This window comes from Theropithecus gelada, chromosome 9 (genome assembly GCF_003255815.1).
Source record: "Theropithecus gelada isolate Dixy chromosome 9, Tgel_1.0, whole genome shotgun sequence".
NCBI classification, from domain to species: domain Eukaryota; kingdom Metazoa; phylum Chordata; class Mammalia; order Primates; family Cercopithecidae; genus Theropithecus; species Theropithecus gelada.
The window spans coordinates 94,871,419-95,014,380 of NC_037677.1; the positions used below are offsets into that span (position 1 = coordinate 94,871,419).

The 142,962-nt window shown below is 47.3% G+C and overlaps 3 protein-coding genes across 12 annotated transcripts in view; all 3 read right to left on the minus strand.

The window, feature by feature from the left end:
* Positions 1–47,019: 47,019 nt before the first annotated feature.
* On the minus strand, positions 47,020–79,839 carry PYROXD2 (pyridine nucleotide-disulphide oxidoreductase domain 2). Its single transcript, XM_025396498.1, has 16 exons — positions 78,944–79,839; positions 74,886–74,905; positions 71,854–71,947; positions 71,374–71,447; positions 63,544–63,699; positions 60,806–60,959; positions 58,888–58,949; positions 58,693–58,790; positions 56,484–56,625; positions 56,005–56,139; positions 54,589–54,661; positions 54,177–54,333; positions 51,934–52,088; positions 50,760–50,866; positions 48,415–48,535; positions 47,020–47,329 (listed from the first exon to the last, which is right to left on the minus strand). Exons 1-16 carry the CDS (start codon positions 79,257–79,259, stop codon positions 47,259–47,261), a joined length of 1,935 nt encoding a protein of 644 aa, XP_025252283.1. The 5' UTR covers positions 79,260–79,839; the 3' UTR covers positions 47,020–47,258.
* A 311-nt stretch (positions 79,840–80,150) lies between these two features.
* HPS1 (HPS1, biogenesis of lysosomal organelles complex 3 subunit 1) lies at positions 80,151–111,337 on the minus strand. 7 transcript variants are annotated; one of them, XM_025396499.1, is made up of 20 exons: positions 111,261–111,337; positions 109,685–109,799; positions 107,555–107,671; positions 99,787–99,924; positions 99,425–99,567; positions 98,132–98,240; positions 95,264–95,424; positions 94,695–94,794; positions 93,922–94,020; positions 93,704–93,773; positions 91,426–91,475; positions 90,056–90,223; positions 89,779–89,958; positions 88,467–88,528; positions 87,534–87,668; positions 87,384–87,449; positions 86,140–86,284; positions 83,865–83,978; positions 82,086–82,168; positions 80,151–81,637 (listed from the first exon to the last, which is right to left on the minus strand). In XM_025396499.1, the coding sequence occupies exons 3-20, from the start codon at positions 107,669–107,671 to the stop codon at positions 81,475–81,477; spliced, it is 2,103 nt and encodes a 700-aa protein (XP_025252284.1). In that variant the 5' UTR covers positions 109,685–109,799; positions 111,261–111,337; the 3' UTR covers positions 80,151–81,474. The 7 variants fall into 7 exon arrangements, with proteins under 7 accessions (XP_025252284.1, XP_025252285.1, XP_025252288.1 ...); XM_025396500.1 differs by having other exon boundaries at positions 110,763–111,287; XM_025396503.1 differs by having other exon boundaries at positions 111,028–111,285.
* A 9,858-nt stretch (positions 111,338–121,195) lies between these two features.
* Positions 121,196–142,962, minus strand: part of HPSE2 (heparanase 2 (inactive)) — a 779,029-nt gene continuing 757,262 nt past the window's right edge. For 3 of the 4 annotated variants that reach the window (XM_025396838.1, XM_025396837.1, XM_025396835.1), the window contains one exon: positions 121,196–123,879. In XM_025396838.1, the coding sequence (XP_025252623.1) occupies positions 123,714–123,879 (166 nt within the window). In that variant the 3' untranslated portion in view covers positions 121,196–123,713. Of the gene's footprint in view, positions 123,880–126,000; positions 126,071–142,962 lie in introns of all 4 variants that reach the window. The other variant, XM_025396836.1, reaches the window with a different exon arrangement.

Consider the following 142,962-nt stretch of genomic DNA (forward strand, 5'->3'; position numbering starts at 1 on the left):
GACTTACCACCGGGTGTGCGCCAAACCAGCCTGTGGTTCAGTAAGAGAGAAAGAAAACCTACTCCGCCTCCAGGTCGGGTGAGAGCACCGGGATGTGGAGAAGGCGTGAAGGGCTCTAAGATCCTGAAACTTTCTCCCCCAGTGGGAAAGGAGCAGCCCTTGTGTCTGTGGGGCCCAGAGGGCCAGCATCAGTGGCACCGACCTCGTAGGGTAGCTCATTACCTTGGCTGCCCCAGGTAAGGGGCCATCAGGGACTCTTGCTGAGAGGGGCCAGGCACTGAGGTACTGGCTGCCCAGACGCAGGCAACCCACCCATCCCTTAAAAGTATACAGTTGAGGCCAGATGTGGTGGCTCACGCCTGTAATCCCAGCACTTTGGGAGCCTGAGGTGGGCAGATCACGACGTCAGGAGTTCAAGACCAACCTGGCCAACATGATGAAACCCCGTCTCCACTTAAAACACAAAAATTAACTGGGCGTGGTGGCGGGTGCCTGTAATCCCAGCTACTTCAGAGGCTGAGGCAGGAGAATCGCTTAAACCTGGGAGGTGGAGGTTGCAGTGAGCTGAGATCACGCCACTACACTCCAGCCAGGACGAAAGAGCAAGACTCCATCTCAGAGAAAAAAAAAAAAAGTATACAGCTGAAAGCCCAAGGCCTTTCAAACCTCCAGTGACTCCTAAATTCAAAATGATACATTGTAATTATGGGACACTAGCTGGCTTCCTATTTAAGACCTACAAGCTTTGACTAATTTGGGATTGGTGACTTTTCCCCAAAGAAAGTCTTATAAAGAGATATTGCTTGGGGATTATCTAGGTTCCCAAAAGGATATTTGCCTAAGGACCCTCCCAGCTCAGTCATAAGGCCATTTAGTGGTACAGCCAGAACAAAATGCTTCCTTGGATTTCAGAGCTTGGGCTGTGGCGTCATTTTGTCATGGATCCAACTCCAGCTCCACTGACCCACTGAGGGAATCTGAGCAAACTACTCCTTGTCTCTACACCTCCCTTTCCTCCTAGGGTTGCATCAGGATTAAATGAGATAATGCGTGTAAAGGCATAGCACGGGCCTGGCATAGTGCTGAAGGTGAACTATTCTTACAGTCTAGTGACCTTCCTATGACTCAGGAATAGCACCGCCTAGCGAACTCGCTTTTGGAGTAGCTTTTCTTTGTTCCAGCTTTGTTGTAATATAACAGACATACAGTAAACTACACACATTTAAGTGTACAATCTGATGAGTTTTGACATAGGTACACACCTGTGAAACATCATCACAATCAGGATAATGAACTGGATTCATCACCCTAAAAAGTGTCCTTTGCCCTTTTGCAATCCATCCCTCCCTTCCCCTTGTCCCCCAGCAAACATGGATCTGCTCTCTGTCACTATCGATTAGCTTGCATTTTCTAACATTTTTATAAATGGAAGCATACCATGTGATTCGTTTTTTGTCTGGCTTCTTTTACTCAGCATAATTATTTTGAAATTCATCCATCTTGGGATGAATCTCAACTTAGTTTCAGGTTTTTTTTTTTTCTTTCTACACATGGTGGATAAAGTATTTCCAAATGAGAGATGCAGGCCAGTGGGGTGCTTCTCCAAGGTCCTGGTTGGGGTTTCTAGCATATTCTTGCAGCTGCCTGGGGTTTCTAACACTTGTCTTTTGAGCACTCTGATGCTCCCTGTGTCCCAGTATGTGCAAGTGTAGCTGATTCAAAAGCCACAGGACTTACCAGGGTGCACACCAGAATCTTGGACACAACTTTTTCACATTGCGTGTGCCTAGACTTCATCCCCAGGGCTTCAAAGGTCTGAAGTGTGGCCTTGTTGTGAAACTCTGTTTTGAAGTAATGCCACTAATTTCCAAAATTCACCTGGGCAGTGAACACATAAGCAAAAGGATGGGAGTTCAGGCTGGGCATGGTGGCTCACGCCTATAATCCCAGCACTTTGGGAAGCCAAAGCGGGGAGGTCAGGAGTTCAAGACCAGCCTGGCCAACACCGGGAAACCCCGTCTCTACTAAAACTACAGAAATTAGTCGGGCATGGTGGTGGGCGCCTGTAATCCCTGCTACTCGGGAGGCTGAGGCAGGAGAATTGCTTGAACCAAGGAGGCAGAGGTTGCAGTGAGCTGAGATTGTGCCACTGCACTCCAGCCTGGGTGACAGAGTGAGACCCTCTCTCAAAAAAAAAAAAAAAAAAAAAAAAAGGAAGGGAGTTCAGGTAACACCTGGTAAGAATCACATTCATAGAAGATGTGCTATGGCCTGCTCTGTGCGGCCTGAAATACCTTGTAAGACATCTGTGGGCCAAGGTGAGTGTGGTACCCACAGTTTTAATCACACATATGAAAATAAGTCTGCTCCCTGGGTTTATTTCAGTATTTAAGCACACATGACCAGAGGGCCACTGCGTGTTGTGTGCATCAGGAAATAAACAGGGTGGTGCCGTCACCTGCCTGCCCATGCAGTTCCAGAAAACCACACTCAAGAGGGCACGGAAATCAATATTGAAAATGAGACACTCAAGTTACCACAAAGAGTTATTTTTGCTTATTCCAAATTGCTCTGTTTCTTTAAGCAGCTATTTTCAGTCAGCCTCTTCTCTGGCTATGTATAGGAACAGCTCAGGCCATCTAAAAAAGAAAGACGGAAAAGAAAAGAAATCTGCAAATAGGTTCACATCCCAGGGATAAATCTGGGGCACTTGTGAAGGTGGTACGAGCCAGTTATTTTCCCAGATACCCAGCCTCTCCAAATTCTACTCATGGGCTGGAAACCATCAAGAAATAAATACCCAGGTACATTAGCGGGTCACTTTCTAGTAAGTGCTCAGAATTTAAAAATAGAGATTTAAAAGGAAATGTCTCCTTTGCCTCTAGCAGGGGGCAGCTCTCTGCTCTGTCTTTTGCTCTGCTATCCTGAGACCGTGTTTTGGTGGCAGGTGAGGGGAAGCTCGGGTCTATTTTTAAAACCTTCTGCTTCTCTGACTGTTGCCAGGGAGAACTTGGACAAAAGAGCAGTGCAGAGAAGGGAAGGAAGATCACTGTGAATGCTGGCCCAGTGAGTCACTCAGCGGTTGTGTGCTGGTTCTACTGCCCCCAAAGACATCGGATCTCCCCCCTCAGCTCTATCTCCTTTGCTGCCACCTTGTCTGGGTCACTGTTATTTTTCACGTTGGCCACGTGGACTTCCTGTTCTTACCCCTGGCTCTTCCAGTCTGTCCTCCACCCTGGAGCCAGAGAGAGCTTTTTAAAAGTGCAAATTGGACTGAATCACAGCTCACATTAATATAAATGCATAATAAAAAGTCTGGAAGCTGTTAATAGTGAGTGTCTCTGGGGTGGGGCGAAGGGAGACTAGAATGTTTCCACTATGCCTGCTTCTGTGTGGTTTGAATTTTATACCATGAGCTTGTATTTCTTTCATAATTTTAAAAGAATCTCAAACGTTTAATTTGGTTCCTGCACTCCAGGAGCTCTTAATCTTCCATTAGCGTCCCCAACACTAAAAAGTCTAGGAATTATGCTTGTTCATTATGGCCTTAAGGAACAGAAGCTGCCATCACCGAGTGGAAGTGATCAAACTGAATATTAAGAGTGTGCTGATAAGCAGAGCTGCCCGAAGGTGGGCTGGCGGGCCAGCACAGGCAGTGTGCCAGGGCCAGGGCAGATGTCCCGGCTGAGGCTGGTGCCCATTGCTGTGAAGTGGTCACTTGCCCTTGGGGTCCCTGCAGTTCTGTGACTCCATAGGATGCCCTGGCAGATATTTTTTTTAGCCTGATGGCTTTCTTTCATTTCTACCTCTAGTTTCTTTTTTCTTTTTTTTAATTATTATTTTTATAGATTCAGGGACTACAAGTGTAGTTTCATAATATTGATATATTGAGGGGTGGTGGAATCTGGGCTTGTAGTGTAACCATTACCCTAATCGTGTGTACACTGTATCTATTAGGTAATTTCTCATCCTTCATTCCCCTCCCACCATCCCACCCTTCTGAGTCCCCAGTGTCTTTCTACTATGTCCATGTGTACACATTCCTTAGCCCACTTATAGGTGAGAACATGCAGCCATCTGCAATTTCTGTTTTTTTTTTGTTGTTGTTGTTTGTTTGTTTTTGAGACAGAGTCTCGCTCTGTCACCCAGGCTGGAGTGCAGTGGTGCGATCTCAGCTCACTGCAAGCTCCGCCTCCCGGGTTCACGCCATTCTCCTGCCTCAGCCTCCCGAGTAGCTGGGACTACAGGTGCCCGCCACCACGCCCGGCTAATTTTTTGTATTTTTAGTAGAGATGGGGTTTCACCATGTTAGCCAGGATGGTCTTGATCTCCTGACCTTGTGATCTGCCCACCTCAGCCTCCCAAAGTGCTGGGATTACAGGCGTGAGCCACCGCGCCGGCCGCAGTTTCTTTTTTTTAAGTGAGAACATTTAGCCACCTGCAATTTCTTTTCTTTCTTTCTTTTTTTTTTTTGAGACAGAGTCTCACTCTGTCACCAGGCTGGAGTGCAGTGGTGTAATTTCGACTCACTGCAACCTCTGCCTCCTGAGTTCAAGTGATTCTACCGCCTCAGCCTCCTGAATAAGCTGGGATTACAGGTGCCCAGCACCATGCCCAACTAATTTTTGTATTTTTAGGAGAGACGAGGTTTCACCATGTTGGTCAAGATGGTCTCGATCTCTCGACCTCATGATCTGCCCGCCTTGGCCTCCCAAAGTACTGGGATTATAGGCGTGAGCCACTGCGCCCGGCCAGCCACCTGCAATTTCCATCAGACAAATACAGTCCTGCAAGTCATGACTTAATCTTGTAGTTTCATGTGCCCTGAAGGTATGGACAGCAGTTCTTCTGCAAGGAAAAAGAACACACAAGATCTATAAGGAGTCAAATTGGACACTAGAGTTGGAAGGAGGAGACTCCAGGAACAGTGGCCAAAGAGGAACCATCAGCACAAACGTTCCCAGCTAACCTCCCCCTGTGGCTTCAACACTAGAAGCCACTTCACCTAGAAGTCAAGTCCCATGGGTGCCTGCCCGTGCCTGCCTCCCCTGCCTGCTTTCTGGTCCCCCCACTCACTCCCTCGGGCATAGTAACACCTCTGGATGCAGCTCATTGTTTGGCTTCTAGAAGAGAAGTCATACTCCTGTCCAAAGGGATGACATATCCTTCCAGCTGTCATTATTCTTATTGTGGAATAAATAGAGATATTAGTTTGATTGGACAAGCGCTTTATGGAGCCTACCTTGTTCCCTGTAGTCTCTCAGACATTTACAAATTGGTTGAACCATGTTTTTATTTTCTCCACCACCTCAAGGCCATACCATTTCTCTTTTTAATATACAGGCTACGCCTTGCACAGAGTAAGTGCCAATAAATATTTGTTGAATTGATTTTCCTGTTCAGAGATGTGGCAGAAAGACCCTCTTGCTTTCTGTGCATAATTCTTCTGTGCGGCGATTGTTGAAATCCTTTCTCATGGATACTGGTCACATCAGCCAGCACCAGGCCAAGTCTCAGGGTCTGAGCTGAGTATTACCTGGGTCAACAACCAAAGGTGACCTAAGGCTGAGCACAGACTGTGGTGGGGAAAGGGAGACTACAGAGGTTAAAAGGAGAACAATTCCAGTCCCTCACGGACAGGGATGAATATACGCTGCAGGCAGGAGTCAAGGTAAGAGGCTGAGAGCCCATGAGATGAGGAGCAGGTGAAGGAGTAGAGAACAAAGGGGGATGATATGATGGGTTCAAGGTCAAGGTGGTGGCCCAGGGCGGCCAAGCCGGTCATCCTGGGTTTGCATCCTCGCTCATGCTAGATGCCACTTTAGACAACTCTCTTTATTCCATGGAGCCACATCAGCTCCGTCTCCGTAAGACCAGGGGGCTCATAGTCACTGGGGATTTAACGAGGGAACTAGTATTTGTGAAAACACTGTAAACTGGGAAATGTAAATGCAAGTAGAAGGCAAATTTGCAACATTTGGAAACATCTCCTATCCTTAAATAATTTTTTGCAGGTCTTCCTCTGCTTTCTCATTCCTCTTGAAGGTTTATTCCCAGGAACCTGGGGTCTTCAAGCTTGATGGGACCCTGGGGTTCACTTGGCTCATCCCTGTCATGTCACAGACAAGGAAATAGGCTCAGAGGGCTAATGAAAGTCACCCAGGGCTAATTAAAGAGCACATCAGGCTGGGCATGGTGGCTCACACCTATAATCCCAGCACTTTGGGAGGCTGAGGTGGGAGGATCACCTGAAGTCAGGAGTTTGAGACCAGCCTGGCCAACATGGTGAAACCCTGTCTCTACTTAAAATATAAAAAGTAGATGGGCATGGTGTCGCATGCCTGTAATCCCAGCTACTTGGCAGGCTGAGGTAGGAGAATTGTTTGAACATGGGGAGGCAGAGGATGCAGTAAGCTGAGATCACACCACTGTACTCCAGCCTGGGTGACAGAGCAAGACTCCATCTCAAAAAAAAAAAAAGGAAAAAAGAAAAGAAAAGAAAGAACACATCAAAGGCCATCCCCATCAATCACAAGTTCTCTGGCTTGGATCTCCAGTTTACATTTTTACTTTGCTTTTTACTCCCCAGTTTTCATTTTACTTTCACCCCACATGTCATTTTAAGGACAACTCATGCTGCTCACTATAGACCAATATGGTCTAACTATTGAGTGCACGGTGAGGATGCTCATTCGTGAGCCCAGGCCCTAATAATAATAATTACCACAGCTGAGCCTTGAATCTGCTCCTGGGACCAGGCTACTTGGAAAGGATGACCTTCTGCAGGGTCCAGATCCAGCTGGTGAAGGTGGGAGGGAAGAAGCTGAAAAGCCTCTGCTCCCCTCTGTCATGCTGCTTCATCTTACCTTCCCTTGCAAAGTTAAAGTCTCCTTTGAGTCTACTTGGTTCCTTGTAGAGAGCCTGCTTCCCACTACACCTCTGTCTTACCTGATGTCTTTGGCAGAGCCCCAAACCATCTCAGTGTCAAATCCTGGGGCTCCCCTATTTGGCCCTGGTCTAGGTAACTGAACAGTCCCTGCAAACACGAGGGATTGATGTATGTCCAATGCAGGTATGTCATGAACAGGTTCCACAGCAGAGTGACTAAGGAACCAATTAGGAGATGAATAAAACATGTCCTGAATAGGTTATTCAAGAAAAGACTAATAATGAGAAACCCGAAGAAAGACGGGTGCATTATTTTTGGGATCGTCCCTTCTTGAGCAAGTGGAAGAAGGAAGGCCTGAGAGTCCTTCAAGGGCACAGCAGCCAGGGGAGGTGCTGAGTGATGGAGGCAGAAGTATTTTTTGCCCCTCATTTAGCAGACTTCCAAACACTGCCTCCTCCTCCGTGGTTGGGAGATGCCACATTTTGCTTGTCCCAAAGGCCCAGGACCTGCTGACCCAGCATTTTTGTTTCCTTCAACTGTTGCTATGACCCAACCCCAAGTCCTGGCTATTGACTGAGGGACCGCTTGACTTCCCCAGATGTCTCACTCTGCACTCCTGATGTGGAAAGCTACCCCCATCCAGAGTAGGGCCTCTGGGTGCTGGCCAGCCTTTTCCTGGCTCCCTGCATCAACGTCCTTCCTACAAAGCCTGAGATGCAAGATCTGTTTTCCAAACCACCAAAGTCATCACATAAATGTGTGAATGCATACATTTGCCAGAAAAACCGGCAGACAATACTACTAATGACTAAACCAGAGCTGGCTTGGGAAACGAGGGTGTCATCAGCAAACTCGTCAGTGTGTGGCTGTGAGACGCTGTGGAGAGCGACTGGTGTCAGAGGCTGTGAGTTCCTGCACACTCACTGGCTGCATTGCTGCTAAATAAGTCTCAGTTTCCTCATTTGCAAAGTGGGCTTAATAATCAGAATAGTGCTTATCCTATTTACTTTACAAGGTTCTTGCTAGGATCAGAGAACACAAGCCTTATGAACTTTTTTTTTTTTTTTTAGAAAGCTATACTTGCATACAAGACTATTCATTCCATAATTAGCAAAGTGCCTTGCTGAAAATAAGTGCTCACTAGGCATTAGAACTGTAGTCTGATTGTGAAAGGAAACATTATTATTTCATGACATTTCCTACCTGACATTCTTCTTTGTTTGCCTGTCTTCCCTGCCTCCCCCGTTAGACTGTAAACCCTCTGAAATCAGGAAGTCTGTCCATCCTGCTCAGAGCTATGTTCCTTGTGCCTTGAGGGCTATTGGAACAAAGAAAATGTCATTAAGTGGTTTGTGAGGGGATGAATGGCAGCCTTATGGGTCAGAAGGAAGCAATGTAGGGAACAGTTAAAATGGGCTTAATTCTGGGGAATGCAAGCTTTCTTTTTTCTTTCTTTTTTTTTTCTTTCTTTCTTTCTTTTTTTTTTTTTAAGATGGAGTTTCATTCTTGTCACCCAGGCTGGAGTGCAATGGCATAATCTTGGTTCACCGCAATCTCCGCCTCCCAAGTCCAAGTGATTGTCCTACCTCAGCCTCCCGAGTAGCCGGGATTACAGGCATGCTCCACCATGCCCAGCTAATTTTTGTATTTTTAGTAGAGATGGGGTTTCACCCTGTTGGCCAGGATGGTTTCAATCTCTTGACCTCGTGATCCACCCGCCTTGGCCTCCCAAAGTGCTAAGATTATAGGCATGAGCCACTGTGCACAGCCTGCAAGCTTTTTTAACGAGAATTTGCTGCTGGTGTAGAAATGAAATATATCTTAGAAAGTAACCAGGTTATCTTGGAGATCGAAATATGGAAGGAAACACTGAGTGTGAAGATCAGATAAGAGATCCGTGAATATTGCCGGGTGCAGTGGCTTGAACCCAGGAGGAGGAGGTTGCAGTAAGCCGAGATTGCACTACTGCACTCCAGCCTGGGTGACAGAGTGAGACTCTGTCTCAAAACAAACAAACAAACAAACAAACAAACAAACAAGCATCTGTAAATATTGAGTAGGAAGAGATTTGTTCTGTCTTCTAAAAAGCTGACTCCATTTGTACTGCCCCAGAAAGTAGAACCAGGACCTACAGAGAGATGGGGTTTGTTTCAGTTAAATACACTTGAAAATAGAATGGGCTGACTCAGGAGGTGGTTTTCTAGACAGAGGAGAAATTCAAGAAGAGGCTGGATGAATTTGTGGCACTAATGTTGTAGGTAAACTGAGGAACTATGTTATTAAATGAGATATAATAGGGCCTCCATGGCCCCAATTTATTCTAATCTATAGGGTTCCAGAGGCAAAGTCCAAAATAAGTTAATGAATTAACTAATTAATTAATTAATTAAAGGGAAAGAAGGGGAAAGGGAAGGGAAGGGAAAAGAGAAGAATGATCTGGGATCTCTGCCATTTCCCTTCCTTGAGAATCCTTTTCATCCTCAACCCAAGCCCCTTGATAAAGAACATCAGACACCACCCACACCCATCTCAGAACAACTCACCAGGACACATGGCCTCGGCTCCCATTGCCTTGTCCTCCACCAGGCATTCTCTCGTGGTGTAAGGAAAACCACTGTTTACTCCATGCTGAACTGACCCTGGAGGTTCTTTGTTCATGACCTCCACATACCATGTGGAACAGGTACTGGTAGACCCTTGTTACAGGCTGAATGTTTGTGTCCCCCAACACCCCCAAATTCACATTGTTGGAAATAAGAGCTTAGAGTTGCAAAGAAAATGAGCACTCAAATAAAGGATATCTCAGCAAGGCAAATTTACTTCTGCAGAAGGGTGCTGCTTGTTCTTCTGATCACTGCAAGAGCACACCAAACAAAGGAGGGAAGGGGTTTTTATCCCTAATGCAGTCAGTCCCTACTACTGTGTCCAGTCCCCATTGGCTGGGGTTGGACCACATAATCTAAGCTGATCCCGACTGGCTACTTCAAAATTGAGCAGGGGTGGGGGCTACAGCGGCGGGAAGAGAAGTTTCAGAACTAAGGATGCCAAATAAGGATCCTTATTGGATCCCAGACATGGGTTGTTGCAGATTGGGAACGGATGTGGGTTACAGATTGGGAATGGATGTGGGTTACAGATTGGGAACAGATGTGGGTTACAGACTGGGAACGGATGTGGGTTACAGACTGGGAATGGGTGTGGGTTACAGATTGGGAATGGATGTGGGTTACCGATTGGGAACAGATGTGGGTTACAGACTGGGAACGGATGTGGGTACAGACTGGGAATGGGCGTGGGTTACAGATTGGGAACAGATGTGGGTTACAGACTGGGAACGGATGTGGGTTACAGATTGGGAATGGATGTGAGTTACAGATTGGGAACAGATGTGGGTTACAAACTGGGAACGGATGTGTATTACAGACTGGGAATGGGTGTGGGTTACAGATTGGGAACGGACGTGGGTTACAGATTGGGAATGGCTGGAAAGTTGTTTACTGTAACTAGTGGCAAGGAAGTTAGGCTTTGAAAATAGAGGACAAGCAGAACCTTTGAAGAGGAACTCACTGTTTCCAACAATATGCTGAAGCCCTAACCTCAGTGTGGCTGTACTTTGAGATAGGCCTAGCCCCCAAGGAAGTAATTAAGGTTAAACAAGGTCACAAGGGTGCAGGCCTGACTTGATAGGATTAGTGTCCTTGCAAGAAGAGACACCAGGATGCACTTCTGTTGTCTCTCTTCTCTCTCTGCCACAGAGAAAAGGCCATGTGAGGGCATGGCAAGACAGGCGACTGTCCACAAGCCAGGGAGAGAGCCCTCCTTAAAAACCAAATGGATCAACACCTAAATCTTGGACTTCAAGCTCCCAGAACTGTGAGAAAATTAATTTCTGTCGTTTAAGCTGCCTGGTCTGTGGCATTTTGTTATAACAGCCTGAGCTGACTAAGACACCCTCTTGGTAAAGAACTTTCAAGGAGGAAGTATGATTTGGATGCTTATTCTGCCACTTACAAGCTGAGGGACCTTGGGTGAGTTATTTTTCTCTATGAGCCTCATTGTGGTCATTGGTAAAATGTGGATCATAACACCGATTGCAAAAGGCTATTATGAGGATCAAATGAAAAATCTGCATGTCGGTATCTGGGGCACAGTAAAACACTTAGAAAAAGTTAGATCTAAAGGAAAATACCTACATCTTGAGACTGGAACATTTATCGGTGTGATCACTTGATAAAACAACAGCAGCCTGCCTCCATTGAGGCTGCCTCCTCTGGACAGTGGCCTTGAAGTCCCCGTTTACTTAACAGTTACCTTTTGGGTTCGTCTCTCAGCAATACCAGCCTCTCCCGGGTCTCCAGGGTTCACATCCCAGAGCTCCTTGTGCTTTTCTCCACAGAATGTTGGGATCACAGCTAAAAGAATCAACCAGTCTGTTGGAACATTTAAGTTCTTCTGCCCTCCTGATATCTGCATAGGTAACAATTCCATGTGCAAAACTTTCAAGTAATGATGAGTCCCCTGGGGCCATAACTCACACCCTGAGGCCACCCCCGTAGGATGGCTGGAGGTACCCCACCGAGGAGTCATCCCGCCCACTAGTCCCATGAGTCATGCCCTCTCATTAGATCAAATCAGAGGCAGGGAGAGATTTACAGCTTCTCTCAAAACATCTGGACCGGCAATGTCGATTCCAGACCAACAGCAGGAGAGGGTACTTGGGGCCACATTACAAGCCTTGCTTCTGAAGAGCAGCTGCCCTGAATGTTCACCTCGAACACTTCTCAGCATGCTGCCTCCTCAGAGTGTGCACATCTGGACTTGAAACTAAGAGAAGAACTATACATTTTTCTTGCTGTTGAAATATGGCTCCCCGGGGACCCAGCAGCTCGGACCAACACAGACACTTCCCGCGTCCTGACCTCAGACAAGCCCACATTCTCTAGGATAACCGAAGGGAACGTTTCCAAGTCTGCAAGCTGCCATCAACTAAGAACTCAGGCACCCTCACTTCATGCTGAGAGGAGGCTCTTAAACATCACTGCCTGGGCTGAGCTTAGGGGAGAAGGAAGTAGAAAATGTGATTAACATGTAACCATAAAATGTTGCAGCCATAAAAAAAAAGAGAAAAGTTATGCATAAGTTATGACTGCGTGAATGGCCACATCAAGCCATTTCCAAAAGCCCATCTCACTAAACAGCAGTTATCTTGCTTGTCAAGTGGAAACCGCTTTGAGACATTTCAAAATTAGTGATTTTCTGCCAGCAGCTACACTGACTGCACCAGAGATCCTGACCACAGTCCTTGCTAGAGTCTCAAACAGATTTGCATTTGACTTTTTTTATTTTTATTTTTTTTTGGGACAGAGTCTCACTCTGTCACCAAGGCTGAAATGCAGTGGTGTGATCTCAGTTCACTGAATCCTCTACCTCCTGGGTTCAAGGTCAATCTCTTGACCTTGTGATCCTCCCACCTCGGACTCCCAAAGTGCTAGGATTACAGGCATGAGCCACCGTGCCCAGCTGTAACATATTTTTTGAAAGTCAAATGCAAGTCTGTTTGGCCGGGTGCAGTGGCTCACACTTGTAATCCCAGCACTTTGGGAGGCCGAGGTGGGTGGGTCATTTGAAGTCAGGAGTGAACATGATGAAACCCCGTCTCTAAATTAGCCAGGCATGGAGGCAGGCGTCTGTAATCCCAGCTTACTGGGGAGGCTGAGGCAGGAGAATCGCTTGAACCCGGGAGGTGGAAGTTGCAGTGAGCCGAGAACACGCCACTGCACTCCAGCCTGACTACAGAGCGAGACTCTGTCTACAAAGTATGTATGTTGCATCCTGCAGAAAAAAACAATGAGGGCTGATTCTCAACCTCGGGTCATAACCAGGTGTGATGTGTTATAATTAATTTGTTTTTAAGGTAAAGTAAAGAAATCATTCTGTGAAGAAGAGAAAGGAGGAAAACATATTGGAGATTATCATGGTTATAAATGCCATCCTCTCACATGTATTCTGAAGAGAGTTCCTGATTCAGAGAGAAAGAAATTGTTAAAGGAAAGACCAAGACCACAACAGTGATCAACAGAGAGCTGAGATCATCTGCTTGCCTTCCGAAAGAACCCACACAAAGGAACATTCACAGAGTAGCTCTAGGACCACAAAGAATCTAGGGGATCTCATGTTCTAGAAAGGAAAGTTTTGGCTGAACAGAGGCTCACACCTGTAATCCCAGCACTTTGGGAGGCCAAGGCCAGAGGATTGCTTGAGCCCAGGAGTTTGAGACAAGCTGGGGTAATATGGTGAAACCCCATTTCTATGAAAAAATTTTAAAAATTAGCCAGGCATGTGTGGTGGCACATGCCTGTGGTCCCAGCTACTTGGGAGGCTGAGGAGGGAGGATTGCTAGAGCCCAGGAGGTCAGGGCTGCAGTGAGCTATGATAGCACTACTGCACTCCAGCCGGGGTGAGTGAAACCTGGTCAAAGAAAGAAAGAGAGAGACAAAAAGAGAGAGAGGAAGGAAGGAAGGAAAGAGAGAGAGAGAGGAAGGAAGGAAGGAAAGAGAGAGAGAGAGGAAGGAAGGAGGGAGAGAGAGAAATAGAAAGAGGAAGGAAGGAAGGAAGGGAGGGAGGAAGGGAGGGAGGGGCAGGTGTTTTCTTATGGTTATGCTAATTAAAGATTGAGCATAGAGCCTGGGTAGGGTAGAATGGAATCCTTAGGTTCATACTTTGAATCTTAAGCCTATACTTAAGTGCCCATAATGCATAATGACAAATCCCCCTTTTCACTCCGCAGGAGAGTCTTTCTTTAGGTCAGCACACTGGGGTGGCTCATAGTTCCTTGTCCCCTTCAGTTTGGGCTGTTTAGAACTAGCAGGTATGAAACACAGCCTCCAGTTTCAATATCTTGGAAACTCAGCGCCACTGCAAGTGGAAGGTTCTTCTTCAGAATGAAGTAGTGGAGTTGGGAATTGAGGCAGGTACCCCAAGGGTGTGTCTGAACAGCGTCACTGCTGTAGTGGTGGGAAGGGGATGGAGGCTTGCAGGAGCTAGGAGTATCTGCAGCCCCTTCCAGAGCACACCTGCTGAGTGCTTGGGTTCCCTTCCAGCTCTCATGCTATACGGCTCTTACACTCACCCATCTGCTGTTTCAGCTCGTGACTCACAACTCTGATTAAGCCTGCCCTTTTTTGCTATCCTGGAGAAAACGTTCCTCTTGCTTGATCTTGTTCCTTATAAATTCATTCTCTTGTTTAGGGTCAATGCTCCTGAATGATGCTGTTGTTCTATTGTCTGCCACAAACCCCTTTCCACTCTAAAGGTTTGTTAACATGAACCAGTTTGTTGATGAAATCAGACAAGACAGATGTGAGGATGACATTCTTCTTGAGGTGTCCAGTCCTGCTTGGTACCCGACAGATCTAGACTAAAAGCATCCTCCTGACCCATGTGCAGAGCAGGTACATGGTGCTTGGCCGTGTGATGGAGACACCAAGACGCAGCTTGAGTCCTCTGCTCTTACTACCCATGAGAATGTAGTGAGAAATGTGACCACCCTGAGCCTCAGTCTTCTGATGTGTGAGATGAAGATAATTGGAGACCCTATTTTCTAGGGTGTTTTAGGAAGAAACAAAATCATGCTTAGCATGGTACCTGGAATACCTTTAGGATCCAATAAAAAGAATAATGATATTCCTTGCAGTGATGAGATAGTTCTGTATCTTGAGTGCAGTGATGATTACACAAATGTACGCATATGAGGAAATGGCATAGAGCTACGCACACACTGACCTGGTGTCAAATTCCTGGCTCAGATTTTGTGTGATGGTTATTCCCGTAACCACTGGGCAACTTCCTATGAACCTATCATTATTTCAAGATTTAAAAAAAGAAGAAAGAAAAAAAGACCAGGAAGGTAAAAAAGGAGATGGGGTGAATAGCTGTGGTGGGGTTAGTATTGTTTGGAGACTTCATTTCCTTCCCTGCTCTGCGGTATGACTGCAGAGCGCTGGCTGCAGACCCTGCTGCACTTTCACGGCTGCCCTGGTCTCCAGGTTCATTACTGTCTCGCAGACTCACAGCATCAGCCTTCACCCTGGCTCTGCTGGAGACTGCCTCAGAGCTACAGTCCCCTGGTAACGCCCTCGTGCATCACCGCCCCAGGCAGCTCCACCACCCCTGCCCCACCCCCAGCGAGACACATGCAGGCTATGCAGGCGGAATGTCTTGCTGAAGGGAGACCTCGCTGTGTGAGCAGGGCTCTCCACGGGTCCCATATGCCTAGCCCTGGAGTGACGCCGAGGATAATGGGTTTTGCTGGTGGCTGTAGGGTGTGGATTGTGGGGATGTGCCAAACCCGTGAGTATGAGCTCAGGCGAAAGTCCTGTTGTGAAAGATATGATGGCTCGAGTTATGGAATTCTGTTCCAGCAAGGATGAGAAAACATTCTGTGTCTTCCCAAACCAAGAAGGAAAGCATCAAGTATGGAGGGTTTTAAACTTTGACGAGTTCCAGAGGCTCAGTGATAAGAACCAGGGAGAGATTCCAGGGGATGGTGGCAATCAAGGGAAATGTCTGAGCCCAGGATGGGGAGGTGAGGTGAGCGGCAGGCCCCAGTTACCAAAGACGTTCATGTGTGAATCAGACCATGTAAGAGACCTCCGTGTGAACCTGATAGGGAGTATTTTAAGATATTCATAAAGGAAAAGTTGATCCTATCTGTGGCAGATTGTAAAATGCAGGGGCTGCTGCAGTCTGCAGAGAAGACACCTCAGGATTTTGATCAGGTTGGAGGATTGGGGGAGCGTCATTTAAACCAGCTGCCAGAGGACCTCTGATCTGAGAGGGGATCTTTTGTGCGGACAAGCATATGGAGAGGCTGTAACTCTTTTCTTTCCTCGTTTATTTGTCTTCCATAAAGAAGAGAAGACCTAAAGCCCAGGATCCTAGGAATAAGAAGAGCAGATACCATCTTTCCTTAGCAGGAGTAACTAACAGTCAGCCCAAATCCTACCCTTCCAATTTTGGTGAGCATGTGGAGAAACAGACACACCTCCAGACATGATGGTAAAGGTGTGCATGGACAATGTTTCTGGTGAATTCAGTCCGGAAGATCCACACATGTCTACAACTGGGTCTTTGTGGAAAAGATTGTGTCTTGCATATCTCAGGCTTTTGCTGGTAAAGACCAATGAAATGAAAGGATTGGGTGCTTCTGAATTGCAGGCACCTGCTGTGTGCTCCTCCCAATGCCTCTCACCAGTGGGGAAATCTCGGGAGTCTGTCTCTGAACTTGTTTTCCTTGCTGTGAAATAGGGATGGCAAGGATAAAATCTCTTTCTGGGGTTTTATTCTTGGAACAGTGAACAGGCTTTGAACATTGGACTACACCTCTGGGATGTTACTGAATGTTGCTATTATGACATGTGAAGAGGCAGAGATTTTGGTGTCTGGGAGTATTTTCCTGGGAAAGGGAAGGGGTAAGGAGGCTAGGGAGGTGGGTCACCTACAATCATCCCTTTACCCAGGTGGCTGGAATTGTTGTATAGGAATTAAAATCAACAAAGGAAGTCACTGTGAAAATACGCATAGACATGAGCTCTGGACAGAACAGGTTCAGGAAGTGGAGGAGATCCCCAGGAAGTCTTCCAAGCACAAAGAGGAAGAAATGGAAAGTATGAAAGTACAGATGCAGGAACCTGTGATTAAAGGAGAAATGAAAGGACGAATAAAGGAACTATAGTTCTGCAAACAAGAAAGCGAGGAGGCGGGAGTAAGTCCAGCTCTCTCTGCAAGTCCTTCCTTCATCAAGCCATAGGAAGGAGGGAGCAGATGGCACAGGAGCTCTGAAGAACAAAACAGGGCAAGTCAAAACTAAATCACTAGTGAGATAATGAGAGGTTAATAAGAGCAATTTCCAGATCTGTCAGCAAACATGGGTGTGACTAAGACTGGTACACAATTTGGGGGTCCCCTGTGAGATGCTACTGATGGAAGGGGAAATGGGGATTTTAAAGCAGAAACATTGCCCAGGGGCACAGAAGCCCTGGAAGGGGACTACCACTTCCAGAACGGGTGAGTTCATTGAAGAATTTTCCACTAGCAATCGACTTGTCATTCATAGAGGGAGAGAGCCGGAGACAGAGCAAAGGCTGGCCACACTGGCAGTAGTAGGTATGATCCCACACTCACCTGCTGGGGTCAGCTTCCCTGTCTGCATCCCTTACAGCTGGGAAATCCAGTTCCCCTGTCCATACCACCTTATATCTGCAAGGACTCTTATTGGACACCAGGGCTGGTGTCTGAATGGCATTACTGTTAGTGGAGGGAGCTGACAGAATGACTCAAGGCACAAGTATATCATCTGAAGAAGACTAGAGCCTCATTGCCTTAAAAGAATCAGCAACAAGTGAAAAGTGATGGTGGCTGACCACGTGTCCTTGGACAAGGTACTTACCTGCTCTGAGTGTACTTGCTGTGTCTGTTTCAACGATACAGTGGGAATGACGCGATCTCCTGCAGAGAATGATAAAGACCACCTTAGAGAGCAGGTGGAGTGGCCAGGGTTACACCCTAGTACTGCCCTCAAGAAACAGTTTCCTTTCTCTTCCAGTGAGGGAAGCCAAGGTGCCTGGATGGGCAGATAGAATCTTTGTGGTTGCCCAGGCTGTCCCTACCATCGTCATTTAGATGTCGATGCCAGCTCAAAGACAGCATGTCTGAGCTTTATCTCTTTATTCCTCTCTCATCTTGTCAAGCCCAAGGATGCCTTTTAAAAAAAGGAAAGGCCAAATCATTTAAAAGAAAGGCCAAGTGCCAGGCAAGAGCTTTGGTGAGTGGTGGGGTGTGGGGAGGGCTTCGCAGACCCTGGGACTCGCCTTCAGGCCTTGCACTGACCCTGTCTGTTCCTGACAAGACCTGTGCACTCTCCTCTGGCTCCTGGTGGCTTCTTTCCTGGTTCCAGCCACTCCGTTTGTCCTGGACTTCATCTTGGCCCATCTGTTCTGGTTGGGCCTTCCCTTTCTGAATTCTTATCCCTGTTTTTGCAGTCCCAGAAGCCTTGGCTGCCTCCTGGATGTCCAAAGCCTTCCATCTTGCCTCAGGCTAGTAGACTGCACTAATTTACACTGAGGGGTGAATGAGGCTCAATTAGGGAATGTTTGCAGCCCAGGAGTACAGAAGGGGTGAGGGAAGGAGAGGTCACGAGTGGGGTGTGGTGAGGGGATATGGGCAGCACCTGTTTTCAGTGTGATTTGCCGAAGAGCATCCCCTAACCCCACCCCAGACATTCTCCAGTGCTGTCAAGGGAGAGAATAAAAACACCAAATGCAGGAGTCAAATGTCCCTCCACCTTTGGCAGCCTCTGCCTTTTAGATGAGGTCAAGGATAGAGTCCCCACATGTGAGGCTGTGTCAGTCACCAACCAGAGACTCCACTTCCACCTCCACAACTTCCAGGGCACAGACTCCTCATCTGACAAATATGACCAAAGACCTAACTGTGGTGAGCTCAGCATTTTGTTCCCCTGCTCTGACATATCAGTAATATTGGCATTTGAGCTATGAGATCCCATTAGCTCTCCTTGGACCCTGAGGCTTTAAATTTCCCATTGAATTCATTTTAACCTACAGTTATTGGCTGTGTACAAAGCTTTGGGCTCAGCACAGTAAAGAAAATGGTGAATTGGCCCCACAGGGAGATATGATGTAACAGAAGCCAACCTGTGAGCTCTGTCTTTCACTATAGGGTGGGATACACGGGGGCTAGAGGGCAAGAGGGCGGGGATAATTTATTCCTGGGTTGGAGTCAGGGCAGTGGGTGTGTGGCTGGCTGGAAGGAAAGTGAGATTTGGCGTGTGCCTTAGGAAAGCATCTTCAGACCGAGGGAACCTCATGAGTAGAGGCATGGAGGAGCAGGTGTGGGCAGAGCCTATGATGGGGAGGTGGGGAGAGCCTGGAGAGGTCAGCCCAGGCCCCAGAGGAAATTGGTTAACACTTGAACCTGAAGGCCAGAAGTCTAAGAGACATCAGGGTCCGTGACTGCTCAAATTATATGCAAATATCTGAGTGCAAATGTATTTTTTAAGAGGAGAGTCTATATATTTCTTCAGGGTCACAATGAGACCCAGAGCCATCAATGCCGATATAGGCTATGGGGGACCTATTAGAATATTGTTTTTCATTTAAAAAGTTATTTATTATAAAGATTTTCAACCATACCAAAATAGAGGTAATAATGTAATGAACTCAGTGTCCCACCTTCAACAATGATCAATTTGTGGCTGGTCTTGTTTCAGTTGCACCTTCACCTCTTCCCACCACCTCAGGCTTGATTTGATGCTAATCTCAAAGAAAATATTCAGTATGTTTCTGAATTAAAATATAAGGATTTTTTTTTAAAAAAACACACAACCACAATACCATTGAGTCATCTAAAATGCTTAACAATATTTCCTTAATATCATCAAATATTCATCAGGTGTTCACATCTCCCTAATTGTCGCTTGACTTTTTTTTTTAACAGTTTGTTAATTTGATTTAGGATCCCTATAGAGTTCATACCTTGCTTTCTTTAAGTCTCCTTTAACCCATAGAGTCCCTTTCCATCTATTTTTTCTGTCATTTGTCCTGTAGAGTTTCCTGCAGTCTGGAATTTGTGAGCTGCAGCTCATGGTGTCATTTAACATGTGCCTCTATCTGTGTGCTTCCTATAAACTGGGAGTTTGAACTACAGATGTCATTATATTCAGGTTTGATTTTTTTTCAATACAACTTCAAGAGATTCATAATGCCTGGTTATCCCTCTTCTTTCCATCACAGTGACCTTTTTTTTTGCTTTTTTTTTTTTTTTTTGAGATGGAGTCTCGCTCTGTCACCCAGGCTGGAGTGCAGTGGCGCGATCTTGGCTCACTGCAACCTCTGCCTCCTGGGTTCAAGCAATTCTCCTGCCTTAGCCTCCCAAGTAGCTGGGACTACAGGTACGTGCCACCATGCCCAGCTAATTTTTTGTATTTTTAGTACAGATGGGTTTCACTGTTTTAGCCAGGATGGTCTCAATCTCCTGACCTCATGATCTGCCCACCTTGGCCTCCCAAAGTGCTGGGATTACAGGTGTGAGCCACTACACCTGGCCGCCATCACAGTGACTTTAAGCTTGAGAGATGTATTAGTCCATTCTTATGCTGCTATGAAGAAGTACCCGAGACTGGGCAATTTATAAAGAAAAGAGGTTTAATTGACTCACAGTTCCACATGGCTGAGAATGCCTCAGGCAACTTACAATAATGGGGGAAAGCACCTCTTCACTGGGTGGCAGGAGAGAGATAAGTGCAAGCAGGGGAAATGCCAGATGCTTATAAAACCATCACATCCTGTGAGGTTCACTCAATATAATGAGAACAGCATGGGGAAACTGCCCCCATGATTCAATTAGCTCCCCTGATCCCACCCTTGACATGTGAGGATTATTACAATTCAGGGTGAGATTTGGGTAGGGACACAGAGCCAAACCATATCAAGAGAGAAGCGTAGGCATTTCAGAAAGGTCAGTCAATGGTGTGGGGTCTGAGCAGAGACAGGGACCAGAGGCAGGAAGGCCAGCTGGGAAGCTGCTGCAGGGGTCTAGGTGAGCTGCCACCTTCCAGCCGCACAAATGAGCCTGTATAAATGAGGGGTGCCTGTGTGCTTGTATGTGTAGAACGCACCCTGGAGCTGCAGGCAGCACTCTGGCACTAGACACTTGTTTCTGTGACCTGGGGAAACTTAACAGCCACATGAGGACCCTCAAATAAATGAGGCACTTTTACGAACATATTTGCTTTTTCTGTATATGCCTGAAGCTTTGCTAGGTGAATTAGTTTTCCAATGTGTTGCCCCTCCCTAGAAACATGAAATCCCCAGGGGATAGGAAGTGAATGGAAATGACTGAAGCACAAGGGGAACTCCTGGCCTGTGTGGTTTCATCTGTGTGTTGTAAAGGAGAAAGATAACAGCTGTATTTTAATGGGAAGTGCTTAAACAGTGAAAAAGCCCCAGATTGCAAAATCTTACCCTCCCCAAGAGGAACAAGAAATTTAATGTTTGAAAATGGTTTTACATTTCTTTGAGGACCAAAACTATTCCTCTTGTTTCTAATGCCCATGAGCTAGTCTCTGACTCTCCTTGAAATCTGAGAGGGGTGGGCAGTGGGGTGAAAGAGAGAGATGTATTATATTTCCTTTTAGAGTAGGTACACATAAAAGTGTCCAGTAATGTAATTTTTGAATGTGTAACTAGGCTTATTTTCTGATAGTCTTGAGTCATAAAATTATACCTTAATTTTAGAAAGCATTCTGATTCTAAGATGTAATAAAATCATATTTAATGCTGTGAAACATTTTAAAGTGTGTTTTTAAAGGAAAATAATATTTTGGATAACCATTAAGTAACTCAGCTATTCAAAAGAAACTATAAAATGCAAATAAAAATGTACTTGGGTTATATTTTGAAGTTTGGTGCAATACCTTAGAAATCTGTTGAAGCTACAAGAATGGTAACTGAATGAAACCGATCCCACTGGACCTATCTGCTGTCATGGCATCACTGCTCAAATCCTGCAGCTTGATCTAGTGCATCTCACAGCTTGATGGCTCCATGGTCTATGTTTCTGAGTGTTTTGAGGAAGCTGATTTTAAGAACAACAAGCTTTGTGTGGCATGGAGAGGACAGAGAAGCAGGTGAGGCTCAGCCCCAACCTACTTGTTTGGGAGACTGTTGGGCAGCAGTCGATGGGGGAAAAGTAGACTCTAAAGTCTGATGAACCAATTTAATGTTTTATAACGTGACTACCACTTCCTGGCTGAGTGATGTTGGATATGTCATTTAACCTCTTCTGTGGTTTTTTAATCAATAAATGGAAGATTAAAAACTCCTTGTTTTAATACCCAGTAAGTGGGGCTTAAAAAGAACATATAGGAAATTTGGCTGTGTGTTAGGAACTAAGCTGTTGCTCAAGAAATGATAGATCTTGTTATTATCAGGACACATAAGAAAGTAAATCAATAATAGAGGAATAAATTAGCTAGCCCTTATAGCTGAGGGAATATTTTAATCTCATTTTGTTATTCAGTAAAGGTAATATCATCAATTTTCCCTGATTAATGAATATTGAAAGTCTGTGGTATGGTAACCAGCTTCAAAGATGGTGCCCAATTATCCTCTTGGTCTTCATGACCAGAAAGAGACATGTGGTTCTCATCCTTATAGCAGACTTGGCCTATGTGGCCAATGGAATATGGCAGAAATAATGATAAGTGCCTTCTGAGATTCGGTTATAAAATACATTGTGTTCCCATGGAAAAGAATAAAGTTGGATCCTTATCTCACACCATATACAAGAATTAACTCAAAGTGTATCAAAGACCTATTTTAAGAGCTAAAGCTATAAACTCTTAGAAGACAACAGAGAAAATCTTCACGATTCTGGATTAGTCAATAGTTTCTTAGATATGACATCAAAAGTACAAAGAACAAAAGACAAGCAAACTATACATCACCAAAATTAAAACTTTTGTGCTTCAACGCAAAAGTCTTGGTCAAGAAGATGAAAAGAAAATCTAAAGAATGGGAGAAAAAGTCAGCGAATTATATCTAATAAGGATCTCATATCCAGAGTATATAAAGATCTCTAACAACTCAATAATAAAATGCCAATAACTAAAAAGCGAACAGAGGATCTGAATAGACATTTCTCCAAAGAAAATATACACATAGCCAACACACAAAAAGTTGTTTAACATTATTGACCATCAGTGAAATGCAAATCAAAACCTGGCACATACCACTTCATACCCATGCAGATGGCTATACTAGAAAAGATAGATAATAACAAGTGCTGACAAGTATGTAGAAAAATTGACACCCTTATACATTGCTGATGGGACTGTGAAATGGTGCAGCCACTTTGAGAAATAGCCTGGCAGTTCCTGAAAATGTTAAACATAGAGTTATCATATGACTGTGCAATTCCACTCCCAGGTAAATACCCAAAGAAGTAAAAACACATGTCCACACAAAAAGTTGTACATAAATGTTCATAGCAGCATCATTTGTAATAGCCAAAAAGAGGAAACAACCCAAATGTCTATCAATCAATGAATGGGTAAATAAATTGTGGTATATCCATACAATGGAATATGATTCAGCAATAAGAAGGAATGAAGCACTGATACATACTACAAGGATGACCTTTGAAAACATTATGCTAAAAGAAAGAATTATAAAACACCACGTATTTTGTATCATTCTATTTATATTAAATGTCCGGAATAGGCAAATCCATATAGAGAGAAAATGGCTTACTGGTTAGTGAGGGCTGGGAGGCTTAGGGAGAAATGAGGAGTGATTGCTAATGGTTACGGGGTTTCTTTTTGGGGTGATGAAAATGTTCTAAAATTAATCATAGTGATGGTGCACAACTCTGTGAATATACTAAAAACTGAATCGTATACTTTAAATGGGTGAATCATATGGTACATAAATGACATATCAATTAAGCTGCTATTTTTATTTTGATTTATTTATTTATTTATTTATTTTGGAGACAGAGATTCTCTCCGTTGCCCAGGCTGGAGTGCAGTGGAGTGATCTTGGCTCACTGCAACATCTACCTCCCAGGTTCAAGCGATTCTCATGCCTCAGCCTCCTGAGTAGCTGAGACCACAGGCATTTGCCACCACACCTGGCTAATTTTTTGCATTTTTAGTGGAGACAGAGTTTCACCATGTTGGCCAGGCTGGTCTCGAACTCCTGAACTCAGGTAATCCACCTGCCTCAGCCTCCCAAAGTGCTAGGATTATAAGTGGGAGCTATCATGCCTGGCTGGAAGCTGTTATTTTTTAAAATCACGTTGCAAAATATTTTTTTAAAATTAAAAATTATAAATAAATTAACAAAAATCACATTGCAAAGTACAGCAGATCTCTGTGATCTGGTCTGAACTCTAATGTCAAACGTTAAAATCGAGTTTGTCAGTATTACTATGTATGGTTTTTTTTTTTTTTTTGAGACGGAGTCTCGCTCTGTCGCCCAGGCTGGAGTGCAGTGGCACGATCTCGGCTCGCTGCAAGCTCCGCTTCTCGGGTTCACGCCATTCTCCTGGCTCAGCCTCCTGAGTAGCTGGGACTACAGGCACCCGCCACCATGCCCGGCTAATTTTTTGTATTTTTAATAGAGACGGGGTTTCACTGTGGTCTCGATCTCCTGACCTTGTGATCCGCCCGCCTCGGCCTCCCAAAGTGCTGGGATTACAGGCGTGAGCTTAAACACCAAATAAAAGATAATGAGGAATCTGAAAATATTTAAAAAGATATCATGGCTTTGGCGTTGCTCGTGCTCTCAGATCACTCCCTCTGGGAAGCAAGCTGCCATGTCATAGCAGGATGCCCACATGGTGAGGAGCTGAGGCCTCCAGCCAATAGCCGGCAAGGAATAAGAGCCTTCTGTTACCAGCCCCTGGAGTGAGCTTGCAGACAGATCCTTCAGCCCCAGGCAAGTTTCTTGATGATGTGGTCCTGGCTGACAACCAGACTGCAACCTCATGAGACACCCTGAGCCAGCACCACCAGCTAAGCCACTTCTCAAGTCCTGACTCACAGTGCTGCGAGATAACAAACGTTTTGGAGTCACTCGTGACACAGCAAGGGATAACAAAGATATGTGGATTGAGTAGGATTTTGCCTACTGTGCCCTAGTGCCTCCTGAAAGTGAATGAGGCCAGCTGGGATGGCCAGGCAGTGCTCAGAGAGCTGGGGTAAGGTCACCATGTGCTTTCTTAAGGTGAGTGAAAGTAGAGAGAGCCTGAGATTAGCATTTTCTGGAGGGAGGGACTGTGTCACCTGGGAGAGTCACAGGCACCTGGTTTCTAGGGCTCTGGGCCCCAGGGGCAGGTGTCATCTAGGGATAAAGGACTAGAGGCAATGTCCAGAGGAGGAGGTCCCTTCTCTGACAGCCTGGGGTCACAGGAGGCAAAGCTTTTGTTGAGAGGCAGTTAGTTCCCTGACTTGATCAGAAGAGGAATGTCAGTCAGCTTCAAAGGACTGCAATACCAGAGCCTCTGAGGCAAACTGGGACATAGGAAGATTGAAGAAGGCTCCAGAAGCACAGAGACACATTACTAGAGCCTTGGAGAAGGTGGTCATAGAAGCCATTAATAAAACATGGAACTTTCTGGAACATTGGTATTCATCATCATCATCTCTTACCCTCATGTCAACACTATTTATTTATTTATTTATTTATTTAAGATAGGGCCTCTATTGCTCAGGATAGAGTGCAGTGGCACAACCACAGCTCACTGCAGCCTTGGCCTCCTGGGCTCAAGTGATTCTGCCACCTCAGCCTCCACAGCAGCTAGGGCCACAGGCATGCACCACTATGACCAGCTAATTGTTGTATTTTCTATAGAGACGGGGCTTCGCCATGTTGCCCAGGCTGGTCCCAAACTCCTAGGCTCAAGTGATCTGCCTGCCTCAGCCCCCCAAAGTGCTGAAATTACAAGCGTGAACCACAGCACCCAGCCCTGTCAACACTTTAATGCAGGCAATTGCTATCCCTATTTTACGGAGGAGAATGTGATATCATGGCAGGCCAGGTCTCACTAACACAGGCCTCCATAACAACTGCTTCAGTGCTGACTGAGTGGTTAGGTTAAATACTAAAAGCCAGGGTCTTTATACGAACACTGGGATGTAACAAAAGCCCACCAAGAGTTTCGTCTAGGCCTTTCCTGGGCCTTAAAGCGTGACAGAATAATGAAGGAATTCTTAACAGGACCCGCTTAGGATTAAACAAGTTTATTGGAGGTCTGGAGGAACTCCCCAAACCTGTGATTTAGCAGGAGACAAGATAAGGGTAATCACCCCAGCAACCGGACCCATTAAGCCTAAGTAAGCTGGCCGGGCGCAGTGGCTCACATCTGTAATCCCAGCACTTTGGGAGGCCAAGATGGGCGGATCACGAGGTCAGGAGATCGAGACCATCCTGGCTAACATGGTGAAAGCCCGTTTCTACTAAAAATACCAAAAAAAAAAAAAAAAAAAGTTAGCCAGGCGTGGTCGTGGGCACCTGTAGTCCCAGCTACTCGAGAGGCTGAGGCAGGAGAATGGCATGAACCCAGGAGGCAGAGCTTGCAGTGAGCCAGGATCGCGCCACTGCACTCCAGCCTGGGCGACAGATCGAGACTCCGTTTCAAAAAAAAAAGCAAGAGTAAGCTTACTGAGCCTCCAGAGGAAGGTCTTCAAGACTCAGACCTTAGTTATAGATTAAAAGAAGTTAATCATTTATGTCTTTAGATGAACGCACACCTACACATAGACATGTAGCTTAGAACGTACAGAAGCTCTGGAAAACTTTATAATTTTGAGTTGGTTTGGCGATAATTTCCAGGTCTTCTCCCTGTAACAGATTGCAGAAATAAAAATTCTCTTCCTCCCCAGTTCATCTGCATCTCGTTATTGGGCCATGAGAAATAGCAGCCCGAACCTCAGTTTGGTCCAAGAACAATAATATCAACAAAAGTAAAATGTGGACAGCTAATTAGTGGCAGAACAGGTCTTCCAACTCCAGGTCCTGGGTCGCTACTGCCACACAGCACTGGAAGTCATGAACGGCTTCATGACTTCAACTCGTAACCAGATAGGAGGCGGCTCTGGAGGAAAACGCCCAGCTGAGACAAGGCTGATGTCAGACATTGTGCCCAGTCTGTTATTTCTCTTACTTGACTTAAGCATGTGACTGTGTGTTTATATGTATATGCAAAATATATTTTTAGAAGTATATATGAAATCCATACAAATCATAATAAATACCCAAGCACTTACCAGAAAGCTTAAGAAGCAGAATTATCACCAGTAACAGGTACTCTTGTAAGCCCTCCCTAGTGGAATTCTCCTTCCTCTTCCCAAAAGTAAGTGTGAATTTTATGTTAATTTTGTTATTTCCATCTATTGTTCTCTAAGGTTTCCGGTTGTTCATTTGTTTGCCCATGGTGGCCAGCGTGTTTGCAGGTGGGAGGATTCTTCACCAGTCTAACACATGCCTCAGTTTTCGGGGTGAGAAACCCAGAAAAGTATCATACCTGCCTCTCCCCTCCCTTTATCACTCCAGGTCACGTGGACTGTGGGTGCCATGGCCGTATCTAAAAGCAAATGCCATTAACAGGGACTGTTAAGATCAAAGGGACTTTGCCATCCAGGTCAGAGAGGGCACACAGAGGGCCTGCTGTTGTCATCCATGTGTGCAGACGCTGTCCATCCTGGATGGCCTCCTTTTGTGCCAACTGTCTTGATCCTAAGCCAAAAGTTTTTTTCTGTTATTAAATTCTAATCACTTCTCCTGGTCTGACTCAAGGCTTTCTCCTCCAGACATGTGTACCGAACTATTCGGCTCCCACTTATTTCTCCATGTATTGCCCTGAACTCATGTTTCTGGATCTGGTTGGCATGGTTTCCAGGAGGTAGCATGTAAACCACTTGAGGCAGGGGTCTCAGCCTGCTCTTTAACCCTTAGCCCAGCCTTGGGCAGAGGTGCCCAACTGGGCACTCCCCATCGGTTGACTAACCACTGGAGGAGTCTCTAGTGATTGGAAAGCCAAGGATCCATTGCCCCAGGACCAAGCAGTGGTGCCACATAGAGAGAAGCCTCCGATGCACTCCCAAAAGCTATAGCTCTTGTCCTAAAATAATTTACTGCGCTCTGCTGGGCTCTCCACTTCCCACGTGTTCCTGATTTTCCCTTTCGCTACTGTCCCACTGGCCAAAACATCAGTGTGGGAGGCCAAGCCCAAGACACCAGTGTGGGAGGCACCACCAAAGGGTGTGGGGAGAGGGAGAAAACTGTGGCCTTTCCTATCATCAGTCAACCACGGTAAGGGAACTGATATTTATTAAGCACCTGCTGTGTGCCAAATGCTTTACTTCTCATCTTATTTAAGCTTCACAACAATTCTCTTCAGTGCTGGCATCCCTGTCCCCGGATGAAGAAGCATCACTCAGAGACGTGGGCCACTTGCCCGTGTGGTTAGCAAGTGCTGGAGCGGGGATTGGTACCTGCTGAGTTGGGGCGTGGGACGGAGCCTGCCCCTCTGAGAGTGACTCTGAGTGTGACATAAGTGAGTCACAGTGAGAACCGCAGGAGATCAAACAGAAGCCTGTGAATGAAGCTACCAGGTGGATCCTGCTCCTTACTTAAGAGGACATGGCCTTTCTCCAGGCCGACGTGTGTCACCAGCGATGACATCCTCTGGTACACCAGGCTCTCTACTCCTCACCACCGGGGATGAAGATAAAAAGGAGGGAGAAGGGGAAGCAATGTGATGCTTGGGACCAGAGTCCCAGATGCTGATGGCCTCAGCGATGGGGGTGTGTGAAAAAGACCTTTTCCTTTTTCCCTTTCCAATGTCAGCCTTTGCCCTCTGAGGGCTCACAGGCCACCCAAACCCTTTCCACACTTTCAGACACAGTTGTGGTTTTTTATGTTTGTTTGTTTTGTTTCGTTTTTTTTTTTTTTTTTTAACAATTTTGAAAGTGCTTAGGTAGAGACACACTTTTAGATGGGCCACATGAAAGGCCCCATTCAGACAGCTCTCATCTGATACAAAGCCTCAGAATGCCCATTGACGTGGCCCAAACGGTGGTGCTCACTTGGGCAGGTGCATCTGAGTATTCACATGGTCCCCTGATGGAGGCGTCATCTGAGCTGAATTCTGGCTCAGAACAAAGGAAGTGCAAGTCAGGCCCCCTGTCAGAACTTCCGTCTGCCTTTCTGCATAAAAGGATCATGCCTCCTGGGTTGTTGGTGGCTGCGTGGAGCCAAGTCAATCGGTAAGGCAAAAAAAATGCAGTTTGCAAGTTCAGTGGACAGCAACTCAGAGGAAAGCAGGTGGGAGAGAAGAGCAGGAGCTGCTCACAGCAGCTGAAACAGCAGGATGGGATCTGCGCAGCCCAGGCCTCCAGTGCCAGGCAGCCCTGGTGTCTCAGTGGCCGGCCGACCTCCTGAGGCCTGGCTACAGCCAGGAGCCCACATACCCTGCTGGAAAATGCGCAGAGGCCTGTGCACAGCCTTGGTGACCCCTCATCTTACACGCAGCCTGAAATAGAAGCTCAGCAGGAAAGACCTGCTCAGCCGCACACACCGTCTGACCCGGAGCCAGCCTGATGAAGCCGGAACTTCCCACTTCACCTGAACCCACCCGCCACCCACCTGGCCACAGACTCACTGCCCTCTTCATCCCCAAATGAAAAGGGGTAGTTGTCTCGCTTGGTGCCCAGGGTGCCAGCTTGTTTACTCTTCTTCATAGGGCATATTTCTGGGCCTGTCCTCTTTTTCTCCCAAAGTCCCTAAGACAATGCTCCCTTTATAGGTCAGGGAAGGAGTATAGATCCTGCTCTCATTCTGTGCTCTTCCCCCGGGGCAAACAGCTTCACCCTCAGCTTTATGAATTCCTTCCTATTCTTACTTTTCTCAGAAGCTGTTTCTCATTGACCTGATGTCTCCTGACCTGTTGACGAAAGCACCATTCCACATGTCCTGTATGTGTGTAGCTCACTGTGAACTCGCTGTTAAGCTGAGGCCTTGCCCCGAATGTCATCAGCTTGCTGGTTACTTACTGAGACAGGAGATGAAGGCGCTACAAGAGAGAGGGAGATGAAAGAGGAGAGGAGAGAGAGGTGGAGAGATGGAAATGACCAGGATGGGGAGGGCGAGGAGCAGAGCTGAAAAATAGGAAGGAAGGAAGGTGTGACTACGAGCTGGGTCCTACCCTGGGGCCTGTATATATTACCTCATGTAACCCTTACAACACACAGATGACATTCACATCAGCACTCATATTTTTCGTGAGAAGACTGAGTTTTCAGAAAGGTTAGTTTGTCTGAGATCACTCAGCTATGAGGTGGCAGGGACTAGATTCAAACTCAGATTTCTGGCTTTGATTTCAGGACTTTTTCCTTTCTAATCTTCTGCTCCCTCTAAGAGGGGACTAGAGAACAGAGGAAATGAAGGGAAATAGAAGGGAAGTGGAGACTGCCAATTATTCTCTGGTTGCAAGCAACAGAAACTGATTCTAGCTATCTTAGATGGGAAAGGGTTTGACTGGAGGGAGGCCAGGTGGCTTTCAGAATCCAGTGGACTGTAGGAGAGCAGGGGCAAGAACCAGAGTGTTCTGGGGTCTGGGCAGGAGACAGCTTACTTGGGATTCTGCCCCTGAAATAAATATACTCCAACCATTTCCCCCTCTCTCTATGCAGGAGAGAATCCCAGGAAAGAGTCTGATTTGTTGTATTGGAGTCACTTGCCTACCCTTAAGTCAAGGGAGCTAAGAACACCAAGATGTCACATGATGGAGGAGAGAGCTCCAACTCCCAGTGATGTTATCAAACGAAGGGGACACGGACACAGAGCAACCAAACAGATGACAACCACGCCGGAATTTTTAGGTGCTGTCTGCAGGGGCTGATTCTATCTGCCCCAAACTGCATTAGGGCTGAGCCCAGCAGGTTGAGTCTTTCTCATGACATTGGAATGGCCACCATTGTCACCACCAATCCCATCTGGCAGAGATGGGCTGGGCCCCCACCTCTTCCAAGCCTGGCTTCTGGGAGGAAGTGTTTCTCCTTCTCTCAGGAATTAGTCCTCATTCAAAAACTCCATGCAGTAAGGTTGCAGAACAATGAGCAGCTTACAATCAACACTTTGGACACACTGTTTTATCAAGATTCCTCCTAGTGCAGTGGTCTTCGGAGTGAAACTTCTTGAGTTGGAATTCTAACACCGTTACCAGCTGTGAGACAGAAAACGCCCACCTACTCTCTGAGCCTCAGTCTGTTCTGCTGCATGGTAGGGAGATAACGTGTACTCCGCCCCCATCTGTATGTTGTTCTATCAAATGAAATAAAAACTGTCATCAGCTTGTAAACGGTGAGATCCATACGGATACGAAGAGGCATTGGCGTCCTTTTCGCTGTTACCAAGTGAGATCGGGCTGCTCTGGGAGTGTGACTGGAGGCTGAAGGCAGCTGCACACTGTGGTAACAAGAGCAGAGGTTGGAGGAGTTGAAGGTGAAAGTCCCGAGAATGGGGTCCTCTGTGCTTCCAGCTTGCTCTCTACTTCAAGCACCGTGAATAGAAGAAGCTCCACCACGTCCCAAATGGCCTGAGGGCAGAGTTATACATTCAACTGGTAATTTTAAAAGCCCTGAGTAGCTTCATCTAAGCTCTGTTTTCTTTACTGAGAACCCAACTGCTAAGCCTTTCCTGGCAATTAGGCTTCTTGAGGCTGAGCCCTCACAAAGCTGGGTTGCTTCCAAGTTTCCCTTCTTTTCCTCCCACAGGTTGGCACTGCACAGAGATGGAACCTGATGAAACGGCCCCATTTGAGTGCCTGCTGTATCGTGTTGGCTCTGCTTCCTGCAGCTGTGCTCCGAGATGAGCCTTTCAGTCATCGCTCCCTAATAGCCCCATCTCCCCGAATTTGGGAGGACGCGCATTCCTCTCCTTGCTCACATGCCCCACTTCAAGCCATCTGCACACTCTACAGGGAACTTGCCTCCTGACGTCCTGATGTGCAACCCCATCCAAATCCTCTGCTGGAATCTCACTATTCACACCACTGATGCCCCTGGAGCATGAAGCAGAAAGGCCAGTCTTCTTGTCTTTTTATTCTAAATGTTTAATACAGATTCCATGGACTTGGTCCATAATAATATGAGCGTAGTCTTACATCAATCCTTTTACTAATTTCTCATCATCTCCCTCATCCTTGTCCTTTAGTGATTGTTCCAGACCTTCTCTTCTTATCCTCGTACTCTCCTCTTTGGTATAGTGGTGAGTAAAAGAAAGAGAAAAAAGGTCCTAATGTGGCTCATATCATCATGGTTTATTTACTACCTGGAGGATTTTTGAGGCTATTAACATTGTTTTATTTTCTGCTGTATCCCCAGCACCTAGCACAGATGTGTGTGTACCAGGGCCTGCATGTATAAGCTCTATGATGCTGCTATAACATGTAGTTCCCCCTTCAAAACTAAGCATTATTAAAGTAGCATTTTGAACAGGGTTTAAATTACCTGGCCCTTGACTTTGGGAATTGGAATTTTGTCTACTGCAGTCGCTTGGGGGACCTTCCAGTAGAGATTTATAATTAAAATGATATCATCCAGTAAGGCTTTTACCACAGGGCTTCTAAAAACAATAAAAAGATTGTCTGTGGCAGAATCTGCACTGTGGAATGAGAATTATATATGGTTTACTGTAAAGTAAACTTAGGCATAATTGTATGTTGTGAACTACAAATGCACAGTGGGATTCTGAGATTAATTTCCAATCACTCCTCACCACGGATTGGTGAAAATCCCAGCCAAGTGTGGTGAAGGAAGTGTCTCTGTTTCTGCCCGGTTAGGAGGTATTGTCTGTTTGTTCGTTGCTGGTCTCATATCCCACCTTCCAGCTGCTGCTGCTCCACATCAGTTACTGCAGAGATGTTCAGTTTTTCATGCCAGGATTTCTCTGTCAGGATTTGTGTTAGTAATTGCAGAGACTTCATCAGGCTCTGTTTGCAATCATACATAACTCAGATTTTAAATTAAAAAGGTAAAAATGGAATAATTTGGAAAAACGTTCACAGAATATCAGAGTTATGAGGAGATATTTAACACGATCAAGTCCAGGAACAGCAAATAGTTTTCTATCCTACCTGCCAGCCCTATCAACACCGTGTCTAAGCCTTGCCTGTGAGAATGCAGTGATCATCTGGTGACGTTGGCCGCAAGCAAGGGAGGAGAGGCGGCGTGGCCTGAACCACACACCTGCCCTCCTTGCAGAAAGGCAGGGATGTCCCATGGATGAAGGGAGGGCAGCCTTTGGGTTGAAAGTTTTTTAGGAAAATGGAAACTTAGTGGCAGAAATAGTGTTGAATTACTATTTGAAATGGTCAGAAATTACTAGTCAGAATTACTGTTGAAATAGTCAGAAATTACTATCAACTGACATTCAAAATCACTTTCAAACCAACAAGGCTAGTAGCAAACTGAAAAACAGAAGTGAGAATGCCTGGCCCAGACATGAACGGTGTGGGGCAAAACAGGGGTAGATCCAAATGTCAGTGAAACAATCAACTGCGACTCAAGCTGATTTCCAGCCTGCCAGTGTCAGCAGGTACAACGGTGGGGGGCTGGGGAGAAACCATCTGGCCTCCTCCTGCCTTGGACCAGGTGCGGCGAACTTTATGGACCAGACATGTTACAAGAATCTGGCTCTAAACAGATTTCCGCAAGCCCTCTCTCAACCCCAGCAAGAGGGAAGTTGCCACTCCCTGACAGCAAGTCAAACTGGATCTTGGGACACAAAATGTTGGAGACGTTTAAAAAATTATAATTGAAAACACTGAAAGTTAGGCCAGCCACAGTGGCTCAGGCCTATAATCCCAGCACTTTGGGAGGCCGAAGGCGGATCACTTGAGGTCAGGAGTTTGAGACCAGCCTCACCAACATGGTGAAACGCTGTCTTTACTAAAAATACTAAATTTAGCCAGGCGTGGTGGCACACGCCTGTAGTCACAGCTACTTGGGAGCCTGAGGCAGGAGAATCACTTGAACCTGGGAGGTGGAGGTTGCAGCGAGCCACGATTGCACCACTGCACTCCAGCCTGGGCGACAGAGAGAGACTCCATCTCAAAAAATAAAATAAAATAAAAAATAAAAAAATTGAAATTCAAAGAAAAGGAGAGAACACTGTTTAACCATAAATAAATACATACGTGACCACAAAGAGTTACAATGTAAATTATTGTGCATTAATCAAAATAAACCAGTGGGGTAAAAAATGATAATGCAACTTGTAAATTGCCTGACTCTCTAAGTTTTGCTGCTAGATGTAAAATATAACATTTCTAATTTAAAAATTCCAAGCTTAAAACTAAAATGTTCAATTATAAGGACTTTAAGTAAATAACATAATTATTATGAATGGAAAGGTTTAGAACAACATGGGGAAATGCTTGCTAGGATGTTAAGTGAAATCACAGTACTATAAACACAGGATGATCAAACTAAAGGAAAAAAGTGTTTCACTGGAAAAAGCATCTTTACCCTTTCTGGAGTAAGAAAGGGTTAATATTGTGTATTATATGCAGCTATATCATTATGTCTCTCTCTTTTGGTGTTTTTGTTTATCTATCAGGCGCTCAGAAATATGAACAAAATTTGCACTCAGGAGCCGTAACCATGGATAATTTTTGTCTTTTGGCAGTTTTTGTTACATCATTCCTTCCTGTTTATAGTAGCAATATTAGAAAAGAGATAAACAGAAGTAAAGTAAAATAACATTTATAGTTCTCCCCTGGATAGATAACATTTGGCGCTTTCTTTCCAGACAATTCAATAAGCAGATAGACACATAAGTGCATTTATTTTATAAAACTGGGATCGGACTCTGCATCTGGTGAATATTTATAACCATTCGACCTGCCCTGGCTGGTGCCATCCTGGTCCCTGGGGACTTGTGCTCGCCTCTGGGTGGAAGTTGACAGGCAGGCAAATCACAGAGCTGCAGCCCAACCGAGTCTATATGTTGCCTCTATAAGATGTTAAAGGTAGAGCAAGGGAAGGTATAACCTGCTCAGTTTCTGCAGAGGCAGGCCCCTTCCCTTGTAATCTGATGAGCTCTTTGCTTTTATCTTTTGCTGTATTTTGCTTAAAGATACAGCAAAGGTCAGGACAGCCCATTGGAGTTCTTGCCCTTGCCAGATGGTGTGTGGACAGCAAAATGTCAAGTGGCTCTGCTGGAAGCACTTGACCAGGAACAGGCAATCATCCTCCCAGCACCCTCAGGGACAAGGGGTGCCAGCTGGGCTCCCCTGCCCTCCTGTTGCATGACACGGTCTCTGATACCGGGTCACCCGCTCCATGCCCAAGCTGTGTCCCCTCCCAGGGGCACACTCTCTGATGCAACTATGGCAGGCATGGGGGAGACATGGCAAAGAGAAACCAGAGGATCTGCACTTTTCCCTGAGGCTTTTGCTCCCAACCAGCTGCAGAGAGAGTGTGAGAAGGAGAGTACCCAGGCCAGGCACAGAGAGCCACTGAGAGGCTCTGTATTTGTTTCCTGGGCTTTTATGACAAAGAACCACAAACTGGGTGGTTTAAATTTATTCTCCCACAGTTCTGGAGGCCAGAGGACCACAATCTAGGTTTTAGGGGAGCCACACTTCCTCTGAAACCTCTTTGGGGGTGTCAAGGGGATCTTTTCTTGCCTCTTCCATGGTCGCTCCAGACACCCTTGGCTTGTGGCAGCATCCCGCCCATCTCCATCTCCACTTCACACGGCTGTCTTCTTCCTGTGTCTGTGTCTTCATAAGGCACTGTGTATGTGTGTGTGTGCGTGCATCCCAATTTCCCTCATTTTATAAGGACATGATCATATAGGATTAGGGCTCACCCTTAGGACTTCATCTTGACTCCATGTGCAAAGACCCTGTTTCCCAACAAGGTCACTTCGATTGGTACTGAGGGTTAAAACTTCAACATGTCTTTTTGGGGGACACAATTAGACCCTAACAAGCCCTCTGAGGGGCCAAGAGGACCAATGCTCTTTCACTATGTCAGATGTATGTGGAGGGAGTGACTACGTAAGAAACTATTTTAAAATCCTACCTCTGCCCCCCTAACACACCTCTGCAGCCCTCAGGGAATTTTCCTTGGAGGATCCATGGCACCTGTAGCCTTGGAAAAGTCACTTGACTTCTTGGGACCTCTGTTTTCTCATTTATTAATTGAGCTAATGCAGTGACTCTCAAAGAGGGACCCGAGCATCATTCTGATGACTATGAAGTGACCCAAGCTTGCAAACCTTTCCTGTGGTTCCTCCAGGTGGGTCACAGAGGTGGCCCCCACACTTTACTTCTTATGTACAAATAAAGGCTTTAACCCACAAAAATTTGGTATTCATAAGCTAAAATTAGTGTCCTTGGAGTTTACTGAGGACTCCAATTTGTTATTCTACACTATACTTTACATAGCTGGAATTTCCCCAAGTTTTGGAAGAATGCTATTTCATTAGCTCTTCAGTTGTTTTGAGCTGTCATGGTTTTCAACTGCTGTTACTCATACTTTATATTTATAAATTACTATTGGTTTTGTGCCCTCATTAGCCATCGAGTTTGGTGAGAGTTTTGGGTTGTCCTAGAATGGGTAGTAATAAGTATTTACTTTGATAATTTTTGGCTTATAAAATTGTCCAATTTCTAGACATTATGTGTAAATGAATTGCAGTTGAATAATTCATCACTCATGTACCCCTACTGCTAAGGGAGGTATACACATGATCCCTTTATATTTTTCTTATATGGTGGTTTGCCCAGAGCTGAAAGGTTTGCCAGAAGGTAGAATTTTCAGTGCTAAAACTGGGAGAATCCTGAGCAAACTCGCACGGTTGGTCACCCTATTACAGAAGGACACTTCATTGGTGGCTTCCTTGCCTGTGAATTTGTGCTATTTTCGTCACTTTCGTCTTGCAATCAAGGTTAGCATAATAAAATTAGTAGGGTTATTTTGAGATCACGGGGCACTCATTTATAATATAAAATCAAGTGTACAATGGCAGATTTTTCTTTAACATAAACAGGAAGTGAACCTTGTATATTGCCTGCTCAGCAGGTTTACTGCAACATGTCTGTTTGTTTCCTCTGCAATCCTCTTCTCCTTCCCATAGGCCCCACCCCTGTAATTACCAAACTCAGGAGAGAGGGGGAGCTGGTGAGACATTGGTGTCCTTTGGCCCCACTCAAGTGAGTATAGTCAAAGAAGTTTAGGAACCCCTGGGTTAAGGACTCCTAGACTGCCCTACCCCTTACAGCTTGGGGCTGCAGATCCACCCTGACCTTGCTCAAGATTCTAAGCAAATGCAGAGTCAGAAGCAGCTCAGAAACTTCCCTGGAGGTCCTTCCTGAGAATTCCCTAACAGGCAGGCAGTTCCTCCTGCCCTAGGAAGATTTTGAGTATAGCCTCCTTTGCATAGTGTCCACTGTGAATTCTCTTATCTGGCTCCATTGCATAACAGGAAGGCAGGAGAGGAGGACAGAAAGCTGCTATTTATTTTCATGCTTATCTCCAGCTGTCAGAACTCTCATTAGGCGCTTTTTGCTTTGGGCTTAATTTACCTTAGTCCTCACAGCAATGCTGTGATGGATGACTGACCCTACCTTGCAGATCTGGAACCCACTGCCCTGACCTGGCTCACCTCGAGCCCTGGTCTCCCCTCCACACTCCCTCAGCCCCTGAGGTCCCAAGGAAACCAGGACTCCACTCACCTGAACAAAGGTCACTTGAAAACTGGGAAAGGGACAGAAGCTTTAAAAAGCCCAAACAAACAAACAAGAGGTTGACAATTTAAAAATAAAACCAACACAAACTCAGCCTGGAATGGAAGCTCCTGACGGAGTCATCCTTAGAATTCATCGCCCCCAATTTGCCCCAGATCCTGGGTGACCCCTCCTCCACTGCTCGGACTGCTCTCAGGTATAGCTGCTTCACAGGGCACTGTGGGCCTGTAATAGATGACTAAGCCATCAGTGGGAGGCCTCTCTCCCTACATACCGTCTCTTTTTCTCAGCTCGGAGTGTCTTTTCTAACCTAAGAATGTCCTTGCTTTACATTTCCAGGGGGTCGTCCTTAACAGTTGGTAGGTAACCCTGTGGTGACCTGATTCCTGCTCAGCTGTAAGCTTTTTCTGTCCCCTGGCGGGGGACAGACACTCAGCATTCCAGACAGGGTTAGTGGTGGGACTTCTATTTATTTAACTACTAATCCCACTTACGTGAAATTAATTTGCTCTCCCATTATAACTCACCTTGCTTCCTGCCCTGACCAGCTCCTGTAATTGACACCTGGCTGCTCCATTGTGCTCCTGCTTCCTGGGCTAAGGGGCAGCGGTTGGAAGCCAAGTCTTGGAGTGACTCACATTAGGAGGCTGCTCTATACAGAAGAGAGGTTTGCTCATTATAGAGTGAGGAGGGTTACTGCAAAAACAACAGTGGTGTTTTTTTCTTCTAATAACCAGTTCCCCTTTAGGCTAGCCCTTTCCGAGGAAGTTTGTGTACTATTATTAAACTTCTTCCCAACTCCAAATATGGGCTGCTCCAGTTTCTGCAGCGTGCAGATGAGTCTCTGGCTTCTGTAGTAGAAACCCAGGCCCAGGTCCCCATCTGCCTCGGTCCTTGATGAGGTGCAGGTCATCCGCAGTCCCAAAGCAGGCGCTCATGGTAGAGGTGTCCATGCTGCCCCAGGGGACAATACCGACAAGGTGTTACAAACACCTCCAGCCAAAAACAGGGGCTGCCACTAAAGCCTCCAAGATCCAGGTTCCATGGCCAGGATCCCTCTTCTGTCTATGGCAGAGGTGAATGAGGAGCTGTTTGCATTGAGGCTGCAGGGAACACGGCACTATTATGGAGATGAGAAGGAGGCACGCTGGCCTCTGTTCATGGCCCTCCACTGAGCACCTGGGCTGGGCAGACAGAGGGGTGGGGTAGTCTGAAGATCTGACTCTAGCCTCCAAGTGAGAAACTCCCACCCCCAACTCACGTCCATTTCTCAACTGCTCATTTGAGTCCTTGGGAGAGGGCGAGAGGAGGTGGGGAAGTGGGGAGGAGGAAACCCAAGAGTTTGTCCCCTGGTCTCTGCCGACACTGCAAATGTGGCCACTTACACAGGCTAACAGACTGGACGTCCTCCCATGTGTGTAAAATCCCCAATACCTCCTCCAGCAAACTTCACATTGGCTGTAGAATGAAGGCCACCTTCTGCCCGGCATGGCGTCTGCAGCTTGACCCTCTTACCCGGCCTTATTCTCGCCTTTGCTCTTCACAATCCTCATCCCGTCCAACTGTGGCTCTGAAATCTCTGCCCATCCCTCCATCCCACCTTTGTCACATGGTGCCCAGAAGACCCTGGATGTCTACCTTATTCTTTTCACTCGTCATGTCTAGTGCATCCTTGATCCCACTCCAGCTCAGTCCCCTCTGCTGTGAGAAGTACTTCCTAACCCTTCCAATCAACAGCAGCTTGTCTCTCCAAATTCCTCTAGTGTGCTCACACAGATTCATGCAGCCCTGGGGTTGTTAATAATTCTTATATGAGTGTTCTTTGTCGTCCTCCACTAGACTGTAAATGCTTTGCAACAAGGAACTGTTCCTTAACACTTGTGTCTAGCTCTACACAGGTGGCCAACAACTGATGGAACTTGATGAACCTACAACTTGTTGTCCACTAGGTGTGTCCAGAGTATTGTTTCTTGCTTAGAGCATGATTTTTGCTGTCAGAAGGACCTCAGTTCAAATCTTGACTGTATCAGCTACCAGCCCTGTGACCTCAGGAAACTATTTAACCTAACTGTGTTTGTTTCCTCATCTGTAAAAGCAGAGATGTACAGTGATGGGCGCCCGGGGTTTATTGTAGATTTAAATGAAGTAACGCATGGGAAATTCTTGCTCAGTGCAGTGCCTGGCATGAAATCAGGGCTCACTAAATAGCAGCCATTATTATTATCGGGTTAGTTTTGGGGCTGGTGCCTCTGTTACAGTGAGTCTTAACAAACATCAAATTAATGGAGATAGATCCTGGTTTTAGGGGAGGCATCCTAGAGAGAATGTTGAAGTGAGTTTTGGAAATCCAACAAGGAGAGAAATCAGAAGTAAACCCAATTGCATTTCTCCCAACTTTTCAACAGCCTTCAGGCAAACTCATTTTTAGCGGATTCTCCAGATATTGCTAGAACTTTTCCCAGAGGCAGACGCACAGTGACTATGCGAACTCTGAAAAACAGTGCTTGTCACCTGACCTTGAACGTAACAAACAACCCCTGAGGAAGGTAGCTCCAATTACAGTCATGAAGTTGTAGGAGCCCTTTCAAGGTAGATTGATTTATCCGACCAGAAATACAGCTCAACATCCCACACACAGATTTCTGCCTTTGGCAAACTGCCCTGCCTGCTTCCTTCTCTCTTGCCCTGGCGTATTGATCTGTATGTGTGAGTTGGTGTAGTTTATTGTGTAGGGTTGTGTGTGTGCGTTTGTGTGTGCCGTGGTCCCAGGATGGAAGCTCCCAGATTGGGAGCCCTCTCGTTGAATGATGTCCAAAGCCTTAATTGAGGGAAACCTTGCTCCATTTCTTTTTGTGATAGCTTTAATTTCATCCCCCTGCTTCAGGTGGGCATAGAATGTTCCAGAATGCCTCTCACTGTGTCTGATTCCTGCGCTTCTGAGTGTATGTAGTAGCATGTCATTGTATAAGGAAGGAAGGAAACTAGTTTTTGTTGTGTGCCTTGTGCCAGACAAAAAGAAATCACCATTTCCATGAGTCACATAAGAAACTGAGACTCAGAAGCATCAGGAACATGCCTAAAATCCATTGCTGGTAGAGCCAGGATCCAAACACAGGTGTGTCTGACTTGATGCCCTCTGTCATGGTGACTCCAGGCTTGGCCCTGCTGGGAGATGGATGCCCACTATGGGAGTGAAGTCCAACTCATAGGGTCATTTTGAATGGGAATACTTTGAAATCTAGGGCATAATTTCAATTCATATCATCGTATTTTGCATCCATCATGTACTTGGCTATGTGGTCTTCTCCCTTGTATTAGTTATTGACTGCTGTGTGACAAATTAGTCCAAACTTGGTGGCTTTGAACAACACACATTTATTACCTCACAGTTTCCATTGTTCAGGAATCCAGGTACAGCTGGACTCCCTGCTCAAGGTGTCACAAAGCTATACTCATAGTGCTGGCCAGGCTGTGTTCTCATCTGGAAGCTCAACTGGGGAAGCATCCATTTCCTTGCTCACATGTTGTTGGCAGCATCCGTTCTCTGAAGCAGAAGGTCTGAGAGCTTCAGTCAGCTGGAGGTTACTGAAGTTACTTGCCACATGGGGTTTTCAACACGGCTACCTGCCTACTCACAGCCAGCCAGGAACTGAGATTCTTGCATGATGATGCTATGTGTGGTATAATCACATACATCCTTTCACCTTTGTCACATTCTGTTGGTTAGAAGCAATTCACAGACCTCCCCCACCCTTGAGGGGAGGGGAGCACACAAGGGCATGGGCACCAGTAAGCAGGGGTCCTGGGTGGGGGTTCCTACAGGTCTGTCCATCACATTCTTCTTTCCCTTTCTCCTCTTCTCCTTCCTTACCTCTTTCTTCATTTTCCCTTCCAAGCCTAGCCTCAGACATAGGGCTTTGCCAATAAATATGAGCTTTAGAGCAATAGTGTTGATAAGTGACATCACCATGTTCCAGGCACCAGCTTTTTTAACTTTCTATTGAAGCATAATATACATACAGAAAGCTGCATCATCCTAAGTGTAGAAATCAATGAATTCTTCAGAAATGGAACATGCCTATGTAACCATCACACAGATCAAACAGGTGGATCTACTGCTAGCAGCCTGAAGCCCTTCTCAGGCTTCCTTCTAGGAAGGAACACCCTCAATGGTGAACTTTTTTTTTTGTTCAATATAGTGTCTTATTCTGTTGCCCAGGCTGGAATGCAGTGGTATAATCATAGCTCACTGTAGCCTCCAACTCCTGGGCTCAAGTGATCCTCCCTCCTCTGCCTCCCAAGTAGCTAGGACTACATGCATGCACTATGATGCCTGGCTATTTTTTTGGTTTTATTTTAGAAATGAGGTCTTGCTACATTGCCCAGGCTGGTCTTGAACTCCTTGCCTTAAGCAATCCTCCCACCTCAGCCTCCCAAAGTGCTGGGATTACAAGTATGAGCCACTCTGCCCAGCCAAAGGTGAACTTTTAACAGTATAGGAACTATTAATTTAGCCTGATTCTGTACAATTTGTAAGCAGAATCCTACAACATGTATTATTTCATGTCTGGTTTCTTTGACTCAACATAGTTTTGTTGCATGTGGTTCTATAGATTATTCATTCTCATTGCTGAATAGTAGTCCATCATATGAAGGTACCACAATTTACTTATTCCATTCCTCTGTCAATGGGCATTGGGGTAGCTTTCTGGTTGGAGGTATTACAAGTAGTGCTGCCAGGAGCAGCCTAGTATGTATCTTTTGGTGAACGCCAGTAAGCATTTCTGCTGAGTATACCTGGGAGTGGGTGTGCTGGGTCACACAGTGTGCATATTTTGGTGAGCTGTGTTTATGTATATACAATCCTCACATCCCTCTGTGGGAGGCATCATCATCCCCTTTATACACGACAGCCTTCTGGGTCAGACCTACACTTTCTCCATGGGTCCTGAAAGATCAGACAGAAGGGAAGGCCGACAGCTGCAGTGCAGAAAGTGTAGGTTTCACCTATCTTTTCACTATTGACAACCTTCTTCTTCTTTTTTTTTTTTTCTTAAGAGACACATTGTCTTGAAGACTTCTGCATACCAATCAAATGGCCTTTGCTTAGTCTCATTTAATTCCTCTCGTGATTCTCTTATTAGTCAAAGACACATCTAGCCAGCTGCAGAGCTGCTGGTCTGACAACCTACATAACAGCATTGACTAATTCCAGATAAAACCAGAGAAAGTTCAGGTTCAGGTTCACCTCAATCACCTCCTTACAAGAACACAGGATTTCTGTTGGGCTGTGGAAACACGGAGAAGATGCCACTCTTTCCCTTTGTGATGTTGCAGGGACTTTAGGTGACTGAAGACCCCACGCCTCCACTGAGGATCTCTTAGACCCAGACCAGGTCTGAAGCGCTCTGACTTATGGCCAATCAATATCTATCAATGCATAAGCCATTCACACACCATTTGGACCAGGCCCAGGCCATCATTTTTAAACAAAGATTCAAAGTCCCATCCATTTACTTTGGGCTGGCTCTTATGCTAAGATAGGTTCTATGAAGGTAGTGAGGAACATTTTCCAAGCTGCTGCCAAGTGCTCAGAAAGAATTCAGCCTTCTGCTAGTAGCCTGTACTTTGGGGTATACCTTGTTCTTTCCCATTTGTCTCTCTGTTTCTGTCTCTCCATCTCTGTCTTTCTCTCTGTCTCTGTCTTTCTCTGTGTGGCTATGTTTTATATAGTTAGTATATATAATGTATATTTACATATATATATGAGAGATCCATCTATCCATCTATCACCTATCAAAAAACTCAGGTCCCATTATATCTTACTTTTTATTAGCATATTTTTCCATGTGATACAAGTAGGTTCAAAAATGTAACTTTTAAAGTTATTGTCTGATATTCTATCACGTGCAGTTACCATGATTAATTTAACTAATTCTGTATTTTGGGACATTTAGCCTGTTTCCAGTATTTTGCCATTGCAAACAATACTGCATGACTATCCTTCTACCTAAATCCTTAGGGACATTTCTGATATTTTCCTTCGGCGCAGTGATAAGATGCGGAATAACCCACAAAGCACACGGATGTTGGCTTTCGAGTCTCGTTATCAAATACAAATGTCTGCTGCTGTCAACGGCAGAGAAGAGTGTCTTTTTTACCCACACCAGTAATTTTCTGTACAAATATTTTTTCTCAATTTTATAGGTAAAGCATGATCGTTTGGTTTTCATTGCAGGTAATGGATTCCTGGTGAGCTTAAATATTTTTTCAGGTTTGCTGTCCATTTGCGTTTCTCCTTGCTTTGCATTTTGCATTCCTTTTTCTCATGTCATGTGTCTCCACTCCCCCACAGAATGACATCCTGTGCTCAGCAGGTCTCTTCCCCCTCATTCCAGACATCAGGGTAGGAGTATTACGGAGGTCCCACAGAAGAACTTGGCGACTGTCACCTGCCTTGCAAATCGAACATATGTTAGAAAGATGCACGCTCACAAGGCCCACAGCCAGCTTGGTCAGCCACATCTGTCATTCCTCCCACCAGGAAAGCCGAATTCCTCCCAGAGCTGTAAACCTCACATCTCACTGAATCTCTGGACACCATCACTCAGGCGCTGTGAGATCAGGAGAGCCCGCTGGTAACGACTTAACCAGGTTCCAGTGCACTTCAGGGGTTTACAGGACTGTGCCTCGAAGGAAGTGTTCCCTGCTGCTTTGGGAAAACGGGCAATTGTAAATCAGGTAACAATGAAGCCCTGACTTATTTATCCTTCTACAGGTTTTACATACTAGGGCCAGCAAGGGACACATTTGCCCAGCTCATGGCTGATTTGCAGAGTCAGCACTTAAGACCAGCCCGCCTTGCTCAGCAGGATGGCATGTGCTGGGGGCTTTGAGGAACCAACGCACCCTGTGGTGCTGAGGCCTTATCTTGTCTCTTGGTCTGGACCAAATGCCATCTTTCAGAGACATGAGACACAGAATGGGAAGTCACCAAACAGTGGGAAATTCTTCCTCTTGGTGCTAAAAGTGCTTTTTCCCCTCTCTCCCTGGCCTCCTCCACGTTCCTCCTCCTTTAGAGGGAACATTTGCCTGGAGAACAGCTGCACCCTTGTGATCCCAGAAATGATAGGGAACCATTAAAACAGGAACAGCGGCGATAAAAGAAGCTTTCAGGCCTTTGGCTTGTACTAATTAGCAATCAAGGCCAAAGCTGAACCCAATGTCCCATAATAAATTATGACACATCCTTACAAGAGAATATTAGGCAGCTATTAAAAATAATGTTTTCAAAGAATTTTTATGGCACCGAAAACTGCTTATGACATGAAGTGAAATGAAGGAAAGATGTAAAGCCCACATATAGAACACGGAATACCAATGACCTGAAAGACTACCTGAAAATATTATTAAACGGGAACTGTGATTATCTCTGCAGGAAAAATTATGTGTGCATTTCATGTTTTTCTCTTATTATATTTTAAACATTTCCTACATTAGGCACTCGTGGCTTTTGTTTATCAAAAATAAAATAAAATAAATAAAGTTTTTTTTTTTTTTTTTTTTTTTGAGACAGAGTCTCTTTCTGTCGCCCAGGCTGGAGTGCAGTGGTGTGATCTCGGCTCACTGCAACCTCCGCCTCCTGGGTTCAAGCAATTCTCCTGCCTCAGCCTCCAGAGCAGCTGAGATTACAGGTGTGTGCCACCACATCCAGCTAATTTTTTTTTTTGTATTTTTAGTAGAGACAGGGTTTCACCGTGTAAGCCAGGATGGTCTCGAGCCCCTGACCTTGTGATCCGCCCACCTCGGCCTCCCAAAGTGCTGGGATTACAGATGTGAGCCACTGCACTTGGCCAAAAATAGTTATTACTTTTAAAGACTAAGTCTGATGTGAGCTTCCCCAGGCCTTTGAAGATTTTCTATGTTCATTTCTACCGCCCTCCCTCCCTTTCTCCTTCCTTCTTCTCTCACTTTCTTCCTTCTTCTCTTTCATTTTCGTTTCTTTCTTCCTCTCTCCCTTTTTCTCTTTCATTTTTTCTCTAATTCTTTCTCCCTCTCTCCCTGCCTTCCTTCTTTCCTTCCAGAAAACCAGCAATATTGACCAAAAACAAATTTTCTTTTCTTTTTTTTTTTTTTTGAGACAGAGTCTCGCTTTGTTGCCCAGGCTGGAGTGCAGTGGCGTGATCTCGGCTCACTGCAACCTCTGCGTCCCGGGTTCATGCCATTCTCCTGCCTCAGCCTCCCAAGTAGCTGGGACTACAGGCGCCTGCCACCACACTGGGCTAATTTTTTGTATTTTTAGTAGAGACGGGGTTTCACTGTGTTAGCCAGGATGGTCTCGATCTCCTGACCCCCTGATCTGCCTGCCTCCGCCTCCCAAAGTGCTGGGATTACAGGCGTGAGCCACCACGCCCGGCCAACAAATTTTCAACAAGCTCAAGAAGTTGATGGTACTGATGCTGAATGAGGGAGGGGGCTTGGCTACTTTGGAAAAAGCTTGGGGACCCAAACATGGTTCTGCACTGTCCTGCACAATGCTTCTAGGGGGCTAGTTTCAATTCTGGGTGCCAGGTTAAAAAGTATATAGAGAAAACCACCTTCTGCAGAATACAAAAATGACAAAAATATCTTCACCAACAAAAGCCGCAGCAGCAGCTCCACCGTGTACCGGATGCTTATCGTGTGCCAGATCCTGGAGGGAAACATGACCTGTTGTCTGATGTGAGCTTTAAAACAACTCTTTTACGGCTGAGAAATCTGAGTTTACCAACATTAAGTAATGAGGTGGATCTATTTGAATCTGTATAAATTTGCCCAGGAAACGGAGGAAGGGAAGCTTTCCCAGGGAAGATCCTGCCTCATCTGCAGACGGGACGGCTTGGACTGTGGCCTTGGCTGCCGGAACTGGAGAAGCTGGCTGGGAGGGCTGCATTACCACGGGAACTTTGGATGGATTTTCCTGGACGAGAGTGACAATTCAACTCACTTTAGAATTATAGAGGTTTATATTGAAAGGTGTTGGTGACACAACAGACTTAGCTCATGGGAGGCAGAAGGCTGAATGCTCTGGAATCAGGAAGAGTGGGCTCCCAGACAGCCTCAGTGGAATCTACCTTGCAGTCACCCTTGACTGCTTTTTGCCTGACTGGAAGATTCTGTGGCTTGAGATGCCAAGCTTTGTTCAGGCCCATGGCCCCTGTGGGTGACTCTATGGATCATGGGGAAACTGGGTCCATTCTTATCGTTTGCCAGGAATGTGACAGCAGTCAACTGGCCTCCACCTGGGCAGTCCTCCAGTTGGTGGTGGTGGGGGTCCCAGCCAAGGACAGGGGGATGCTTAGCTCAGACTCTTCCACTGGTTAGATGGACTGTTCTTTTTGTTTTGTTTTTGTTTTTTGTTTTGTTTTTGTTTTTGTTTTGAGATGGAGTCTCTGTCGCCCAGGCTGGAGTGCAGTGGTGCAATCTCGGCTCATTGCAACCTCTACCTCCTGGGTTCAAGTGATTCTCTTGCCTCAGCCTTCCAAGTAGCTGGGATTACAGGCACCTGCCACCACGCCTGGCTAATTTTTGTATTTTTAGTAGAGATGAGGTTTCACCATGTTGGCCAGGCTGGTCTTGCATTTCTGATCTCAAAGTGATTTGCCTGCCTCAACTTCCTGAAGTGCTGGGATTACAGGCACGAGTCACCATGCCTGGCCTTTAAATGGACTGCTTCTTAGCTGATGTAAGAATTATGAGTACACCAGACAAGTCTATCCCACCAACTAACACAGAGAAAAAACATGAGCAAGTAATCTGTATGAAATATTAGTTTTAATAAAACAGAACCAGTCCATGTATGGAGGCACGGGCATAAGGTTAACTTGCACTAAATGTAACTCGTACATTTTTTCTAAAATAATAGCTGGAGCATTGAGGACTTGATGGCCTTAAGTACTAACCCGAAGCTGAGTTTCCTGGGAAGCTGACCCAATGGAGCGCTTGGAATTGAGGGGTGAAGTCTTCTTCCTGGGTCAGAGCTGATTCAGGGTCACTTGGTCTTGAGGTCCCTAAAGGCCGCATGCGCTGCATTTCGCCCAGCAGCTCCCATCACACCTCCTCCTGGAAGGGAATCTCCTATGAACCAAAGCTCTGCTCAAAAACCCGCCAGGGTGGGGGAGGGGCGGGGCTTACTGAGATCCAGCAACAAAGCAGAGTGGGGCTGCTTAGAGGGGTGCGGGGGCGTGGGCACTGGAATCGCCTAGGACAGACATTCAATAGATCCTGGCTCCCTCCAGGCTTCCTGCACCAAAGGTCTGGGAAGGGGCCAGGTCCACAGCCCACAGCCTCAATGGCTGAGGGTGGACCTGCTGGATGGGCAGATGCTTAGTAAGCAAAGTTAAAATTTCAGAATAAGGGGCTGGGGGGAGGGGGGAGATGTGGAAGCACAGACTCTTTCCAGGGGGACCAAGTCCACACAGCTCAGAGAAGGTGTGCATAGCAAATGACAGCCTCAGCCAGCTCCTTAGGCTTGGAATGCGCACAAGAAAGAATTGTAAAGTTGAAGAAGTTAACTTTATCCATCCTTTCTGGTCTAAAATATGGATGGAGGCCTCTAATCCCAGCACTTTGGGAAGCTAAGCGGGGAGGATCACTTCAGCTCGGGAGTTCGAGACCAGCCTGGGCAACGTAACAAAACCCATCTTTACAAAAGAATAAAAAATTAGCCAGGCATGGTGGCACACACCTGTAGTCCCAGCTACGCCAGAGGCCGAGGCAGGAGGATCACTTGAGCCCAGGAAGTTGAGGCTGCAGTGAGCTGTGATCATACTACTGCACTCCAGCCTGGGCAATAGAGTGAAACACCGTCTAAATATATATATGGATGGGGAATTTAGGGACATGGGTCTCTCACAAGCCCGCATTGGAATGTGGTGAGATTCCTCCACCAGGACGCATCCGCAGGCCTCCTGAAGGGGAGGTGTGAGCTCAACTGTGGGCTGTGGTCAGCCTGGTGGAGGCAGCGGCTGGGTGCTCACCTGTGCATGGAGAATTCTGAACACAAGACAGCTTCTTATGGTGGGAGTTCCCTGCTCCCCTCCCTCTCTGCCGCCTTCATTGTTTATCTTCTTCCTCCTTCTCCAAGTCTCTGGCCTCCAGTGAGCCCTCCCAGTCCCCACAGGGTAGTGGGACTCCAGGTCACTCACCAGGATGAGCCCCACTTCCACAGAGATACAGGCCCTGGAGAGGGCAGCGGTAGCCAGAATGCAGGGGCACAGGGCGGGCAAAGTAGAGCTGGTCCAGGGACATGGCACAGTGGAATATGTTCTGCAGAGGCAGGGCCACAGTCATTAGCACGGGAGCGTTACAGCCTTTCCTGTCCTGGCAGGGTTTCTTCCCCTCCCCTGTTCTCCAGCAAAAGTTCTTCTCCTTCCGGGATATTTTCTTGGGTTCTTAAAATGCAGAAAGGGAAGGAGATGAGATGGAACGGGCACACGCCCTGGGGCTGGGAGCGAAGTTTTCCAGAGGCCTTTTGAGGAAGAAAGCAGGGTGGGGAACAGGAACTGAACAGGAAAGAAAAGAGGGTTTTGCTATCTACTCTGCATCCCTCTCGCTGTGCTGGAAAAACAGAATCGTCCAACTTATTGTGGCTGCTGGCATGTGTCTCTGCGAGAACTTCCTTCTGTGGCCAAGGCATCCACCTGAGCCCGGACCCCGGCGTCCAGGTTCCAGCAGGATCACTGTGAATGGCAGACAAGGGGCAACAGAGCCGAGTACGGTTCTGTCCCCCTGGCTTGGGTGAGACCAGCCCCAGGCTGAGAAGGGAGGCAGCACGGGACAAGCGAAGGTCAGACTCAGGGGGCAGGTCTGGACAAGAAGCCCGACGTCTGCTGGGCGTCACCACAGGAGTGTCCCCCCACTGCCCTCCTCACATTGCCCCAAACTGAGGTCATCCTTTTCCCTCAAGTCTGCTCCTCCCCATCCTCCTGCATCAGTGAATGACACCACCTTCCTCCCGCTGGCCTCTGCACCTACCCTTCACATCACCTCCACCCTGACCCCCATGTGCACACTGTCACCAAGGCTTCTCAAGTCTGCCCGCCCCATGCCTGCTCTACCCAGCCATTCCCTTCCTTCCTGCTGCCTGGCCTTCTTTCCTCTACCCGGACCAGTGCTGTTCAGTGAGCATGTAATGGGAGCTAATATGCAGTTTTTGATTTATTAGTAACTACATTTAAAAAGTAAAAGCAGAGCCTGTTGTGGCTCATGCCTGTAATCCCAGCACTTTGGGAGGCCAAGGTGGGAGGATCACTTGAGCCCCAGAGTTTGAGACCAGCCTAGGCAACACAGGGAGACTCCATCTCTACAATTTAAAAATATTAGCCTGGTATGGTGGTGCATGCCTGTGGTCCTATCTACTCAGGAGGCTGAGGTGGGAGGATGGATGGCTTGAGCCCCAGAAGTCGAGGCTGCAGTGAGCTGTGATTGCACTACTGTACTCCAGCCTGAGTGACAGACCAAGACCCTATCTCTAGAAGGAAGAAAGGGAGGAAGAGAGGGAGGGAGGGAAGGAGGGAAGGAGGGAAGGAGGAAGGGAAGGAGGGAGGGAGGAAATAAAGAAGGGAGGAAGAGAGGAAGGAAGGAAGGAAGGAAGGAAGGAAGGAAGGAAGGAAGGAAGGAAGGAAGGACAAGTTGATGAATTTAATGTCAATAACATATTTTATTTAGCTATATATATTTATTAGCTATATACATATAATATACCCAAAATATAATTTCAACATGTAATCAATATATAAATCATTGATGAGATATTTTATATTTTTTTCTATACTGTGTGCATTCTACACTTGCAGCACATCTCACTTTGGCCTCAGATTTTTCTTTTGCTTTTTTTTTTTAATTTTCTTTTTAGAGATAGGGTCTCATTCTGTTACCCAGGCTGAAGTGTAATGGCACATCACAGCTCACTGTAGTCTCGAACTCCCGGGCTCAAGCGATCCTCCTGCTTCAGCTTCCTGGGTAGCTGGGACCACAGGTACACACCACCACCCCTGGCGATATTTTTGGTTTTTTGTTTTTGTAGAGATGGGGTCTCACTATGTTCCCTAGGCTGGTCTCTGGCCTTGCAAGTGCTCCGTAGCTGCAATGAGGCGATTGAGCCTGGCCTCCTAACTGGTCTCCCTGTCTCCAATCTCTAGTTTTTGATAAACTGAAGTCTGAGGATGTGCTGCTGCCTTGAGAAGGGGGTGCTCTCTCTGAAGAAAGTCAGATGGCAGAGCCAGCATGGTTGTCAAGGCAGAGGGCCACAATCCTGGTGACCTTCTCAGTGGGGGCTGTCCTGACTGTGTTTCTGAGTCCCTACTAGGGATCCCCCATTCCCTCAATCTGACCACTTCTCTGCCCTCTCTCAGCCAGGGTCCCTGCCCCTGTGCTCCCTTCCTGATGAAAGCTGAGTATGGAGGGACAAGATAAAGCAGAGAGGTCACAGCCAGGAAGTGAGGGTGCAGAGGGAATGCTATGGTGAGAGACCCCCTAGGCTTATACGCACCCCTCCAGGAAGCCCGAAGATTCTCTCCAAATCTGGTGGTGTGAGGATGTCTCTGCCAACCACAGAGTCTTTGAAGCCAGGGGCATAGACCTCGATGCAATCAAACACTGGGGTGCCAAAAACAGAAATGAGATGGTGTTAGGAAGAAGAGGAGACGCTAAGGGGATACAACTTGGCAAATTTACTAACAGTCATTAAATTACACACAGACATGGGTTTATTTTATCATATGCAAATTATACCTCAATAGGTGAAAACCAAAAGTCAGCCCACAAGCAAATGAATAATTCATCCCAAAGATGCATGGGCAGGCCGGTCCAGTCCCCAATTTTCCCCACTTCCCTACCCCAACCCTAAACACAAAGCTGCTTGTCTCCTCTTGCATATGCAGCTTTTTTCACCTCATCACTTTCCTCAAGCTCGCTCGCGCTCTCTCTCTCTCTCTCCCTCCCTCTCTCTCTCTCTTTCAGATGGAGTCTCACTCTGTCACCTAGGCTGGAGTGCAGTGGTGCGATCTCGGCTCGCTGCAACCTCCGCCTCCAGGTTCAAACGATTCTCCTGCCTCAGCCTCCGGGGCAGCTGAGATTACAGGCATGTGCCACCACCCCCGGCTAGTTTTTTTTGTGTTTTTCGTAGTGACGGAGTTTCACCATGTTGGTCAGGCCTGTCTCGAACTCTTGACCTCAGGTGATCCACCTGCCTCGGCCTCCTGAAGTGCTGGAATTATAGGCATGAGCCCCCATGCCTGGCCTGCTCAAGCTGTTTCTTTTGCTTGGAATGCCCTTTGCTGCCTGGCCAGCTCCTAGTCATCCTTGGAAACCCAGCTTGACCGTCCCTTCCTTTGAAAGCCTTCCTTGTCCCTCTGGCTCATGCTTCTCCTTTGGTTCATGCAGTCAGCTGTGCTGTAATGACAGATTTCTTAATTTGTCTCCTCCATCCCTTGCTAGGCTGCGAGCAACTGGAGGGCAGGAACTGTGTTTTCTTGGCTTTCTTAGCCCAGTTCCTGACTCCAGCAGTCATTCACTATGCTGACTTGAGGTTCCCTCGACTATTTCCTCCCTTTGGGATGTCATCTGCAGCTGTCAATCCTGAATGGGGCAGTGAGGAGGAGCAGGCCCAGTCAGGTCGCAAGCCCGGCTGTGGCTCTGGAGGCAGAACATGCAGCTCTCTTTACCTCTGTCTGCGTAAGCGTCTCTCTCCTGCTCGTCCCAGGCCTTGCCTCCAGCCAGTGTGTAGGGCGTGTACTGAGTGAAGAGAGAGACTACGTGGCAGCCGGAGGGAGCCAGGGTGGGGTCCAGCGCAGAAGGGATGCAGAGCTCAATCATAGGCCTGTGCAGGCAGGGAGGAGAGACGGCAGGTCTAAGAGCAGCAGTGTGGTGCGAAGGGCCTCTGAGATGACTTGGGACACAGTGGAGACCCTGAGATGACACCAATCCTGGGCGACTGTCACTGTACAGCCACAGTGGTTGTCCACAGTACAGGTTCACAGTGGCCTCCAGTGTGATCCAGAGCACCTGTGAGGAGCTGGCCTGGCCCAGACCCCCAAATGCATGGCCTGTCCTTGCCTGCCTTCATCACACGCTGTGCTCTAACCACAGCTCCCAAACGCAAATGTCTCCAAGGTCCACACAGACAGTGGGAGTGTGGAAAGAGGCCAGGCCTAAGACAGCAGGCGCCCAGGCAGCCAGATTTCAGCCAGGCTTTAGCGGCCTGACTGCCTTTTCCAGAGCAGACCAATGGAAGACATAGTTGCTAGGGCTGCCCCGAGCCCCAGCAGAGCTGTGAACTGCTTCCCACCCCACCACCTTTGCCTGCCACACCTTTTCTACCTGGAGCACATTCTCCCTCTGATCTCCAAATATGAGTCTCCTTCAAGGCCATGGGAAACACCCCTTCTCCCTGCGTCCCTCAGCCGCAATGTTTTTGCTGAACTTGGATGTCCACCAGGGATCTCAAACGTCCCCCGTTCAAACCCCAATGCCTGATTAGCCTCTAAAACCTGCTCCACCCCCGCCGCCTCTTCCTCTCTTCGGTAAATGGAGGCATCTTTTCACAGTCGCTCCTTTTTATTACCCACATCCCACTCCCTGTCCAACAGCAAGTCCTGTTGGCTTCACCTTCAAAATATACCCAGTCTTCCGTCCCTTCTCATCACTTCCACTGCCCCACCCTTGTCCAAGCCACTGTCCACTCTAACTTGGATTCTGCAACAGTAACCCATTGCAACAGATGCCTTAATGTTTTCTCCACACCGTGTCCAGGTTGGTCTTTCTAAAGTATAAGGCAGGCTCTGCACAAACTTTCCTGGAGTAAGAGCCAGGGCAGTTGACAAGACCCAGCACGATCTGACACCCTTCACTCCCAGGTGCTCTCTCTCCAGCCACTCTGGCCTCGTCCCTGTGCCTCCTACACAGCAGCATGCTCCTGCCCCAGGGCCTTTGCACCTGACCTTCCCTCTGTCTGGACGTTCTTTCCCAGGTACCCACAAGATCTGTAGCCTCACTTCCTTCCGGTCTCTGCTCAAGTGCCGCGTTATCAGAGAAGGCTTTCCTCCCCTTCTCTGCCTATTTTTCTCTGCAGTGCTCATCATCAGTGCTTACTTGTTGATTGTCTTCCTCTCATGGATAGAAAGTCAGCGACCTGAGACCTTGTTGGCTTTGCTTGCTGATCTGTGCCCAGTCACTGAACCAAGCCTGGCACAGAGTAGAGACCCCAGAATATTTATAAATGGATGAATGAACTTTGCGCTATACCCTTCTCTCCAGGCGCACATCTTCTTTACCACATGCTGTAAATATTTGTGTACCTGTCTTATCATAAGCTTCGTGTCGGTTTCATGCCCCTGCCCCGCTAGTTCTCCCAGCCTGTACCTAGTACAGAGCCCGGCACTGAGTAGGTTTTCAACAGTGTGTGCTGGACAGTGGACAGGAAGGAAAGGCTCTTGCTCCTATAGCGCCCCTGCCTTTTCTGGAAGGATGGAAATACAGCTGCAGTGGGAGGTGGGAAATGCTTTTAGAAGTTTTGCAAGAAGGCAGCTTATCAGAAAAAGAAAGGCTACGGAGCAGGGGACTCGGTGAGTGCGTGCCCCCTGACAGGCTCTGAATGAGAGAACCTCCTTTGCTTTCCCAGAACACATTTTCTCTTCTTCCTCAGCCCCAGCACTTTCCTGGGCAGCGCTCTGCCCCCTGCCCCTTCCGCTAACCTGAGCTGCTCTTCACCCTTACCTGCCCTGGTCCTCAGATTTTTCACCTGGGATGCACTTCCTGTCCTTGGAAGTTAAGTATGGATTTTGGCAGATCCTAAGTCACTGTGAAGGTTGAACGCCAGGCCTGATCCCTGCTGTGTGTGACACGGACAGCCCTGCCTGCCAGGCCCATGTGGAAGAACATCAGGGGATGTTCTGTCCAGGACCCCTACCTGTGGGAAGGCAGGCCATCCATGGCGTCTTCAAAGGCCTGATGAAGGAGGAGGGTGTCTTCACAGTTCAGGTGGATGGAGCACTGGTGATGGGGCAGTGGGTGGCCCCTGGGAGCATTGGGGGCCGCCAGGAAGCTGGGCAGCCTGTCTACAGCCACTGAGGGACCAAAGAGGAGGGTCAGGTCTTAGCCCCCCAAGGTCCTCCCTCTACAGCCAGCACCCTGCTACCCTGAGTGGCAGACGGGAGTAGGAAAGTATTAGCAAGTGTTTCACCTTCTGACCAGGCTGCAGGGGGACACAGGCTGGAGGTCAGGGAATGGAGGTGATGACAGAGTTCAGCTGCCCCCCGCCTGGAGGTTTCTCACTCGGATGGGTCAAAGGAGACAGTGCTGCAATGTGGTGTGCCTCTTACCATTGATCTTGGTGACAGGCGACCGGGTGTCCAGCTGAGAGATTTTCTCCAGAAACTCCTCAGGAAGCCACTCCTGGAAGGAGAAGCCTCCATGAAAGCCCCCAGACATCCAAGGCCCCAAGGAAGCTGCCTTCTTTCTTTGCTCAGGAAGATCCCTCAGTCGCTCCCTCCGGAAATCCTCTTCATCCTTCAAAGCTCAGCCAAAACCACCTCCTCTGTGAAGCCTTCCTAGATCCCCTCCCACTCAGCTCTAACCACTTCCTCCTCTGTGCTTGGCCAGCAGTTCTGACTGTGAAATAGTCCACACCTCTCCCTGCTTGCAAAGGGGACAGTGGTTTGCAGGTCTCTTTTCACTACTGGTGTGTAAGCTCTTGGAAGCCTCGATGATCTCAGAATTGCCTTAACAAGTTTCTTTTTACTGATGTTTGTTGAATTTTATTAATGGAATCACTCAGAAAAAGTAGTGCTTTGCCCCTAAGAATTACCCCCAAGAATGGTTGGGAGCTTCGTGCACATATACATGTTATCGTATCTTTTGGGCACAGGGAAAGTCAATTGCAAAAACTGCCCCCCCAAAACTCACCCCTCCCTGTTTGCACACCCGTTTCTGTGTAATCTTGCAGTGCCCTCACACTCTGACTCTGGGCTTGGCCATGAGACTTGCTTTGGCCAATGCTAGCAAACAGGATGCAAAGAGATCAAACCACATGATACTTGCATACATGCTTGAGCTTGCCTGCTTTTGCCCCTTGCCAGACCCTGAGAACATGCCTGGACTACTGTGCTGGGGGAGGACAGACACACGGGGCAGAGCTGAGTTCCCCTGGTCATGCCAGCAGAAACAGTCCTGGACCAGCCACCACTGGCTAGCTCCCAGGAACATGAAGGAGTCCCGCCAAGATCAGCAGAGCCGGCAAGCTGACCTGCAGCTGACTGCAGATGCATGAGCCAGCCGTGAGCAGTTGAAATCCACCAAGATCAACTGAAGTCTCCAGTTCTGGGTGCCAGTATTTCTTGTGTGCCCAGTTTTGTGGCTCTTTTCAAAAATTAATTAATAATCATGGATAATACAACAGATAGTTGACACATACAATGGAATTAGAGCTGGTGAAAGGGGAGAAATCAGGAAAGTAGGAAAGTTGTGGAAATAACTCTAGATGGAAAGTCAGACCTGGGTTCTAGCTCTGGCTCTGCCAGTGGCCAGAATCTTGGTCACTTCACCTCTCTGGCCCCTTCTCCTCACCTGTGAGGCTCCTTCCCTGTTTGCTACCTGCCCTTACCTGCCTGTTTCCCAAATGCAGAGACTTGGCTTTTGCATCTCACACCCTGATGCAATCCTGGCTCCCTCAATCCTCACAGATTCCAACCCCTGTTTTGGCAGACATCTAAGCTCCACCCTCCTGCCCGCAGCCTCACCTGTGGCGTCAGCTTCAGGAAGGTGATCTGCGGTGATGTGTTGGACAGCACCACCTTGCTTCTCACTTCTGTGCCATCTTCCAGCACAACTCCTTGAACACAGCCTTCACTGTTCACCTGCACCTTCGCCACTGTCTAGCGCCCACCAGAAACCCCCAGGAAGGGAAACCCAGGTTAGATCTTGTGGGATTCCCATGGTCTGTGATGGTCCTAGGCATTCACAACTTCTTCATCCCAAACCCACCCCATCAAGTTCTGCAGCTTCTCCATGAAACACTCAGCCTCGGTACAGTGACCAGGGAATTCAAAGGGGGTGGTTAGCCACTAACAGGCTGCGTGACCTTAGTCTCTTAATTCTGCAACCCACCCCCTCACAGCCCCTCTGTTCATTGGTAAAACAAGGGACCTTCCAAATCTGAGACTTGGTTCTGTCCTGGGATCCTTGTCAATAATTGGGGTGGGGTAGAGGGGCCATTCACCTTTTCAGTGAAGATGCTTGCTCCATGGGTGGTGGCTGAGCTTGCGATGGCATCAGAGAGGGCACCCATGCCCCCCTGGACATAGCCCCAGGCCCCCTGCATCCCCTCCAGGCCCCCCATCACATGATGCAGCAGCACATACCTGAGGACAGACCATCTGACTCAGATCCTGGAGGTGGGATCTCATCTGCCCAGAGTTGTAGGTGCAACTATTCCTTTCCATCTTGATCTTCAGCCCCTCCCTGCCACCATCCAGCCCTTTCCCAGTCGCCTTTAATGAGCCAAGTTCTTGTAAGAGCCCTTTGCCTTCTCTACACTGACTCCCTAGCAAGTGTGTCTATGTGCATAGCTTTATTACCAAAAAGAAGGCATATGCCCAAACCTGCAGCCCCAGCACTCTCCTGAGCTCCAGCTCCTATGTCTAACTACCCACAGATATCTCCATTTGGACGCTTTCTTGGTAGGCATCTTAAACTCACCACCTTTTCCCCATTCTCCAGCTGTGTCCCCTTCAATCTTTCCCATTCCAGTGAACGACACCTTTCCATAGAAGGTTCTGTTTCCAACAGAAACCAGGTGTCAGCCTTGACCGCTACCATCCTTCCCCATCTACGTCCACACAGCAACGCCAACTCAGCCTCCAAAGGGCTTGCAAGGCCACCCCACCTCTCAGCCTCTCTTCCTTTTCTTATGCTGCTGCAGTAGTGCCCCTCATTGGACCCCCTCTCCCACACTTTCCCTGCAGGTCTTTGTCCACATATATCCTGGAGCCTTATCTTAAAGCCCAGCTGTGCTCCTGCCACTCACTTATCACCATTCCAAACCTCCCTGGCTTGGCGCTGCCCTTAGGGAATGGCCAGTCTCCTAGCAGGCGCTCCAGCCTCATCCCTCATCCTGTCCCTCTCTGTACCCCATCCTCCTAACTAACAGAACCTCTAGATTCCTGGGTGGATCATACATTCTCTAACCCCAGCATTTCCCCTGCTGTTCTGTCAGCCTGAAGCCCCTTCCTCCCTCATCGTGTGTTTCGCTAACTCCTCTTTGTCCTTTGGGTCTCAGATCAAACACCTCTTCCATGTGGAGGCTTCTCTGACCCTAGGCCAGGCTGTGTCCCGGCTGCTTCTCCTAGCATCACACTCACACCACTTCATCATCATCACTCGCTCTGTGTCTCTCACCCATCGGGACGTCTGCTCCACTCACTACCGTATCCCCAGCACCTAGCGAGCACTCATCCCTATTTGTTGGAAGAATTAATGAAGGAACAAATTACTTAAAGGCATATTTCACAAACTGAGCACTGGCTAAGCCTCCCAGAGATCCCAAGAGAAAAGGGCAGAGGCCCCAGCTGGAAGATCCAGATTGGCTGGTAGATCACAGCTTGGCCAACGTGTAGCAACTGCTGCCAAGCCCCCGTCTCTATGGTCCTGGGGGAATTTGGGGCCGGCTTAATATGTGTTGAAAAACCACTTCCGAGGGTGTGCTCATCCCTTGAGAGAAAAGCCACGTCAACAGCTTCTAGCTTCTAGCTGTATCTTCTGGTGCACTGGAAACGGCCCAACCCTTGGCGGCATTCTCCATCCCAACACACACACACACACACACCCCCCTCCATTCCTGCTTCTGTGGGGGCTCATTAAGTCAGACCACACTGCAGGCTTCGCTGTGTCTGACTGCCACCTCTCGGACTGGGTTGTCAGCGCACACCCACACTCAGCAAGAGAAAGGCAGCTCACTGCCCATCCTGAGGTGCCTGTGTGAGTGTCCCGGAGCCCAGGGAAAGGACCGGCGGCAGGCAAGGGAGAATGGGTGTTTGCGGGAGTGGAGAGGTGGAAGAGGGAAGGGAAGAGGAGAGAAAAGAAGATATTGTTGAGATACCAAGTGGGAGGTGGGAGAGAGGCTTTTCTTAGTGAAGCAGCAGGGCACAGTCACTAAGAAGGAAGATTTTGGGGAATCAGACATCTCGAGCTGAAAATCAGCCTGGCCTCTTGAGTGGCTTTGGGCAAGACACTCCCTTCTCTGAACTGCAGTTCTCAGACATTGCTCTGAGGGTTAAATGGATCGTGTGTGATGTGCCTGGCTCGGTTCCTGGCTCACTGGGTGAGCTCTGTTAAGTGGCAGCTGTTGCTGCGGCCACTGCCACTGTTGTCCTCACTCCTGTTGGGGAACATGCCCCATTCCTGTGTCCCGCCTCACCCCCCTCACTCACCCACTCCCCGGAGTGCGGGGACTTGTCATGGCTCCAATCACAGCATCTGTGGCCAGAGTGGCTTTTAGAGGCTCAGACTCAAACCACTGATCCAGCACCTGGACAGCACAACAGCAGAGAGAAGGGCTTAGGGGCCTCGACGGGAGGAGGGTCCCCTTGCTCCCTGGTTGGGCCTGACGCTGGGGAACCGCTCACCTTGGTAATGGGAGCTGTGAGGACCTCATAATATTGGGGAAGCTGGGCTCCCAGGATGCGGCCTATAACAGAAGATCCACAAAACAGAAGTTGAGACAGGTGACAGGGAAACCCTCCGACCTGGCCTGTGGGATAAAAGATTGGAGGAGGCCGAGACTTCCTGCGGGGAGATGGTAGAGCACAGCCAATGCAGAGACAGACCCAGCCTGAGTCCCGGCCACACCTCTCACTAGCAGCGCCTGGGACACATTTTTAACATCTCTGAACCTGATTCTTTACCTGTAACACGGGAATCCTATTTTACACCCCAAGGGCTACAGTGAGCATTAAATGAGCTAGGTAAAGCATTTGCAAGTTCATAGGCATTTAATATGTTTAATCAGTTAGCATTATGTTTTGAAAATTTTAAACTTCTACCTTATTCCCTTATTTTGAACTCTGGAAGGCCCATATCCTGGGAGGTAGCTGGCCTGGCTGATCCATTCCTACAACCCTGATTCAGACCATTTCAGAGTAACTAGGCTTTAAGACCTTCAGGATAGAAATCACGGTCTCTAGACTTATAGCACCCAGGCCTAGCTTATCGTCTGGCACGTAGTAGTTGCTCAATAAATGTTTTTTGCCTGTTTTTCACACAAAGCTCCCTGGACTGGTTATCTGAGAGGCAGTGTCTACTTTTTGCATTTGTAATAGATTCCACTGGCTCCACACTCTTTGCAATGTATAAGTCTGCAGTGCCTCCCAACCCACCACAGCTTGGTTAACCTGCCCGGCTCCTTGGCTCTGGGCTCATCCATGTGACTTGGCCAGCCAGTGGAATGTTTGCAGATGTGACACAAAGCCAGACCTGAAACAGGCCTGTACATTGGGGCATGCCCTCTGTGCTTGTGCCACTGATGTGAAAAGTCCACGCCCAGATCAGCATGTGCTTCTACAAGGAGGACGGGAGGTACCTGCAGCAGAGCTGCCTCCACTGAGCTGCTGCAGACACAAACACATGCCTGAGACCAGACCAGATCAGCTGAGCCACGAAGACATATGGGAAACAAGCGATTTGTTTGTTTGTTTGTTTTTTCTAGGATATAGAGGCTAAACTGGTCTGTATATCCTCAAGGAGGGTAGAAAATAATAGCACACTTGATGTGCCTTCCCTTCTCATACTCATGACAGACATTACTAACTGATCACAGAACTTCTCCTTGCTGAGCCCAAATCTAGCATTCTTCCTGTATGGGAGCAGCACTTCAAATCTCTTGGCTCCTATATCTTATTCTAGCTACGGCCATGATGCCGAACTCCTTGCAGGCTTTGATCAGCTTCACAAAGGCACCTCCACAGCATCTCACTTCAGTCCTGAAAAGTAAGCCTCTCTACTTCTTCCCTAGGGCACTCATGGGAACCTACCTGGCACCCACAGATGCACAGCCCAGAAGTGTGGGAGTCAATGCCCTGTGAGGCAACCCTTGACCAATGGGAGCTAGCTAGAACCCAAGGAATAAATATTTCCCTTTCCATCTCCCGAGAAGGTTCCTCAAATGCATTTCATAAGGTTTCCCAGAGGGCCCACACAGGTCCAGCATCTTGTCACCCACAGTGTGGCTAGTGTGATCACACACTCTGGTATTGACTCTTTCTCTGTCCACTCTCACCCCCACTTTCTCCTATTTTTGTGCCTTGGGGTCACCCTTCCAATGAACTACCCATGCACAAGCCTTGGTCTCAAGCTCTATTTTAAAGCGCATCAGCCTAAGATGCTCTCAGCAAAGTGCTCCAGGCTGCCCGTAATTGATCGCAGCATGTTAACTGATCCCAGGTGGCAGTTGCCATGGAGGTTCAGGCTTGTGTCTAGGCATTGAGACAATGCGCTCACCTCCTTGAAGGTCACTCATCATGCCCTGGTGCCCGCACTTGGACTTACCTGCCTTCAGCAGGGGCTTAAGGGTGGACAGCGACTTGATCCTTTGCAGCAGAGAGCCACACTGGAAGGCCGCCATGTCCACGGGGGCCGCATCCAGCAGAGGGTCAATGGCTAATGCCAAGCGATGCATGAACTCCTCGTATCTGGGAAAGACCTGGAACAGAGCTCTGCATCAAGGCCCCACCATCCATATCCCTCCCCTCCATGCTGTCCCCATATGGCCTGTCACCCCCACAGCTTGATGGTTCCTCAGGCCTCATTCCCCGCTGTGGCTCGGCTTGGCTCTGTTGAGCTCCCCCAGTTCCAGGTCTCTGGGTTAACATCAACACCAAGAAGAGTACATGGGGTGGAGGTGGGGGTGCTCAGGAGACCCTGGGCGATAGGAGAGACACCAGCAGTGGCAACAGGGACAAGGAGCTAATGCTGGCCAACACAAAGTGTCACCCACAGAAAACTGGCAAGAATCTTAGGGTGTGATCTCTGCGATAAACCATGAAACCACTTAGAAGTTTCTTCCTTCTGTCATTTCTTCTTTTTTTTTTCCAAGATGGAGTCTTGCTCTGTCACCCAGGCTGGAGTGCAGTGGTGCGATCTCGGCTCACTGCAACCGCTGCCTCCCAGGTTCAAGCGATTCTCCTGCCTCAGCCTCCTGAGTAGCTGGGATTATAGGCATGTGCCACCATGCCCAGCTAATTTTTGTAGTTTTAGTAGAGACAGAGTCTCACCATGTTGGCCAGGCTGGTCACGAACTTCTGACCTCAAGTGATCCACCTGCCTTGGCCTCCCAAAGTGCTGGGATTATAGGCGTGAGCCGCTGCGCCTAGCCTGTCCTTCTGTCCTCTCACATATTACTGGTAGAAGTTAGACCTTTGCCTGTATTCTTTTCCAGTCTGTAGGTCTCCCACGCCGTCTCATCACCCGCAGTCACAGAAGACTGCCTCTTCTCACCCCACAAGCTCCCACGTCAGAATCCACTTTCGAAAGCCTGGTTTCTGACACTCACCTTCGCTTCCCTGGTGGGCACAGGAGCAGTGATAGAAGCCTGTACTACTGGAGGCCCTACCTGATTTCTCTTAGCCCTGGACTTTGCATTTTGGTCTATCTCTACCCATGGATAGACCCATGACATTTTAATAAGTGTTACATGAAGAAAAGTTCCATGTTAAAATACATTTGAGAAGTCTTGGTAAAAACGAAGTTAAACAGCTTTCTCTAAGCAGGACTTTAATATGACAGCATGGAAAGACAAAACCAGGAATCAAGCTCCTTACTTTCCACGATGGGAAATGGGCCCTTGCCTCTGGCGTGTGTGGTCGCTAGAGTGTAGGGCCACAGCTAGTGTCCTGCAGGCCCTGGGACCTGGCCTTGTGCCAAATCGCCTCAAGTGCATCTGAGATGGGCAGGATTTGGACAACAGGATGCAGGTGGTGGTCTCCAATCTGCCACACAAAAGAACCATCAAAGAAGCACTTTTAAAAAGCTAAGCTCCTCAGGCCGGGTGTGGTGGTTCATGCCTGTAATCCTAGCACTTTGGGAGGCGGAGGTGGGAGGATTGCTTGAGCTCAAGAGTTCCAGACCAGCCTGGGCAACATAGTGAGACTTTTGTCTCTACAAAAGAATTAAAAATAACTTAGCCGGGCATGGTGGTGAATGCCTGTAATCCCAGCTACTCAGGTGGCTGAGGCAGGAGGATTGCTTGAGCACGGGAGGCAGAGGTTGCAGTGAGCCAAGATCGCACGGCTGCACTCCAGCCTGGGTGACAGAGTGAGACCCTGTCTTAAAAACAAATGAAATAAAATAACAAAATAAAAGGCTAAGCTTCTCAGGTGATTCTGATCATCAGCCAGGTTTGAAAACTACTGGTGGAAGAGACATGTAGGCTGTGCATCTGTGGTTCTCTAAGTTTTACCCAGTAATAGATTAACACAAGAAAAGCAGTGTACATGGGTTCTATTAACCTAGGTTCTTCCTATGAAAATGTCTCCACTGAGATATGATTTAATGCTACACCTCAGCTTGTATCCACGCTTGGTACAAAATGGCCATTCAAATAATCTTCCTAAGTCCACAGAACCAACTGTGGCAGGGCCCTTACGGAACTCAGTGGCTCATCTAGACAAGGCCACCCAGCAGGTTCCTAGAATGCAGTTCCAAGGGAAAAAAAGTGCATTCTCCATCCAACATGTGCTCATCCCATCACCAGAGCTGCACACCATCATGGACACTTTGTTGCTTTGGGCAGTCAGGAGGGAGCCTTGGGATGCCACATTGAATGAATATTTAGAACTCTCTTGTCCTAAGTTCCTGATTCAGTTGATTTTATCCTTAATTTTCTCTGATCATCCCTCATCCTCCTGGCTTTCATGTGCTTTAATGTGGACAAACACCCGGAACTCTGTCTGAAAGCTGGAGGGGCATGAAGCACTTCCTGGTGTAGGAACACGCCGGTGCATTTCCTCTTGAACTCAGCATGCACAGCCCCTCTGAGAGTGGCCCCATATTGAATACACGCAGGTGTGCGTGTCTTCCAGTCCACTAGTCTTAATCAGCATCCTCCACCCACTTCTCTTCGCAGTGCCTGAGATCAAGAGCTGCCACCAACTGGAACCCTCCTAGGAATGTGGGGTGGCCTGGCCCAGTGCCCATGACCTTTGGACAATTGTTCTAGGACAATCCTACCAGGCCCATCTTTAGGCTGCTGAGGGAGTAGGAGCTCAGTCACTGCTCGCCTTCCCTACCTGGGCGTCCTTCCGGGAGAACTGGGCAATCTGCTTCTGGTTTTCTGCCATGTCTGTGCCCAGCAGAAGGGACCTGGGCACCTTGCTGCCCACACCGTCTTCCAGCATGGGGGTGAAGGAGTAGGGGTTTCGAAGATGAAGCCTCAGCCCATGTTTCTGCAGAACACAAACAGCACGGCAACAAATTAATGGCTCTGTGGTCTCTGCCTGTCATCTTTTTCTCCAGTTGTGTTTGTGTGACCATATAGGTACCTGTGTATAGATTCCCAAGTGTATGGTCCTGGTTTCTGTTTTTTAAATATAGTTTAAAGAAAGCCCTCTTGCCCAAGTACCCTATGGTAGACAATACTGTATCATAGCACAGTACACTATACCATTCTATACCATACCATACATACCATACCATGCCATACAGCACCACACCATGCCACATCATACCATACCACACTACATCACATCACACCATACACACCATGCCATACCACACCCTACCACACCATATGATACTATACCATGTCATATCACACCACACTACGCCATGCCACATCATACCACACCACACTGTGGCACACTCATTCCATGCCAGGGACTGTACTAGGGTTTACAATGGTTACCTCACAACAACTTTGTAAGTACAGTCTTGCATCACTTAACGATGGGGAGATGTTCTGAGAAATGCATTGTTAGGCAATTTTGTTGTAGTTTGAGCATCACAGGTGTACCTACACAAACCTAGATCTGATAGCCTACCACACATAGGCTGTGTGGTGTAGCCTATTGCTGCAAACCTGCATAGAATGTTACTACACTGAATCCCGGAGACAACTGTAATACAATGGTATTTGGGTATCTAAACATACCTAGGCTGGGAGCAGTGGCTCATGCCTGTAATCTCAGCATTTTGGGAGTCCAAGGTGCACAGATCAGCTGAGGTCAGGAGTTCGAGACCAGCCTGGCCAATATGGTGAAACCCCATCTCTATTTAGAATACAAAAATTAGCCGGGCATGGTGGCACACACCTGTAGTCCCAACTACTCGGAAGGCTGAGGCAGGAGAATCGCTTGAACCTGGAAGGCGGAGGTTGCAGTGAGGTGAGACTTCACCACTGCACTCCAGCCTCGGTGACAAAGCGAGATTCTGTCTCAAAAAACAAAAACAAAAACAACAACAAAAAACCCAAACATAGAAAAGGTACATTAAGAATATGGCATAAAAGGTAAGAAAAATGATACGTATAGAGCCCTCATGATGAATGGAGCCTGCGGGATCGGAAGTTGCTGTGGGTGAGTGGTGAGTGACTGAAGGCCCAGCACATTGCTGTGCACTACTGCACGCTTTATAAATACAGTACACTTAGGCTACGCTACATTGATTAAAACATTTTCTTCAGCAAGTTAGCTTACTGCAACTTTTAAACTTTATAAACGTTTTAATTTTTAAAACCTTTTTGATTCTTTGAAAAAGACACTTGGCTACAAACACAAACATTGTATAGCTATATAAGCTATTTTCTTTATATCCTCATTCTGTAAGCTTTTTTCTGTTTTTAAAATTTTTATTTTATTTTATTTTTTACTTTTTAAATTGTTTTGCTAAAAAGTGAAACACAAACACACACATCAGCCTAGGGCTACACGGGGTCAAGATCATCAGTGTCACTGCCTTCCACCTCCACATCCTGCCCCACTGCAGGGTCTTCAGGGACAGTAACACGTGGCGCTGTCATCTCTAGAGAGCAATGCCTTCTGCTGGATCCCTCCTGACAGACCTGCCTCAGGCTGTTTGACAGTGAATTTTTTAAATAAGGAAAAGGAATACATTCTAAAATAGTAATAAAAAGTATAGTATAATAAATACATTAACCAGTGACAAAGTCATTTACTATCAAGTATTGTGTACTGTATATAATTATATGTACTAGACTTTTTGACAACTGGCCGCACAGTAGGCTTATCGCCACAAACACATGAATAATATGCTGCACTGCAACTATGACATCGCTAGGGGACAGGAATTTTTTTCAGCTCCATTGTAAGCTTATGGGACCACCATTGTATATAGTCTATCGTTGACCAACATGTTGTCACGTGGCACGCGGCTGTCTTACTATCCTCATTGTACAAAAGCAACACGAGAGGCTCATAGGAGTTACGTAATTTGTCCCAGGTCACTTTAGGAGGTAGGTCTGGGTTTCAAAACCACAGCTGCGTAACTGCAAAGCCCCAGCTCTCAGCGCCAGTCTGGAACTGCCCCACTTCAGAAATAAATAATTAAATTTAGAAAGACACAATCAAGCAATGGTTATGTGAAAATCTATACTTACAAGGTAGATAAATTATTCACATCAGAACATTTTATTTACTTTGCAGACTCATTTACTCCAGGGTCACTTTAAGTGGAAGTCCCCTTGATGCATTTAAAATATGATTTGATTTACAAATATTTGATTAGCACACAGAACTTTCCAAGAGCACATCTACTTCCTCAAAGGAGGCACAGATAAAGCAAAAGGGGCCTGTGCTGCCTCCAGTTTCTGCTGTCCAGAGGCTTCCTTCTCCAGATCCGTGGCCTGCTCCCTCAACGACTCCAGGTCTTGGCTGGAACGCCACCTTATCAGCCAGGCCTCTCCTGCACTCCCTGCGCCCTCGCCCTGCAATATTTTTCCCCAAAGTACTTGTCACCACATGGCTAATCACATATTTAGTGTTTTCATTGTCTCCCCAAGTAGAATGTGAGCCCTGTGAAGTCAGGGGCATTGTCTATTTTGTTCACTGCTGTATCCCCCGCATGCAGACACAGTGCAGTTAATAAGCATTCTGTCGACTCTGAATAAATGAATGCTACGTTGCAGACAAGGTACGGCCGCAGAGGAGGGAAATGAGATCTGAGAGTAGAGGTTTTAGGAAAGCACGAGGAAACCAAAAACAGGCTTTTCCAACAATTGCCGCTGGAGTTGCTCCACACTGGAGACGCTCCAGGCGGGCAGGCTCGCCGCAGCTCTGGACACTCTGTGCCTGGAGGAGGTTCCTGACACTGGCGGGGGCCGGGGCCAGGAGACGGCTGGGGTCCCTCCTAACCCTAAGATGGAGACATTCTTTATTCTAAGCTGGAGAAACTTCCAGCTTCGTTCCTCTTAATGTAGTGAACTCTCTCATACCCAGGAAGCATCCTTAGTTTCTCTCCTTGTCATTCTTGACATCCCGTACACTGCCTCCAGAACCTGTGCGCTTCTCTCTAAGCCACCATTTCGGGAACCGCTGCAGCGCGGCCTCGTGATCCACATGCGACCCCTCCTGTTTCCGCCGAGTCCTCACCAGCCAGCAGGCGGGCTGACCTTGGTCAAGTCACAAATCCTAGCAGTGGACTTCCTGATCGCACACCTCACCGGCTTCTCGCTGCACCTGGATAAAATGCAGTCCCCGAGTTGGCCCCTGCCCCTCCCACCCCAATCTGCTGCCCTCTGCCTGTCACTCCTCTGCTCTGGCCACACTGACCTGCCCTCTGCTCACGCCTGCCTGGGTGGGTCCATCTCCTCTTCCCTCTGACTGGAGACCGTCTGCTTAGATGTCCACACGGCTGCTGCTGGTGACCTCTTGGTATTTGAAAACCTGCTCAAATGTCACCTCCTTGAGGAACATGTCCTTCCTGGTCGCCATCTAGGCTGGAATCTCCACTCTCTCTCTAATGCTGCCTTCTTTTCTTTTCTTCTTGGCACTTACCTCTACCTGAAGTTCTCTCCCTCAGAGCAGGGTCCTTGCCTTTCCAGTTCACTGCTGTACACCCAAGGGCTTCTCTCAGTGCCTGGCACACAGCAGGTACTCAGAAACATGGACTGAATGAATGAATAACCCCCCAACATGGACTGAATGAATGAATAACCCCCCAAATCAGGGACCTAAGAGGAATCCAGAAGTTATTCCAAGTATAACTAATTGACTATGAATCACTTTTCATTTGATTCCAGGACTTTCTCTTCTAAATGGAGGCTCTGTCATTCTTAATGGTGTTAAATCAAACTTAGTTTAAAGCTGCCTCCTTGAATACTTTAAGCTCAGCCTAAAGGTTTCTCTGTTCATAGTGAACTCTAAGCTAGAAGGAGGTGTGAACAGGCTGTAACCTACTCCTGTGTCAATCGCCGAGTTTTGGCCAATCAAAGGGGACCAAGTGTTTAAACTGTGTTCAAATAAGACAAATGCTGAGCTGTATCCAATCCAGCTATTTCTGTACCTCACTTCCATTTTCTGTACATCACTTTTCACTTTCTGTCTATAAGTCTTCTTCTACCACGGGGCTGTGCTGGAGACTTTGAGCATACTCTGGCTCGGGAGGCCGATCCATTTATGAATCATTGTTTGCTCAATTAAACTCTGTTAAATTTAATTTGGTGAAGGTTTTTCTTTTAACAATGGTTTTAATTATGTGGAGTTCGAATGAGAAGGGGAATGTTAAGTAACCATCAGATTATATCCATGAGATTTGTTCGGATTATGAAGTTTTTTTCTTAAAAAAAAAAATGAAAGCAAAACCCTTCTTTTATTTACCCCATGAGAGTTCTCAGCATGCACAACCATCACGGGTGGAAACTGTTGGAAAGCGCATGTGTGTGAAGGATGTGTGTCTAAATGACCAGAGATACAAGAGATTTTTTTGTGTGTGTGTGAGATAGAGTCTTGCTCTTTCACCCAGGCTGGAGTGCAGTGGCACGATCTCGGCTCACTGCAAGCTCCACCTCCCAGGTTCACGCCATTCTCCTGCCTCAGCCTCCTGAGTAGCTGGGACTACAGGAACCCGCCACCATGCCTGGCTAATTTTTTTTTTGTATTTTTAGTAGAGACGGGGTTTCACCGTGTTAGCCAGGATGGTCTCGATCTCTTGACCTCGTGATCCGCCCGTCTCGGCCTCCCAAAGTGCTGGGATTACAGGTATGAGTCACTCTCTCTAAGAGCAGGGTCTGGCCGGTACGAGAGATTTAAAGGGTGTTCTTCTCAAAGTTGTGTTCCGGGGGCCTTCTCTCTCAGAATGACGTGAGAATGCCATCAAAAAGACTGTTTCTGGGCCCCACCACTGCAACCGAATCAGACCTGTGAGCAAGAACCCCAGGGAAATCTCCGCTTCCCCAGCAGTTTCCCAGGTCATACTCTGTGGCCCTGTAAGTTAGAGCCCTACCTTAGAGAGATTTCCAGGAGAAAAGCAGGAGCAAAATGAATAAGACTGAGTGAGACACAGAAGGTCAGTGAGGGGGGGAGGGAGGATGGGGTTGCCTCTGGCAATGAGGTCAAGGCTGGCCCAGGGGGAGGTGGGGAAGGTGGCTTATGGCTGAAGGGGATGAAAAGCCCCCCTCCACATCCCCTTCTCTGCCAGTGCAAAGGCTCTGCCCTTCCAGCCTGGATTCCATCACCCAGCGTGAGACTGCTGCAAAAGCAAACTCATTTTCTAGGTGGATGGAACCGGGAGGTGATCCAAGTCAGTGCTCGCATTGACAGCTGTGGAAACTAACACCCAGGACGGGCAGGCAGGCCCTGGTGGGGACCACAGAGGGTCAGTGGAGGGTGCTTTGGCTCAAGAAGGGGAGGAGGGCAGCGGTGCCAAAGCTAAGCCTCACACTTTAGTTGGCGGCTCAGTCTAATTGGATATAGCCTTATAAGTGGCAGGGTGATTGAGTAGTCTCTGGCCATTGGTCTTTCTGGAGCCTCAGTTTTCTCAAGTGCCAAATGGGGGTAATAATAATAGCAACAAGGACTGAGCCCGCTGTGCACCAGGGACTGTGCTGATGTAGCCTTGGGAGGCAGGTGTTGTTGCCATTCCCATCTTACAGATGAGGAAGAGAAGGCATCACATGGCGAAATCACACAGCTGGTGAGCTGTGGAGCAGGGAGGCAGACGCAGCCGGCCAGTTTCTAGCAGCTCCAGTCTCAGCCTCTGTGTACACCCCGCTGGAGCTGCCAGGGACACTCCATCTATGACCACGTTCACCACAAACTACAAAGAGCTAGAGGCATGTGAGTCTGGGTGGTATCGGTACCAAGAGGCCTGAGTGCATCATAGCTCAAGAACAAGGAGTAGGAGACAGTCCGACCTTGGCTCAAATTCTCCATCACTTTTTAGCTCTGTGAATTTAACCCCTGAACTTTAAGTTCCCTGATTCTAACATGGCTCTTGACTTACAGGTGAGGAACAATTGAGATAGAACATTAAATAAAGGTCATAGCCCAATATGTGATGCTGGTAAAGTAAATGCTCTCCATTATAGTTTTGGAAAGAGTATATTCCTGGAAAGAGTTTAGTTGCCCTCCTGTCAATGCCCTCCAGGCCCTCAATGTCCTGTTAAAACAAGGTGCTCCAGATGGGGTGAGTCCTGCACATCACACAGCAGAACTGCTTTCTCCCTGATCTGAGCACCGTACTCCTATGAATGCAGCCCAAGGCAGAAGTTAAAGCATCTACTCAATTCACTTGGGAGCTTCTAGTTCCAGGAACACTATGACAAATACCATTTCAAATGAGTAACATTTTTTAAGTAAAGAGAATAATCAAGTGAAAATGTCTATTCTGTGATTCTTAGTCTCATAGATCAGGTTTGCCAAAAGGAGGGTCCCTGTTCCCCAACATCTGCTACTATGAATAAGTGGTGCATTTACAAACTGCCTGCTGCTATGGTCTGGTCTGGACTGGAGACCAGCAACTCACCCCCAGCCCTGGCTAGATTTCATCCAGTCCTGGTACCAGGATGCACATACTCTGTCTCAGTGGCTTGAAGAAGTCTCTACATGAACCAGTTAGAGCAGCCAAAGAGCTGTGAACAGCAGCTGGACATCACACTAGCTTAAAATTTTGAATTTAGAGCAAAGATGTCACCAACATGGCTGGGCGCGATGACTGACGCCTGTAATCCTAGCACTTTGGGAGGCCAAGGTGGGTGGATCACAAGGTCAGGAGATCGAGACCATCCTGGCTAACATGGTGAAACCCCGTCTCTACTAAAAATACAAAAAATTATCCAGGCGTGGTGGTGGGCGCCTGTAGTCCCAGCTACTCGGGAGGCTGAGGCAGGAGAATGGCGTGAACCCGGGAGGCAGAGCTTGCAGTGAGCCAAGATCATGCCACTGCACTCCAGCCTGGGCGACACAGTGAGACCTGGTCTCAAAAAAAAAAAAAAAAAAAGATGGCACCAACATGAGTGGCAGCTGCTTGTGCAGATGGCACTAAGACCCCTTTTCTCTGAGTGGTGAGTGACAGTGGTACCAAGCAGGTAGAAGCCAATCAGCCTCAGGAATGTGGTGACGCAGTTTATAAGACAGTGGGGGTGAAGGAAGGTGAAAGGGTTGGCGGCAGGGTTGGGCAAGGTTGTAGACAAAGGTCAGTGGACTGAGAGGCAAACAGCACCAGATGAGACTCCCAGGAACCTTCCAAACAGCCTGGGAGCCAGAAAAGTCCCCAGGCCCCACTTCCTGCTCCAGCTGCCAAGAGAGGGAATCAGCTCTCAAGTTCATGAGGGCAGAAATGGGGCTCGTGTCCCAAGGCAGCTGTAAGCTCAGGCGCCCAAGGCTTCAGATAGGTGTCCCACGGGGCCTGATGGTGACAAAGCTCATTCTTCAAAAGAAGTCTGATTCTTGGATGAAATTTCCCACTTTTCAAGACACTATATGGACAAGACAAAACTCATCCATGGGAATGCAGCAAGGAGACCACGTGGGATACACAAGACTTGGGTAGAAGAGGGAGCCCTCAGGGGCGGGCATCACCTCGGGCGTGGAACAGGGAGCCTCTGCCCAGGTTGGGAAGATGGAACTGCCTCCTCCCTCCCTGCAATCAGGCTGGGGAGGCCCTACCTTCAGCTCCAGATCAGTGTAAATCTGCGGCCTCAGCAGGCTGAGCAGGTAGGACGCGCGGGAGAACTTAAACCCTGAAACCGAATCCAATGAAGATGGTTACCAGGGGTCAGCAGGGATGAAGACCATCACTGGGGGTCAGCGGGGATGAAGTCCGTCACGGGGGGTCAGCGGGGATGAGGTCCGTCACCGGGGGGTCAGCGGGGATGAGGTCCGTCACCGGGGGTCAGCGGGGATAAGGACTGTCACCCGGGGGTTCAGCGGGGATGAGGACCGTCACCGGGGGTCAGCGGGGATAAGGACTGTCACCCGGGGGGTCAGTGGGGATGAGGTCCGTCACCGGGGGTCAGCGGGGATGAGGACCGTCACCGGGGGTCAGCGGGGATAAGGACTGTCACCCGGGGGTCAGCGGGGATGAAGAGGATGAAGACTGTCCCCGGGTCACTGCCCTCCACTCCCCCATGCCACATCAGAGCTCACCTGGGACGATCTCCTCAGTGACAGCTGCACCCCCGATCACATGGCGCCTCTCGAAGACCGCGGTGTTCACCCCCAGTCTCTGCAGGTACGCTGCCTGGGAAGTGGGGCAGCACACAGGGCCCTCCCTTTATCCCTCTGAAATGTCAGGGCTCCCTCGGGCTGACCCGCAGACTAAGGTCCTCACTATAGGCCAGTATGCCCCACACCCCACGGCCTCCCCACCCTGCTCATGCTGTTCCCCGCTCTGGGAATGCCCTTCCCTGTGCTTCCCCTTCCACTCTTGCCTTTCCTAGATGTCCTCTAAGATCGGACAGGCCTGCTCCCGCCCCTGCACTTCCCAACTGAAGGTGGTCTTCCCTCCTCAGAGGCCTGGTGCCTCGGGGTCTCACGCTGCTTCCTGCCACCCTGCCCTGGGATGTTCCTCTCCTTCAGGCAGAGCACAAGCCTCATTCCTCCTACAAGCGCAGCACAGTGAGGTGAAACTTGTGAACGCTGACTCTTCTGCCCAGGTTCAGCCCCTCGTTCTCTCTCTGCTGCTGCAGCCCCAGTACCTGATCCGCCTGGCCTGTTTGTTCACTTGCAATAATGGGGCTGATGAATATAGTCCTGGCTTTACCCACTTCATAAGGCTGCTGTGAAGATGAACTGAGCTGGTCCCTAGACAGGACTTTAAGTGGTCCCTGGCACAGAGAATGTGCTCAGTCAATGAAGCTGTTCATAGCAGCGCTTTATTTTGGGAGAATAAATGATGCAAGGATTTCTATCAATTTTTGTCTAGCACTTAGTGGAAAAATCAATAAATATCTGTTGAACCAAACTGGTCATGAATCTACCGATCTAAAATGCTGGCCCTGTGACCACAGGAATGGTGCCATGCAAAAGTCAGACTTTTCAAAAAGCTCCCTTGGCAACTATTATGTGCCAGAAACAGTGAGTACATTGTCTTATTTAATTTTTCCCACCAGCCAAGAGGCAGGTACTATGATTCTCCCGTTTTACAGATGAGAAAACTGAGGCTCAATAAGGTTAACAGCTTGCCTCAGGCTCACAGAGCTGATGAGCAGAGGTCTTCGGAATTGAAACGAGACAGTGTGAAACCAGCGTCTATTCTCCTAACATATCCTACTGAGAAAGAAACAGCAGCCGTCACTCAGTGGCTGAGGCCTGGCACGCAAGGTAAGCTGCATCTCCTACTACACAGGAACGATCTCACAGATGGACAACCCCAAACGAGGTTTCTATAAGACTATGATAAAATGAGGCAAGCACAAACAAAAGCAATGTCTCAGTGCCATCGAGAAAATACCCAACACCCCTCTTGGCTGAAATGAGTGACTGCTACTTCTGTATCAATTACTGCTCTCCGCACACATCTCTCCTCCCTACAGATCGGATTTCTTGAGCTGCCCAGTTGCAGGGCTGCCCCTCCTTCCTGAGAGTATCTAATCTATGGCAAGCCCTATTTCCTTAGGCCTTCCCTCGAATCAACCAAAGCTCAAATCCTGTGCTAGGTTCTTTCTAACACCTTCCTACTGAGGCAACCCGAGGTTCCCCTGATGTGAGTCCCCTCGCTGCAAGGAGCAAGAAACCCAACTAGACTAACTACACGTGTGTTCCTGGTGGGCTCTGGGTGAAGGGGATGGATGCCAGCCTTCCTTGGCCTGGAAACTTCCAATAATAACAGCCACCACTTGCATGTGACGGGTTCTAGCAGCAAATGATCCATTACCTTCACAGCAGCTCTGTGAGGGCAGGTGCCATTGTTCCATTTTACAGTGACTCGGAGAGGCTAAGTGACTCACCTTAACCTTCACAAAGTGGCAGAGCTGGAAGATGAATCTTTGTTTATATTAATATAAAATCAGGCCTATATTAATATAAAATTAGGCCGGGCATGGTGGTTCATGCCTGTAATCTCAGTACTTTCAGAGGCTGAGGCAGGCGGGCCACCTGAGGTCAGGAGTTCGAGATCAGCCTGGCCAACATGGCAAAACCCCATCTCTACTAAAAATACAAAAATTAGCCGGGTTTAGTGGTGGGCGCCTCAAATCCCAGCTACTCAGGAGGCTGAGGCAGGAGAATTGCTTGAACCCGGGAGGTGGAGGTTGCAGTGAGCTGAGATCGTGCCATTGCACTCCAGCCTGGGTGACAAAGCAAAACTCCATCTCAAAAAAAATTAAAATAAAATAAAATAAAATAAAATAAATGTTTTAAATTACTGATCCATTGAGTTACAAAATGCCCCACATAAAATGTTCAGGTAAAACTTAGACACCAGGCAAAGTATTAAGGTTTAACATCAGTCCGTTAGCACATCCACAGTTACCCCCATATTGATATTCTAGAGCTGCCGCTGCTTCAAGAAGCTGTTCCATGTTTGTTTTGTGGCTTGAATACCTTCTGTGGCCTCCTGGAGGTATCTAGACTCGGGTTACAGAAGCATAGGCTAAGGATAGCTCTGGGCCACCCAGCTCAGCTTGGGATCTTGAAGTCAGTTGTGCTGGGGACGGGGGCGCTGGCCCTTCTGCTAGGCTGAGCTCCTCAGTGTATCCAGGGCACACTTTGGCCACATAGCGGCTATGTACTCCAAGGTGGTACGTGGCCTGGACCTGGCTGGGAGCACAGGGCTCTAGACACAAGGGCTGCCTATGATCTGGAGTCAAGGGCCCCCACCCTGCCCTGGGTGCCCAATCCCCTGCTTCCCACCTGCTCCCATGCTATGTTGGTTACATGCTTCCCCGCCTTGTCAGCTTGTTTCTGGAAGCTCCCTGACTCCCTCCCAGGCCATGGGGAAACCACCTTTCCCCATTAGGGGAAGGGAGGAAAGCAGCCTGTGATGTCCTCAGCTGGCTGCAGATGTGCATTCGACCCAGCCCCCGGTCAGCGCGGGAGAGCAGAGAGTGCCGACTAGGCTGCCTTTTCCTTCTCTCTCGAGGCCCTTATCCCACTTGCTTCTTCACACTCCTTCCCAGGCTGCTGAGAGCCAAACGCCCAGGGGCCAGTGAAGTGGGATCAATTGGGGAGGTACTCACAGCCACTAGTCCGTTGTGTCCTGCAACGAGACAGGGGAGAGGGAAGGAAAGCATCACTGGTCAGCCGGCGGGCAGACGGACAGTCCTTAAGCAATGTGCTCACTGCTCCCTGTCCCCATGCCATGAAGATCCAGTGACCCTCCCCTCCCCTTCCTGCATTCAGATGTTGGAACAGCAGCTAGCTCAACTCCATGAAACACCAGATCTTCAAGGAGTCAGAAAAGCCTGGTCCTTGCCCTGGCTGGAAAAGTCCTGCTCCCCTGGCTTGGTCAGGGGCTCTGCTGGAGTGAGGGGCTGATGCTTGGGAGGTGCAGGTGATGGTATCTGGGGGAGCAGCACGGCTGACTTGGCAAGCAGGAGAAGCAATGGGTGGCTGCATGCTGGTGCGCCAACGTCCCGTCTCGCATGGCAGCATCAGCATCCAGGGGAGTGCTGGTCATGTGGGTAGCTGCTGTCAAGTGTGGCTTGTTTTGCCCACATGCGGTTCACAATCGGCACAACGGTGCCCTAGGAGGCTTCATTCACATGGGTTTGTTTTTGCCAGTCCCCAGTGTTCCAAAAATAAAATGTGAACAGTTCGACAGGAAGTAAACATGTACAGTTTCAACATGTGCTGGAGTGACTGGCTGTGCTTCAGGGTGCCTTGAGCTGAGAGGCCTGACTTTGGCCTTGGCATCTCATGTTCCACACCAAGCCGCTGGGTAGCAAGTGCCTCTCCAGCTCTGATAAACTCAGAATCACCTGGGAGGCTGTGTAGATGCCGACTCCCAGACCCCCTCCCAGGAGTCTATTCAGCAAGTGTTTCACAGAACCAAGAGTTTCATGAGCTAAAATTAACTCTGACCACATGAGAAGCATGTGAGAAGCTAGCTGGTTATAGTTCATCTTAAAAAGTGCTGCTTGACATACTCTTTATTTGTATGGGCTTTTGAAAACGTTCATAAGAAAGTTTAAACAGTCTGCCAGTTGGGACTCATGAGCAGATGGAACCTGTCTCAAAGACATGCAACAAACTAAAGGCAGACAGTCCTGGGCTCAGCCCAGCCTCTGCTGTTTGCCAGGGTGTGACCTCAGAGAGTTGTCAGCTGCCCTGAGCCTTGAGCTTCTTCACGTGGGGAACAGAGGGTGCCAGGGACCCTGCAGCGCGGCAAGGATGAGATAAATGGGAGCTATTTGTCTTTTAATTGGTGCTGATGGTCAGTCTTGGAAAACTCAGTTTTCCAGGCAACTGGGTCTAGTTCAATCACGGCAGACCTCAAATGAGTAAGGTAAAGGATCCAAAGCACAAGACCCCCTCCCAGTGGCCACCCCCAGGTCTGGCTGAGCCCTCCTTGGCTTCTGGTGACACCTCTGTTTCCTTGAAGAGGACTTCAGCTGCGGGCTCTGCTAATCCCCAGACCTGCCTCAGGGGCCCCACAGCAGCCGCCTGGGCCCTTGAGAAGCTGCTCTGGGCGTGGGCTCTGCAGCTGCCTGCATCAGGCAGGGTTGGGTGGATGTGCTGACCTCCGGGAGTCACCTCCTGCCCTCAGAATGCTCATCACCAGGTACGGGGCCAGGAATGTCCATTTTAACAAGCTCCTCAGTCACTCTCAGGCACATTTAGTCAAATGACTAAATCAGAGTCATCTTCAAGGTGGCGGCCAGGTGCCAGTGTGCCTTCAGGGACTCAAGAGGTAACCCTTGTCTCAGAATATGCCACTCTGTTCCTTACTCAGGCCCAAGATGCCTTTAAACCAGGCTTCATGGTATGTTTAGCAACTAAAGAAATCATGTCAAGGAAAAGCTCACACACTGAGACTCACTCGCACTTGTAGGCAAGTCACCAAGGCAGCTGGTGACCTAGAGTCAACCTTCCCCATTGGGAGACAGCAGGGTGAGCTGTGGCCAAGCACGGAAGAAAGCGGGGGCTCCTCTGAGGCTAAGCGAGGTGCTGGAGCTGTCTCCCACCAGCCCAGGGAGTTTGTGAGCCGGATGTCAAATAGCCATTGTTAGAAACTAAATTATATAAGCTTACAATTAAATAAATGATATTAAAAACAAAGGTAATAAATACTCCAAACACACTACTTCCTATTTGTTTTACTACATTTGTCTGTTCCCCATGCCTTTGCCGTCATTGGCCTCTAGGTACATATCTGCATGGTGGACATGCTATACAATGATGTGCCACTGGGTATCACTCCCAAATCACATTCAGCAACCTCATCTTGGTGACAAAAAAGGCCATGGTGGGAGTATTCCCACCACCGTCATCAGCAAATATTACACAGCAGGGCTGAATTTATTGCTGTGGTCAGGCTTAAGAAAGCGATGGGAAAATGCTAATAATGCAAATTAAACCTAACAGCATTAGCTGTTATAGCGTGAATAGCATAAACATTGAAGGAAATCTAGTATTAAAAAAAATTATCTTATTTGAGTAACATCATTCCTGTCATTTAAAGAAGGAGACTGGGAGCGGTGGCTCACGCCTGTAATCCCAGCACTTTGGGAGGCTGAGGCGGGTGGATCACAAGGTCAGGAGTTTGAGACCAGCCTGGCCAACATGGTGAAACCCGGACTCTACTGAAAATACAAAAATTAGCTGGGCGTGGTGGTGGGTGCCTGTAATCCCAGCTACTCAGGAGGCTGAGGCAGGAGAATCACTTGAACCCAGGAGGCAGAGGTTGCAGTAAGCTGAGATTGTGTCACTGCACTCCAGCCTGGGTGACAGAGTGAGACTCTGTCTAAAAAAAAAAAAAAAAAAAAAAAATTAATTAATTAAATAAAAATTAATTTAAAAAATAAGGAGTAAGGCTGGGATATAAATCTTTGCTGTTTCACGATCGTCCTACTCTTTACAGAAAATATGGAGCACCATTCTCTTCGGAGCTACCCTCATTTGTCAGATGCAACTATAGGTTGGCTACTGAGTTTGGCAAAAATCAAAGAAAGCCTTTGGTAAGAATCACTTGCCTAGACTGCATTTAAATTGAGAGTATTGTATTTTTATTTGTAAAATTGTGTGCAGTGTATCTTTTATTTCAATATTTAAAATAAGCATGTGTGTGTCTATATATGTATGTATACACATATATGTATACATATATGCATACGTGTGTGTATATACGTGTGTGTGTATATATGTATGTGTGTATATATATATACACACACACACACACACAATCACACATTTTTCCCTGGAGAGGTGACTGTTGAGTATCTACCAGCTCGCAACTGCTCTAGTACATAGGAAAATGAAGACATGCCTTCAAAGCTGCATAATGAGTGCCGTCTGCTTTCAGTCCCTGTCATTATCTCTGTAAGCCCTAGCTGGCAATCATGCATTTGGGGCCCTCTGCAAGTGTGAATGGAAGGCACTAAGGAAGAACCACCTGGTCCTGGGCCTGCTTCTTCCCCTAGCACCCAGTAGACTTTGATACTCTTGAGCCCAGGGGTTGGCAAAGTATGGCAGGATCACTGCAGATTCACAAATGTCCCAGAGCTGCAAGGCAATGGGGGCCACTGCCCTCTGCAGACACGCAGTAGGAACTCTGGAACTCAGTTCTGTTTTATCCTAACTGGCCTTTATGAAATGACTGCAGTTTCTTGTGAGGATGGGTGGCCTCAGTGGTAAGGCAGTGGTGACCAGAACTCACGGCACTGTGGGGGAGGTGGGGGGAGGGTGCTGGATTTCACTTGTCTGTTGGCCCAGAGCTCGTTCCAACCCTTAAAACCACAGGCTGAGAATGTGGTGGAAACTAGGTCATTTTGCAGGAGATAGAGGGAAACCCCTGAGCTCACCTAGTCTTCTTGTCATTCTCCATGGAAGATCCAAGCCCAGAGAAGGCAAGCATTTGCCCCAGGCCACACAGCAGAGCCAGCCCCAGAATCCCAGGTGCCTGCCTGCCAGATGGAAGGGCTTTCCGTTGCAGCCCCTGCTAGTGTATAAACTTCTGGCGGGTTATGCCCGAGGAGAGAGCAGTGGGGCTTGGCAAGGCCTCCCCCTCCCTACCAAGCTCTGAGCAGGGCTGCCTTCCCGCCCCTCAGCTCTGGCCCAGCCTGCTTTACCACTTTACCTGCTCCTATCACCACCGCATCATACTCAGGCTTCAGACCTCCCCCGGCTTCTGTGTGAGCTCGTCTCCAAGCTGGGAAGGGAGAGGCAGCCACAGCCCTGCAGAGATCTCGGCCACTTGCAGCCATTTCTGCCCCAGGCTGGGCCTTGCTAGGCAGGGAGTCAGCTAGAGATTTGCTTTTGTGCTCCCCTAGGCAGGGGGTGGAGCAGGGAGGAAGCAGGAAGAGGAGGAGCTGCAGTCCCCCTCTAGCCCTCCTCCACCGTGCATTCTTGGCCACAGGCCAGCCTCCTGCTGCTGTGCCGCTGTGCTGGGCCATCGGGAGGGGTTGCCTATTAACCCGGCGGTGTCACCTCCAGGATGCAGGGGAATAATGACAAAACTGATAATCCACTGGGGTTCCCATGTCAGGCTGGCACTGTGCTGAACTCTGTAGGCAAAACTCCCCATTTTACAGATGAGGGCACTGAGGCTGCGGGGTTAGGGAGTGGTGGAGGCAGAGCGGAGCTCCAAAGGGCCCTCTCCTCCCCTGTGCGGCTCCCTTCTCAGTCAGAACTGAAATGCCTGGGATGGCAAGTGCTCGTGCCAGACTCTGCTCCGACTCCATGCTGAGTCTGCCAGTGCAGAGTGGTGGTGCCTCTACACCCACGGGAGGCACCCAGGGCAGCCATCTAGTGTCACCACGACCAGGGCCTTCAGACACCGCAAAGGCAGCTGTGTTTGTCGCTGAGGAGCACTGGAGTCCTCTCCTAAATGCTCAAACACACCCCTCAACGAGGGCTTAGGGGCAAGTTCACTGTCTGTAATTCTCTGGGTTTTCTTCTTTTGAAGGCCCGGCCAATTCTCTTCTTTTGGCACTTTGCCCATTTTCCCAGAATCCCCAAGGATTGGAGGTCACATCGGTAGATACCTCCAGCTAAAGTTCTTTCTGACCCTCCCTTAGGCCTGCCTTGAATGAGGAGCCCCTTTGTTCTCTGCCCATTACTTAGCAGAGTGTTCCCTAGGAGGAGAAGGCCCCTCGCAGCGGAGCGGAGAGTTCCCGCGCTGCTCTGACACGGCAGTGTGAAGGAAACCTGCTGTTGGTAATGAATCTCAGAACTGGGAGAGTATGTGGAGATGATCCTAAGAGGGGGTTCCGAGGACCCCTCCACACACCATGGACAGTTACCCCGCATGTGAGCATCTCTGCTAAGATCTGATTCAGGATGTCCACCCCTGTGTTATTTATTGTATAGAAAGATCAAGGGGACTGGTTAAACTAGACATATCACATTCAGCCACTGCTAAAAACTAAAGGGAAATAGTAGGCGACAAAAGCAGGTGTCCTGAACACTGGTGGGTTCAGAGGATTGGAGTTTTTTCCTTTATGCTTTTCTGTATTTTCCACAATCCATGCTTTTCACTGCCATTCCATCAGATGATGATAAGGAGGAACACAGATCCAGTCACCTGAGGGGACACTTCCTCACTGCCTCCTTCTCTGGGTTTAGACCAACGTGTGGGTTCGAGCTCCCCCAACGCCTCCCCAAAGCTGTCCCCTGCAAGGGAGAGACCAGTCTGCGTGAATTTTGGCCCAAGACTGAAGACACAGAAGGCGCGGCTCCTGCATGCACAGCACAGGGCCATCTGTTCCTGTGCTGCGGTAGACGCTGATTTCTGCCACGCCGCCCTCTCTGGCCCAGCACCAGCCTCCTGGCCTCGGAGGAGCAGATGCTCCCAGTCCCAGGGCTCTCAGGATCTCTTGTCCTTGGGTCCATTCTGGGACAGGAACTTCTCGGTTGGAAGAGAGGGGCTGTACCCCTTGGGTGGTGGTTCTCAATCCAGGGCGCACCATGGAAGCTTTGAAAGACATCAAAGCCTGGGCTCCACGGCCGCCAAGCGAATCCATATCTCTGGGCCAGGGCCAGGGGCTTGAGAACCCCAGCCCCAGGGCAGACGCCAGCCGAGCGTGAAGGGGCTGCGACTTAGCAAGGGCTTATCGGCACGACAGAAGGGTCTAGAAGCACAAGCGTGTTGAGCTTCAGTGATAACAACGACCAACATTTATTGAGCACCTACCGCATTGGGTAATCCTCACACCACCCTGGGAGGGAGGTGCCATCGCTTTAAATGTGAGGAATAGAAGAAACTTTCCGGGAGATGCAGAGAGGAAGTGGCAGGGCTGGAATTCAGACCCAGGCAAAGGAGCACCTTTTACCTGGGGTAGGAGAGAGCTTGCCGGGTGGGCTCCCTCCCCATCTCCCAGGATAAGGCAGAGGCAGCTCTGGAAGAGGAGCTGCTGCCACTTTTGTTTTACGAAGACAAACTGGACCCCTGGGCTTCCCTCTTCCTCCAGAGAGAAGGATCTGGGGCCTTGCACATACCCCACATGGAGGGTGGTCTAGGTGGGGTTTTAGAAACCCTGGGGCCACCCTGGGCACTCTGCCCCATCCTCAGGACGGCCACTGCAGACAGCAGGCTCTTGCCATGGGGAACAGTGGCAAGCAAGAGCAGCTGGAGGACGGGGTGCAAAGGCAGACTGCAGCCACCTTGGCCTAGAGCAGGGGGATACGGGAGGCCTCCCAGAGGCGCCGGGCCAGCTGGCCGGCCTGCTGCACCAGCAGGTCAGTGGGGATGACAGACAGGTGCAGGGCCAGCAGCTCGTAGCACCTGACAGCCTCGGCCGGGCGGTTCTTGCTGTAGTAGCGCAGGAGCTTCCTGGGGAGGAAAGGGAGGATGGGATTCAGGAGCGAGGCTGTTGCCCTCCTCCAGTGCCAGAGGCCTCTCGGGGCCCTCGCGAGCAAATGCCCATGTCCTTGGTCATCTCACTAGGCCCCTGCACGTGGGCCTTGACACCTGCTCCTGTTCCTCACTGACCTAACAGTGCCATCCTGGCTACGAGGCAGCAGTGGGGATGTTCTGGGCCGGGCGCAGACGTTTCCCGTGCTGCCGAGACCATGCCAGCAGGAAGGTGGTAGGAACACAGACGTGCCCTCCACACCCATCCTCCCTCACTGCACACAGGCCCAGCTGGGAAGGTGTTCCCAGTGTGGATTTCTGGGTCCGGGGTAGGGCACTGCTGAAGCAGAAGCCGCTCCCGGCAGAGGCAAGTACTTATCACCCACACAGGAGCGTCTGTCCCCAGGGGCTCCCGACGCGCCGTCACCTGTAGTAGTCTCCTCCCAGCATGCCAATAGGCACCGAGTCATCGGAGAGGACGGGCACCTCGATCATCTGGAGTTTGTACCCCTGAGGAGGGAGGACAGGGAGGCAGTGGGTGTCGGGGGAGCACACGGGCCCGAGTCAGACGCACCGGGCTCGCAGCTTGGCTTGGCTCTGCCTTGTGCGCTGGGTGCTTGGGAAAATGCCTGGACCTTGGTTTTTCATCTTTGAAGTCGGAATAACAACAGTCGCCTTATGAACATCAGAGACAAAGTATACAAAGTTCCAAGGGCCGGCAGGGTAGCTGTCATTCCCATCAATACCTGGACCTGCACAGGCCACACACACACGCTCAGGAGGGCAACCTGCAGGGCTGTCATTCAGGGTCTTGAAGAGCAGAACATTCACAAAAGGCCTAAGCCTCTGCTTTGAAAGAACTGGGAATTGCCAGGGTGGGATAAGGTGGGAAGGGAATTAAGATCTGCTGGATGTGCCCTGTGTGCCAGGCACGAACATGGCGATTAGCTGATGCTTGTGTGGGCACCGTGGCCTGCCATGCAGGGGGAGTGGACTCCGCAGCGTGCAGGGCTGCCCCCGTGGCACCAGCTGGGCTGTGTGGCTGACATTCAAACCTGGCCTCTCCAGCTCACAGCTCTGCCTCACTGTATCACCCCACGGGGCCACCCAAGCACACAGACTCCTGTCCCTCCCTAGAAGTGAAGGTAAAGGTCACAGGAATTTTCTAGCACTTCTGTTGTACACAAGTCCTGGGCACTTCCAGGGGCACAGAGGAAAGCAGGGAGCCTGCAGGCTGGGGGAGGAGAGCTTGGGCTCCGGCTTCCTCACTTAACAACCTCGGTGGCCCTGGCCATGGCGTCTGATCTCTAGATCGTCGTGTCTCCATCCATACAATGGGGTCAGGGATCCCTGCCCCAGCCACCGCACAAGGCTGTGAGGGATGACTGAGAGAACAGCGGCGGAGGGCCCCAGTAACCACCCTGCCCTATGGAAAGGGATGGCTGTCACCCTCAGTGAACAAAGAGAGTGCAGGGTGGGTGCAGGGGAAGGCACAGTAGTTCAGGGACCCAGAGACCAAGGGCTGCGAGGGAGGAGGAACGCTCCTGAGAGCTGGAACCACCATTCCTGGTGACAAACGAGATGGAAATAAAAGAGAAACAAGAGGAAAGCAAAGAAAGGGAAGAGACAGAGAGGAGGGAGAGACAGGAGGAGAGGGGCAGGTGGCCACAGACAGTAAGTTCCCCTCACCGGAGCCTACTCTGCAGTAACGGTGAGGCCCAGAGGAAGCAGTGTAGGGCCAGGAGGCCAGGGCCCGGAGCCACACCACCAGTGTCTCCTTGGGTGGCCTGGCTCACTGCTTCAAGCAGGGCCTATGCTCTTGAGTTCAGGGGCCTATGCCACAGGGATGACCGTGTGCCATGCTTGGCATGTGATGCTGGTGACATGGAAGCACTAGCGACAAAATGTATGATCTGAGTCGCGTTTCCCGCAGTGGGGCGTGTACCTATCTGCTCACATGTGTGCCTGGATGCCACGTGGACAATGGCAAGAGTTTGCCAGACAGCTGGGCAGAGGGCTCACAAAGCAGTTAAATGCCCACGTGAAATTGTGACCTCTGAGCTCTGGGTCCCAAACTGCTGGGCTTACCAGCAACAGGAAGAGAAGATGAGACAGACAGACAACAATTCAGAAGAAATGAATCCAAGAGTGACAGAGCGGGAAGTGTGTGCGGACTGTCCTGGCCCAGGGACTCGGCCTCACCTACCATGTCATTCTCGAACCACAGGAAGTAGGAGCAGTAGAAATCGCCCTCCTGGAACAGCAGTGTGGTGTAGCCCTTCTGCAGGTATCTGCGCGCCAGCTGGATCAGAGACCAGACCTGGGGAAAAGAGGAGAGTGAGGAGCACCACTCTCTCAGCGTTGGTCTGCCCGGGCAGCTCTCACCTCTGAAGGAAGGAAAGTGCGCAGATGAGAAACCCATGAGTGCCAGGGGCCTCTCCTAGTACCTGGGCACTGCCTTGGCCCAGAGCAGAAGGCTCAACAATAAATCATTATTGGATGGATGGACTACCCTCCAGTTAGCGTGGGGGCAAAATATATGTAAAAAAGCTTTGTATAACTTTACTATACACATAAGCCATACATTAGTGAACTGGGCTGGTGTGGTGGCTTATGCCTATAATCCTAGCACTTTGGAGGCTGAGGTAGGTGGATTGCTTGAGCTCAGGAGTTCAAGACCATCCTGGGTAACATAGCAAAACCTCATCTCTACAAAAAACACACAACAATTAGCTGGGTGTGGTAGCACACACCTGTAGTCCCAGCTACTTGGGGGGCTGAGGCGAGAGGATCGCTTGAGCCCAGGAGATTGAGGCTGCAGTGAGCGGTGTTTGTGCCACTGCACTCTAGCCTGGGTGACAAAGTGAGACCCTGTCTCAAAAAATAATAATATTAAAATAAATAAATTAGTGAAATTAGAAAATAGCCAGGGACATCATTAATTAACACAGGAGAACAAGGTGTGGTCTCCTGAATCCATCCTAGTGACCTTCAGGCTGGGAACTGATGATGGTCCAGGTGAGTGACCCTGTAGGATGTCCTGAGCCAGGGGTGAAGTCCAAATCAGAGCTCACCAAGGGGTCAGATGGAAACCCAGGGCCTGAGAAACCACATGCCTTAGCTCCCCTGGGAATGTCCTCCTGCCTGACGCAGGGACCGTCACCCAATGCTGCCAGCGAAGTGCCCCAGGGAAGGCCATAGGGACAGTGGGCTCTCTCTCACCTCTCAGGGCTGGGAAGAGACTCGAGGAGCCCGCTCCTCCACCCTTAGCGGGAGGGACAGGCGATCTGCTCCAAACTGCATCACTGTGCAATTACTAATTAAATCTGCCATGGATTGATTATACTTTTCAGGAAAGTAATTTGACAACATCCATTAATAACCTTAAAAACATTCCTCCCATCTGACTTAGTAATTCCATTTCTAGGAATCCATATTGGGGACATAATCAGAGATGGGGACACAGATGTATGTAAGGTGTATACTGCAGAATTATTTATAACAGCAAAAGCCTAGAAATAATCTGTATGTCTAAACATCAGGGAAATGATTCAATAAATTATGTTACATTCACATGATGGACTATTACGGAGCTGCTAAAAATCATGTCTATAAAGAATTAATGGCATGAGGAAATGCATCTGATATAATGTGAAGTGAAAACATGGTAACAAAGTTGCACATACAGAGTGATCTCAACTACAACAAACTGCACAGAAAACCAACAAAAAGAAACGTACCAAGATAACCCCGACTGTCTCCAGAATGAGGGGCAAGGACGAAGATGGTGATGACGATGCTGCCAGTAAGTACTGAATGAACTGTATCTGCATTTTGTACCACGTGCTATGCTAAATATTTGACACGTATCCTCTCATGTAATCTTCATAACTCTGTGACGTAAATAGCAGTATTTTTTCCTTCTACAGATGAGGAAACTGACACTTGGGCTAAGTACTGCCCAAAACCACATAACTGGTGGGAGATGGGGCTGGGCTTCCAACACATGCCTCTGCCACCCAACTTCCCATCTTCCTATCTTGTTTTAAACATTAGAATAGACTTCACTTGCCCCCCACGGCCCCCCCCCCCCAAAAAAAGAAAGCGCACACACACACACACACACACGTATAGTTTTTTTGGACAGTGGCAGGGGTCCTCCCCCTACCAAAAATATAACTTTGCCATGAAAACCCGTCAGTTAAATAAGGAGAATAAAAGAATTTCCAGCGAACGCTTCCCTAACAGAAATCACCTTGTTTTAAGTTCTGATGCCCAATTGATGTACCTTGCCGTTCTCTCCATTCTAGTTCATTCAACAAATACTTGTTGAGCACTTATTTATGCTGGCACTGGCCGTTGCCTCTTCTGGCCTGCTGCCCAGTGCACTCTGCTAGCCCCAGGTATGTGGATCACACCAGGAGGGACTGCCCAATATTGGCTAAGGCCCACCCATCCCCACCCTGGGCCCGAATGGTTACCTTGGTTTTGACAAAGGCAGCCAGCGGCCCCTTGCCTAACTCGGACGAGGTCTTTTCACTGCAGTTGAGGGAAGGCGCCACCATCTGCCCGGTTGTGCGGTCCACGTAGATGAAGTGCACCAAGCCTGGGAAGTCTTCTAGGTATGTGAAGGTCTGAGTTAAGGTGCTTACCAAGCCAGGAGCTAGGGATGACCTGCCTCTGTCCTCGCCCTGGGCTTCCAGCTGTGCCCAGTCATGGTGGCAGGAGGGCCAGGACTGCTTCTCTCCAGCAGCTTCCATTTCAGCCAAGCCCCCTGTATCCTTGCTTTCTCAGATCCCCACTACCTCCCAGGTCCCCAGGCCTTGAAAAGCTGTAAGATCCTCAACGCTTGCACAGTTGACATGGGCAGTTCTGGCCCTATAGGAACATGGTTTGCTCACAGTTCATCGCTTTCATAAGGGATGAATTTAAGTCAGACATACGTGAGGCTGGAATGTGAGCACAGCCACTTGGTTCATGAGTGAGCCTAGCTGACCGCCCAACCTATGCACCTCACTGTGACCTTGCTAAACCCTTACACTTCATCATGAGAGTCTGGAAGGCTCCCATTTGGGAGGGGAAGAGATATCCATGGAAGGGCAGCAGCTGGTGGCTAAAGAGGCCCTCTGGCATCCTTTCACCTGCCCACTGAGGACCTGCCTCAGGAGACTGAGGGCTGGACACTTCAGAGATGATATGGGAAAAGCTGTTTTACATCAAGTTCCATGGAAAATCAGTATTCAATGAAATTAGTGTTCCATAATAAAAGGGTCAAACAGTCTTAGGAATGGTTTTTGAAACAGGGATAAACATTTACTGTAGGCCTTCTCGGAGCTTTTACATGCCACTGTCCACTGTGATGATCTAAGAAGGACATGGCCCTTTCAACCCAACTAGACCACAGGAACCCACCCCGTCTCCACCCCTTGTGGAATACCTATTACTATTTTGCCAGCTGGCAACACTGACACAAAGAGTCTTTATGGCTTTTGTGAATTAACTTTGGGACAGGAGGAATTCCTGTAATTTCAGCTTGGAATGTTCCTATAGACAAGGCACACGGGTCACTATGTCCTATTGTTTTCCTTCAGAGAGGTGGTGAGCAGCTGAGGGGTGGAAAATACATTCCCCTTCCCTGGGGCCCACAGTCCTTCTAGGCAGCAGGTGTGGAGGCAGAAGACCCGAGAGGCTTGTTGGGCTGGCTGGAGCCCCGGCGTCAGGATATGACACCATGGTGATGTTCCTCCTGCTCTTCACCAGCAAGAAGTCCTTCCAGTCCGTCAGCTTCTCCCTGCCGAGGGAAGCTCGGGCTGCACGGAGGAAGTACGGGCCCCAGACCCTGCCCTTGCCACCCAGGGGGCCGCACCGCACTTACCGCATGAGCCTCTGCACTTGGTCCTGCAGGTGCTGAGGCAGGTGTGGGCCTCCCCTGTTGGGGGCTGTGGTCAGGAAGTTCAGCCGGTAGATGGCGCAGAGCTGCCGCTTCAGCTTCCCACATGCCTGGAGCAGCCTGGGCATGAGAGAGGAGAGCATCACAGCAGAAGGGACGTAGGGGAGCCCCTCGCCCCATGTGGACCACCTCGTTCCTGCACCCAGGACAGAGAGACCTGGGGACCCCCTCGCCCCGTGTAGATCAACCTGCTCTTGTACCCAGGAGAGACAGACAGACAGACAGACCTAGGAGAGCCCCTCGCCCCATGTGGACCTCCCTTTTCCTGCACCCAGGACAGACACAGACCTAGGAAAACCCCTCGCCCCGTGTGGACCACCGCACTCCTACACCCAGGACAGACAGACCTGGAGAACCTCTTGCCCCTATGTGGACCACGCCATTCCTGCAGGACAGACAGACAGACCTAGGAGAACCCCTCTCCCCATGTGGACCAACTGACTCCTGAACCCAGGATGGACAGACAGACCTAGGGAACCCCTCACCCCATGTGGACCTCCCTGTTCCCGCACCGAGGACAGACAGACCTAGGGGAGCCCCTTGCCCCGTGTGGACCACCCCACTCCTGCACCCAGGACGGACCGACCTGGGAAGCCCCTCATTCCTAGGCGGACCACCCTGCTCCTGCACCTGGGACAGACAGATGGAAAGACCTAAGGGAGCAGCCACAGCTGGTCAGGCAATAGGAAGGAGCTTCCCAGCTTCTCTACATGGTGTGCCACATATGTGGGAAGAAATCTCCTTTCTTGAAATTATTTTGATGATAAACGATGTGCAGTGGTGGAGGAGATGCGGTCTCCCAGGGAACAGTCTGCCTGGGCACATGACCCACCCCTTGTCCTGAGGCCCACCACTTACTCGGAGGAGGATCCGGGCTCACTTTTGGAGAAAGCCTTGGCCTTAAACTCCAGCCAGGTGCTCTGTAAGGAAGACAGGTGGCAGGTTTGCGTCCCCACCATGTTTCCAGTGAGGTCCAGGCCAAAGTCCTTCCCAGATCAGGCTCTGAGAGGGCACAGGGCCCCCAGACAAATCTGCCCATCTGGCCAATGCAGGCTACCCTGGCAGGCCCCACCAGCCCCCTGCAGACTTCAGTGTGCCATGTTCTGGTCACTCAGCAGCGTTTATTTAAAGGGCAGTTTCCAGGGGCTCACCGTCTGATGGGCACAGGCACGTACAGTAGCGCCCTCACAGTGACCAGGCCAGCCCCTCAGGGTCGGGGGGCACACATAGGGCAGGGGCTGGGGTGTGCAGAGAAGGTGCTGCTGCAGGAGCTGGGAGGGCATGGGGTGGGCATGGGGTAGCCATGCAGGGGGCGGCCTCACAGGATCTCTATAAAGCAGAAGAACTTGGTGTTCTAATGAAAGTGCTCCTTAGGATGCCCTGAGGCACTGCGGGATGCGGCACTGCCTCTGCCTCCGTGAAGAGGAACCTGGGTCTGGGGCATCAGCTGCTTGCTCTGCCTCCTCCAGCCAATCCTGCAGCCTTCAGACTGACAGGCACTCCAGCCACAATGGGTCCCAGCTCCTCAAACACCCAGGCACCGCCACTGCTTAAATCCAGTGTCAACCCCCACCCACCCCACTGCTGTCCAGGCCCTGATCTGGGCTTTGTCAGAGCATGGGGTGACGGCCTGTTTCTACTGCCGTTTCTACTGTTTCTACTGCCTGTTTCTACACGTTCTCGCGTGTCTCCTGGTCTCAGCTCCCCACCTGGGCCCTAAGCTTGCTGCAGGTAGGGTGGGGCCATGACCTGCACATCCCCGTGTTGCCCTGCAAGCCCGGGTGCATGGCCTCGCTGCAGGAGGAAGCCCGTGACGGGCAGATCCCTGGCCTGCACTTGCTCACTGCATCCAGGCTCTGGCTTCACTGCTCACGAGCCGCATAATCTTGGCCAAGCTAAAACTTATCTAAGCCTTAGTTTCCACACCTAAAAAAGGGGAATTATAATTCATGTTCTGCCAAACACACATAAAAAGATTCTGAAAACCTAAAAAGCAGCTAAGTTTTCATTATCATTTCATAATAGGGAAAACAAGGATCGTAGGCCCGGTGGAGGTGCAGCCTGGACAGGAACCCAGGCCTGCTGGTCCCTCAGCTGCGGTGGACCCGATGGACCCTGCTGCCAGCCCTGCCCCTTCCTCAGGTGGGGAGGACTGGAACTTGGGTCTCACCTGAATCTCCTGTGCCCCTCGATTCTTGACAAACTTGTCCATCCTCTGGCGCAGGTCTCCCACAAGGGGCTGGGAGCGCAGGGAGGCTCCAGCCTCTGGCCCTTCCTTCAGCTTCTTCTCCAGCATGGCGAAGCCATCCATCAGCTGGGACAGGACCAGGGCCAGGGGCGCGCTGGGGCTCTGAGGGAAAGGGCCGAGAGGCGAGTGAACGGGGCTGCCCCTGGGGAAGCCGTGCCAGCCCCAAGCGTCACCAGGGCAGGGTGAGGGGCTGTCCTACCCTGGTCAGGAGCACCAGGTTGATGCCTGGCCACAGGGGCAGGCAGTACATGGTGTGGGGCACTAGGGGGCAGTAGCTTTCCTTCACGTTGGCATCCAGGAAGATCCTTCTGGGGCTGGAAGGTGCAGGGCAGTGGGGAACCAGCGTTTGGAGGGTGTCCTCCGCTATCTACAGAGGAAGAAGAGTTGCAGTGAGAGGTGGGATCCCTAAGTCGGACCCACCCATTGCTGCCCTATCTGTGAACCATAAGAAATAAACATTTTTAGCTCTAAGAAACTCCGGTTTTTAAATCCCTGCACTCTGCTGAACCTGTCCTCGCAGCTCCAGTTCCGCTGTTGCCCCTCTCAGCTGCTTCTGGGCCTTTCTGCCCAGAGTCCGGCCCGGATGCCAAGTAGGGCAGTGGGCAGGGGCAGAGGGTCTGGGTGGTGGCACAGAGAGGACCGAGAAGGCAGGGAAACACACTCGTGGATGGGGAGTGCACATTTTCAACAGACGGAGGTACTAACGTTCAACATTGTATCATTTCAATCATCCTCAGAACATCCCAACAGCCACTCAAATTGGGGAAACTGAGGCATAAAGTGACCAAATGAGCAAGGCTCCAGCCTTACAGACGGATTTGAGTAAGAAAGCCTTTAGTTCTAAAAATTATAGAATTAAGGAAATCATGAGAGATGCCACAAAAATTCCTCTTTAGTATTACGTATAACAGCAAACACTGGACACAATGATGCGATTGTCCTGGGCATTTGTTAGATAAATAACATATGCATGTGATGGACTCCCAATCATTACAAACCACACTGTGAGACTGCTTAGGAAACGGAAGAATTTTAAATACAAAAGTATAATGAAGCATGTTAGCATCCAAATCTGATTTTAAAAATACACACGTGTACATATGTAGTGTGTGTGTGCGTGTGTGTGTAAAGTCACAGGAAAAAAAACTAGAAAGAAATACCCAAAGATGTTAATCTCATTTTGAGGACAGAATTCAGAGTAATTTTCATTCCCTTTTTTATAGTTTACTTTTGTATTTCCCAATCTTTCTACAATAAATATACATGCTCACTTAAAAAAAAATCAAACATTCTATTGGACTTTCACTCCCAAGAACAGTGGAGCTGAGGGACAGCACCTGGGGGAGGGGAGGGGCAAGTTCACCAGCCCTCACAACCTGTCCCCGGACCCTGCCTCTGCACTGAGCTCTGGCACCAGGACAGGCACCTGTACTGACCAGCCCTGGGGGGGGGGCCGGAGGAGGGCTGCCATGGGTAGAGTGACCCTGGAGGCGGAACCCTCAGAGCCCCCAACACTTACTGCGGCATCTCAGATCAGCTGGCGCCCAGGCAGACACCGGAGAAACTCACCTGAAGGGCTTCCATGGGTGGGGTGCCCCCCTCCAGCCAGATGGTGCTACCTGCAGGCCACAGGTAATAACATAACGATGTAAGTATCATGAGATGTAAGCAACGGCTCAACAGCACGGGGTAGGGGGCCCAGGTGTCCCCCACAACCTCCGCCCTTGGCTGCCAGCTCCACGTAGGGGTGGTAATGTGGCTGGGCAACACCCCTTCATCCTAAGTTGGCAGGCACAAGGTGAACTCTGCAGTACCAGGGCTGAGGCAGCCCGGGCCTGGCAGAGAAGCTGACCCTCTCTTGCTCCCTAATCCCCTCCTTGTTCTGTCCCCTGTATTCCTTCAGACCTCAACCCGCCCCTCAGGAGTCAGCACACGCAGTCCACCTTTGTGCACTCATTAGTCAACCAGCAAGCTCTTACTGAGCGCCTACTGTGTGCTGGGAATTGAGGTGGATTTCCTTCCGAATATAGCGCACAAAAACCTACTGAACCCACCACATATCTGATATATTATGTGTCTGTAATAATACTGTTACCTCTTATATTTCATTGCAAACAACCCTCATTTATAATCATGTTCCTCTGGGGGAAGTGTGTTCCTAGTCTTAAACACCTGATTTACAAATGGATGAGTGCAACCCAAGCCATTTGTAAGTTGTGAGTTCTGTGCACGGTAGAACAACATTATTTTTTACAGTTCTGAGGCATAAAAAACCACTGTCAAGAGAGAGGGACTGGGAGGAGGATGGTTATGAATGACGAAGAGGAACTTCGCAGATTACCCAGAAGCACTGCTTCTCAACAGGTCTCAGGCTCATCGAGAGCTCAGGGAATCTGAAGATAGCTAGGAACCCTCACCCCAGGAACTGCACAGGCATAGACGAGTTTGCACACAGTCTCAGGGGGTCCTAGGCTTCTAGCCAGTCCAAGGACCTAAAGTTAAGAGCATCTAACCCAGTAGTTGTCAACCTTGGCTACACATGACAATCATTTGGGGACCTTTACAAAATCCTGACGCCCAGGTCAACTGAGTCAGCATCTCTGGGTATAGGCTCAGCTTGAATGATTGTTAAAGATCCAAAGGTGAGTTCAATATGCAGCCAGGGGGCAAAGCATGCTGTAACCTAAATCTGTGCACAGTAGTGGTTTGCACCTGAGGCACATTGGACTCACCTGGGAAAATTTCCTAGAGGGATTCACACCTGGGTCCCAGGCCCACAGACTATAACTTAATTGGGCTGGTTGAAGCTGCCCGGTGATTCCAATGTACCAGGGTTGGGAGCCACTGGTTAAAAGAAGCCACATAATAAATTCCTTTCAAATCCTAGTCCCCAACAAGTTTCTCCTCCTGAAACCCTGGCCTTCTTTCTTCCATCAGATGATGTGGATGGACCACAGGATCCTTTTTTTTACCTAAGAACTTCAGAAATAAATGTAATGCTCATTCATAGTGACCACAACAATCTGGATTTTGGTTTATCTACTTCTCTAAGCAAGGTTGTCTATTTTTTTTGTAACATTTTGAATATCTGTAGTTTTGTTTTTGTTTTTTTTTTGAGACAGAGTCTTGCTCTGTCGCCCAGGCTGGAGTGCAGTGGCATGATCTCGGCTCACCGCAATCTCCACCTCCCGGGTTCAAGTGATTCTCCTGCCTCAGCCTCCTGAATAGCTGGGATTACAGGCACCTGTCACTGTGCCTGGCTAATTTTTGTACTTTTAGTAGACACGGGGTTTCGCCATGTGGGCCAGGCTGGTCTCGAACTCCTGACCTCAAGTGATCTACCTGCCTTGGCCTCCCAAAGTGCTGGGATTACAGGCGTGAGCCACCACACCTGACCCATTTTGAATATTTATAGTTTTTTTTTATTGTTTACCCACATACTTTGGAGAAACAGGTAAAGTATAAACTACAGAGGCTGAATATTTATATTTTAGAATGTATTGAAATGAGGTGATTATTACTTAATTTAACTTAATTTTTAATTACAAAAAAGAAAGATGAGTCTGAGAATGCATGTGCAAAAGTTTTAAACGATGACAATCAACTTGTCACCAACAGCATTAGGGATCAGTGGAGTGGTCTTAACAGTCCTTGAGTTCAGGCTGGAGCTGGCAGGGAAGATGGGGAGCTGCAGACAGCGCCCTGTGTTCTAGGAACACGGGTACCTGCACTCATGTCTTAGGAGACACGGGGTCCCCTGAAGCCTAAGACAAATGTCCTGGGCTGCTGATTGCTACTGCCGCAGGCAGCTAGCTATTGTTTCCTCCTGCTTTCCTCCAGGCCTCACCTGAGCTCTGATCACCAGGGGAAGGAGCTGGTGTGAAGTACTCCTCAGGGAGGGAGAAGCTGTCTGTCTCCTGGAATGGAGAAGGTGGCTCAGGTTGAGAGGCTCTCCCAGCTGGCTCAACCCTGTCCCTGCTCTCCCGGGAGGGGCAGGAAAGGCCTGGTCGCCTGCAGAGGCCAATGCCCTCCTGCCCCTGACTCCATAAAGTGCACAGCACACACCGTCTCTGCAGAGCTCCCCCTGGTTGGGCCTGTGGAGTGAGGGCTCCAGGCCTGCTGCACGGGGATGTTCGGGCTGCTCCGGGCCCTCCGTGGGGAAGGCTGTGCAGGGCAGGGGAGAGGCTGGTTAGCTCCTATCTGACCTGGCTCCCTCCACCCCTTCTGCCTCCCAGCGCTTCACAGAGAAGCCCCCACCCCTCCACCCGTTCCAGGTGCTGTCCTGGGTGTGCAGTCCTCAGACTTCCCAGGGATTTGATTCTAGGCGGTCTGTTCTGTGGAAATTCCAGAAATTCCAACACACTGGTATCCAACCCACCACTTCCCCTGGTGATGAGGTCAACAGCGATGGTGGTGGCTAACACTCACTGAGCATTCACTATGCCCCAGGCGGTGCCGGGTTCCGTGGGAACCGCGCCTTTTGTCCCCTCCAAAAACTCCTGAGAGGTAGATGCTTTGTTATTCCCATTGCACAGATAAGGGCATTGAGGCTCTGGGGGTGCAAGTACGAGCTCAGCTCACACAGCCAGGTGGTGAAGCTGGGTTTCAAACCATGGCTGACTTGAAAAATCTGCACTTTGAACCCACTGGACCATGTGCACTCCAGAATTCCCCTTACATCTGAAAGCAGTGGGAAAGAAGTCACGCCCAACCACACACCCAGAATTGCGACTTAGATAACATGGAGTCCCCAGGGGGAGCCCCCCACCACTCTCCAGGCAGGTTTTCTGAACCACCTCCCCAAGGCCTCCCTCTGACCCAGAGAGCTGCCCTGAGACCTGAGTGTCATCCTCCACTGTGCTCTCGCTGGGGTAGAGGTCCTGAACCAGGAGGATGAGGACGAGCAGGTCGGCCGGGCGCAGGGAGCTGGCACTGTGGCTGCAGACATAGGAGCACAGCCACCCATCAGCACGTGCCCAGCAGGAGACGGGGCAGGCAGGTTAAAGGAGCGTGGAGCCCGGCCCCTGCCCTCAAGGAGCAATGTACTTAATCCTTTCTGGAGACAGGCAAGGCACAAACACAATTAATTAACTCATCAAATTTTAAAGTAAAACTTGGTTGTATAGAACAAAGAAAAGAAAATGATTTAGCAGTGGGAAAGCACCAGGGACTAAGAACAACATAAAAGGAAGTTCTAGGTTGAGACTATAAGACAGTTTTCCAGGAAGGAATGACACAGAGAAATGAGTGAGCTGAAAAGGGTTGAAGAATCAAATCTGCGAAGGTTTCAGGCTTCATGGAGGAGGTGATTCTTGGCTGGGCAGGTGGTGCTTTTCAGGCAGAGGGAATAAGGGGAGTGGGGAGGCCAGGGAGACTTTAGCCACCACACGCCGGACCTTGAGCTCACCTAGAGTAGAATGCCAGCAGCTTAGAATGCACCAGCAGGAAGGCATGCAGGGCCTCCTCGCCGCCCCGCTCTGGGCTGGTGTTGACAGCCTGGATGACGTGCCGCTCCAGTGCCTCTATGCACAGCTCACAGAGCTGAGGGTGAATCAGCCGCTCCAGGGCCTGGCCAGGGCAGGCAGGGAGAGAAAGCCGTATCACCAACCACCTTGCTCCACTCCAGGCCCTGGGCTAGTGGGGACATTCACTGTCCACACTGAGCTTGGACTCTGCACCAGATACTTGGAAACAGGGGGACTAAGACCCACCAGGTCCCAGCCTTCCTGAGGCTTACCGTCTGGTCACTAGACTCTAGTGGATGAGGCAAGGCAATATACAAGGAAATAAAGTTAAGTGCCATTTGTAAATAAGCACCAAGTACAAAATACACAGCACTGGGCTAGAGAGAAATAGCAGCGACCTCCTTGGGTAGGGTGTCCAAAGAAATGTCCCTGAATTAGGTCACCTTTAAACTAATATCTAAACAACCGGATGGCCCACCAGAGAAAGAGGGAGAGAGAGAACACTGCAAGTCAAGGAAACGGCATATTCAGAGGCTCTGAGGAGGGGAGAGAGTTTGGAATGGTGCTGTCCAACAGAAATAAAAGGTAGGCCCTATGCATAATTTAAATTTTTCCAGTGACCACATTAAAAAAGTAAAAAGAAACAGTTGACATTAATTTTAATGACATATTTCATTTTACTCAATATATCCAAAATACTATCACCACATGATACAAAAGCCTTATTAATGGAATGTTTTAGATTCTTTTTTGTGCTAAGTTACCAAAATCTGGAATATATTTCACATGCATAGCGTAACTCAATTTGCACTAGCTGTATTTCAAATGTTCAACAGCCACATGTAGCTAATGACTATCATACTGGACAGATATAAATACAGAGTTTTCCTGAAACTTAAAGAAGTTTCATGTGACTAGCACTCAGTAAGTGTGGACAAGAGAGGCATGAGATGAAGCTGGAGTGAGATAGGCAGTGATAGATCACACAGGGCCTGGTAGGCTTGGGAAGGAGTTTGGATTTTATACTAATGGCATTAGGTAACCTCCTACAAGAAGTCTTTCCTAATGTCCCAGAAAGAGTTAACCATTCCATCTCTTGTGCCACCATGGCTTTTGATGAAAAACCTAATATGGCACCCAGGATTCTTTATTATATCTTTTAGTATACACATGGCTGATTTCCCCTCAAGGGCAGTGAATGTGTCTTTATTCACCTCTTTATTCCCATGGCCTGGCACACTTCTTAGCATATAATAGGTACTATATGTTTATTGGACATATAGTACAATGAGTGGGGGTGTGAGAATCAATTCCTTCAGATCTATTTTCCAGCTCATTAATTCTCCCTCTAGCTATGTCTCATCTGCTATTTAACACATCCCTTGAGTTTTTCATTTTAACAACTACATTTTTATTTCTAAAATATTTGTATGGGTTCTTTTTCAAATTTGTCTGGCCAATTTAGAGTTTCTTCTTATCTCATTTTGTGATTCTACACTTCATATCTTTAAACATTTCATAGTTATTTTATATTCTATACTTAATAGTTTCAATGCATCAAGTGCCTTGGGATATAAATCTGCTGGTAATTGATTTTCCTGACTCTCCCTCATGGTGGCTTATTTTCTTCTATATCTGATTTTCTTCAGTTGTGAGTTCACATTTGTTTGATTGGTACCTTTCCTGCTTTAGCAGTGGTTTTCAAAGTGTGGTTCCTGGACCAGCACAATAAACAAACAGCACCTGGGAATTTTTTAGAAATGCAAGTTCTAGGGCCAGGCATGGTGGCTCACACCTGTAATCCCAGCACTTTGGGAGGCCGAAGTGGGCAGATCATGAGGTCAGGAGTTCCAGACCAGCCTGACCAACATAGTGAAACCCCATCTCTACTAAAAACACAAAAATTAGCCAGGTGTGGTGGCACGTGCCTGTAATCCCAGCTACTCAGGAGGCTAAGGCAGGAGAATCGCTTGAACCTGGGAGGCGGAGGTCACAGTGAGCCAAGATCGCTCCACTGCACTCTACCCTGGGCAACAGATCAGACTCCGTCCCAAAAAAAAAAAAAAAAAAAGAAAAAGAAATGCAAGTTCCAGAGCCCCCATCCCAGACTTGCTAAATGAGAGATGCTGAAAGTGAGGCCCAGTAACCTGTATTTGACAAGCCCTGCAGAGGATTCTGACACACGCTGGAGTATGAAAACCACTGCCTGCAAGAGAATTTGGTTTACCTCTTTAGGAAGCCAAGGAGTGCTACTGACCAGCAGCCACTTTAGTTTTTATTTTTAATTTTTTAGTTTTTTATTTACTAGGCTTTATAAAAGCACCAGTAGCCACTTTAACTTTTTGGGGCTGGGCTTAACCTAGAGTTGCAGGCTCAGCTCTCCTACGCTGCTGCTGGCCCAAGGCTGTTTACTGGCTGTAGTGCTGATATCATTTGCACTCAGGGCAATCTTGCCTTTAGTGCTGTGTTTTTCTCCACTGCTTTCCCCTCCAGTTCCAGCTCAATATAATTTTGTGGGAGGAGGAGGGAAGGGTTGAAGGAACTGTCTTCAAAGATTTCTGTAATTTACAGTGAACCCAAAAATTACATTAAAAGTCTGTATTATTCAGGATCGAGCTGTTTTACCATGGGAAAGCCCATCAGAGTACACAACCCTCCATATGGCCACAAAGAACAACTTTCTCTGAATACATGAGTTTCAGGGGCTGCTTGTGCCTTCACTCATTAGGGTTAAAACATGGTCTTAAAGCTGGATGCCCCCTCTGACCTGACAGCTCCAAGTCCTGAGGACTCCCGCGCCCAGTAGTCACCTCCACGGCGAAGCACTGCTCCTGCTCCCGCAGGCGGCTGTAGGTCCACAGCAGGCTCTGGAAGTGCTCCCACAGCTGGACACGCTGCCCCAGGTCTGGGGGCCGCAGCCTGGGGGCAGAGCCAGAGAGGGCGGGAGAGATCACAAGAAAGCTGGTCTCCCCCATACCCAACCGAAGGGCCACAGTCCCAGCTCAGCATCAGAGCCTGGTGAGCCCGCGTGACCTGCCCACACAGCTGGGAAAGGGGGCCAGGCTTCTGGCTGAGCTCTAGCTGTGGAGTGGGGTGGGATAGGCACAGAGCCAGAAGGCAGGCAGCTAAGCAAATCACCTCACTCCTCAACCTCTGTCACACAAACACATGTCATACAAAGCCAGCTAGAGAGAGCCAGGGTGATGCTTAAGCTTCTCACACAGAGGCCACTGAACACAGAAAGGTCTGGTCCATCATCAGGGTCCTACACAGGGTCGCAGCCATCTCAGATGCTGGCAAGGTCTGCACTAGCCAATGTGGTTCATGTAACAGGCATCCACCACCTGTAGTATTTGCCACTGAAACCATGACCTATCTGGGCTACAATGACTCATGAAACAATGTTTGTACATTTGAGAAATGCCTCGATATGGGTAGTTGCTCACATTGATACAAAACTCTAAAGTCCCAGAGTTTCATGCTCTGCAGTTTCCCAATCCATCTTAGAGAATCAAGGGGTGGTGATACCATGAACTTCTCTTTTCTAGGTCTACATTTCAACTACAAGCCTTTTCTGGGGTCCCTCCCACCTCAGTGTATACTTCGAACCATCATTCCCTTTCCCCAAGTTCTTTACTGTGGACCCAGAGACAGGTTTTAGGGTCTGTCTCCTGAGAAAACCTTCACGAGACTGTATGAGAGTGCACGGGCTTGTGTTTTTCTGGAGAGGCAGTCTGAAGCTTGAGAAGCCAGAGAGGACTAGCTCAGACCAGATTTGTAATGCAGGGCGACGATGTTGGGAGAATGGAAAGAGCACTGGACTGAGAGTCTTGAGCTCAGATTTCCAGTTTGGATGTGGCCAACCACCAGCTGGATGACCCCAGGCAAGTGAGTTCCATTCCCTGCTCTGTTTCACCAGATACAAAGTCAGAGGGTTGGACCAGATGATCTCCAAGGTTCATTTGAGCTCTGTTTGTCTGAACTAGGGACCCAGTTGGGGGCAGTGTGTGAAAAATGGCAGCTTCACAGGGGCTGGGCACACATTGCCTGGTCCAGCGAGGGTGCTCGGCAAAGGACAGAGGGGACCAGCTTTGAGGACTTACTCCTTTCGGATAAGCTGACCGTCCACAGTCACCAGCCCGAAGTGCACTTCGAACAGGTACTTGAGCACGTATAGCTTCCGCCGCAGGTCGCCCTCGCTCTCAGTGTGGTCGCCATTGATGGCAATGAACAGGCATTCTCCAAACTGCAGGCACAGGCAGGCCAGTGTCAGCCAGCCCCCAGGCACTCCCTTCACCTGCCCTAGTCTCTGCGGACAAGCCAGGGAAGGCTCGGGTGCCAGGGGGGTTTGATAAGATACCGTTTCTGCCTTCTAAAGGAGTCTAAAGCTCCAGATAAGAGAGGCCTGTGGACTCCCCATCGAGCGGAGGGAAGAGGAACATGGGCCCCAGAGCTACAGACTCACCAGGTGAAGGACATACAGGGAGTTGCCGTTTTCTGTGGAGAAGCAGGTGTAGGTGTCTGAGAGCTTCTCCAGCATCGTCATGGAGGAGATGATGACCGGGGCTAGGAGGGTGCTGAGCTGGTCCTCCAGGGCAGGGAGCTGCAAAAATGGGGGAAAATATCACTGCTTAGAGTGGGCCAGACAACAAGAACAAAGGAAAGGACAAGACAAGGCCTTGATATCAAGGGTTCCATGGTGTTACACCCTCCTGGGAGGGTATCACTGTCCTGGTAGGGAGGGGGGCAAAAAGAGACTGCCCGCAAGACTTTGGGTAGTGGTTAGGAAGAATGGGGAGGGCCAGCTGGGTAATGGTGCTGTTTAGGCTCTGAATCTGGAAAGAAACATTAAGGAATTGGGCCTCATTACAATAGTGGAATGTGGGGAGCACTGAACGGGGAGCTGGAAGGAAGTTTGCAGCATGTACCAAAGTCTATGCTGTTTTTTGCAATAAGTTTACTTTGGAAAATTTGTCCTAAGGAAAATGATCAGAGATTAGGACAAAGACACACGCACAAAGATGTTCACTACTGCATAATTTATAATAGCAAACAACTGGAAAAAAATATAAACATCCAGGATCAGGGAAATAGTTAAATAAATAGCAGTACATCAAAATTACGGAAAAGTCTATAGCCACTTAAAATATTAGAGCGTTTCCCGCATGTTCTCACTCATAGGTGGGAACTGAACAATGAGAACACTTGGACACAGGAAGGGGAACATCACACACCGGGGCCTGTTGTGGGGTGGGGGAGGGATAGCATTAGGAGATACACCTAATGTAAATGATGAGTCAATGGGTGTAGCACAGCAACATAGCACATGTATACATATGTAACAAACCTACACTTTGTGCACATATACCCTAGAACTTAAAGTAAAATACACACACACACACACACACACACACACACATATATATATGAGTGTTTCAATGACAGGGAAAATTCCTCTGACACAATGTTGTAGTTAAAAATAAAACAAGAATGTGAATGCATAGAAAAAACAAAGTATTGATAAAATACTGAGAAAGCTATTTTATTAAAGTTACTTCTGGATAGAGGAATTAGGAGTGATTTTTTTCCCTCTATTTTTAAGTATATTTCTGTACTTTCCCTATTTTCCATAACAAGCCTGCATTGACTTTGATAAGTTCTTCCTCCATCCATTCTCTCAGCTCGCCGAAACAAGGAACAAAACAAGTAAGAACAAAAAGGAACTGGACAAGTTTGTTGCAAATGTGTGAATAAAATGGGATAAAGCCAGTGGAACAGTTACAAATCAAATTCTCCATAGTGGAAAAAAAAGAAAGGAAGAAAACAGCAGATTTCCCAAGAGGATTTCAGGAGACGTGAATGAAATATGAGGGAGGCACAGTACTAACTTGGAGCTAGGGAAATCTACAAGGAGCTGAGTAAGACCTTGCCTTGAAAAGACGGGCAACTGGCCAGCGGGAAGGTGCAGCATTGAAGTACAAGCGGGACACAGCACTATGGAGTAAGTTTTCCTGCCAACATTCAGGAACCAAGGACTGTGCCCAGCTCCCACAGTCTGTCTGTCAAGCTTTCACAGTGGCTCCTACTCATCGTTCTGGCTCCAGCTCAGATTGTTTTTTTTTCTGGCCACCTCAGGCCACCAACCCCTGCCTCTGTCACTCCCATCCCATACCCTCTCCAGACTATTTGTCACCACCTGAACTCATGGTACTTATTTGCCATCTGGTTCACTGTACAACGTCCTTCTTTAGACTCTAAGTTCCATGAAAGCAGGGATCATGTTGCTATGTTCACTGCTTTACCCCAAGAGACCGGCACATGATAGGTTCTCAATTAATATTTGGTTAATGAATACCCCCACAGATAGGCAAGAATTCAATAAACAGGCAAGAATTCAATAAACAGGCAAGAATTCAATAAACAGGCAAGAATTCAAATATTTGCTGAATTATTCATATACCACGATTTTCTTGAACAAATTTTATTAATACAGAAGTCACTTATGAATCTAGATTTTGATAGAAACTCATCTTAAAAGCAGTATAGTCACGTACTGAAGAGCAATGTTTTGGTCAGCAACAGACCACGCACGATAGTGGCCCCGTAAGATTACACAAAGATTTTTGCTATACCTTCTCTATGTTCATTCAGATACACAAACATTTACCACTGTGTTACGACTGTCTGCAGTATTCAGTACAGTCACATGCTGTACAGGTTTGCAGCCTAGAAGCAACAGGCCATACTGTACAGCCTAGGTGTGTAGTTGGCTACACCATCTAGGTTTGTGTAAGTACACACTCTGATGTTCACATGACAAGGAAATCACCTAATGATGAATTTGTTATTAATAGAATGTATCACCATCATTAAGCAAGGCATGACTGTAGCTTTTTCTGCAGGAATAGAACTTTTTTTTTGGTGAGAGGATGACATGGTCAGGCTTTGTGTCCCCCCCAAATCTCATCTTGACTTGTAATCCCCATAATCCCCACATGTCAAGGAAGACCAAGTAGAGATAACCGAATCATGAGGTGGTTTTCCCTAGGCTGTTCTCAACTCGTTCTCATGACATCCGACGGTTTTATAAGGGGCTCCTCCCCACTTTGCTGGACACTTCTTCCTGCTGCCTTGGGAAGAAGGTGCCTTGTTTCCTCTTTGCCTTCCACCATGAATGTAAGTTTCCTGAGTTCTCCCCAGCCATGCTGAACTGTGAGTCAATTAAACCTCTTTATAAATTACCCAGTCTCAGGCAGTTCTTTATAGTGGTATGAAAACGGACTGACACAGTAAATTGGTACTGCAGGTGTGAGGTGCTACCTGAAAATGTGAAAGTGACTTTGGAACTGCATAACAGGCAGAGGTTGGAACAGTATGGAGGGTTCAGAAGAAAACAGGAAGATGTGGGAAAGTTTGGAACTTCCCAGAGACTTGTTGAATGCTTTTGAACAAAATTCTGATAGTGATATGGACAATGAAGTCCAGGCTAAGGTGGTCTCAGATGGCAACGAGGAACTTATTTGGAACTGGAACAAAGGTGACTTTTGTTAATGCTTTAGCAAAGAGACTGGCAGCATTTTGCCCCTGCCCTAGAGATCTATGCAACTTTGAACTTGAGAGAGACGATTTAGGGTATCTGGTAGAAGAAATTTCTAAGTAGCAAAGCATTCAGGAAGTGACTTGGGTGCTCTTAAAAACACTCAGCTTTATGCATTCACTAATAGATGGTTTGGATTGGGACTTACCTTTAAAAGGGAAGCAGAACATAAAAGTTTGGAAAATTTGCAACCTGATGATGCAATAGAAAAGAAAAGCCCATTTTCTGAGGAGAAATTCAAGCCTGAATTTTGCAGAAATTTGCAAAAGTAATGAAGAGCCAAACGTTAATCACCAAGACAATGGGAAAAATGTCTCCAGGGCATGTCAGAGGTCTTCACAGCAGCCCCACTTGCCACAGGCCTGGAGGCCTAGGAAGGAAAAACTGTTTCAGGGGTTGGGCCCAGGGCCTTGCTGCTTTGTGCAGTCTGGGGGCATGGTGCCCTGCATCCTAGCCATGGCTAAAAGGTGCCAACATACAGCTCTGGCTGTTGTTTCAGAGTGCAAGCCCCAAGCTTTGGTGGCTTACATGTGGTGTTGGGCCTGCGGGTGCACATAAATCAAAAATTTAGGTTAGGGAACCTCCACCTAGATTTCAGAGGATGTATGGAAATGCCAGTATGTCCAGGCAGAAGTTTGCTGCAGGGGCAGAGCCCTCATGGAGAACCTCTGCTAGAGTGGTGAGTAAGGGAATTGTGGGGTCAGACGCCTCCACACAGAGTCCCCATTGGGGCACTGCATAGTGGAGCTGTGAGAATAGGGCCACCATCCTTTAGCCCCCAGAATTGTAGATACACCGACAGCCTGCACCATGCACCTGGAAAAGCTGCAGACACTCAACATCAGCCTGTGAAAACAGCCGGGAAGAGGACTGTACCCTGCAAAAGCACAGGGGTAGAGTTGCCCAAGGCCTTGGGAGCACCTCTTGTATCAGTGTGACCTGGATGTGAGACATAGAGTCAAAGGAGATCATTCCAAAGCTTTAAGATTTGACTGCCCCACTGAATTTCGGACTTGCATGGGGCCTGTAGCCCCTTAGTTTCGTCCAATTTCTTCCAATTGGAATGGGAACATTTACCCAATGCCTATACCCCCATTGTGTCTGGGAAGTAACTTGTTTTTTATTTTACAGGGTCATAGGTGGAAGGGACTTGCCTTGTCTCAGGTGAGACTTTGGTCTTGGACTTTTTGGTTAATGCTGGAATGAATTAAGACTTTGGGGAACTGTTGGGAAGGCATGATTGGTTTTTAAATGTGAAAGGGACATGAGATTTGGGAGGGGCCTGGACAGAATTATATGATTAGGCTTTGTGTCCCCATCCAAATCTCATCTTGAATTGTAATCCCCATAATTCCCATACTCCTCATATGTCAACAGAGAAACCAGGTGGAGGTAAATGAATCATGGGGGCAGGTTCCCCCATGCTGTTCTTGTGATACTGAGTTCTCATGAGATCTAATGGTTTTATAAGAGGCTCTTTCCCCTTCACTCAGCACTTCTCCTTCCTGCTGCCTTGTGAAGAAGGTGTCTTGCTTCCCTTCGCCTTTTGACATGATTGTAAGTTTCCTGACGCCTCCACAGCCGTGCTCAACTGTGAGTCAATTAAACTTCTTTCCCTTACAAAGTACCCAGTCTTGGGCATTTCTTTATAGTGGTATGAAAATGGACTAACACAGGGGAGATAAAAATGTTTGGTGTATATAGAGTATAAAGGAGCATACTCATATATTACTTGGTGGAATTATAAAGTAGTACAGTATCTTTGAATGGCTTTTGACTCAATATTTTTATTTTTAGGAATTTATCCTAAGGAAATAATCCGACATGAGATAAAATTTAAGCACAAATGTTCCTTAAAGCAAGAGTGATATAGCAAATTAGGAGCAATATATATGTCCATATGAGGAAAATGGTTAAATAAAGGATGATACACTGATTCATGTACTGGAGTATAATGTTTCCATTAAGAATTATGCTTCTGAGACTATTTAAGAAAAGAGAAGAAATATCTTGATATAATGGCAAGTGAAAAAAAAAACAAGCAGTAAAACTGTAAATGTGGCATAATCCCAATTATATAGAAAAAATAAAGACCCAAAGAAAGTATATTAAAAAGCTAATAGCTCTGGGTAATGGAATTACAGGTCATTTAAAAACCATCTCTTTGTATTGCCAAATTTCCTACAATTAACTCATGTTATTTATATGACAAGAAAAGAATGTGTTGCACATTAACAACAACAACAAAAAAACTTTAAAGACCACCTTTCCTTTACACTACTCATTTTTAGGAACTGAAAATTCAGGAGTTCATTCCTTTGCCAGGTTTTCAATAAAGAGGAAGAGAAAGGCCACCAAATAGTTTGCTTCTTAAGCTGACATAGTTGTAACAATAGTTTAAAAACTGAAATACTTAAAAAGTCTTAATTTAAATATTGTATGTATTGACTGTTAAAAAATAAAGTCTAACAGTTAGCTTAAATAAAACCACTTGAATGTCTATGATCTCTGATATCTTGTGTTTGCGTAAAGACTGTGATGAGAACATGGGTGACATTGATGATAAATGGACCCCCTGAAGTGGAGTTGGCTCACTCATTGGCTGGATGATGAGACCCCTTAGAGCAGAAAGGGCAAGATAGGCAACCAGTCCATGTTGCTGCAGAAACCTAAGAACACCTTCCACTGCATCCCCAGTAAAAAACATTTTTAACTCAAAATTAATCGGGAAAACATTTTCAAAATAAATTACTCCTTTAAAATATACAGTAGAAATTATGTAAGTGAAAATGACAAGTATTTTTGAGTTGTAACGTTAAAGTGTTAAACTGGATGTCCACATGCAAAAAAAAAAAAAAAAATTAACTTCAATCCATAGCTCGCACCACACACAAAAATTCAAAGTAGATCATCAGACCTGATATAAAACCTAAAACTATAAAACTTTCAAAAGAATATGTAGAGAAAACTCTTTGTGATTTGGGCGAAGATTTCTTAGATGTAACACTAAAAGCATAATCCATAAATGCAAAATGGACAAACTCGAGTTCTAATACTTCTGCTCTTTGAAAGATACCATTGAGAATATAAACACAAGCCACAAACTGGAAGAAAGTATTTGCAAAACATGTATCTGATAAAGGACTTCATCCAAAATATATCACAAGCTCTCAAAACTCAGTAAGAATAGTAAGAAGAAACAATCAACTCAAATAAAAACTGGGCAAAAGATATGGCAAATAAGCACATGAAAAGATGCTCAAAATCATTAGTCATTAAGGAAATGAAATTTAAAACACAGTGAGATTCTAGTGGACATCTATTAGAATGGCTACAATTAAAAAGACGGACCATAGCGTTGGTGAGGATATGGAGGAACTGAACTCTCAAACACTACAGCTGGAATCAAAAATTATACAACCACTTTGGAAAAGTTTGGCAGTTTATTAAAAAGTTGCGCATGCACGTACATGATCTAGCCGTTCTACCCTAAGTATCTGTCCTTGGACGTGAAAGCATCCATGTATACATGGACTTGTACGTGCATGTTCATAGTTGCTTTACTTGTAATAGTCAAAAACTGAAAATAACACAGATGTCCATCAACAAGTAAATGAATGAACAAATGGTGGCATCCTGATACAATAGATTACTGCTCAATGAAAAAGAATGAACTATTGATACATGCCACAACACAGATGAATCACAAAATAATCATGCTGAGTGAAAGCAGTCAAACCAAAACCAAACTAAATCCAAGCACATACTGTATGGCTCCATTTATATAAGCCCATATAATACAAACTAACCTATCGTGACAGAAAGCAGATCAGCAGTTCCTACGGGATGGGGATGGGAAAGAAAGGATTACAAATGTTTGAGGTGGTAGATATATTTCTTTTATTGATTGTGATAGAATCATAGGTATATATACATATCAAAGCTTATCAAGTTGTATACTTTAAATATGTGCAATTTATGGTATGTTAATCATACCTTAATACAGCTATTAAAAAATTAATGTGTTCAGCTTACATTAAACTTTTTCATTTTTTTTTTTTGCTCTGTCGCCCAGGTTGGAATGCACAGGCACAATCTTGGCTCACTGCAACCTCTACCATCTGGACTCAAGTGATCCTCCCACCTCAACCTCCCAAGTAGCTGGGACCACACCTGGCTAATTTTTGTGGGTTTTTTTTGGTAGAGACAGGGTTTCGCCATGCTGCCCGGGCTGGTCTCAAACTCCTGAGCTCAAGCAATTGACCCACCTTGGCTTCCCAAAGTGTTGTGATTACAGGCGTGAGCCACCATGCACAGCCTTGTTAAACTTTTTAGGGTACAGAAACTGATGGCTCCAAGTTCCTCTGTTATGTGATTCAAATTCGACATCTTCTTGCCCTCATTTAGCCCGGAGAGCCCTGGTGGGGTGTGGGGGTGGGGTCATTGAGCTCAGAGCATCAAGAGGCAGACCTTGAGGATGAGGGTCTAGCTGTGAAGGATGCTGGACCCCACACAACACGCTGCTCATGCTGCCCAGGACAGGGTGAACACAGGTTTTCCTGCCTCTCTGCCTGCTGGTAGTTTTGTATGGTTCCTTCCTATCCACCCCTCCTGGGACTGCCTACCCTGCACTCACCTCTTCTTCCTCATTCTCTGACTGCCCGAACTTCAGCCGGAGACTCTCTTCAAACTCGTCATCTGTCCAGTAGAAGAGGACCTCTGCACCCTCAGTGGCCACCAAGACGCACTTCATCTGCCAGGGAAAGGCAAGGTCAAAGTCAGCCCCTAGCCCCAACATCCATGAGCACAGCCTGAGTAACGAAGAGGATCCCAACCCCAGCAAACATTCAGTGAGCCCTTTCTGCACACCAGACATCACAAAGGCCTTCCATTTTTGTTGCACCCTCACAACTGGACAAAGTAGGACTCTTTAGGTACTCCCATTTTAGAGAGCAGGACACAGGCACAGCCTGAAGTGGCAAAGCTGGAATCCAGACCCAAATCTGTTTGATGCCAAGGCTGGGGCTCTTTCCTCTGTGGTATCTAGTCCCTCTCAGCACAGCATCAGACCCACCACAGGGCCTACCAGAACCAGACTGGAACAGGAAGGGACCCAGGTCTTGGCCTGGACATGGAGCCGAATGCCCAGGGAGGCCATGCTCACAGCAGACAGTTAGTGCCTGGTGTGGATTGGAGGGCGCTGCTGCACCTCCATCTCTGCGCAGTCCAGAGATATCTTTCCCTCAGATAAAAACAGTTCCAGGGCCAGGTGCGGTGGCTCACGCCTGTAATCCCAGCACTTTGGGAGGCTGAGGCGGGTGGATCACCTGAAGTCAGGAGTTTGAGACCAGCCTGGCCAACATGGTGAAACCTCGTCTCTACTAAAAATATAAAACTTAGCCAGGCGTGGTGGCAAGTGCCTGTAATCCCAGCTACTCGGGACGCTGAGGCAGGAGAATCACTTGAACCTGGGAGGCAGAGGTTGCAGTGAGCCGATATTGTGCCACCGCACTCCAGCCTGGGGGACAGAGAGAGACTCTGTCTGAAGAAACAAACAAACAAACAAAAAACAGCTCCAGAAGACAAGCCTCAAAGGCCCTGAATTTATTTCAGCACCACAGAATTTCATTCAAATGCTGCTCTCCCTGCTCATGGTGAGAACAGAGGCTGCCTAAAGACCCTGTACCTAGTAGGCTGCAGCTTCTAGGGCCACAGCTACCAGTGTCTTCAGCCCTCCCAAATCTCCTCCCCCACCCCCTGCCACACACACACCACACACTCTGTGCTTGATTGTGTAAGGAACGTCTTAACTATTCACCCACTGGAAGATCTTTCATACAGCTCCCCACACTGTGTGCCGTGGCCCTCTTCTAACTCTTGGGGCAGCCTGACCAGGCTGGTGAGGACAGCGCTCCAGGCTGCTTGCTGCAGCTGAGAGGCCTCAGGCAGTGGTTTCAAATCCTCTTATGTGCCTCAGGGTGTCATGCAGATATAATCATGTGGTATGTGTGCTAAGCCATAACAATGACTAGGAAGCTCTGCTGTAACTCTCACACATGCGGATTTCCAGTTTTTTTGGGAGGATCATAGCATCTCCAGGTCTTGTGTTCTGTCATCCCCAGGTCCAGCTTAGTGGTCCTTACTGAATTCCTCCCAAACTAACTCAGTGCAACTGGTCCCAAGGTGTTTATGGCGAATGCCAGGAGACAACAGCACAGTGAAGGAGGAATGCAGGCTATTCCCACAGAATTACTCAATGCCAAGGCAGACACTGACAGTGCAACAGGTGTGAAGAGGAGGTTGCTGGGAGAGGCAGGTGGACCTGAAGAGGCTTCTCTGGGACTCCCAGGTACATGTGACAAAGCTGACCAGAGTGTATGGGTTAGGCAGCAGTGGGCTATGGAATGGAGGCTGTGGTTGTGAGCAGAAAAGTGACCGGCTGGCTGGAGATGGGCAGGTCGAGGTCATGAAGGCGGTCATCTAGGTGCGGGTGTCGGGTAATGAGTGCTCACCTCTTGGTGGGGGCCGGGAGGAGCTTTAAAGACTCAGCAGGCTGTGATGACCCACCTGGATGCGAGGGGTGAAGGAGAGATGAGGCAGCAGGATGGGGGTGGCCTCAGGATGCAGGGCTGGGGAGGGGATGAGCAGGTCTGCAGAGCTCAGGAGCACTCAGTCCACTGTCTACCTCATTCCATCTGCCTCCCAGTGCCCCAGGGTGGATGCTGCCTGCCTCCCTGTCCTCCCCAGGTGGGGCAAAATCATCTACCTTGGCAAGGAGCACAGTGGAGCATCCAGACAGTCAGAGGTTCAGACAGGGCTGCAGCAGAGACTTGGGGACTGGTTCATGGGAGAGCAGCACGGCATCCCTGGTCCTGCAAATGCTTAAAACAGAGAGAACATGAGGGCAGACAGATGCCCTGGTCCTGACTGCTGCCCGTTGGGAAAGGACAAGCTGGAGAAGGGCTGCGTGGTCCCTGGTCTCTCCAGGCCCTGAGGCAGTCTGCTAAGAACATATCCGGGATCCTGCCCCTCACCTCCCATAATGGAGAATAGGAACCCGGCCAGCACAGCCCTTTGTACAGAGCAGGTGCCCACTTTTGTTCCTTCCTCCTTTGTTCCTACGAAGCGCTCTCACTTCTGTGGGTCACTCAGAGCTCCCCAAGCAGCCCCAGGGAGCTCGCTAGCAGTGACTGACCGGAGACAGCATAGCACACCCCAGGCGGCGAGGATGCAGTCCCAGTGAAGGGAGTGGGGATCCTGGGATGATGCGATGAGTGGAAGGAAACAAACAGGAAAGGCGTCTGGGACCAGGTTCTAGTTTTGGCTTTGCCAAGTCGCATAAACCTCTTTGAGCCTCAAACCCCCACGGAGAAATAGAGCAACATCCCCTACTCTACCTCCCTACAGGGTTAGATCACGGGAGTGACCAGGCAAGCTGCAAAGTAACCTTAGCAAACTGCTTTCTTATATAGGTGTGGGGATCATTATTCCTATTTCCCAGTTTCCCTTCTTCAAATAACAGGATTAACCAATCTGGTTCCAGAATCTTTCATATTTGGATAGAAGGCAGACACAACAGAAAACTTAATTAGGAAGTCAAGCACTGTGAGCGAGTAAGAGGCAAGTGACTACCCGCCACAGAGACTGCTGTTAGGAGTTCGGCCTTTAGCAACCTAACCCTGAGACGGGCTCCATCACCCACAAGATTGGCCCGAATGCCACATTCCCGAAACAGGGGGATGCTTCCCAAAGGCTGCTGGGAAGAGAACCTCGCCGGTGAAACGTTGTGACTTCGGCTTCACCTTGCTATCTTGCCCTAGAAAGGGAACTCGGAGGGGACTCACTGGCGAAGGGTGCTCCAGATGGCGGGGGTAGGGCCAAGCTGGGGCGACCCCCAGAGCGCACTTTCACCATCTGGACTCCAGCAAACCTCCCTGTAGCCCTTGGTCCCGCCTTCAGCAGCTCCTTCTGGGGTCCCACACCTTCGGAGCCCGGCCCTGTCCCCGAGTCTCTGCAGAGAGCGAGTCAGCGGCTCCCGTTTGCCTAGCACGCCAGTTTCTGTCCAGTTTCACCCCCAAATCCCCACCTCTCCCCACCCCTGAACCTCACGGCCATCCTGGGAAGGAGGCTTGACTTGTGACATCCGCCCCTCTTCACGGCTGAGGAACTTTGGCTCCAAGCGAGGAAGCGACCGGCCCACGACCACACGCCCGCAGTGGGTGAGGCTAGGGGTGGGCCCGCTCCGGGACCCCTAGGGCCCCTCCCTCAATTCCGGGAGGGTTGCGAGGGGCTCTGAGGAAGGATCGCCGCCCCGGGAGGGGACTGCCCGGAGACCCACGTACCGGATCGCGGCGCGCACAGCGCCCGGCCTGCAGGAGCCCGGGCGCGCTTCCGGGTAGGACCGCGTGATCGCGCACGTGACCGCCCCGCCCCGGGAGGGGCCGGAGCCGCCGTCGCTTTCCGCAGGTTCGAGCCCCGCCCCTGCCAGGCCTTGCCCATGCCCCGTTTTACAGAAGAGGAAACGGAGGCTCAGAGAGAAAAAATAACTTTCTGAGGGGCTGAACCAGGCTCAGAACCCAGGTTTCCTGGCTTCTCAGCTGATTCCTTCTGTCCTCCCCTTGCCCGGAACCCCAGGCTTTGCTTAATGAACTGAAGTTCTGGGGTTAGAGCTGTCCTTTTGTGACTGCTCTTCCTGACCTTTGGGGAGGTGACACAGCGCACAGAAGGGCTCAGTTGCCCCCAGAGTCCCAACGCTGGAATTTCTTTATAGAAGTTTTCAATCTATTTTGGGAGCAGAGTGTACATTAGGAGTTTTGTGTTGAACCTATGTTTGCAAGATTAATTTTAAAAAATGGTATGTGTATTGGGGGTGGCTGGAAGTGGAGGGGGCATTCTGTTAATAATGGAAGGGGCTAAATTCCCGAACAATCCACCCCTCAGTGCCTGGGTGCCACCTAGGAGCTCTGAGCCCAGCCCAGCGGGGTATGGGTTGTAGGAACTGGCTGGGGATATAGTAGATTGAGCATCCCTTGGGGGAAAGGCAGAGGCTAAGAATCAATACCTCCACCACCTGCAGATCAAAGAGTGCATCACTCCCCACAACCCACTACCCACCCCTTCCAGCCCACCTTAGGGCAAATTCTTCCAACTCCCCATCCACAGCACATAGCCCTGCGGCAGGCATCTCTCTCCCCAGCCCACCATTGAGATCCTTCACTCAATATGCTTTCAGTGGTTGAATGAATTCCATTAAATGGATATGCTATTATTTACTTATTCATTCCCCTACTGGTAGTTTCCATTTCCCAACAGCAATGTGTGAGGATTCTGATTTCTCCACATCCTCATCAATGCTTGTTATTGTTAATTTTTTTTTTTAAGTATAGTAACCCAGTGTGGAGTAGTATCTTGTGATTTTCATTTGCACTTCCCTGACGTTCAGCATCTTTTCATGTGCTTTTTGCCCATTTGTGTACCTTCTTTGGAGAAATGTCTATTCAAATCCCTTATGCATTTTTAAATTTTTTTATTGTCTTTATTATTGAGTTGTAAAAGTTTAAAATTTTTAAATTTTTAAAATTGTCTTTATTATTGAGTTGTAAAAGTTCTTTATATGCTCTGGATACAAGCCCCTTATCAGATACATGATTTGCAAAAAAAATTTTTTTTCCCATTATGTGGCCTGTCTTTTCACTTTCTTAGTGGTATCATTTGTAGCACCAAAGTTTTAAATTTTTATGTAATCCAGTATAATCTATTTTTTAGTTATGTGCAGGCTTTTTGTGTCAATATGTTTCTTTTTTTTTCAAATTTGTTTGTGGTAAAATACATATAATGTAAAATTGATCATTAAGCATTTTAAGTGTACTGTTCAGTAGTATTAACTGCATTCCTAATGCTGTGCAGCCATCACCGCCATCCATCTCCACAGCTCTTTTCATCTTTTAAAACTGAAACTATATCCAGTAAGCAATAATTCTGGCCAGGCGCGGTGGCTCACGCCTGTAATCCCAACACTTCGGGAGGCTGAGGCGGGTGGATCACGAAGTCAGGAGTTCGAGACCAGCCTGGCCAACATGGTGAAACCCCATCTCTACTAAAAATACAAAATTAGCAGGGTGTGGTGGCACACAGCTGTAGTCCCAGCAACTTAGGAGGCTGAGGCAGGAGAATCGCTTGTACCTGGGAGGCAGAGGTTGCAGTGAGCCAAGATCGTGCCACTGAACTCCAGCCTGGGCAACGGAGCGAGGCTCCCATCTCAAAAACAACAACAACAACAACAACAACAATAATTCTTCATTCCTCTTCATAGCAACCACAATGCTACCTTCTGTCTGTATGAATTTGACTACTCTAAGTACCTCATGTAAGTAGAATCATACAGTATTTGTCTTTTTATGACTGGCTTATTTCACTTAGCATAATATTCTCAAGGTGCATTCATGTTGTAGCACATGTGAGAATTCTTTCCTTTTTTCTTTATTTTTAAGCCTGAATAATATTCTGTTGTCTGTATATACTATATTTTGCTTATCCATTTATCCGTTGATGGACAGTTGGGTTACTTCCATTGTGTATAAGGTCGTTATGAACATGAGTGTACAAATATCTCTTTGAGACTCTGCTTTCAATTATTTTGGGCATATACCCAGAAGTGAAACTGCTAGATCATATGGTAATTCTATTTTTAATTTTTTAAGGAACTACCATACTGTTTTCCACAGCAGCTGCATCATTTTACATTCCCACCCACAGGGTACAAGGGTTCCAGTTTATCCACATCTTTGTCAACACTTGCTATTTTCTTTAAAATTTTTATAGTGGCCATCCTAATGGGTGTGAGGTAGTTCAACGTAAGTTTATATTTCTCTTAGGTAAATATGTAGGCATGGGATTGCTGGGCTGTATGGTAAGTCTATGTTTAAATTTCTATTAAACTGCTGAACCATTTTCCAAAGTGGATGTACCATTTTACATTCCTCCTAGCAACACTGAGAGTTGTAATTGCTCTGTAGTCTTGTTAGCACTTGATACTGTCCTAGTAGGTATGTGGTAGTATGTCAAGTGTTCAAATCTTTTGCCTATTTTAAAATTGGATTGTTTGTCTTATTATTTATTTGATTTATGTGTTTGGATTCAAGCCCTTTATTAGATCTTTTTTCCCCAGTCTGTAGCTTTGTCTTTTCCTTTTCTTTACAGTGATTTTTGAAGAGCAGAAATCTTTGTGCATTTTGTGTCGTATGTAGTCTCTGCTTAGCCAGGGTCACAGAGATTTTCTCCTGTTTCCTCTTTTTTGCAGAAATTTAATAGTTGTAGATTCTGTCTTTAGGTTCACAATCCATTTTGAGTTAATTTTTGTGTATGATGTGAGAGAAGGTTGAGGTTTTAGTTTTTTGTTTTTGTTTTTTTTGTTTTGCATATAGATGTCCAATTTTTCTAGCACCATTTGTTGAAAAAAAAAAAACATTTTCTTGGCTGGGCACGGTGGCTCATGCCTGTAATCCCAGCACTTTGGGAGGCTGAGGAAGGCAGATCATCTGAGGTCAGGAGTTCGAGACTAGCCTGGCCAATATGGTGAAACCCCGTTTCTAGTAAAAATACAAAAATAATTAGCCGGGCTTGGTGGCATGCACCTGTAATCCCAGCTACTCAGGAGGCTGAGGCAGGAGAATTGCTTGAACCCGGGAGGCAGAGGTTGCAGTGAGCTGAGATCATGCCATTGCACTCCAGCTTGGGCAACAAGAGTGAAACTCTGTCTCAAATAAATAAATAAATAAATAAATAAATAAATAAATAAATCTTTTCTCCATTGAATTAATTACCATGGCACAGTTGTCTCAAATCAATTGACCATCTGTGTGTGAATCTATTTTTGGAGTCTATGTTGTTCAATAAATTTAAAAGGATTTTATTGATTTTCTTAGAGGCAGTTTTTGGTTTAATCAATTTTTATTGATTCTCTGTTTTTTAATTCATCAATTTCTGTTCTGATAGTTACTATTTCCTATCTTCTGTTTACTTTGAGTTTATTTATTTTTTCTTCTTTTTAATAGTTTGTTAGGGTAGAAACAAAGGCCATTGATTTGAGAGCTTTTGTCTTTTCTAATGGAGTTTAGTGCTGTAGATCTTCCCCAAGGTACTGCTTTATCAGCATCCCACAACTTTTTATCTGCTGTGTTTTCATTTTCAATTACTTAAAAATGCTAATTTTTCTTTTGATTTATTTAGAGTATAGTTCAGAGGTCAGCCAGATATTTGAGTGTACTTTGTACCAGCTTTTTAAGTTTCTCCCACCTGTTCCCCTTCCCTCTCAATTCAATTTTCAGCTGCTCTGGTAGTCTTGAACACCAATGTCACTCCACGGCCTAATATAATAGCTGCTTGCTGATGGACCTTGCTCTCTGTTGTGAACTAGGGGAATTCCTTCAGGAGAAAAGCCAAATAAATGTAGATATCACCGAGTGTGATTTTCTTCATTCAAGAGCTGTATCTCCTGCAGTTTCTGCCTGCTCTTAGCTGTTTTGCATTGCCTTCAAAGAATTGTTTTTTGAAATTTTGTCTAAGGTTCGTAAGTGTTATTGGCAAAAGGGTTAGTCTGATATAACTTTAACATTATCAGAAATTGGAAGTTTTTCTGCACATTTATATATGCAGTATTTTCCATTTAGTTTAAAATATTTTCTAATTTTTATTGTGATTTCTGATTTTTTTCTCATGGAATATTTAGAAGTGTATTTCTTAATTTTCAAGCACAGGGAGATTTTCTAGTTTCATATCTATCTATCTATCTATCTATCTATCTATCTATAATTTCCACTTATATTCCACTGCTGTCAGAAATACATTGTATGTTATTATTATTTGAAGTTTTTTGAAACTTTATGTCACAGTATATAATCAAGTTTTATAAATGTTTTGATGTGTTGTTGAAAAAGGACTTTATTCATTTGTTGTAATGTTCTCTATATATCATTTAGATAAAATATGTTAATTGTATTGTTTAACTCTTTTCTATTCTTTCTGATTTTTGCCTTTTCTCTCATTTTCTGCAATAAGAGTTAAACATCTATTATAATTGCAAATTTGTCTATTTCTCCTTTTATTTCTGTGAGTTTTTTTGCTTCACATATAGAAGATGTCATTAGGTACATGCAGATTTATCAGTATATATCTTACTGTTAAATCAAAACTTTCATCTTTATGAAATGTCCCTATCACTAGCAATGCTTTTTGGTTTTACAAAAACATTTATTGTCTCGTATAAACATAAGGACATCACCTTTTGTTGCATGGCATATCTTTTTCTTACTCCTTTTAATTTCTTATATTTTAGATATTTCTTTTGAAATAGCTTTTAGTTGGACTTTCTTTTATCTGACAACCTTTGTCTTTTAATTGGAGCATTTATTCCATTTACATTTAGTGCCATTACAGATAAATTTGGTTTTAAATCTATTATGTTGCTAGTTGCTTTCTATTTGTCCCAACTGTTCTTCATTAACTTTGTCTTCTTTCTTGCTTTCTGTTACATGAAGCATTTTTGTGATGATTCCACTGCCTCTCCATTCACTTAGAAAAATATTCTTTTAAATATTAGTTCAGTGGTTACCATAGAGACTAAAACATGTATCTTTGACTTATCAAAGTTTAATGTAAATTAGTAGTTTTACCTCTTTCTTGAAAATGTCAGGATGTTAGTATATCTTTCATTTACCAGCTTTCAATATGTATGGAATTATTGTAATGCATTTTTAATTACTTACATATTTTAAATTGCATGAGACATTGTTATTATTAGATTATATTTATTTAGAGTTTCCCACATAATTACCCTTTACGTTGCTTTTCATTCTTTCCTGCATCTCTCATTGCATTATTTTGGTTGTTCATTCTTTCTCTCCCTGTCTTTCTCTTCATCTTTCCTTTCACTGTCTCCTCCAATTTTCTCACCCTCCCACCACCCACTCACACCTAGACATAGTTGGGTTCTAAGACATTAGGTGCACACATGGTGAAATTCTACTATAATACATTTCAGTTGCTGCTGCAGAAACCCCTTGTACTTGTCTTAAAGTTCAGTTTAACTAATTTCTCCAATGTGAGGTCAATCTTTTCCTTTTAAAAACCTAACAAGGTGAGTAAGCCGTGGGGCATTATTAGTCTATATTAGTTATGCACTAAATCACGGCTTGGAAGAAATTGGGGTGGCAAGAGTCAAGTAATTAACTCAAAAAAAAAATCAGGACGCTATCCCTGAGGGTGAGAGGATCTTCAAAACGTGTTATCTGCGTTGAATTTCATGTGCATGCATTCTAGAAGGCATTTATGTAGAAATAGCAACAATTTAAAGCTAACTTTGAAACTTCGCAAAAGGATGTATCTAATACATAAGCTAACATGAGGAGGAAATAGAAAAACAACAGCAGCCGGACCAGAGACCATCTGATATGACATCGGACAACAGGGAGTTTCAGGTAAACTTAGAGTTCACTTAAATCCAAAGTCCTCATTTTATAGATGAGAACACTGAGGTCCAGAGAGGCTGAGTGAGTTTTCTTCTGAGGTGGATAAAATCAGTGGAATAGCCTGTTCTGATCTCCAGGTGTGACTGTTCATTGGGTCTAGAGTTGACCTCTATGATTCTCTAGTTACCTTTTAGCCCACTTTGCTATTTGAGGTTTCAAATTATATTTTTGATGTTTCCGGTAGGGGGTGCAGCATCTTCTACTATGTGCATCTACATTGCATGCCTGTGGAGCAACACAGAGATTGTTTTCTGATAAAAATCAGCCAAGTACTAGGAGAGGCAGGACTTTAGAAGTGGAGGAGATGCAGAAGGAAGCTTAGGTTACTATGGAGTGTGCAAAAGAAGTCCTGTGGATTTAGATAACACCACACACAAACCGCATGTAATATTCACTTGATGGCAAATCAACTAGAGGGATCTAACAGCATTGACCCATTCTCTGGTCTTCTAGCATCCATCATAGTTTTGTGCTCCTTTTCCATGAAATACGTTTGTTGTTGGAAAGTAGGTGCCCAGATAAGGACTGCATTTCCTCTAGCCTCGAGATGAGACCAAATGACTGCTGGCCAATGGAACCGAGTAGAAAGGACTGACTCCAGTTCCAGGTTAGGCCTCCAGCTGCTCTGGGCATGTCGATGGAACAGAACCACCACCTCCACCCCATTACCACCAATTCAACTTTACATGAATTATAAGCGAGAAATAAACTTGGACTGTGTTAAGCCATTGAGTTTCTGGGGTTTAACTGTTATTATAGTTAACAATGACTTTAATACAGTCAATGACATCTAACTGGAATTATGAAATTCAATTTCTACTTAGAGTAATTGAAGCAAAGGTTGTGGAGGAGGGGAAGGGGGCAGCACACCATGAAATCAGAGATCCCCAGTATGAGTTAGTTCGTCAGTCAATCAGTCTTAAGGTCAGGGTGTAGCGTGGGCAGCAGTTGCCTCCCTCTCCCCACAGAACACCCTGAGAATAGGAAGTTAGAGTAGTCGCATCTTGTTACTTACAAAACATTACCCCAAAATGTAAACTACCCCCTGGACCCAAACTCTCTACAATCACCAGGTTTCATAAACTATAATCTGCTTTCTGGAAAAAAATATTAACCTGCTAAAATTCCCTGCACAGAGAGGCAACTTTTTCTGGGAGGTATTCCTGAACTCATTTTGCCAACTTCCAGATGAACAAAACTAAAGTTTCTTTTTGCTTCTTCCAAAAATATACATTATCACATAACATTTACAACTTGAAAAAGAATCCTAGAATATTTTCATGAATAATAATTAGAAGAGTAATGTTCACATAGGAAGGGCGCCTTTTCTCTGCTGTGTGCATAGGACCCTGAGACCCTGGGATTTACTTATGAGCCAGTCACATGGAACTTGGTCAACTCCTCCAAAATGCTCCCAGCGCTCACAGGGGCTGCCTTGGTGTTTGGAAGGAGGTGATGCCAAAGCAGTTGGTTTGCTGGATTTTGACTTTCTTGTTTTAAAGTGGTATTTGCAAATACTACCCCGAGGGCAATGGTTAATGGATTTAACCTTTGGGTCATGGGGGCCAGGAAGCAGCACTCACAGGAGGCTCTGTGTGTGTGTGTGTGTGTGTGTGTGTGTGTGTGTGTGGTGTGGGGTGCTGACTGACTCTGCCAGTCCCCTCTCAGGCCTTAGGAATACCAAAGATTCTCACCTATGATTGGTGGTGATGGTGGGAGTGGTCCTTAAAACTTCTGTATAGAAAATCACAGCGGAACAGACCAGAAGGACCACTGATGGGGCAAGGTGAACCTGGACTCAGAGTTCTACAGCAAAGGCTGTCCACAACACTACTTACTACTCAGGACAGCTTCTAGTTGGCCTCCTCAAACCAGAGAGCAGTTGTACTGGGGGTAAGGCACTGCTAGGGTTCTCTGCAGGACACACATGCGATGTTAAGGAATCTAGCTGTGGGCAACACGAAGATGAAAAATAGTTGGCCACAATCAGTCAGGTGAGAGGTAGCACAGTGTAAGGACAGCAGGCTTTGCAATGTAACAGACCTGGGTTCAACTCCTAGTTTTGCCACACTGTTTTTCTGGGTGGTCTTGGACAAGTTCTTTCTCTAATCCTCCCCATCTATAATTGGGTCTGAACACTCACCATACCACCCAGGACTGCTGTAAGCATTCAGTGAAATAGCATGTCTGATAAGAAGGCAGCACTCGATCAAGGAAGGGCAGCCACAGAAGCCTTCGTGCCATGGTTAGTGGAACTCAGAGGGAAGGGTTCTGTAGGTCCCAGTTGTTTGGGCCTTACAATAATAATAAAATTCATTTTAGCACTATCTCTCTATGGAGTACTTCTTATCTTCTTTTTAATTCTGGTATATCCTAAGAAAAGATTACAAACAATTCTACAATGGAAACTTCACTCTACTTCAATACAGCAGATTTCCCTGGGCTCCTGGTTGGGCACAGAGTGAGTGGCTGGAAGAGGGGAATCTGTGGACGTGGAGAGTAAGTTAGTGGAAAAGAGCACTCAGCAGGAGCCAGGCTGGGGCAGTTGTGCCGATGCTGGAGAGAGAAGTGGAGGAAGCTGTGCTAGGTAAGCGTTTATGCCCTTTCTTCCCTTGCCTTTTCTAAGCCATAGTGCTATTAATTTTGGTTGCTCTATTGACATTTCAAAATGTTAGTCTTCCCTTCTCCTAGTGTTTTTATTGTCAGAGGGATCCACCTGGTTCACCTTTGCTTCTGCAGAGGCTCAACACTGCCCTTGTGTTTTCAAACATAAAGCTACCCTCAATGGATTTCCAAGGTGAATCCTGCAGCTGCATCCATCCCAGACTCTGGGGCTTTGAATGCCTGTGGAGAACACCTGCAGATGCTGGGCCTCGCCATGACCACCGGAGGCTCAGGGGTTAGCACACTGAGTCCTCACCGCCAGGAGGCCACAGAAACTCCCAGTGCTGACAGCAGGTGGGAGCCTCTCAGGCGGCATCCACCAGCAGCCTCTGCCCTGCTGGAGACTGCCAGGCTTTGAGCCCACCTGCCTAGGGACTGCCTACCTGCTGGGGAGGGGTGGGGCTGCAGAGGGCCACTGGGCTTTTGGGAATTGAGGTTCTGGGAGCCCCAGGCCTTAGTCTCACTGTAGCCCAGTTCTGGTATTTTCAAACTTTTCTCCAGCAGAGATAATGCTAATATCCCACAGTGGCAGCATTGTTCAGGGCACTAGAAGAATTGGGGCTTTCTCTCCAAATAACAATGAGTATTTCTTCTGAGCCTTTGTGATAAGAAATTAGAAAGAAAATCATTCCTAGAGGCAGAAGCAGAAAACCGTCTCAACAAAAGGCAGGAACGTTTCATTACGCATTATTACTCTTTCAGATGAGCATTTCTGCCGGCCCATGCTAGGTTTAGAAGAAAGTGGCTTTTAAGTCTTAGATTATTATGGCCACATCTTGTTTTAGGAAGGAAACATCTGATCTGGGGCAGCTGCCGGATGAGCTCTTCTGTGCTTTTGTCCATGCTCCCAGCTGGCAACCTGCTCCCTTGAAGTGCATTGTGATGCTGAGTTTTGCCACAGGCTGTCTTTTGCGGGTGGCTGTGATATGGGAATCCCTGTGAGGAGCAACCGCCGCCCCTCCAAGAGAAAAAACCCAGGTGTTTCTACGGAATGTGGTTTTACAGTGAGTTTCTCTGGTATCCTTTGAACAATGCACATATTTCCTCTGTGAAACAGTTGCAAAGTTAGAATGGCAGGACTCCAGAGATAAATTTCAGTAATTCCCTCTTCCTTTTATTAACTAAAAAATAAACAAAACTTAAACCTCGTGGGAGCAGCATTTAATACACAGAGAAAGATAAAAGAAGCAGGAATTACCCATATTCTGCAAGGTTTAGTAAAAAAAAAAAAAAATCAACACTTATTTACAGAAAGTGTCTGAGTGGAGTTCTGGCTGTTCTGAATGAGCAGAACCTACACAGATGTGAAGGAGCTGTCTGGACCTGCGGAGCCGCTGAGCCTTGTGGTTGAGTGGGCAGGCTCTGGATTATTTCACACTCAGCAACCCATTCCCCTGGGTGCCCCTGGGCAAGCCATGGGTCCTCTCCATGCCTGGTAGGAAAAATGGGGATAACAATAGCAGCCCCTTTATCATGGGGTTACTATGGATGCAAAGCAAACCATAGGTCCCCAAGGCCAGGTCCTTAGGGACCTTTGGTTACTCTTGTTATATTAGGGGGCCCTGCAGTTGCACCTGTACCAGTATGTAGAAGAGATGTTGATATCTGCACACATTGTTAACAGTTGGGGGGAACAGCCTTTTAGTCTCATTTCTATTTTCCTCTTTCCCTCACTTTGGCTTGTCAATCTGTTTCTTCTTTCTCCTGTTTTCTATCCCCTGCCCTGCCCCCTGTCTCAGCACCTCACTTTCCTGCCCTCTCAGAGCTGAAGCCTCAGTGGCAGGTGCCTGGTCCCAGAGAAAGGGGCCCCTTCTGGGCAGCCTTGCAGGGCAGTCTCAGGGTCGGCCCCTGTCTCTCCAGTTGCTTCCGTGCTGAGCACAGCCACTGACCTGGTGCAGCCTGGTCCTCGGGCTCTCCCCTTCTTGCTCGCTGTAGTACATCTCCTGTATGCCGTTCTTCCTGTGCTTAGTGATAAGCATGTCCCCTCGCTTCCTGGAATTAGACAGTCAGCTTCCCTCTCCCAAATCCCCAGTTCTTCAAGCTCAGAATTCTCTCCCTCCTCTTTGGTCTAATTTCCCTTTCATCTCTCACTTTGCAGACTTGGCCCAAATCCTTAACTCCGTGTGCATCTTAGGCAGCCTCCCTAGCTTCTGCCCTCGGCAACCCTGCCTTGCCCCCACCCCATTCCTGTCCTTTCACAAACAGCAGAAATTCTATCACCGTCTCACTTGGAACAGTGTCAAATCTCTCCTCCTTCTAACGAAAGCATCATTCCTGTCATTTATCCTGAGAGAGAAAAGCACATCCACAGAAAAGAAAGTCATTTCAGCTGTAGCTCTTTGGCAAAGACTCTCATGCCCCTTGAATCATATAGAAGGTCCTCATCCCCCACTTCACACTGGCCCAACTCAGAAGCCTCCTACCTACCATTCCATAGTTTTGACCAGATCTTCATCCTCTAGATTCCCCATTCTCTCCCAAAATGGCTAACAAAGTTTTGTTCTAGCTCAAATAGGCTACCTGGGAAGAGGCAAAAAGGTTAGATTCAGTTGTGTCTTCCAGTGATGACCTTTGATTCACACCTTTTTCTTCTTTTTTTAAAATAATGATTTGAGTTAATCAAACAATTAAGGGCTTACCCTACAGAGCCCCTAATATTCTCTTAATTTTGGGGAGGTCTAATTTGCTTTGTCCAGTTGGGGTGTGTGTGTGTGTGTGCGCGCGTGTGCATCTGTGTACCTGATGTTTCAGTACGCTTTCTCTTTGTACTCAAACTCTCTCCCTCATAGCAATATGAAGAATGATGATTGCTTTTTGTTGTGCCTAGTAAGCTGCTCTCTACTCAATGAATATTGTTACTTGACTCCCATTACAACTCTGGGGGAATCTGGATTCACAGAGCAATAGAACCTTCTTACCAAATCTGGGGTGTGATTGTAATTTTACTTTTGAAGCACCCACTTCCCAGAGGAATTGCCCATGATGGATGCCACTGTCAGGAACCCAGATGCGCACGCTCATGCATCAGCCAAGAAATGGCATAAACAGCCCTCCCAGCAGGCCAGGGCTGACGCACCCATTGCTCCCCTATGGAAAGAGATGTGTCAAAAAACTCAGGGCAGCAGCAAGAAAGAGGCAGAGAAGAAGGAGTTGGGAGAGGATGGGTTTTTGCTGGTCCACCCAGGATTTTTCCTTCCTCATCTTCCTCTGAGGGCAGCAGCAGCAGCAGGCTAAGGTTTGGGTTTGTGGTTCAAAAGCTGTGTGACAGGATCATGGGGAGTTGTCTGGAAACATTTCTCCTGGGAGTGTGCTGTCAGCTCGTTTTCATAGTGCACATGAAGGGAAACATTCTGCTCTATACACATGCCTTTATCCTTATATAGGTACAGGTGATGTCTACGTTTTCCTTTGGGATGAATGTGGCCTACCTAGGCTAAGATCACGCTATGACATTTAGTCTCTTTGAAGAGCAAGTCTGTGTTGATTCCAGCAGGATGGGGCAGCAGGGGCTGGTTGCTAAGATGTCTGAAAACAGAGGATACTACTGGAGTGGAGGAGTGGAAGTGGCCCAGCGGGCCCACTGGTAGCCGTGAGTGTTAGGATAGCTTATCGGTAGCGGCAGGCCAAAGCATTGACATTCTTGACCACATAAAAGCCCATGGTGACTGGAGGGATGACCAATGTCCGGCCGGCCCGAAGGGGGCGGGGCTTCAATTCTGGGAGGGTCCCGTCGTCCACCATCACTAAGGGCTGGCCATTCAGTTGCACTGACCTACAGTGAGGAAAAACAGTATGGGACTCATTATTGCATTATAAGGGAGCCATTGCAACAAAGCCTAGCCCCAGATGGCCTGGCAGTGTCTGATACACACATACAGCTAACACTTATTCGCACTGGCTATGCCCTAGATTCTGACCTAGGTGCTTTACTTTAATAACTCATTCAAACATCCCAACAACTCCCCATTCCCCGCCCCCCGAGGTAAGGAACTATTAATATCATTATCCCCATTTCATCTAGAGTGGCTAGGTGACTTGCCCCAAGTCACACAGCTTGAAGGTCCAGGGTTTGAGCCCAGGTAGTCTACCTCCAGAGACTCATTTAGAGAAGTGAGAAGTCTGTGACGCAGAAACTGTAATGTTTCGTTCCTATTTTTTTAAAATCACAATATCAGCACAGTTTGACTTTTTCACCTAAAGAGTTTTTACCTGTGGAATGATACATGGGCTTAAGATGACTTCAGGAATCTATATAATTCATATCTCATTAATTTACTTGACAGATGAGATAACCTTGCTTGTCTAGGGTTATACGGAAGGGAGACAGAGACATAGGTAACAACTCTACTTTTTCTTTTTTTTTTTCTTTTTCTTTTTTTGGAGACAGAGTCTCGCTCTGTCCCCCAGGCTGGAGTGCAGTGGCATGATCTCGGCTCACTGCAAAACTCTACTTTTTCTAATTTAAGAATGAGTTTTGGCTGGGTGCAGTGGCTCATGCCTGTAATCCCAGCACTTTGGGAGGCCGAAGAGGGAGGATCGCTTGAGTCCAGGAGTTTGAAACCAGCCTAAGCAACATAGCGAGACCCCATTTCTACAAACAAAATAAAAGCAAAATTAGCCTGGCATGGTGGCTACTTAGGAATTTGAAGTAGGGAGGATCACCTGAGCCTGGGAGGTTGAGGCTGCAGTGAGCCAAGATTATACCACTGTACTCCATTCTGGGTGACAGAGAGAAACTCTGTCTCAAAAAAAAAAAAAAAAAAAAGAGTTTTCATATTTAATATTAACAGATGTTTCCATTTAGCAAAACAGCAAAGTAGGTGATAAAGTAGGCACTTGTGATCACAATTCGCCTATCTTGCTTTTATTCTTTCTGTATAGCCAGCCACCTTCACCCTGAAAAGGTGGACCACATACATAGCAAACTGAGAAAAGAGACACCACTCATCTTATGCTGGATGAGAGGGAAATGCCACCTATCCTTGACATCTGGTACCAGAATCCTGATAATGTTCCAGCTGTTTCTGACAGCCATGCACCCAGGTGGAAGCTTAGTTTTATGGGTCAATAGGAAAAGCCAGAAACAGGCCACCAGCTGGAAATAAGATGGTGAGTCACCCTCAGCAAATCAACATTGCATAGTGATGACTGTTTCTGGGCCTTGCCCAACCTCCAGTGTGATAACATTGCTGTGATATCATCTGAGCTGTAAAGAGAATAAAATGTTATAAATTGATATAAAGGTCTTTGTTTAGTGTTTCTTTGTGGTATGAGTGATAGACAAGGTTAGAGAGAGATAATCAGACCCATGCCCAATAGAGCAGTGAATTCCCCGAGATAAGTGTGTTGTAAATTGCTCCCATTGGAGAGCTAGGCAGAGAAGAGATCCAGGCCTGGCCCCACACGGCTAAGTTTGGGCTAGGTCCAGATCTGACAGGCCAGAGGGAGCAGGCCCCCTTCTCTTGCTAGAATGACTGAGTGAATAAGTGTGTAGGAGGCTCCTGTATGGAGAGTGAGGCCCGCCTCTGGAAGGCGTGGGGATGGGAGAATTGAGCTCTGAAGGTCAGTGTTGACTGCATCAGATATGCAAGGAGCTTTTGCTTCCAAATATGAGAAGTGACCCTCTCTAGTGAAGACAGCCTACTCACTGGAGTGGAAGGCAGGGTGAGGAGAGTGGTTCAGTTAAGTTACAAAAGAAGCCCAGATGGGTCTTCACAGTGTATTTTCATTATTTTGTTTCAGGTGCTGTGAATATTTATCACCCAGACATAAGCACAGTCAAATACAAGTTCAATAATACTGATTAATCTTTCTAAGGCATACTCAAATTTATATCAGGTCTCTGCTCGAAAACCTTCAGTGGTTTCTCCCATACACAGAATTCGGTGCAAACCTTTCTTCTGAAGAATTAGGTAATGCCCTTTTAGGTTCAGATGATCCCAGAGTATTGACATCTTTGGGTTCTGGGGAGTGCAAAACAATGTGTGATAAGCAAACCTTTAACAATCTATACTAATAAGGAGTAGTTATCCTGGGACAGGCCCTATTCTGGTTTCTTTATTGGTTGGTTAAAAAGCTAAGAGTAGAACCAGGAAGCATGGTGAAGATTCTCCACCGAAATCTGTAATTCCAGGAGCCAAGTCGCTAACTAGCTAGATGGCTTTGGCAAATCCCCTAACCTCCCTGCCCTGTTGCTTTTGCATCTGTAAGAACGTTATATAGGCTGTAACACCAAAGAAATGAAATAAGAAATATGAAAGTGCTTTGAAAGCATAATGAGCCACATACTTAAGATATGATGTTTTTGTTGTTGTTATTCTTATTCTTTTTATTTATTTATTTTTTTGAGACGGAGTCTCGATCTGTCACCCAGGCTGGAGTGCAGTGGCACATTCTTGGCTCACTGCAACTTATGGCTCCTGGGTTCAAGCGATTCTCCTGCCTCGTCCTCCCGAGTAGCTGGGACTACAGGCATGTGCCACTACACCTGGCTAATTTTCGTATTTTTAGTAAAGACTGGGTTTCACCATGTTGGCCAGGCTGGTCTCAAACTCCTGACCTCAAGTGATCCACCCGCCTTGGCCTCCCAAAATGCTGGGATTACAGGTGTGAGCCACCATGTCTGACCTGTTGTTGTTATTCTTTTTAATGTCATTGTGGACAGATGCACTTTTTGGTCTTTATCATACCTGACTGCTCTGTGGTACTGACACTTTGCAAGGCTCCATTCTCAAAACCCTCTGTCCCCTTGGCTCCCATGATATTTCTCTCTGTTTTCCTCCATTTCTGGATGCTGTTTCCTTTTGAGAGGGAGCCGTTCCCCTCTGCCTGCTTCTCAGATGCCAGGGTTCCCAGTATTTTGTCCCTGGACTCTTCCCTCCCCACACTCTGCACTCCTCCCGCAGTGCTGCTACTCCCACCCATGACTTCAGTTACTATCCACATGCTGATGCTCCCCAAGCCTGTGTCTCTACCCTACATTCTATGAACTTGTGTATCTCCACTTGGCTGTACACATGAATTTCAAAGTCACTAGGTCCAAATTCAAAATCTTCTCCTCAAACTCTGTCCTTATCTCTGCTTTTTTTCTTTTTTTAATCTTTGTGATGATATCGCCATTTATTAAATTACCCTAGCCAGAAAGCTGGGAGTCTTCTGAGACTTCTCCCCCAATGCCCATGTGTAGGGTAACTACGTCAAAATAATTCGACCTTATAATGTTTTTCAAATCTGCTCCTTTCCCTCCATTCACTGCTATGTTTTTAGTTCAGAACTCGCCTCCTAACCTATCTCTGGGCCGCATTGCTGACAGCTATCTGTTGTCGCTGCACTGCTTCAAACTTGCCAACACTCCCCTTCCCTTACACTTTATTGCGAACAATGACACCCAGCTCCAGCTACCTCTCCAGTCTCAGATCCCGCCAGGCCCCTCTCCAATGCTCACTGTGGATCGCAGACCTCTGGGAGTGGGTGTTGGTAGGGAGTTGCCAGTTATTGTAAGAATTTCATTAATAAATGCATACACAAAGATGAAGATTGAAAAAATTATGTCTTTCACAGAGATGAGGTAAATATTACTCAATGAAAATATAAGTAGATATTGTTGGGACTGAAATACACAAGTTCATTTAAAAGTATAGTAGGCTGGTGTGGTGGCTCATGCCTGTAATCCCAGCACTTTGGGAGGCTGAGGCAGGAGGATCACTTGAGTGCAGGAGTTTGAGATTAGCCTGGGCAACATAGTGAGACCCCATCTCTACAAAAAAATAAACAAAATTAGATGGGTGTGGTGGTACATGCCTGTAGTCCCAGCCACTTGGGAGGCTGAGGTGGGAGGATTGCTTGAACCCAGGAGGTTGAGACTGCAGTGAGCTGAGATTGTACCACTGCACACCAGTCTGGGTGACACAGCGAGACCCTGTCTCCAAAATAACAAAAAGGTGGAATATATTTTTCAGGCCAGGTGCAGTGACTCATGCCTGTAATCCTAGCATTTTGGGAGGCTAAGGTGGGTGGATCACGAGGTCAGGAGTTTCAGACCAGCTGGACCAACATGGTGAAACTGTCTCTACCAAAAATACAAAAATTAGCCGGGCGTGGTGGCACACACCTGTAATCCCAGCTACTCAGAAGGCTGAGGCAGAAGAATTGCTTGAATCCGGAATGCAGAGGTTGCAGTGAGCCGAGATTGCACCACGGCACTCCAGCCTGGGTGACAATGTGAGACTCTGTCTCAAAAAAAAAAAAAAAAGAAAATATTTTTCAAATGTAAATGCTAGTCAGCAGTTTTGGGATTAAAACATAAGTTCATTTAAAACTGTTCTTCAATTCCCAATAGATTTTTTTGGGAGAAGGGGGTATCATATATTTTTTAAGAAATAGATTTTAAAAGGACAATTACTATAATGTGGAAGGCCATGACATTTGTTGACACTTAAAAGGAACCCGCATGCTTGAACAGGCCAAGCCCCCGTGCCCTAGTATGACCAAATTAAATGACTTGCAGTTTTGCTTCTGAGTCGTTGTGTCATTGTGTGTGGTGCTCCCTCCAGCTGTCCTCCTCTGCCAGACTAACTGCAATGGATCCTTGCAGAGTCTGTGTAGGTGTTGCCTCCTCTGGAGAACCTTCTCTGACCCCTAGTTTGGGTTTGGAGTCCCACCTCTGGACTCTCTTAGCACTCCAAAGTTACTTCTAACTGTGGCCCTTATTATAGTGAGTTACTTGTTTGATCCCTCTCTGGGCTATGAATCCTCAGTGCCTAAAGAGGTGCTTGGCACAGAGTAGGGGTGAAATATTTTCTGAGCAAGTGAATGGGCTTTTGAGGTTCTTTTGCATTATTTCTGATCTTCCTGGATTGAGTTTCTCCACCTCTAAAGAGACTCCCTGGAGGTTTGCTGAGTGTGTTTACAGATTTCATTAATGTGCCAATTACTCTTGCTCTCGGTGGCTTGTGGAGATGTTAGATAAGATCTGAATTATCACTGATTCTCTCAGTCACTCACTAGATACCTTATCCCAACCTGACATAAGACCATTGATCATCGCCAGTGTTTTCCATCCTTAAAAAAGATCTATGCGACCATCTCTTAGCTAAATGAGCATAAGGTTTTGTGAATAAGGTTTTGTGAGACCTTGAGTCCTCATATGTCCTCATCCACAAAGTCCCTTCATTATAAAGATGGGCCATGTGCTTTATCATTTCCATTCTATTCTTTCAGCTTATATTTTTCTTTTAATATTTATCTTCTTACCCAGCAAAGTCATATCATGCTAAATATAACAATAATTTTTCATTTATATACACTGAACAGCTTGTAAGCTTGTAAACATAATCACATTAATGACAAAATTCACCAATTATGCAGCACTATTTATGCAAAGGCACTACGCTATGATTTATTTTGACTATCTCATTTAGTCCTTACAACAACTGAGGCAGGTGTTAGCATTCCCGCATTACAGATGAGCAAATCAAAGTTTAGAGGGGTCTAAAACTCACCTAAGCCATACAGCCAATGAGTGGTACAGCTGAGATTTGCACTGACACCCTTAACCATAGCCCTATCTGGCCTCCCTTGTCACATGTGATTGCTAAAGAGCCCCAGGAGATACACAGGCCAGTATTACTATTATTGTAACTTTACTATGGGGACAAGGTTAGAGAGGTTAAGTGGCCTGGACAAGGTCATGTGGTTAATAAGTGGCTAAGCTAGGTCTCACATCCTGGCTTCCTGGCCACCTCTTGCTACTATTTCATGTTATTTCTCCAGTTCCAGCTGGCGTTCACCAGGATTGTGTTTCTTTCTTTGAAAACCGTCCTTATCATATTTTCATCATATTCTGAGACCTCCTAACTGGCCCGTGACTTTTCAAATCAAATGCTGAATGATCCAGCCTGGGTTGAACTATTTCTCTTAATTCCCTAGCTTGCCTGAACTGCTGAGGGTATTTAAATTATCCAAATATTAGGACAACTGCATTTTATCACCATCTGTTTTTACAAAGTCTAAGTTACTTTCCAATTTCTAAACTTGTTTTATTAATTTTGAATGTTATTTAAAATGGGATTCAATGTGTCAATTTGGAGTCAAGCCTTCTGCTCCCCAGGTCTCCATGGGAGCCAGGAGACCCTTGGCCCAGTCACTTCCCCGCTACCCTCTGCCTACCTGACTACAGTCTCTGGTCTTCATGTCTTATCACTGTTCTCGATAGCCATGGATATTTAAGCAAGGTTTCAACTGTTCTGAGGTGTCAGGGAAGTAAGTCTAACGAGCATGTCCTTTTTAAAGCTTGAAGATAATTTTCTGGACTACAGTCTGGCCGGCGGGGAACTTTAGTGGGGAATTACGTGTTTTATCATGAGCAGTCTAGGGAGCTGCTGTGTAGTTCAGGCTGGCATATTTTGGGGCCTTGACTGGGAGGTGAAGGGACTTAAAGAAAATTGGTTCTGGCCAGGTGCGGTGGTTCACACCTGTAATCCCAGCACTTTGGGAGGCTGAGGCAGGCGGATCACAAGGTCAGGAGTTCCAGATCAGCCTGACCAACATGGTGAAACCCCATCCCTACTAAAAACACAAAATTAACCGGGTGTGGTGGTGTGCGCCTGTAATCCCAGCTACTTAGGAGGCTGAGGCAGGAGAATCGCTTGAACCAGGGAGGTGGAGGTTGCAGTGAGCTGAGATTGCACCACTGCACTCCAGCCTGGCAACAGAGCGAGACTCTGTCTCAAAAAAAAAAAAAAAAAAAAAAAGAAAGAAAGAAAAAGAAAAGTGAAGAAAATCGGTTCTGTCTCACCCACTTTCAGAACATTTGCCTTCTCTGAGCCTAGTTTCTCCAACTGTAAGGTGAGGGGTGAGGTCAGATGAACCCTAAGATCCCTTCTGGCTTAACCGTTTTTCAGTTGGGTTGCCTATGACTAACAGCTAGCCTGAGGCAAAGTTTAATGCCAAACCCAGAGTGATCCTGCATAAACAGAAATCTGATCATGACATTCACCTGTCTAAATATTCAGTGGCTTCCTGCTGATCTTAGAACATTGTCTGAAGTTCCCATGCACAGGCCCTATTATCTACTTCTCCAGGCGCGGAGAGGCTCGCTCTAGCTCCTGCCCCTTCCAGATCCCTTCCACCTCCACCTCCTTTCATTCTTTCGGGCCATTTCTCTAATCTCGCCCTAAGCGCAGAGTTTTGCACGCGGTTTCCTTCTACCTGGACCTTTCTCCATATGCCCTCCTCCTCCCTTCCAGCTTCCTTCTCCTGGCTAACTCTTACTTGTCCTTCAAGTCAGGGGTGCTCCCACAGGACCCAGTACTTCTCGGATCTCAGCTCCTGTCACACAGTATTGTGACCGCTGAGCTGATTGCTTGTCAGTCTCTCCACTAGATAGGAAGCCCACGTGTCTTACTCATCCGTCACTCTCCTGTCCGCCCACTCACACAGGAGGCGTCAATAAAAGACACATTGGATATAAACACTTGGGCAAAAGACTACTACCTAGAAGGAAAGACACTGGACTGGAAGACCAGAAACCCGTTTGAGTCCAGGCTTGGGACATGAAGTGTGCAGGTCTAGGTATGTGACCAGCCGATTCTGGCCTCAGTTTCTGGATTGTTAAATGATGAGAGAGAGGGAGAGAGGGAAGGGGGAGAGAAAGGAGGAGGGGCAGGGGAGAGAATGAGTAAGTCCGGCTGTGTGTGTGTATGGGACTGCGCCTGGGTTAGCAGCTCTCTTTCCTCCAGTGTGCTTTCCTAGGGGCCACTAGAGGTCACTCTTGTCCTACACAATGGTACCAGGACAGTGCCTTCGCGGTGGCTCCCAGGGAGCCGGAATACGTCCGCCTGTCTCCAAATCCTGCACTCCAGTCCCGGGAAGGCCAGGAGATGTGCCCGGCGCTTGGCCTCCCGGAGGAACAAATCACAGAATCAATCAAATCCCAACCAGAACTTCGTTGCGGTCCCCTTGGCAGGGGTCCCATCTGAAATGTGGCCTAATATTAAGGAAACGTGCGAAACCGGGCTGCAATTCCTGCAGGGGTGCCGGCCTCCCGGCCAGCGTGCAAGAGGGGGGTCCCGGCGCAGGTGCGGGGTCTGCGGCGCCTGCACGACTCGGCGCCGGGCTCTCCCGGGCTCCGGGTCCCCGGCCGCCAGTCGGGTCGGCCCCGCACCTGTTTGTGCTTTGCAGGCTCCCAGGCCCCCTCGCTGAGTGAGGAAGCTGGTATGTGCAGCTGCCCTGCCCTTCTCCAGGTCAGGGGCAGGTTAGAGCCCGGAGGAGGCCCAGTCAGGTTTGAGGATAGAGGGGCTTTGCTTCCCTTTCCTGCTCGGTGGGGAGACGGTGCATCTGGGGCAGCTTGGACAGGAGGTTCCTCTGAAATTACCTTGAGTGATGGCTACCACGCTGAGAAAGGCTGCTCAGAAGGGGCCCCTGCAGGTAGTGTCGCCTGGTCCCCCATGCACGGCTCGAGGAAAGGGTCTAAGACCGTCATGACCCTCTCTGGGCTGCTCCCACTCCTCAGGAGTCACGGGGAGGATTACTTCCTTTCAAGTGTGTCCTGAACTTTTCTTCTATGTGCTTTTTGCTCTACCTGGAATCCGGTGGAATCTCTCAAAAGCCTGTTCTTCCCTCCAGGCCCCGTCAGAGGTAGCCTCCTGCTTGGGACCTTGCCTGCTAACAAGCTGGAAGGGAGGGCGGCACATTATCTGCATCTCCCTTTTAGTGTCCCTCTCAGCCTCATTTTATCTGTGTGCTTGGGTCATTTTGTCCGCTACTGACTTATTTTCATTTCTTAAGTTTCAATAGTATGCGGCTCAGTGCCTTCTTGTCCATGATAGCTGTTTAGTTAATACTTGTTGAGTTCTGCGCAATCAGCCGCTCTAGGAGTCATGCCTGGTTGTATGTTCCAATCTCTTCCTCTACTGTTGTTAACAGAGAGGACTGTAAGGGATAGAGAGAGAAAGTGGGAAAAATAGTGTCCTGTTCCCTTGCCCTTCCAACAGCCCATACCCTATTTGAAGTTTCTGGTCCCTAAGACATTTTGAGGCTGAGAAGATTATCTGCCCTCCATCCTACCCTCTGAGGGACACACTGAAATGGTGAGCAGTTTTAATCTAGCTTCTGCATCACTGACTAGAGAAAATACTAGGACCCCTTTGTACAAGCAGAGCTGGAGGTTTTATAGGCAAGTTGTTAGGGATATAGGCTGTTCCTGGATGTAGTGTGGTTTGGGGGTCAGGATTTGATCTGTATTCTATCCAAGTCTGTGTAATAGTGATCCAAACCATAATGGATTCTACCATGTGCTCCTAATGGCTTAAAATAACTTAGCACACTTGGCAGACAAGATGAGAGCCTGACTAAGGAACCTGGATTTATAATGATATTGTTAACTCCCAGCATATGAGGGAATCATCTGGGGGAAGTTTGGAAAGAAAATTTGATCCTGCAACCATCTCAAAGCTCCGTATCACAGGCATATCACACTCAAACCACAGGACGCAATAGGAACCCGCTGTAAAAACCGTGGAGACTTCAGGATGTGGTTAACTATGTCCCCCTCCCATCGTAAAGAATTGGTGCCATCATCATCAACATTTACAAGTAGTGTTTAAGGGGCATTATTCGTAGTTCCATCGTTCTTTTCATTGTACCAATTAAATTACAACAGACTTACTCCTTGTCCTCTAAGTCAGAAAACACTGAAATATGCAAATGCCTGAGCAGACACACCATAATAAACATATTACACAAAGAGCAGGAAGGAAGGAAAATCAGACTGAGTCTGGATTTCAAGGCCTTCTGCAGTCTGGCCTGATGATGTGTTCGTGGGCTTTCCCTTTGCCCCACAAAGCATCCGGTATTCCAGTCACATGAGATGATTTGCCACCTCCCAAACAAAATGAGCCTTGAACTTGTGTACTTCCAAACCTTTAGTGAGCTCATCCTGGTGCTGGAAATTGCCTTTCCTACAGCGTTTCCTAGAAGTATGGCACATCCTTCCAGCTCCAGCTCCATGGCCTTCAGCCCTGGGACTTTTCAGAGTCCCAAGTCAGAATTCATCTCTCTCTTTCTCATAATCCCATCTCCTATCTTTACCCTTATGTGGTCTGTTTTGTCTCCGAGTTAAGGTATCCTCTGTGGAGAGGGACCAGGTTTCCCCAGACTTAATTGTGTGAAGCTGGAGGAGACAATATGGGGGTGCAAAGTATTCCCTTTATAGTAGTCTACAGGTGGAGTGAAGACAGGTAGGAAGGCAGGTGTGTGTGTGTGTGCATACATGTTAACATGTTTTAAACATAACATGCTTAGTTATGTTTAACACACATGTTAAAGAGATAAATACCTGTTTTATTAGGAATACTTTTGAGAAAGTATTCCTCATGACATCAGGGGTACTGGTATAATCTCAAAAGGGAAAAAAAGATGTCTCAGGTGGTACAGGCTCTGTTCCAGATCCCACAGATATCCAAGTGCAAAGTGTGGGGCGACTCTGAATCATTGTTGCAAGGGTAAGCAGGGAAGGGCTAGTCTGCACCGGTATTGCTGGTTTTGGCAGTGGGTCCACAGTTTAATGCTCCAGGCCCCTTGTCTGGAATGAGCCACATCGTGCCCTGGGCTTCCTGATGCTTAGCAGCCAAAGAAACACCAGTTTGGGGCCCAGGCCCCACTGTAGGGATAAGCTGGATTAGAACTTTCAGTTCCTCAAGGCTTACATTTGTTCATCACCAAATCACAGCCTCTGGAAGGTGCAGGGGAAGAAGAAGACAAGGGCCATTTCTTCTCAGTCTGCCAGAACTGCCCACATATTCTGCTGCTCTCTCACTTTAGAATCAACTGTTTAGAAATATGTTAGCTCTACCCTAACTTGCCCATTTATAGGTGTTTCGTCTAGGTCACCTGGGACAGAATGGAAATCCCTGCCTACAATGAGGGTCCCTAAGTGAGTGAAGGTGAAGAGGGGAGACCACAGCCTTCACGGACAGCTATGCAGAGAGTTTCCAGCTGCTGGGAGTGAACTGGAGGAAAATATATTCTGGATCTGAGAACAAACAAAAAACTCTCAAAAAATAACAGTGAAAAGCCTAGATTCCTAAACATCTTGGTTTAAGATGTCAAGTTGCTGTAAAATATAAAAGCATTTTATAATCCTCTAATCGGCACAGTGATCGCCACATTAGTAATCTGGGAGTTAAAACAAAACAAACAATAAAACCTTTGGGGAGCCAGCACTCCTCCTTCCACTCAGTCACAGAGAACTCCCAGGGGCTCATGGCATGTTCACACCTTTGGCAAAATGGCATAGCGCCTGAATGAAGAATATAATCTGGGAAAAACTGAAGATACAGATCATCTGGGATCTTGTTCTAGCAGTTTATAGAGGGATAGTGGTTCTCAACCTTGACCACATATTTGAATCACCTGGGGAGCTTTAACAACTACTGGTGCCTGGGTCCCAGCCCAAGGATTTTGGTTTAATTGGCTTGGGGTGTGGCTTGGGCATTGGGGTTTTTAAAGCTCCCCAGGTAACTGGAAGTGCAGCCAAGGTTGAACACCCTGGGTAGACGAAGGGGCGGGGATATGTTTGTAGGTGGGGGTGGAGGGGACTCAGATATCTTTCTAACCATTACATTCTGAATTTATTTTGAATAAAAAGAGATTTTCTTACTTTCTGAGTGCCATGTCAGGAGGCTACACTTTTTTTTAACCTAAAAGGAAGATGTGAACTTTCCAAAGACAAGTTTTTTGCTTCATAGACAGAAGGGAGCACTTTTGCTATTTCAGTGGAACGGCTTCACTGAATGTCTTGCCCCCTCCCACTTGTACCTTGGTGGGATGATTCTGCTCCTCGGTGTGTACCAGGGAGGTTCATGTGCAGCACTTTACAGGATGACTTAGGAAACATATCAGATGAAGCATCAGCACTGATAACCAACGCTGTGTTTCTTGAACACTGAAAAGAAAAACTTTTTTCTTTTCTTGAAAGTCAGTTTCTATAAAACCATTTAGATTTCTCTCAAGTTCTGGACTGTGTCACAGAGAGCTCCTTATAGACAGAGAGTGGTTCAAGTTCTCTTCAGGCAAGAGGAACTAGGGAATGAAGAATGTGTCATTCAGTATCTTCACTGTAGTTTTCAGATATGCATATACTTACCTATGTAGCTAACATTGGTTATAGCTACTATCTCTTTATGAGCCACAAAACACCCACAAATTAGCACAAGGGCTAAAAGAATCCAAACTCCTCTGGGTTTCAATGAGTAAGCTTGCATTAACAAGATTGGTGAGGCTCATTTCTCTACTTACTTACTTTTCTTTCTTTTTTTCTATATACTGCCTCAGAACCTTAAGTATAAGTATTTTTATAAATATATATATATATATAAATATATAAAATCATATATATATATTGAAATTTCTGCTTTTTACAGTGTCTATTTCGGCCTTTCTGAACCGGGGCAGTAACCTGAATGTCAGTGTTTAGAGTAAGTACCACTTTCCCGCTCACTCACAGCCAGCTCGTAAATCTCCCTGATCCCAGGCACTTTCTTGCCATTCGGTGCTCTCAGCCTTTGCAGCTTGTCTTTCCTGCTGAGGGGCTCTGAATGGCCTTTCAAAAGGGCTGCAGCTGATGTGGTTGATCTGCACCAGTGGGGCCTTTTGCTCCAGGTCAAAGATGTCCACTCTAAGTCTTGCTTTGTAAAAAATTATCCTATTTTTTCCTGATATTTTAACATCTGAAGCCCTGCAGGGGTTAACGGCTTTCCTCACATGCTCTCAGCCTGAACATTACAGGCACTGAGGCTCCTTACCTTTTACCATGCATCAAAACAGATTCCAAGTGAATCAAAGAAATGAATACAAGTGAAACAAAAAAGAATCTGGAAGAAAATAAAGATGCATATTGATCTGATTTCAAGAATATAAATTCATACACATATAAGTAGAATGGAAAAAAGCACAAGGTAAGCATATTTAACTATACAAAAGGGAATACTTCTGTATGTCAAGATAATACCCTAATATTATATAGTTAGAAAAATAGCAAATAAAATAGTAGAGAAAATATTTCAATGGGGGAAGTTGCCTTATATCTGTATTAGAGCAAACTTAATAAAACAGACTAACACCCCAATATAAAAATAGCAAAAGACGTAGAAAGTTCATAAAAGCAATACAATACTAACATATGAAAAATCTTCGGGCTCATTAATGCTCAAAGAATAGAAACTAACATAAGAATACTATTTTTTTATTATGAAGTTTTCAAAGATGTAAAAAATGTTACTATATTGTGTTGGTGAGATGAATTGTAATAACAAAATGTTCATATTTCCTCCTTCATCTCAGACCTCTTCAACTAAGTTTGGATGAGGTAAGAAATTTGAAAGGTGGCCAGGCACGGTGGCTCATGCCTATAGTCCGAGCACTGTGGGAGGCCAAGGCGGGCAGATCACCTGAGATCAGGAGTTTGAGACCAGCCTGGCTAACATGGTGGAACCCCATCTCTACTGAAAATACAAAAATTAGCCGGGCGTGGTGGCATGCATCTGTAATCCCAGCTACTCAGGAGGCTGAGGCAGGAGAATCCCTTGAACCAGGGAGGCCGAGGTTGCAGTGAGCCAAGATTGTACCACTGCACTCCAGCCTGGGTGACAGAGTGAAACTGTCTAAAGAAAAAAAGAAAGAAAGAAAGAAAGAAATAGAGAAAGAAAATCGAAAAGGTTCATCCTGTGAGATAAAATTCTAAAACTCAATGGATTCCAAGGTGGGCAATCTGAACACCAGGTCATTTGAGGAATGGTTGAAGGATCTGAGAGTGTGTAACTTGCAGACTAGAGTTTTTAGGTTAGATATATAGAAAAATTGATAAAGAAGAAGGTATAGATTTTCTCTTCTTATTTTTTCCAAAGCAAGAGTAGAAAGGGCAAGAAAGCACCTTTGGCCTAATACATGGAGGTTCTTTCCTACAATCAGAGCTGTCTAGTCCTAGCATGAGCCAGTTCCTGAGACGAGCCATCCCATCAAACAGAAGCTGAAAAGCTTTATGTTGGGGATATTATAGAAGAAACCTCTTGACCCATATGAGTTCTTTGAAATTTTTCCTTTATAAAGTCATCTTTTACTAACTACAGAACTTTCATAGAATGGTTTATTTTTAAAAGAAACTAATTTAAATGATCCCAGACAAGAGAAGATAATGGAAACCTGCAGGGAGTACATCTGGTTGACCAGAGTTCAAAAAGTCTAGGTACCAACTAATGTCAGCAGTGCAGAACTAAAATACTTAGATGTCTCGAATCTGCTGGGATAAATGGACAAATGGCCTACTGGTCCCAGAAACAAGTCTTCATGTTTTGTTTTTGAGTGTCTGAGTCTTGGTATTGAATTAATGGGGTTAAGGTTTTTCCGAAAGCTTCTTTTACCTGCTCTGTGTCCAGAAACTAAACATGGTGCTTCCAGGTATCATTAGTGAGAGATTGTGGCAGGTCAGGTGGTGGCCAGTTCACCCCTCAGGATTTTTCACATTAGCCAAGCTCTGAATCCAGAGATGAAATATCATAATATGATCTGGTCTGTTCCAACAGGGACATGAAGATATTTTTAAAGTCTTAGCACCTGGGAGTTACTTGAGTATTTTCAGAACCATTCTGTTTGGTTAACATCAAATGACACCTCTCTAAAGGCATGCAGTTAGATGCCAATGTTTTTCTTTGATATAGGATTTAATGAGGGTGAAATCAAAGCAAAAGTTATATCCCAGAGAGATGGAAAAAATGAGCAGTATGTGGAAAAGGAAAAAAAAGATGTTCATTTCTTCACAGAATAGGCAATAAGATTTTTGGTTCATAGGAGCCTTGAGATTTTTTTCAGTTGAAGGAGAGGCTCATGCAGATCTGAAATTTAAACATTAATATGGAACCTATTAGCCCCAAAGCAGAAATACTTTACATGTCTATTTATGGCACCACCCACAGGCTGCTTCCTGTTAGTTGTTTGTTTCTAGTAACAGAGATGAGCTCCTTTAGGAGATTCTGAGATTCATCTTGAAAGCCAGGTGAGGATATGGCCTAGCAACAGAAAGATCAAGGGACATTCTGATCGGAAACATTCACATTGAACTTTACATTCAGAATTTCCCCCTAATTTGTCTACTTGGAACTCTTGAGTACTTATAGCTATGGGACCGCAAATCTTTTAAAATTTTAGTTAGTCATTGCAAATTAGATCACCGAAGAGGAAGAAGTTTTGTCTGACACAAAGTAGGATCAATAAAAATTGATGAATGGATGAAGATATATACTTTCCAGTTTCCTTCAGAGGCCTCCCTTGTTGGCGTCTTTCCCTCAGAAATATACCTCTGAGAATGGGCTCCATTAGGTGTGAGGCAGTTGGAGATGCCTGTGTATAGGGGGTTGGAATATAATCTATTGATATTGATTTTTGTATACCTCAAATTAAACAAATCTGGAGTCATTGCTGGTTTTTAATAATCCCTTTGTTTGAGAAGAGCATAATAAAAATAGAAGGGAATTCCCCAGTTTTGCTGGAAGAAAAAAATGTGCTTTTACTAGAATTCTAATTGGGAGACAGTCTTATAAGTAGCTCAGAGAAGAACTTTTAAAAGGGTCTGAGGCCGGGCATGGTGGCTCATGCTTGTAATCCAGCACTTTGGGAGGCTGCGGCAGGTGGATCACCTGAGGTCAGAAGTTTGAGACCAGCCTGGCTAACATGGTGGAACCTCATCTCTACTAAAAATACAAAAATTAGCCAGGCGTGGTGGTGCATGCCTTAGTCCCAGCTGCTCAGGAGGATGAGATGGGAGAATAGCTTGAATTTGGGGGGCAGAGGTTGCAGTGAGCTGAGATCACACCACTGCACTCCAGCCTGGGTGACAGGGTGGGAGTCTGTCTAAAAAAAAAAGGGGGGGGTGTCTGAATTCTGGACTTGTGAAGAAAAGTTAATGAAACTGGTGTGAATTAGCCTGAAGGAGAAAACTTCTGGGTAACCTAATACTCTTCAAATATATTCATTCTATAAGGAGCCTATGATGAAATGAACCCAGATAATATCATGACAGAGTCCAGTTATCCATATGTATATTTGTCCTATGTAATTGTAATTTTATAGTACCAGACTGTTGTTGTAGCACATTGTTGAAAAAAGTGCACTAGAGTAAGGGTCAGGGGAACTGGATCCTAGGGACTTCTAGCTTTTTCACTTACTAGTTGTGTGACTCTTGAATAAGTCACTTAATGCTTTAAGACTCAGTGTCTTCAACTCTAAAATGGAAGGGAGGCAAGAATTATTCTATATGCTTCATGGTTCTGTCAGAAGGTTAAATGAGATAATGGCTATTAAAGTTTTTCATTATCTATAAAGTTACAGCCATAGGTACAGTGGCCCCCAGCGCTCTTACAAAATTAAGTGTTCAGACAGGATTGAAATTGTGGTCACCCCTTTCTGAGAGGTCTTTAAATGTGGGGCGTCTTCTAGTCCAGATGGCTTGGCCACAGACTGAAGGCTGGGGGAGAGAGCCAGGTCACCTCCCAGTGTCACTCTATCTCAGGATTCTCAGCATCTGCTGGTTCCCTCAGGTCAATGTGTCAGAACAGAACAGCCAATGTGATGAAAGTTGCTTCCCTCTTTCCTAATTTTTGGAATATTTTCCCTCCAAATGGAATTGAACAAGGCACATAAGGGAGAACACTGGGATCTGACCTAACACCTGTTCTTGGTTTGCTTTTTCTCTGGAAAGGTAAGTCCTTTTCATTTTAGATGTCAGCTGGCTTGTAAGGCCAAACTTCATGTTGCTTCTCTGTTTGTTGAGAGACACTGGAGATATTTATCAGGTGCAAATGATTCCCTAGAGCAAGGCTTCCTAACCCCTGGGCCATGGACCAATCCTGTTAGGAACTGGGCTGCACAGCAGAAGGTGAGTGGTGGGTGAGTATTACCACCTGAGCTCCACTCCTGTCAGATCAGCAGCATCACTAGATTCTCATAGGAGTGCAAACCATATTGTGAACTGCACATGCAAGGGATCTAGGTTGCACACTCCTTATGAGAATCTAATGCCTAATGATCTGAGGTGGAGCAGTTTCATCCCCAAATCACCCCCAATCCCTACAGTCTGTGGAAAAACTGTCTTCCGTGAAACCACTCCCTGGTGCTAAAAAGGTTGGGGACTGCTGCCCTAGAGGACAGTGGTTATTGCTTTGTGATCACACAAGGCAATGGGTAGATTCTGTGTTTTGCAGATGCCCTCAAAGTCTCCTCTGACTTATCCAGAATGGGAACTATTGTTCTGGATGTGAATGGGGCCATCTTCTTCCGAGAAAGGTGAGAAACCAGGGAACATGACGAGGGAGGGACCCACAGCTGGATTTTTTCTGGAAAAGAAAACTAGCCAGATACTGCCACCACTTCCTCTAGTCATAGAGCCTCTTTGTGTGGCCTTTTAGTGGCTTGACTTTGCCGGTGACCACTGAGAACACAGGCTCCAAAAGTGAAGAGGAAGCAGGGGGAATGGGGACCAGAAAAGAATAGAATTTCAGAGCTCAAAGGGAAGCTATAATCCCTTGTCCAACCCCCAACTGAGGAAGGAATCCTAGAGCACCTCTGAGATGGCTGCTCACACTCTGATTAATAGGCTACCTCCTGAGAAAGCCTATCCTGACCTCGGTCAGACCAGGCAAGCCTTTGGAAAACGAGCTCATTTTGAAGTGAAATCTATCTCTTTTAAATTGCACTCCTTGGTTTTCTGTCATTTTGGAGTGTTCTAGGCCAAAACTGTTTAATTTCACTTGGCAGTCCTCTGAAGAAAGTCCTCATGACTTACCTTACTTTTCTCCTCTGAACTAAATTTCCCCATTTCCTTCAGCTATTCCCTGAAGAATGTGTATTCCAGATGCAGAATACTCTTATTTGCATACACTGCAATTTTCTAAAACTTCTGTCCTATGGGCTAGAGAGCACCCACTTTTTGTCTGGTTCCTAGAATAAGAACAGTCTCTTATATAAGAGTTGGGACTGGAGTAGGGGGTCTTACAATTGGTTCATTCACTGAGATGGGAAACAAGAACCTTCTTGTGAATGTGGCTGCCTAGACCATACCTAAATAGTGACTCCAAGGGTGCTTCCTGTGTGATACTTGACATACCTTAGCTCTGAGTTCACATAGAGAGGCCCTTTCAGAGATTTTAAATCTTCCCAGGCCCAGTGGCAATTCTAAGAGAATGAGAATTACCCCAAGTCCTCCAGCAATCAAAGAAGTCTCCTGGCCTTTCCCTGTCCTGAAACACGAGACCAGAACACCCAACTGGTGGCTTGAATTGGGGTGGAGGGCACTGACTTCCTCTATATCCTCTTCCTGGTTCCTCCAGACAGGAGCAATTACACATTCCTCTGCTCCCAGAACTTTCTAGCCCCTTCTGAGCTAATACGGCTTCAAGCTGTAGCAAGAACTAGCAGACATAGAACACAGAGTCTGGCCCCAGAGGCTTATAAAAGACAGAAAGAGACACCAAAGGCTGAAATCACTTCCTAGCATTTCCTTTCATCCCTTTCTGCACAGTCTGCTTCACTGAAACCACACCCTTCCTGTGAGACCCCCATCCCAGACCTCTCAGCTCTTTAGTAGCTGCTAAGCAGAGCACTAGATGTGGTCTTGAACATATACATGACAGTCCCTGTCTGGCAGCTTACAGTCCACCATGGCACAGCCCAGGGTCGAGCCAATGAGGTCCAGAACAGGAGAGGTGTTAAACTGGCAGTAATTTATAGGCAGAACAGACTCAGAAGAATGAAGGCCCCAACATTTCACAGTGAATTAGTGGCAGGATCGGGGCTGGAATCCAGTTCC

What these genes read in the sequence shown, in the direction of transcription:
- PYROXD2 (XM_025396498.1), bottom strand. Translation starts at nt 79,259, where the DNA reads ATGGCCCAGCACAGCGGCACAGCAGCAGGAGGCTGGCCTGTGGCCAAG. An exon ending in TCTCCCGGAAGGACGCCCAG is followed by an intron (nt 60,960 to 63,543) that starts GTAGGGAAGGCG and finishes GCTCTGTTCCAG; the next exon opens with GTCTTTCCCAGATACGAGGA. An exon ending in TCACAGCTCCCATTACCAAG is followed by an intron (nt 58,791 to 58,887) that starts GTGAGCGGTTCC and finishes TGTGCTGTCCAG; the next exon opens with GTGCTGGATCAGTGGTTTGA.
- HPS1 (XM_025396499.1), bottom strand. Translation starts at nt 107,671, where the DNA reads ATGAAGTGCGTCTTGGTGGCCACTGAGGGTGCAGAGGTCCTCTTCTAC. An exon ending in CTGCCTTTGTCAAAACCAAG is followed by an intron (nt 83,979 to 86,139) that starts GTAACCATTCGG and finishes TCTTTTCCCCAG; the next exon opens with GTCTGGTCTCTGATCCAGCT. An exon ending in TGTGGTTCGAGAATGACATG is followed by an intron (nt 82,169 to 83,864) that starts GTAGGTGAGGCC and finishes CTCCCTCCTCAG; the next exon opens with GGGTACAAACTCCAGATGAT.